General features: G+C 39.8%; 7 protein-coding genes across 9 annotated transcripts in view; 3 read left to right on the top strand and 4 right to left on the bottom strand.

The window, feature by feature from the left end:
- The window catches only part of slc20a1b (solute carrier family 20 member 1b), a 15,004-nt gene extending 3,540 nt beyond the window's left edge, over positions 1-11,464 (bottom strand). The window contains exons 1-6 of one of the 2 annotated variants that reach the window (XM_075456654.1): positions 11,425-11,464; positions 6,811-7,524; positions 6,400-6,540; positions 5,292-5,377; positions 4,899-4,995; positions 1,176-1,295 (exon numbers count right to left, since the gene is read on the bottom strand). In XM_075456654.1, the coding sequence (XP_075312769.1) occupies positions 1,176-1,295; positions 4,899-4,995; positions 5,292-5,377; positions 6,400-6,540; positions 6,811-7,159 (793 nt within the window). In that variant the 5' untranslated portion in view covers positions 7,160-7,524; positions 11,425-11,464. Of the gene's footprint in view, positions 1-1,175; positions 1,296-4,898; positions 4,996-5,291; positions 5,378-6,399; positions 6,541-6,810; positions 7,525-8,652; positions 8,963-11,424 lie in introns of those variants that run through there. The other variant, XM_075456653.1, reaches the window with a different exon arrangement.
- A 13,269-nt stretch (positions 11,465-24,733) lies between these two features.
- Positions 24,734-30,351, top strand: stard7 (StAR related lipid transfer domain containing 7). Its single transcript, XM_075455749.1, has 8 exons — positions 24,734-25,612; positions 26,081-26,244; positions 26,361-26,410; positions 27,110-27,220; positions 27,432-27,514; positions 27,639-27,738; positions 27,836-27,920; positions 28,148-30,351. Exons 1-8 carry the CDS (start codon positions 25,167-25,169, stop codon positions 28,324-28,326), a joined length of 1,218 nt encoding a protein of 405 aa, XP_075311864.1. The 5' UTR covers positions 24,734-25,166; the 3' UTR covers positions 28,327-30,351.
- Positions 30,352-35,670: 5,319 nt separating this feature from the next.
- Positions 35,671-42,143, bottom strand: drg1 (developmentally regulated GTP binding protein 1). The gene is made up of 9 exons (XM_075455896.1): positions 41,969-42,143; positions 39,956-40,079; positions 39,625-39,800; positions 39,428-39,497; positions 38,965-39,134; positions 38,254-38,384; positions 37,084-37,251; positions 36,865-36,987; positions 35,671-36,014 (listed from the first exon to the last, which is right to left on the bottom strand). The coding sequence occupies exons 1-9, from the start codon at positions 42,005-42,007 to the stop codon at positions 35,915-35,917; spliced, it is 1,101 nt and encodes a 366-aa protein (XP_075312011.1). The 5' UTR covers positions 42,008-42,143; the 3' UTR covers positions 35,671-35,914.
- Positions 42,144-42,931: 788 nt separating this feature from the next.
- kcnn2 (potassium calcium-activated channel subfamily N member 2) lies at positions 42,932-69,440 on the bottom strand. Of its 2 annotated transcripts, XM_075455934.1 has the most exons (9): positions 68,456-69,440; positions 67,946-68,041; positions 55,791-56,209; positions 55,357-55,498; positions 55,159-55,269; positions 54,940-55,067; positions 52,756-52,764; positions 49,502-49,571; positions 42,932-45,149 (listed from the first exon to the last, which is right to left on the bottom strand). In XM_075455934.1, exons 1-9 carry the CDS (start codon positions 69,224-69,226, stop codon positions 44,874-44,876), a joined length of 2,022 nt encoding a protein of 673 aa, XP_075312049.1. In that variant the 5' UTR covers positions 69,227-69,440; the 3' UTR covers positions 42,932-44,873. The 2 variants fall into 2 exon arrangements, with proteins under 2 accessions (XP_075312049.1, XP_075312048.1); XM_075455933.1 differs by lacking the exons at positions 49,502-49,571; positions 52,756-52,764 and having other exon boundaries at positions 45,049-45,149.
- A 10,633-nt stretch (positions 69,441-80,073) lies between these two features.
- On the top strand, positions 80,074-84,060 carry slc2a11l (solute carrier family 2 member 11, like). Its single transcript, XM_075456661.1, has 12 exons — positions 80,074-80,097; positions 80,310-80,408; positions 80,542-80,702; positions 80,807-80,931; positions 81,061-81,190; positions 82,129-82,277; positions 82,396-82,583; positions 82,820-82,930; positions 83,241-83,342; positions 83,426-83,501; positions 83,628-83,755; positions 83,845-84,060. Exons 1-12 carry the CDS (start codon positions 80,074-80,076, stop codon positions 84,058-84,060), a joined length of 1,509 nt encoding a protein of 502 aa, XP_075312776.1.
- Positions 84,061-86,385: 2,325 nt separating this feature from the next.
- nt5c2l1 (5'-nucleotidase, cytosolic II, like 1) lies at positions 86,386-93,227 on the top strand. The gene is made up of 18 exons (XM_075455231.1): positions 86,386-86,639; positions 87,511-87,584; positions 87,741-87,858; positions 87,996-88,091; positions 88,183-88,274; positions 88,447-88,504; positions 88,611-88,704; positions 88,825-88,878; positions 88,959-89,042; positions 89,156-89,191; positions 89,270-89,377; positions 89,467-89,533; positions 90,422-90,592; positions 90,686-90,737; positions 91,636-91,696; positions 92,040-92,216; positions 92,304-92,391; positions 92,493-93,227. Exons 1-17 carry the CDS (start codon positions 86,578-86,580, stop codon positions 92,388-92,390), a joined length of 1,491 nt encoding a protein of 496 aa, XP_075311346.1. The 5' UTR covers positions 86,386-86,577; the 3' UTR covers position 92,391; positions 92,493-93,227.
- A 16,451-nt stretch (positions 93,228-109,678) lies between these two features.
- sppl3 (signal peptide peptidase 3) lies at positions 109,679-139,271 on the bottom strand. Its single transcript, XM_075455729.1, has 11 exons — positions 138,699-139,271; positions 121,726-121,803; positions 119,000-119,088; positions 118,689-118,808; positions 118,387-118,465; positions 116,469-116,581; positions 115,513-115,619; positions 114,371-114,534; positions 112,302-112,492; positions 112,022-112,131; positions 109,679-111,689 (listed from the first exon to the last, which is right to left on the bottom strand). The coding sequence occupies exons 1-11, from the start codon at positions 138,722-138,724 to the stop codon at positions 111,615-111,617; spliced, it is 1,152 nt and encodes a 383-aa protein (XP_075311844.1). The 5' UTR covers positions 138,725-139,271; the 3' UTR covers positions 109,679-111,614.
- Positions 139,272-143,832: the final 4,561 nt, after the last annotated feature.

Raw genomic sequence — 143,832 nt, 5'->3', positions numbered from 1 at the left:
CCATCACTACAGAGTCAAAAGACTATTGTACTATTAATGTAATGTTACCCATGTTCAAAAGTGAGCCTCTGTTCACAGGATCAGATAAAGGATTACGAGCAGCATATTTACATTACTGCTAGTAGCTTATCCAATAAAAGGCTATATAAGGCTCGACACAAACTGAGGCTCACATTGCATTTCTTTGTGGTTTTAAAGAGAAAAAGACACTCATTGCCAATATTTTGTTTGCAACAAGCATTTGAGTGAGGTGACTAGGAAGCCGCATTACATCAAGCCTGGATGAGCTAGGAGATGAAACGGTCACCTCCCCTACATTCTTAATTTAGTGCACGACAAAAGCCATGTCAAGACCTTAAGCCGAACCTTATTTTAGTCATGGAGCTAACGTCCAATTAAAGGATCACTATGACCCCAATAATTAACGTGTATACTAAATGCATCCTCATCCAGGTGGTTAGATATATCTATTGTTTTTTGTGAGAATATGAGTGGCATGCAAGTCATGTCAATATCGCAAAGGATTTTAAGATCCATCTCTGTCAGTAAACACGACAAAAACTATATATACATCTTGCTTCACACAGGAAAGCAAACCAAAAACCTAAGACTTATTTGACCTTTTTTTTTTTTTTTTAATAAAAGTCTTGAAGTAAGCGTCATCATTACTTTTATTCATTTGTGTGCCTGTGGTCTATGTAGTGTCAAATACTTATGCCAAGTTGTGCCAATGGTTTTAATAATGAAGCAAAGACCAAAGGAGTACCACTATAAACACAAGCCTTGTTTTATATGAAAGATAAAACACGCAAATAGAGGTTAAAATTAAATATGTTATCCTAACACCACAATCACAGATTGTATCTTTAATCCAGGATTACAGAGCATCAACTGCTGACTGACAATATTTTCAGGTGATTATTTTCCTTTTTAATCAAAGCAACTCCGTTATGAAAAAATATTCATAAGCTCCCTTTTCTGGATTAATTTAAGCCCTTTCTGTGAATAGGTTGAGGTTACATTGTGAAATAATACATCTCAGTTATTCACTGGTTTATGTCAGGAAAACAATACCATAAATTCAAAGAAGCAGGTGACTGGATTTAAAAACTGAGTTATCCAAATTTTAGGGGAAAAAATAAAAACCCAAAAAACCCCACATGAATAGGACTTACGTTCGATCTTCTTCTTTAGGAGAGGACAGACAATGAACCAGACCAACACAGCTGTCAGCAGAGCACAGGCCAATGAGATGAGCAGGATGCCCCACCACGGGATTTTGTCAAATCCCAGCACTGAGGGATCATCGAGGGCCACGTGAAGAAACACAAAAAGGCAAATAGAGAAAATGGAATTTAAAAGACAAGGCAGCAGGTGCTACCTTTACTGATGTACAACAAAGTTATGCTTAATCTAAAATATTTATTACATTCAAACCGTTTCATGTTTGTAAAAGCCATGTTTTACAAGTCTATGAGGTCAAGTCCCCCACTTGAAGAAACAAAGGACACCTGTGACTGAAAGTCAACTACAGGGCAATCATTTCAATGACATTAAATCGCAAGGGTCATTTTTAAGCTTTACCGCATTGCTTGATTGGGTAAGTGGTTAAAAATTGAAAGCATGTGTACCCCTATAAGTGAAAAGTTATGAAACACCTGAAACAGCAGAAAATGTCCCAAGGACTAATAGCTGCACATGGACAATGAGCACCTTAAAAGGAGACTAAAGTTTGGGGCGGGGGGTATAGCCGGTCATATACTGTAGCAGTAAAGGCACTGCTGCTGCCAAGACTGCAGCAGAGCTGGCGCAGTGAATGTAGCGCAGCACATGCTGTAAGAAAGCATTTTCATTTCCCAGGGGAGGCAGTCATCCTCGTCATACACACAGTGCAGGTCAGCAGTGTGTATGGAAGAAAACAAAAGCAAGAAGTGCTACGAATTTCAACACCACCTCCGCTGAGGTGACCTAGGCTGTGCAAGATTATTACAAAGATAAAATTAAATCATTTCCAATGGAAGGACTGTTTGACCAGATGAAGATAAACAAGAGATGAAGGGCCAAGGGTAAATGATAAGTGTCTCTGTGGCTGTGTTCGTTTAAGTCCAGAGTGCACTCTTTGCTCTGAGTCACGCTGCAGCACAAGACTGCAGCAGACCAAACTGATGTTTGTTTAGTTACGCAATGGAGGCTCACTACCCTCAGGACAGTGTCACGAGGAAATGCCAGAAGGTGTCTCTCTTACAGTTTAGCTCTCTGTGTAGGACTAGAGCACATGGGCTACCATATAAGCAGAGATCCAGAGATAAATTTTCTGGTTTGTTCAGTGTGCAACTCCTATTGCAGTCCTAAGAAAAATCTTTCTTGATCAAGACGTGTTTAAGAGCATCTTCCAGGATAGTTAGAAGCAACTTACAAGATGAAAAATAATTAAACTCCCATACAATGGGGTGAGCTTATCCCACAACCACGCTGCAGGAATGAATGAGACTGCACAGGAAATGAAATTTAACCACAGCTGTGTTCCAAACCCCTCCCTGAAACCTAAGTATTCAGTGGCCTACATTGAACAATGACATGGTTTGTTATTTTCCCCTTTTCTCCGTTGTACTGTATGTGCAGCTCACCATCAACCTCAATTACAATGACAGTTAAAATGGTAGTTTATGACTCACTTGGCAATGAAGATGAGTCCTTACTTCTGTGTACAGCTAAATCTAGCCAAGACCATGGCTAATATGATTTAGAGAACTGCTTTAAGTGTCAGAACTGAAGAGATTCCTATATCCTCCCATTCACTACTCACAATAAATAATATTCATCATACCACAACTGTCAGTAAAGGCCTTTAGACCCCCCCCCTCCAAAAAAAAAAAAAAAAAAAAAAAAAAAAAAAAATCAGGACATTTCAAGTTAAAGCACAGGGTGTAGACAGTAATTTTTTTATCTTTCTTTTTTAAAGAGGGCTACCCAAGGACAAAATTTGCTTCTAAATGCACTGAAATTAAGAAGCTGGCGTTTGAGCGAGGTCAAAATTAACTACGAATGTAACAATATGCATTCTGAAACTCACAGCATGTAAAAATCTATATGGGTTAATATAAAGCTGGCTTCTTTTTTTTTTTTTTTTTTTAAATATCTCTTTGAAAAGCAGCCCCATGGACAGAAATTGGGGCCATTTCAGTAGACACAGGAAAAGGTTCTTCATGTCCTTGAAAAAAAAAAAAAAATTTAAAATTTAAATCAACCTTTTTATTCTGACTGATGTACTGGTGACAAAGATTTCTGCAACATCTTGAGACTTGGAGTTGGATCATAAATCTTTCTCAAGATAAAATTTCACTCTACATTGAATAGGCCTGTGGTGGAGTGACCGTTCCCAAATGATTTATGAGGTGTGTGAACCACAGTCACACATGGTGTCATTTGTAAAGGACACTTAGCTGACCATCAAATTCTTTGGCCTAAATTGCAATCATTTATACACATGATGACTTGAGGTCTCTGGCTCAGGTATATAAATATTGAGTATTGGAATGTGCCGTGGGATGACTGGTGTCCAGTCGCACATATCCATGTTCGGGGAATGCTGAGTTCTGTAGCAGGACACACTGTACTGTGTTTGTTGCAGACACTGCTGCATTAGAGTGCATACATCAGCAGTAGTGAGCTGCTGTAGCCCTGTGTGCCAGAGAACTACTGTAGCCAGAAAAAGTTGAACATAACTATGCGGTGGCTGAATTAGATGATAAAATAAATGCTATCCAAATTCATAAACGACTGGCAATGAATGAGCTGCAATTTCTTCTTTGTGTCATTTTGGGGAAAACAGATCCCACAGGAATCGATGAGGATTATCCCATGTGGTGACAAATTATTTCTGTATAGACTACATTATAAATTGATAATTGATGTGTCAGTGACTGACACACAAGGTCATTTTAGGTAAGGGCAGCAGCATATAGCTCAACTGATTAAGCAGTTGCCCCACACAAAGAGGCTGTAGATCCTCGATGCAGCCGACCCAGGTTCGAGTCCCAGCCTGAGGCCCTTTGCTGCATGTCTTACCCCACTCTCTTTGTGTCCTGTCCACCTACTTTTGAATAAAATCCTTGAAAAATATATATATATATATATTATATTATTATTTTTAAATACAGTGGATTTGTTTTGATGTCTGAAGTGTAGACTCGCACCTTATCTTGAGAGGTACCCAATTACAGGTCCTCGCGTAAAGTGTGCTCCATTTCGAGGGACCACACACAACTGTACAAAATGTGCCTTATTAAGCAGCGTTACGGACTATGATGGGACTGCAAGTGATCTCCTCTCAGAGTGTGCTGATGTGCATGGACACATCAGCGCACCAAACTGGTCAAATTGTGGCCTGTAGCCACCATTTAATGGCCCAGGCCAGTTAACATCTTGAACTGTTAGGCCCTGTAGAGAGAAGAAAACAAAGGAGCAAAAGTGGCTTGTTTAATAAAAAGTTTCTGGAAGATGAAAAACTAACAAGTATCAAGAGCATTACGACAAATTCTGAGCAGTAACATCTACTAGGGGCAGACAGTTATGACCATTTCAAACAACACCCTCTTTACTTCTCTTTTCCTTCTCCAAGTCTGATGGACACAGACGTCCAGAGTTAAGTGAATTCTTATTTCCATCACCCTGTTGTGCGCCACTCTAAAACTCGACTCCAGCTACGACCCACACAAAACCACAAGCAAGAAAGCCCCCGAAAAAACATGTTAAAATAAACATGGCTTTTGTGAAAATGGTAAACAGTCTGGTTCAGTCTGGAATATGTGTGGGCTTCCGGCTGTCTGAGGGAGCAGCTTATTTTAAGCTGTGGCTGTGGGCAAGCATGCAAAGCACAATGAGACAATGACACTCACTCGGAGCTCCAGTGTACATGATGGAGAACAGGTTGATTCCCATGGTTATGGCATAGAAGACAGGCAGGGCCTTCAAACCATTAGGCACAGGGTCTTTCTACAAGAAAGAAATGGAGTAACAAATCAGAAATAAAACTACCACTGTATAAACAAAACTGGCACATTTTTCCATCATGTTACAGCTGAAAGAATTACAAGGTCAGGATGGTAATCTGAACTATATGTGGATAAGAAACTGCTTCAGAGGATAGCAGCTTTTTCCTGCTATGTAATAAATACTTCCTCAATTTCACTTTGGCCATAAACCAGCACGGCACTGAAACTGCTCTAAAGACATTCCTCCAGAAAAATCCTGTCACACAAAAATCTGCCATCTGATCACAGTAGGCTTACCTTGTGTAAGATAAATATGCGCACAATGTAGAAAACAATCCCAGACATGATTCCAGACAAAAGGGGACTTAGGAACCAAGAAGCAACTGGAAAAAAAAAAAGAAAAAAAAAAGAAAAAAACAAATTGGAAAAATTTGATTAACAATCGTCACAAAAAAACAACAACAAAAAACAGTCTTGTAATCATTACCAAATTAAAACAAAAGGAAACTGCATTTTCAAAATTCTATATTTAAGGAATGCAATATGAAAAGAGGTAAATGGACTGTACAGTACTTGTATAGCATTTTTCTAGTATAGCTGACCACTCAAAGCGCTCGTGCTTTCTAACCATTCATACACACATTCATACACCGATGGATGCATTGGTAGGCAACGTGGGGTTCAGTGTCTTGCCCAAGGACGCTTCGACATGTAGCCCGAAGAAGCCTTCCTCCTGAGCTACAGCTGCCCCCAGTATGAAAAATAATTCACTCTTTACAATTTCTTTTTGGCAAATGGAAAAGCAGCCAACTATTGAGACCTCTGCTCTGCTTTAGGTCTGTGATAATTGCTAATCTGAACTCTAAAGTAGTTATAATAATCTTCTTGTCATAGATGACGTTCTATAATCATTTTGGCAAAAGATTAACTTTTAAAAATTTTGCTAAAAACGTGTCTGCGTGGGGTTCACAATGTTATATATATAAATAAAAAGCACAATCACATGCAATGTGTGAAAATAGCTGTGAAAAAAAAAAAGTCATCTATTGTGTTTTTCTGAAATGTTCTGAGTAAAATTACATCACTCTCAGTCAAGTAGAGTGCTGATAATATGCCATATCCTACTCACACCGCACTCGTAAATGCCAAAACAGTGACTGACAGGCAACTATTAACTTTACAACAAACATATTCCGTGTCTATAGCTCTTGTAGATTTAATAGAGCGTAATTGACATTTATAAATTCCGTACACTGGATTTCAAACCTGGACATCACAAGTCCACAACACAGATAAGACATTCGTTAAAAGGATTATGATAACACTGCAGTCACACTTTGACACAGTGCAGTTCACACAAAATGGAGGATGTGTCTAGCTCAGCCGATTAACGTGTCTTCCTTACCAATACGGAGGAGTTCTAACCACCTGACTCCCTGCTGGCCTTTGGAAACCAGCGAGAAGCCAATAGTAGCACCAACAATGCAGTGTGTTCCAGAGATGGGGAGCTTAAGGAAAGAGGCGGCCAGCTGCCACATGGCAGAACCTAAAGACATACAAATAAATGGAGGACAATAGTTATAATCATCTAAGCTTTTCAGACAAAACAAGCCAAAATCAGCAGAAAGAACACACAGTAAAGAAATTAGAGGGCTTCCAGCACAACAGGTAAACAATCCACTCCCTGACCTCCAAATCTTTTCTTAATCATTCATGCCTTTGACATTTTCTCATAATCAGGAGCTGTGATGAACCCAGTGTGCAGTTCTGTTCTGTTCAAATTAAACTACGCATAAGATAAGAAGCAGATACTTACCAACCATGGCGCTGACAGATCCTGCCATCAACACGTGCTCGGTGCCATTGTACATTCCCACATCGATGATACCCTTGCGGATGGTTTCACTCACTTTGGCCCCAAGGAGGACAGAGCCCAGAGTCTCAAACACTGTGGCCAGAAAGCATGCCTGTCGCAGGGTTACAACTCCAGAGCCAACAGCTGTACCAAATGAGTTAGCAACATCATTGGCGCCCACGGAAAAGGCCAAGACGAAGGCAATGACGAAGCCAACAATCAGCAGCCACGTATACTCTGTCAGTGCAGTGTTGGTTGCTATTCCTACTGTACTGGCCAGTATTATTGCAGTTGCAGTTGTTGAAACCATGATTGTATGCTATATTATAATTCCTTCACAATCTTAAGGGAAATTAATGCCTGTCAAAATATCTACGTATACAAATGCCACTTTTGAACAGTAGCAAATAAAATGAAGAGGTATTAGGTTAAATAAATAAGCTTTATTAAAGGCCCACCTGTTTTAACAGGGTTTCTGAGATTAAGCAGTGCAAACTTCTAAACAGGCTTATCTGGGACTGACCAGACAGCCGTTCAACTTAAAAGGTGTAGTAAAGATTTATTGCTTTCCAGTAATTATAATAAATCTCTATCAGTTTTTGTGTGCCTGGTTATCGAGCAAATTGAGCAACCAGCCATTGTGCATCTGTGACTGCAGGCGAACAGGGGTACATTCTGAAAAGAGAAAAAACACAGAAAACGCCTCCTTAATAATAATAAGTCCTCACAGTTTAATCAATTCAAGTCACTTGGAGGTTCATGAACAAGCACACATAAAAAAAAATAAAAAAAATAAAAAAAACCACCGACGAAGAGAATTTTAAACACGGAACAAAACAGTGAAAAACCTGAAGTGACTGCTTAAAACCGGAAGGAACTCCTCTTCTCGCTACCTTTCCAAGAGACTAATACGGGAAGCCATTTTTGGGAAATGGCGCACCACTGCGATCACAGTTGCGATCACAGTACACGAACGACCTCTATTTTGACCCAGACACGGCAAACGGCTTCTTCTTTGATTAAATTTGCTTGACGATCACATCCGTAAAAATACGTTTCGAGATAACGGGCGTCCTCGCCTGAAGGATCGAGAACTTTACGACTTGTGCACGTGTCGTCATCCATTCATACAACACAGCCCAGAGCACGAGCGCCGTAAAACTGAAACAGTTGAGACTATTAAGCCTTGATGTTAAGTCTTTGATTTGTCTCTGCAGCCGTCGTATTATCCGCCGTATCTTTAATCTGCCATTTCATGCAAGTTTGACGTAGTTTTTCATAAGGAGGACGCAACCGGATGTGACTCAGTAAGGGCAAAACAAGGTACCTCTACGATACCACCAACTGACCGGGTAGCAGCAGGCTATATCGCGATCAAATTTCCATTATCGGTCAAGTCTGTTTGTGTGTTAGACAGATGGTGAAAGCTGCTAATATTGGCATTCAGGACATTTTTTTTTTTTTTTTTTTTTTTTTTTTAAACCGGCCGCCAACATGGATCGAGCACAACGCAACATAGTCTTGTTATTTAGGGAAGCACTGAACAACTACTGTAGCCTATCTTGTTATGTCCAACAGTATTTATAACCAATAATAACCGAGTATTTTTAATCAGTCTTCCCGTGAAACAATTCACACGTTGTTAGTAATGAAAGAGTAATACAGCAACTGGACATTCTAGCTCTGGTTAGCGATAGCTTTACTCAAACATCAACGCATGATACAAGGTTTAATTACAGTGTTAAGTCAATTGAACAGACAGGACTCCTTGTTTTAATACAAATACTAAGATATTACACTTACCACGCGTCGCAGCTACTCCAGCAGAGAATAGTGCCTGTTAGCTAATAAGCTAATTAACGCGCGCACAGACCGTTACGCTAGCGCGCGCGGGATAATAAGAAATTGACCTGATTTCGAACTTCCCGACAAAAAGATACTTCGAGTTGAAATTAAAGTGACTACGTCAAAAAAAATGATATCAATGACTATCCGCTTCGATGTGATATAAAGACGTCTTCTCTCTTCCAGAAACGCCTCCGTTTGAATGAAGTCTCTTCTGTCTCATGTGTAAAACTCGCTCGTGCCGGTTGAGCGAGACAGAGGGTTCTATATTGGATGCTCTTTGCCGGAAGCCCGCCCACACACCCCTTCCCAGCTGTCAGGGACACTCCTCTATCATGTGATCAGCGCATGTAGCGCCTGATGAGAGATTCAACGAAAACTGTGATGGGTGGGTCGGATTTCTCTGAAGTTTTAGTTCGTGAATGCAAGTGCCGTGGTATATGTATTATATATAAATATATATAATATACAATCATTTTAAAGATAATTAAATAATTATAATAATGAAGATATATTGAAGAACAAAAACGGCATGTTTCTTAACATTATTTAACATTAAACAGAACAGAACATTTGCATAAAAAGGAGAGAACCATAACATAATAATATGTTGATTAAAACAGGATTATGAGAACGGGAAGAAAGTTCAAAGATTATACAAAAAAGATAAAAGTACTCACAAGTTTTCCTTGTAAGTGCACTATTTCTGTCGTACTAGAAAAATATGATGAAGCTACTAAATTCCATAAATGTTCTTTATTTTTCTCTTTTAAACATCTCAAAACATTTTAACAGCAAAAATTAAATGGGATTCGTGGTTTCAGCATTTAAAGCTGTTCAAATTGCCAAACACAAAGTAAAGGTATGTTTTCTCTTTTGTCAGTTTTCTGTTGATGCTGCTTGATGCTCGTTTCATAATCAAAAGCCACACAGAAGACTTGGAAATGAAAATGCCCATCTTCCTTCGTCAATGGCAATAAATTGAATTCAAACTTAACTTTGGCCAAATAAAGAAAATAAAACAGAAACTTCAATCTAGGCGAAGTATGAAATTGTTTTGTTTCAAAGATGGACTCAAATAAACTGTGAGTGTAATGTTTCTTCAGACTTAAATCAGTTAATGACTTTGACCTATTTATTTTTTTATTTTTGCAGTTGGGATAAACAATCTCGATTACAGGTTACCCTTTATTACCAACCATTAACCTTACTTATCATATCTTGTTATTCACCGCGTGCCTACAAACACTACAGAGAGAGAGAGGGAGAAAGTTCGACCACTTCTACTTTAATATCAGCTATGCCTACTCTTCATCTTGTTATAGGGACACTTGACTGACATATTGACTGACTAGTCTGTCATTAAAAAAAAAAGACAGAATACAATCCCTGAGGCACTTCATTCTTGAAATTGTATTCAACCCATTTCTTTAGGCTACATTTCAATGCAATGTGAACTTAAGAGTCAACCTTGAATTTTATTTCAGGAAAATACAATGCTTGTCGGGAAACAGTCCCTTCAGAGATCAGGTCCAAACAGGTTACATCAAGATCGGGATTTCTGAAGAGACACATAGACCTGAAGATCAAATGCAGCACATAGGAGAAACACTGTGACATTTGTCCAATATCACGTCACCATTGTCACCTGCACAGCCCACTTCAAAATGCTTCAAAACGGAGTCACTGAATCTCAATAGCGATGCATCTATCCTTCTATCGATCTCATTTGGATTAATTTGTTTCTTTCATTAACTCACATAAATGGCCGCCTGCCATTTAAAAAAAGCAACTTTAAAGGCAAACACCCAGCAGACATAAACCACAGTTACCCTCCGCTTTCAGACAGGGTGAACAGCCGGTGTTTTCTGCATCAGACCTGTCACTCATTGAGGTGCGTTCGGCCGGAAATGATAACATTCATACTCTAACAAAAAGTCCTTTTCCTTTGGTCACCTTTTTATTGTTGGTCAACAGAGAATGAAAGTGTTGCTCAGTAAGCAAAGCGGAATACGCTGCGCCGATTAATAGTTTAAACGTCTTTTGTTTTTTGTTTTGTTTGCGTGGCTGTTATGAGGAGGAAAACGGGGACAATTCACTAAAAAAAACAAAAAAAAGGAATGTTTAAGTTTAATTATTAAACGGGGAATTAATTCAATTGTTACAATGCTGTCCACAATAGCGCGTGAATTTGTTATTTCACAACTAGTCTACCGCTCCCCCTGTTGCCTCGATCCGAGGATCATGGAAAATTTCCATGACCCAACATGTTGGGCGACACAGTGTGGTTGTAATGACTGTTATAGTCCCAGCATTTGAACGCAGCACATGGAGAAAAAAATTTGGGCGTGACGATTGCATGTGAACTACTCATCCGAGTTTTATGGTTTTACAATGGCAATTTCCAGAACCCCTGTCGTCACCTCAGAAGATATAATTTGCGTTTTCCTCAACTCCCACCTCAGCCACACATTTCAGCAGTTATCCAGCCTACATTACTCCCACCCTGTTTTCTCCCTCTGTGTTTACTCCCCAGTTGCACGAAATGGAGCAATGTCAGAAAAAGACAATGACTGGAGATTCACTGGCGTCTGTTTTTACTGCCAACTCCTGAATAGTCCATCATAATTTAAAGAGCTAAAATTCAGTCAAAATGCTTCAAATATAATGCAACATTTACTCTCTGAAGTTATGCGAATGAAATGTTTGCTGTATTAAACTAAAACTTACGGTGTCATTGCAAGTTCCTTAAGTGTTTCCTCACTTAGGTGAAGTTAGTTTTAAGTTAGATATTCAACAGACATTCGCAAGCAAGCCGCTCCAACATTTCAAGTGCACCCGTTTTGCAGACTTTACAGTAATCACACGAAGAGGACGACTGCAGCGTGTTCCAACTTCCTGTTTTCAAAATAAAATAAAAAGGAAAAAAATATATATTTAAAGCAGAGATGAACGACTGTGTATAAAGTTATTAAAAATTATGGACAGAACTGAAATGTAAAAATAAAAGGTGCATCTCATGTAGCAAGTGTAGTTACATGACCCCACACTGATTTGGAGTCAATTGATCACATGACCTGGAAGCTATTGAGCAAAAATGCTAATATTTACATATAAAAATTAATAAAAAAATATGAACAGATCTAGATTGTAAAAATAAAAGGTGTATCTCATGCAGCCAGTGTAGTTACATGACCCCACACTGATTTGGAGTCAATTGATCACATGACCTGGAAGCTATTGAGCAAAAATGCTATTATTTACATATAAAAATTAATAAAAAAAATATGAACAGATCTAAATTGTAAAAATAAAAGGTGTATCTCATGCAGCCAGTGTAGTTACATGACCCCACACTGATTTGGAGTCAATTGATCACATGACCTGAAAGCTGTTGAGCAAAAATGCTAATATTTACATATAAAAATTCATTAAAAATATGAAGAGATCTAAAATGTAAAAATAAAAGGCGTATCTCATGCAGCCAGTGTAGTTACATGATCCCAAACTGATTTGGAGTCAATTGATGACATGACCTGGAAGCTATTGAGCAAAAATGCTAATATTTACATATAAAAATTAATAAAAAAATATGAACAGATCTAAATTGTAAAAATAAAAGGTGTATCTCATGCAGCCAGTGTAGTTACATGACCTCACACTGATTTGGAGTCAATTGATCACATGACCTGGAAGCTATTGAGCAAAAATGCTAATATTTTCATATAAAAATTAATAAAAAAAATATGAACAGATCTAAATTGTAAAAATAAAAGGCGTATCTCATGCAGCCAGTGTAGTTACATGATCCCAAGCTGATTTGGAGTCAATTGATCACATTACCTGGAAGCTATTGAGCAAAAATGCTAATATTTACATGTAAAAATTAATAAAAAATATGAACAGATATAAAAGGTAAAAATAAAAGGCGTATCTCATGCAGCCAGTGTAGTTACATGATCCCAAGCTGATTTGGAGTCAATTGATCACATTACCTGGAAGCTATTGAGCAAAAATGCTAATATTTTCATATAAAAATTAATGAAAAATAAGAACAGATCGAAAATGTAAAAATAAAAGGCGTATCTCATGCAGCCAGTGTAGTTACATGATCCCACACTGATTTGGAGTCAATTGATCACATTACCTGGAAGCTATTGAGCAAAAATGCTAATATTTTCATATAAAAATTAATAAAAAATATGAACAGATCTAAAATGTAAAAATAAAAGGCGTATCTCATGTAGCAAGTGTAGTTACATGACCTCACACTGATTTGGAGTCAATTGATCACATGACCTGGAAGCTATTGAGCAAAAATGCTAATATTTACATATAAAAATTAATAAAAAAAATATGAACAGATCTAAAATGTAAAAATAAAAGCCGTATCTCTTGTAGCAAGTGTAGTTACATGATCCCAAACTGATTTGGAGTAAATTGATCACATTACCTGGAAAAAATTGAGTAAAAATGGCCGTTTTCATTTGGAAACTAAAACCGGGAGCTTAGGCGACAAAGCTGTGGAGCCAGATAAAGGGAAAACACAGCCCATGTTTGGAAAGTGAACTGGTAAAAAGGAATTATCTCAAAAAAGCTGCATTAATGAAAACACAGGAGGCTTCTTCCTCATCTACAACAGTCAATTATTGCAATTTTGTGGCCTTTATCTGGCTCCCCAGCTTTGTCACCTAAGCTCCAAGGAGCGTGCTCCGGTTTTAGTTTCCAAATGAAAACAGCCAGTTTAGCCCTGTGTAGCCGAAATAGCTCAGTTGGGAGAGCATCAGACTGAAGATCTTAAGGTCCCTGGTTCAATCCCGGGTTTCGGCAAAGACTACTATGAATTGTGGATGTTTGTCAAGAGGGAAACACAGTCCATGTTAGGAAAGTGAACTCGTAAAAAGGAATTATCTCAAAAAAGCTGCATTAATGAAAACACACGAGGCTTCTTCCTCATCTACAACAGTCAATTATTGCATTTTTGTGGCCTTTATCTGGCTCCCCAGCTTTGTCGCCTAAGCTCCAAGGAGCGCGCTCCGGTTTTAGTTTCCAAATGAAAACGGCCAGTTTAGCCCTGTGTAACCGAAATAGCTCAGTTTGGAGAGCGTCAGACTGAAGATCTGAAGGTCCCTGGTTCAATCCCGGGTTTTGGCAAAGAGTACCATGAATTGTGGATGTTTGTCAAGAGGGAAGAATAGCCCATGTTAGGAAAGTGAACTGGTAAAAAGGAATTATCTCAATGAAAACACACGAGGCTGGTAGGAAAGTAAACTGGTAAAAAGGAATTATATAATTCAAAATATTAGCATTTTTGCTCAATAGCTTCCAGGTAATGTGATCAATTGACTCCAAATCAGTGTGGGATCATGTAACTACACTGGCTGCATGAGATACGCCTTTTATTTTTACATTTTCGATCTGTTCATCCATCCATCCATCCATTATCTATACCGCTGAATCCGTCGATCGGGTCGCGGGCGGGCTGGAGCCTATCCCAGCAGTCAATGGGCGAGAGGCGGGGTACACCCTGGACAGGCCGCCAGTGATCTGTTCATATTTTTTATTAATTTTTATATGAAAATATTAGCATTTTTGCTCAATAGCTTCCAGGTAATGTGATCAATTGACTCCAAATCAGTGTGGGGTCATGTAACTACACTGGCTGCATGAGATACGCCTTTTATTTTTACAATTTAGATCTGTTCATATTTTTTATTAATTTTTATATGTATTAATGAAAACACACGAGGCTTTTTCCTCATCTACAACAGTCAATTATTGCATTTTTGTGGCCTTTATCTGGCTCCCCAGCTTTGTCGCCTAAGCGCCAAGGAGCGCGCTGCGGTTTTAGTTTCCAAATGAAAACGGCCAGTTTAGCCCTGTGTAGCCGAAATAGCTCAGTTGGGAGAGCGTCAGACTGAAGATCTGAAGGTCACTCGTTCAATCCCGGGTTTCGGCAAAGACTACTATGAATTGTGGATGTTTGTCAAGAGGGAAACACAGCCCATGTTTGGACAGTGAACTGGTAAAAAGGAATTATCTCAAAAAAGCTGCATTAATGAAAACACAGGAGGCTTCTTCCTCATCTACAACAGTCAATTATTGCAATTTTGTGGCCTTTATCTGGCTCCCCAGCTTTGTCGCCTAAGCTCCAAGGAGCGCGCTCCGGTTTTAGTTTCCAAATGAAAACAGCCAGTTTAGCCCTGTGTAGCCGAAATAGCTCAGTTGGGAGAGCATCAGACTGAAGATCTTAAGGTCCCTGGTTCAATCCCGGGTTTCGGCAAAGACTACTATGAATTGTGGATGTTTGTCAAGAGGGAAACACAGTCCATGTTAGGAAAGTGAACTCGTAAAAAGGAATTATCTCAAAAAAGCTGCATTAATGAAAACACACGAGGCTTCTTCCTCATCTACAACAGTCAATTATTGCATTTTTGTGGCCTTTATCTGGCTCCAAAGCATTGTCGCCTAAGCTCCACGGAGCGAGCTCCGGTTTTAGATTCCAAATGAAAACGGCCATTTTGGCCCTGTGTAGCCGAAATAGCTCAGACTGAAGAACTGAAGGTCCCTGGTTCAATCCCGGGTTTCGGCAAAGACTACTATGAATTGTGGATGTTTGTCAAGAGGGAAACACAGCCCATGTTAGGAAAGTGAACTGGTAAAAAGGAATTATCTCAATGAAAACACACGAGGCTGGTAGGAAAGTGAACTGGTAAAAAGGAATTATATAAAAAAAAACTGCATTAATGAAAACACACGAGGCTTCTTCCTCATCTACAACAGTCAATTATTGCATTTTTGTGGCCTTTATCTGGCTCCACAGCTTTGTCGCCAAAGCTCCACGGAGCGAGCTCCGGTTTTAGTTTCCAAATGAAAACGGCCAATTTAGCCCTGTGTAGCCGAAATAGCTCAGACTGAAGATCTTAAGGTCCCTGGTTCAATCCCGGGTTTCGGCAAAGACTACTATGAATTGTGGATGTTTGTCAAGAGGGAAGAATAGCCCATGTTAGGAAAGTGAACTGGTAAAAAGGAATTATCTCAAAAAAGCTGCATTAATGAAAACACACGAGGCTTCTTCCTCATTTACAACAGTCAATTATTGCATTTTTGTGGCCTTTATCTGGCTCCAAAGCTTTGTCGCCTAAGCTCCACGGAGCGAGCTCCCGGTTTTAGTTTCCCAATGAAAACGGCCATTTTGGCCCTGTGTAGCCGAAATAGCTCAGTTGGGAGAGCGTCAGACTGAAGATCTTAAGGTTCCTGGTTCAATCCCGGGTTTCGGCAAAGACTACTATGAATTGTGGATGTTTGTCAAGAGGGAAACACAGCCCATGTTTGGAAAGTGAACTGGTAAAAAGGAATTATCTCAAAAAAACCTAGATCAATGAAAACACACGAGGCTGGTAGGAAAGTGAACTGGTAAAAAGGAATTATCTCAATGAAAACACACGAGGCTGGTAGGAAAGTGAACTGGTAAAAAGGAATTATCTCAAAAAACCTGCATTAATGAAAACACACGAGGCTTCTTCCTCATCTACAACAGTCAATTATTGCATTTTTGTGGCCTTTATCTGGCATCACAGCTTTGTCGCCTAAGCTCAACTGAGCGAGCTCCCGGTTTTAGTTTCCAAATGAAAACAGCCAGTTTAGCCCTGTGTAGCCGAAATAGCTCAGTTGGGAGAGCGTCACACTGAAGATCTGAAGGTCCCTGGTTCAATCCAGGGTTTAGGCAAAGACTACTATGAATTGTGGATCTTTGTCAAGAGGGAAACACAGCCCATGTTAGGAAAGTGAACTGGTAAAAAGGAATTATCTCAAAAAACCTGCATTAATGAAAACACACGAGGCTTCTTCCTCATCTACAACAGCCAATTATTCCATTTTTGTGGCCTTTATCTGGCTCCCCAGCTTTGTCACCTAAGCTCAACTGAGCGAGCTCCGGTTTTAGTTTCCAAATGAAAAAGGCCAGTTTAGCCCTGTGTAGCCGAAATAGCTCAGTTGGGAGAGCGTCAAACTGAAGATCTGAAGGTCCCTGGTTCAATCCCGTGTTTCGGCAAAGACTACTATGAATTGTGGATGTTTGTCAAGAGGGAAACACAGCCCATGTTAGGAAAGTGAACTGGTAAAAAGGAATTATCTCAAAACAGCTGCATTAATGAAAACACACGAGGTTTCTTCCTCATCTACAACAGTCAATTATTGCATTTTTGTGGCCTTTATCTGGCTCCAGAGCTTTGTCGCCTAAGATCCATGGGACGCGCTCCGGTTTTAGTTTCCAAATGAAAACGGCCAGTTTAGCCCTGTGTAGCCGAAATAGCTCAGACTGAAGATCTGAAGGTCCCTGGTTCAATCCAGGGTTTCGGCAAAGACTACTATGAATTGTGGATCTTTGTCAAGAGGGAAACACAGCCCATGTTAGGAAAGTGAACTGGTAAAAAGGAATTTTGGATGTTTGTCAAGAGGGAAACACAGCCCATGTTTGGAAAGTGAACAGGTAAAAAGGAATTATCTCAAAAAAGCTGCATTAATGAAAACACACGAGGCTTCTTCCTCATCTACAACAGTCAATTATTGCATTTTTGTGGCCTTTATCTGGCTCCACAGCTTTGTCGCCAAAGCGCCACGGAGCGAGCTCCGGTTTTAGTTTCCAAATGAAAACGGCCAGTTTAGCCCTGTGTAGCCGAAATAGCTCAGTTGGGAGAGCGTCAGACTGAAGATCTGAAGGTCCCTGGTTCAATCCCGGGTTTCAGCAAACAGTACCATGAATTGTGGATGTTTGTCAAGAGGGAAGAATAGCCCATGTTAGGAAAGTGAACTGGTAAAAAGGAATTATCTCAAAAAACCTGCATTAATGAAAACACACGAGGCTTCTTCCTCATCTACAACAGTCAATTATTGCATTTTTGTGGCCTTTATCTGGCTCCACAGCTTTGTCGCCAAAGCGCCACGGAGCGAGCTCCGGTTTTAGTTTCCAAATGAAAACGGCCAGTTTAGCCCTGTGTAGCCGAAATAGCTCAGTTGGGAGAGCGTCAGACTGAAGATCTTAAGGTTCCTGGTTCAATCCCGGGTTTTGGCAAAGACTACTATGAATTGTGGATGTTTGTCAAGAGGGAAACACAGTCCATGTTAGGAAAGTGAACTGGTAAAAAGGAATTATCTAAAAAAAACTGCATTAATGAAAACACACGAGGCTTCTTCCTCATCGACAACAGTCAATTATTGCATTTTTGTGGCCTTTATCTGGCTCCCCAGCTTTGTCACCTAAGCTCAACTGAGCGAGCTCCGGTTTTAGTTTCCAAATGAAAAAGGCCAGTTTAGCCCTGTGTAGCCGAAATAGCTCAGACTGAAGATCTTAAGGTCCCTGGTTCAATCGCGGGTTTCGGCAAAGACTACTATGAATTGTGGATCTTTGTCAAGAGGGAAACACAGCCCATGTTTGGAAAGTGAACTGGTAAAAAGGAATTATCTCAAAAAAACCTAGATCAATGAAAACACACGAGGCTGGTAGGAAAGTGAACTGGTAAAAAGGAATTATCTCAATGAAAACACACAGGCTGGTAGGAAAGTGAACTGGTAAAAAGGAATTATCTCAAAAAACCTGCATTAATGAAAACACACGAGGCTTCTTCCTCATCTACAACAGTCAATTATTGCATTTTTGTGGCCTTTATCTGGCTCCAGAGCTTTGTCGCCTAAGATCCATGGGACGCGCTCCGGTTTTAGTTTCCAAATGAAAACGGCCAGTTTAGCCCTGTGTAGCCGAAATAGCTCAGACTGAAGATCTGAAGGTCCCTGGTTCAATCCAGGGTTTCGGCAAAGACTACTATGAATTGTGGATCTTTGTCAAGAGGGAAACACAGCCCATGTTAGGAAAGTGAACTGGTAAAAAGGAATTTTGGATGTTTGTCAAGAGGGAAACACAGCCCATGTTTGGAAAGTGAACAGGTAAAAAGGAATTATCTCAAAAAAGCTGCATTAATGTAAACACACGAGGCTTCTTCCTCATCTACAACAGTCAATTATTGCATTTTTGTGGCCTTTATCTGGCTCCACAGCTTTGTCGCCAAAGCGCCACGGAGCGAGCTCCGGTTTTAGTTTCCAAATGAAAACGGCCAGTTTAGCCCTGTGTAGCCGAAATAGCTCAGTTGGGAGAGAATCAGACTGAAGAGCTGAAGGTCCCTGGTTCAATCCCGGGTTTCGGCAAAGACTACTATGAATTGTGGATGTTTGTCAAGAGGGAAACACAGCCCATGTTTGGAAAGTGAACTTGTAAAAAGGAATTATGGATGTTTGTCAAGAGGGAAACACAGGCCATGTTAGGAAAGTGAACTGGTAAAAAGGAATCATCTCAAAAAAGCTGCATTAATGAAAACACACAAGGCTTCTTCCTCATCTACAACAGTCAATTATTGCATTTTTGTGGCCTTTATCTGGCTCCAAAGCTTTGTCGCCTAAGCTCCACGGAGCGAGCTCCCGGTTTTAGTTTCCCAATGAAAACGGCCAGTTTGGCCCTGTGTAGCCGAAATAGCTCAGTTGGGAGAGCGTCAGACTGAAGATCTTAAGGTTCCTGGTTCAATCCCGGGTTTCGGCAAAGACTACTATGAATTGTGGATCTTTGTCAAGAGGGAAACACAGCCTATGTTAGGAAAGTGAACTGGTAAAAAGGAATTATCTAAAAAAAACTGCATTAATGAAAACACACGAGGCTTCTTCCTCATCGACAACAGTCAATTATTGCATTTTTGTGGCCTTTATCTGGCTCCCCAGCTTTGTCACCTAAGCTCAACTGAGCGAGCTCCGGTTTTAGTTTCCAAATGAAAAAGGCCAGTTTAGCCCTGTGTAGCCGAAATAGCTCAGACTGAAGATCTTAAGGTCCCTGGTTCAATCGCGGGTTTCGGCAAAGACTACTATGAATTGTGGATCTTTGTCAAGAGGGAAACACAGCCCATGTTTGGAAAGTGAACTGGTAAAAAGGAATTATCTCAAAAAAACCTAGATCAATGAAAACACACGAGGCTGGTAGGAAAGTGAACTGGTAAAAAGGAATTATCTCAATGAAAACACACAGGCTGGTAGGAAAGTGAACTGGTAAAAAGGAATTATCTCAAAAAACCTGCATTAATGAAAACACACGAGGCTTCTTCCTCATCTACAACAGTCAATTATTGCATTTTTGTGGCCTTTATCTGGCTCCACAGCTTTGTCGCCAAAGCGCCACGGAGCGAGCTCCGGTTTTAGTTTCCAAATGAAAACGGCCAGTTTAGCCCTGTGTAGCCGAAATAGCTCAGTTGGGAGAGAATCAGACTGAAGATCTGAAGGTCCCTGGTTCAATCCCGGGTTTCGGCAAAGACTACTATGAATTGTGGATGTTTGTCAAGAGGGAAACACAGCCCATGTTTGGAAAGTGAACTTGTAAAAAGGAATTATGGATGTTTGTCAAGAGGGAAACACAGGCCATGTTAGGAAAGTGAACTGGTAAAAAGGAATTATCTCAAAAAACCTGCATTAATGAAAACACACAAGGCTTCTTCCTCATCTACAACAGTCAATTATTGCATTTTTGTGGCCTTTATCTGGCTCCAAAGCTTTGTCGCCTAAGCTCCACGGAGCGAGCTCCCGGTTTTAGTTTCCCAATGAAAACGGCCAGTTTGGCCCTGTGTAGCCGAAATAGCTCAGTTGGGAGAGCGTCAGACTGAAGATCTTAAGGTTCCTGGTTCAATCCCGGGTTTCGGCAAAGACTACTATGAATTGTGGATCTTTGTCAAGAGGGAAACACAGCCTATGTTAGGAAAGTGAACTGGTAAAAAGGAATTATCTAAAAAAAACTGCATTAATGAAAACACACGAGGCTTCTTCCTCATCGACAACAGTCAATTATTGCATTTTTGTGGCCTTTATCTGGCTCCCCAGCTTTGTCACCTAAGCTCAACTGAGCGAGCTCCGGTTTTAGTTTCCAAATGAAAAAGGCCAGTTTAGCCCTGTGTAGCCGAAATAGCTCAGACTGAAGATCTTAAGGTCCCTGGTTCAATCGCGGGTTTCAGCAAAGACTACTATGAATTGTGGATCTTTGTCAAGAGGGAAACACAGCCCATGTTAGGAAAGTGAACTGGTAAAAAGGAATTATCTCAAAACAGCTGCATTAATGAAAACACACGAGGCTTCTTCCTCATCTACAACAGTCAATTATTGGATTTTTGTGGCCTTTATCTGGCATCACAGCTTTGTCGCCTAAGCTCAACTGAGCGAGCTCCGGTTTTAGTTTCCAAATGAAAAAGGCCAGTTTAGCCCTGTGTAGCCGAAATAGCTCAGTTGGGAGAGCGTCAGACTGAAGATCTGAAGGTCCCTGGTTCAATCCAGGGTTTAGGCAAAGACTACTATGAATTGTGGATGTTTGTCAAGAGGGAAACACAGCCCATGTTTAGAAAGTGAACTGGTAAAAAGGAATTATCTCAAAAAACCTAGATCAATGAAAACACGCGAGGCTGGTAGGAAAGTGAACTGGTAAAAAGGAATTATCTCAATGAAAACACACGAGGCTGGTAGGAAAGTGAACTGGTAAAAAGGAATTATCTCAAAAAAGCTGCATTAATGAAAACACATCATCTACAACAGTCAAATATTGCATTTTTGTGGCCTTTATCTGGCTCCACAGCTTTGTCGCCAAAGCTCCACGGAGCGAGCTCCCGATTTTAGTTTTCAAATGAAAACGGCCATTTTCGCCTTGTGTAGCCGAAATAGCTCAGCTTGAAGATCTGAAGGTCCCTGGTTCAATCCCGGGTTTCGGCAAAGACTACTATGAATTGTGGATGTTTGTCAAGAGGGAAACACAGCCCATGTTAGGAAAGTGAACTGGTAAAAAGGAATTATCTCAAAAAACCTAGATCAATGAAAACATACGAGGCTGGTAGGAAAGTGAACTGGTAAAAAGGAATTATCTCAAAAAACTTAGATCAATGAAAACAAACGAGGCTGGTAGGAAAGTGAACTGGTTAAAAGGAATTATCTCAAAAAAGCTGCATTAATGAAAACACACAAGGCTTCTTCCTCATCTACAACATTCAATTATTGCATTTTTGTGGCCTTTATCTGGCTCCCCAGCTTTGTCGCCTAAGCTCCAAGGAGCGCGCTCCGGTTTTAGATTCCAAATGGAAACGGCCAGTTTAGCCCTGCGTATCCGAAATAGCTCAGTTGGGAGAGCGTCAGACTGAAGATCTTTAGGTCCCTGGTTCAATCCTGGGTTTCGGCAAAGACTACTATGAATTGTGGATGTTTGTCAAGAGGGAAACACAGCCCATGTTTGGAAAGTGAACTGGTAAAAAGGAATTATCTCAAAAAACCTGCATTAATGAAAACCCACGAGGCTTCTCCCTCATCTACAACTGTCAATTATTGCATTTTTGTGGCCTTTATCTGGCATCACAGCTTTGTCGACGGAGCTCCCGGTTTTAGTTTCCAAATGAAAACGGCCATTTTTGCTCAATAGCTTCCAGGTCATGTCATCAATTGACTCCAAATCAGTTTGGGATCATGTAACTACACTGGCTGCATGAGATACGCCTTTTATTTTTACATTTTAGATCTGTTCATATTTTTAATGAATTTTTATATGAAAATATTAGTCTTTTTGCTCAATAGCTTCCAGGTAATGTGATCAATTGACTCCAAATCAGCTTGGGATCATGTAACTACACTGGCTGCATGAGATACGCCTTTTATTTTTACATTTTATATCTGTTCATATTTTTTATTAATTTTTACATGTAAATATTAGCATTTTTGCTCCATAGCTTCCAGGTAATGTGATCAATTGACTCCAAATCAGCTTGGGATCATGTAACTACACTGGCTGCATGAGATACGCCTTTTATTTTTACATTTTATATCTGTTCATATTTTTTATTAATTTTTATATGTAAATATTAGCATTTTTGCTCAATATCTTCCAGGTAATGTGATCAGTTGACTCCAAATCAGCTTGGGATCATGTAACTACACTTGCTGCATGAGATACGCCTTTTATTTTTACAATTTAGATCTGTTCATGTTTTTTTATTAATTTTTATATGTAAATATTAGCATTTTTGCTCAATAGCTTCCAGGTAATGTGATCAGTTGACTCCAAATCAGCTTGGGATCATGTAACTACACTTGCTGCATGAGATACGCCTTTTATTTTTACAATTTAGATCTGTTCATGTTTTTTTATTAATTTTTATATGTAAATATTAGCATTTTTGCTCAATAGCTTCCAGGTCATGTCATCAGTTGACTCCAAATCAGCTTGGGATCATGTAACTACACTGGCTGCATGAGATACGCCTTTTATTTTTACAATTCAGTTCTGTCCATAATTTTCAATAACTTTATACACAGTTGCTCATCTCTGCTTTAAATATAATTTTTTTTTCCTTTTTATTTTATTTTGAAAACAGGAAGTTGGAACACGCTGCAGTCGTCCTCTCCGTGTGTTTACTGTAAAGTCTGCAATACGGGTGCACTTGAAATGTTGGAGTGGCTTGCTTGCGAATGTCTGTCGAATATCCAACTTAAAACTAACTTCACCTAAGTTGTTTACTCGAGGTCTCGTGATACGAATAGTCACAACTTTTATTTGCAACAAACACACGATTTAAACTCAAATGCTATGAATGGGGCCATTTGCACTGTAGGGACACGAACCAATTTCACCGAGGAATAAATAAAGCTGTTTGAACAACACAATAACATTCGCAGCAGAATTAGTAACTCGCTTTTTTTTCTTTTTTTTTTTTACAAAGCTTCCACACAACTTTTATCAAACAAAGGGCTTAGGTGCGGTTATGGTCTCCGTCTGTTGCCATAAAACCTTTGTCTTTATTGCTCAACATCAAAGTGACGAATTTTAGAGCGTAGCGTATCTACTTTGAGCTTAATTTTTAACAGTGAAAGATAAACAAATGCTCCGGCTTCCAGACTTATCCAAGGCTCTATAGTAAAATAGCGCCATCTAGCAAACATAAACGGTATCGCGGTCACTGCTTCTCCCTCTGTCGTTTCTCAAATATGTGAGATTATATACCGGTACTCATCTTCTCTTTCTCAAAGTCATCAGAACAACTCGTGGGTCGCGTGCTTATAACCTAATCCAAAAATAACCCCCCGCACGGCAGATTTAATGACCTGTTTTACAGGGTCGCAGAAAGGGGGGTGAAATGTGAGGTGCCGCAAAAGAGTTTTCTTTACAAATCAACATCGATGAGCCAAATTTTAGTGTATTGCTTGTCAACATCACAGCTCGGTCTTCAACTTTGAAAAGAGCTCGTCTAAAGCATATATTGAGGTTTCTCGAGTTTTCTAACTCTCTGGTACGATAAAACAGCGCCATCGAGCGTAGGCTATATTGAAAACATGTTTTTTGTTTATCTATCGGATTCCTCTATTTTTTACTTCCTCTATCGAACTTTACTGTCAAATATGACATTAAATACTCATTTCCCTTTTACAGAAGATGACAACAAGGATTCTGTCCGAACAGCTTTTTGCTTGTAATCAGTATGGCAAAAACAATCTTCATGTCAATAGCAAACATCGACGCTCGTCTAGCCTTCGTTTTTGCTTGTTTGCTTCTACTTCAGAGCGTAACAGCTGTCTTGGTAAATCCTCTTTCCATTTTCTAACACACGTGTTTTTCTCAACAGTTTACCTAATACTGGTGACTTTGCTTTTTAACGCCACCGCAAGAGGGCAACTCTCATTTCCACTTCTTGGTTTTACTTCTGCTTTTAGTAGACCGATCCTGGACCAGATTTAAAGTGTACCTCCTCCTTGTGAACAACTTTAGTTTACCAGATTACCCGTGACACAAATATGATCCCAGATAAGCAAAGGAATTGAATAGTAGGGCTTTATTTAAGGCAGAGCTGGGCATACGCACATGCTGGTGTCTGAGCAGCCATATCTATGACAGGCTCCTGTATAGGCCAATAAAAACTGCCCTAGTGTGTCGAATGACCAATGAGAGACCAAGTTTCCATTTGTAAGGCGGGTTTTTAGAAGTAGGCGTGTTCAAGACAATAGGAAGAGGAGGTCAAATGCTGTGCAGGAGTTTCTGAAACGTGAGGTTGTCTTCAGGGAAGGTAAACAGGTAGACAAAGGTCTAATATGGCCTTATAGTTTAGCTCGAAATTATTACGGTTCATGTTCGGAAATAAACGTGGTGTGTTAGGGTGTATGTTAGTTTATCTGGAGCTTAACAGCAGCCAAGCGAGACAGCTAGCTAATGCTAATGTTACATGTCGCGTGTTCGCACTCCAGTAGACTGGCAGCGTTATTACAGTAGTTAAGTTATGAATATTCCTTATTAAAAGTCAACCTTAGAGGTAATGCTAGGTGTTTCTCTGCAGAGCATTAGCTTAGGCTTAAAAGGTCGTTAGCTATCCTTGCTACCTATAGGAATCATCTTGTCTTTGGGACCTTGTGTCACGGTCACAGCTGTCATGTTTCACTCTGTGCCCCGTCGTCCTATTTGCGAGATGAGTGTTGCTTTGAGGCTCCAGGGCTGCAGGTCATTTAGGCATGCAGTCGAGGAGGGCAGAGGAACGCTGGAAAAAGTCCCGTGGCTGGGCAGGAACGTGGGCCTACTGTTGTCCTGGCTCCAGAAGGCAGGTGTGGGTGCCAACGAGGCAACGGTTCAGAAGAGGAAGGGGTTGCTCTCCATATTTGCAGACCATTGTGGCTTTGTGACCGGTCAGAGACTCCGGCGTGCATGCCAGATATGCGAGCTTTACTCCAACCTTTATTCCGAGCGAACCAAGTGGACCCTGGTTGGCAACATTTGGCGCAGATTTCAGAGCAAGAACGCTCCTACTGGGAAACTTGTTGCGGCCCTGGCAGGTGTCTTCATGTGGGACAACGAGAAGATTCAAGATGAGGAAATGCGCAGGTTTGAAATCTGTCTATGAACTAACATATTGATGTATATTTGTAGACAAGTTGCATTAAATCTGCCTGGATAAGCAAAGCTACTTTAATTTAATGATCCCATGTGGGGACGTAAAGAACTTGCATATTCCCTTATTAATATTCAGTATCATCTCATTCATCAAATATGTCTAGCTGGGAGATTTTTGGCAACAATGCTGTGCTGTTCACACCTCTCTCACCGGAATGCCAAATTTGCAAAAAAAAAATCACCTCCCTGATATAGTTACACAGATTTGAATCTTTCTAAAGGATCAGTGTCACTTTTCACGTGGCTCTGCATTTACCAAAACAGTTAAGATAGTTTTGTCCTTTCTTTGTGTAATCCACTAGAATATGCATTGCAGAATGTCTTATTGATTTGTCTTTGATTTGTTGTGTCAGCCGTGCGCTGTGCTAAACCTGTCATGACATTGGCATCCTTTTAAAGGTGTGGTCGTGAGCTACAGGCCATTGAAGCTGTAAAACGCTTGTCCACAACTTCAGAGACTGTCAACGAACAACAAGAAGCTGACTGGGAGACTGTAGTAGAGAAGAAGGATTTCAGAGTGTGGAAGCGCCCTATTCCCAACAGTCATCTCTATGAATACAGAGGTCAGCTGTCTCATTATCTCACGTGTTACCAGTGTTTTGATAAACATGTAGCCGAATATACTCTGATTTTTGTGTTTCTTAAGAGTTAACCTCTTTTTTTTTTTTTTTACTTGTAGTATTGGGTTCCTACAATGATGTCACACCAAGGCAGTTCTTCAATGTACAGGTACAGACTCCTTAAAACTTATTATGTGTGACTTTGACTGTCAGATTCAATTAGAGAAGAAATTAAGTGAAACTACTAGAGACTGGAATTGAGAACTGTTTCCAAATTTTCCAAAGCATCTAAATTATACGCCTTTGAGCCCACCAGTATCTTTATCGATGCTGGCAGGTATTATTGGCAATGCATGCTAATTGCAGATGATCGCCATCATGTATGTGTGTCTAAATGTATTGCCATAAAAAGGGTCCAAAGCCCGGTTACATTTTATAAAGAACACTGTTAAATGCACTAGTTGTAAAACGATTTAAAAAAAAAAAAAAAAAAAAAAAAAGTAATTACACTAAAAACTTATGTCGTACTCACTTCTTCCTAAAATGTGGTCAAGAATCAATAAAGGAATTGCTAAAGAACTGGATTGATAAGCAGCATCAATAATGGAATTGGTATCAATAAAATTTTACTAGTTCACTTCCCAAGTAACTGCTCTCTGAGTTCCTGCACCGGAATTTAGATGCCCAGCAATCTCATAACTCCTGAAGCCTGAACATATGAGCCCGGCATGACATATTTCTGTGACACCTATTCTATCATATTCATTACCCAGCTGTTCTTCGTGTATGTGTGTAGCACCGAAGCACCTCCAGCACTCTGTGCTATAATTACATCTGTTTTTTTTTCTTCTTCTCCCCTTTCCACCAGTTGGACACAGAGTATAGGAAAAAGTGGGATTCTTTGGTTATCAAACTTGAAGTGGTGGACATAGAAGACAACACAGGCTCTGAAGTGGTGCACTGGGCAACACAGTTTCCTGTGAGTTTGCCGTTATTCCCAGAGTAGAATGTTCAATAGTGTGTCTTCTTAAGGCTTTTATTTTTATCTCTTTATTGTTTTGTAATAGAAGCAAAAATTAATTATATTGTTTAGACTAGTGAAACTACTAGTTTTGCCCAATGTATTGATTAGTTTGTATTTTGGAGCGCCGCCTGTTATTTAGTTAACTTTGTTTAATGTCTTTTTGCAGTATCCCATGTATTCGAGGGACTATGTGTATGTGCGTCGTTATCAAGTAGACCTCGACAGTAACCTGATGATCTTGGTATCCAGGTGAGACTTAAAAAAATATTTTTGTTACATGGAATATGAACCTACTTTTTGTAACATTTCATTACATAAATTAAATGTTGTTTATAACTTTTTACTTAAATGTTTCTGTCATTTTGTGGTGAAGAGCCGTGCAGCATCCTAAAGTCCCGGAGACTCAGGAATTTGTGAGAGTCCACTCATACCAGTCAAAAATGGTCATTCACCCTCATAAGTCCTTTGATGAGGTTTGTGGTGAATTTGATGTTTCACAAATGATTGAACTTGTACAGAAGACTCTTTGTTCTGAAACTTGAGGTTGAATTTGTTTGTGTTTCTTCTCAGAATGGATTTGATTACCTTTTGACCTACAGTGACGACCCACAGACTGTCTTTCCTCGTTACTGTGTAAGCTGGATGGTGTCAAGCGGTAAGCTTTTCTTTTCGTTTTCTTTTTGTCCAAACCCTAAAACTAATTGGTTATAGTTTGTGTTTGCATCAGATCATCACACTTACAGCTCAAATCTAAAAACATTCACTATATTCTCAGATTCTCTGTTGATTCCCTTATTTTTTTTCCCTCACATTTCATGTTTTTTGGCCAATGCATGTATCCTATCCTGATTATAAAGGACCTCTCTCTTGACTTCATGTCAGGTATGCCAGATTTTCTTGAGAAGCTGCATACTGCTGCTTTGCGTGCCAAGAACTTGGAAGTTGGGATTCACGACTACACTGGTGTCATTAAATCCAGCGACGCCAACCGGCAACCTGGCCAGGAGCGCGTCAGTGGAGACAAGTCACACACGGGTGGCTCTGGGCAGATCTACGCTTGAGATGGATACTTCATGAATCAGGAGTTATGTTGGCGTGTCTTCACTTGTACTCAAGTCTGAATCAAACCCTCCAACCCTATATTAAGGGGTACATCACAACATGAAAATGAATGACACATGTCCATCCGTAGATGTGGCTATATGGTTGTAAATGAGATTTCTCGAGAAGAACAGACAGCATTGGTGACAGCAAACTCCTTGTTACTTTGGAAGTTGTGATTAGGAGTGATGGCTGTGGCACTGTTTTTGTTAAACCAGCCAATGTCACTAGACATTTTGCAGTCTTTGATACTAATGTGCGTCCTGCAACTATTAGTCAGATTAAGCCAAATTTTCTATTTGTAGAGATGCTTTTCCAAAGCACCATTTCTCCCATTATAGTGATCTATGGATTGTCATATGTCATTTGACAAAGTTTGACTTTAAACTCTGTTAGGACCGCCAACACAGACACAACATGCCGGTGGCTTCAGTGTGATATTAAGCGAGGAGTAATGGATACGATTTTGCAGCCTCTGACACGGAACTGGCTTATGATGGACAATATTGGTGAACTCTAAGGACTCGGCTGGCTTTTGTGGAAAACATTTTGTAACAGGTTCCTTAATTTCAAGGATTTAAAGCATGTTGTTTCCTGTTTGATTGCAGCATGAGAAGTTTTATATTGTGCAACGGGAACATATTAAGAAAAGCTCATACAAAATGACTCCATGTCTGGGAAAGTTATCCAGAAAACGTGAGCAGAAAAATCTATAGCTTTTCACTGTGCTTTGAAGATGATGTGGGTTTGCAGTAAGCACAGTTCAGGTCTCACACTGTCCTCCTCACAGCAAGCGTTTAAAGCTGCTGGCCTTCTGAAGATAAACCAGTCCTTCAACATCGGGGGGATAGTGTCTTATAACAACCATATCCTCATATACAATGGTACTAATGTACTTAAAGTCAGTTATACAGAGAAACAACCCAGTGTCCTTTTTCTTTTCTATTTTTTTTTAAAGAGTAACTCGTGCCACATCACAGCCCGTTTGCCCGTTTGAGTTAACAATATTTATGTTGTCCTATTTCAGCTCACACCATTTTCCTCTTGTCCTATTCGTCACTGTAGTTTGCACTCTGGGAGGTTTTTTTTGTGTGTGTTACTGTTGATCTTGTACATTCATAAAACAATAACCTGAGTATTGGAAGACTCTTGTGTTTATGTGTGTAACAAGCTCTTTAACATTTTTCTCCTGAGTTTCTGTTATACAGTTTTTATTGATGTGGATTCTTCTGAAACTCCATAGTATTCACTGAGGTCACTCTTAATGTATTTGTAATGAACTGTATGAAGGGGGAGTAATGAATGTGAAAAGGGCATCGATGCTGTGGAACCTAACATCGCCTAAATGAATAGTGTTTACAGCCTGTCAGACTGGCACAGATACCCTAACAATTTGTTTAAAAAAAAATCCTCATCTGTGCTAAATTTTAATATCACGTTTTGTGTTGCTGGTACATCTGAGTGAACTGACAGTTTCAGAATCATTATGGTGCGTCCCTTTTTTGTGACGGATGTCCCATGTTTGAGCACTTCTACATCCCCACTGTGAAATGTTTAATTCTACCCTTGATGTAAAGTTTGTCCTGCTTTTAAAAAAAAAAATAAATAAATTTGCAGTGTATTATTTGAGATGCTTGACATTTTGGAGATGAAACGTTTGTTTCCGTATCGTATCTCATATGGTTTAACAAAACCGAAAATCGTACTCACTCAATTAAAAACATGCCATATTTGCTGATGTAAGCTTGTGTGTGAATGTAACATTTTAATGCTGTTGTTTGTAGACACCTGTGTGCCACCTGCAGCAGTCTAAAAGAGTTCAGTCTTGATTTTGTTTTTTGTCTGCAGGCAGTAAAACATTTGTGATTAGCTACAGTGTGTGAATTTGGCATGAGCTGTTGCGCTTGTAAACCAGATGATTTTAAAAGTAACTGGAATGGAAGAGTGGCTAACCAGATCAAATAAACGTCTTTGTGTGCATCCTCTTCTGTTTGACTGATGACTGGAGAGCTGCTTTAACCCTGTCCTCCCAGAGAAAAGGGCAATTAGCGTTATGTCTGTGCCCAGCAACTGTTGTGGTTAAGTCTAAAGGGATAATCCGTAAACCTTGTATTCCCTCTCTAGGGGAAAGGTGAGAGACGGACTGCGGGGAGGCTGTACGATTTACAGAAAGCACTGCCAGATTGGGCATCCTGGGGAAAAGTCTCAAACCTACTCTATATACTAATTCTTGCCCAGAAGAACCCAGACTCATTTTTCCTTAAAGGAAAATTAAAGGGTATATAAAACAAAACAAAGGTATCACATTACAGAAAAAAATGTAAAGTACCACCACTGAGTGTGGAAGATCTGGAATGTTACAAAGGTTACGTTGGCCATTTTAAGTGAATTTATTTAAGTTTCAGTTGTTTGTTACACCTATGTCACCATGGGTCCTTATGGACTAGACAGAGTACTGAATTTATATATAAGTTTTGGAGGTCATTGTTCTGGCAGTTAAGGGGAAAGATTTCAGGCAACGCTTCTTTCCCTCCCAAGTTTTTAAATTTTGGTCATTTTTCCTCTGTATAAAATCCATCAGAACCTGATTGTATGCAGTTAGGCTGCGACATGCTATTTGTAATGGTACACATCATTGATGTGCTTGAAAGGAGAAAAAAAAAACCTTTCTGCGTTGTATAGATATTGTTTTCTATCAATCTATATTAATCTAACAACATGTTGAAAGTAGTTCCTCTATTTGAACAGCGCATCAACAATAGACTGTCTGATTTTATGTTACCATCTGTTGTGTCTTCTCTGATCTGTATATCTAGTGAGGCGTATAGAAATTGTTGACCAAATCGTGTTGGTTATTTTTTAAAAGGCTCACCAACCTTAACGTGGAAGAGTTGTCCCTGTGCTTGTCCGACAGGTATATGAGCCTTGCCGACTGTGCCTCTAACTCTGCTGTGGTCTTTGATATTTGGCGTGTCAGACAACAAAAGCAGTAACTAAAATGCCTGTGCTCTACATAACAAGCTATACAGCTGAATAACTGTACTTGAAATAATAAATACGACAGTATTTAAGATTGCAGCTAGAAATGAGGAACTATAAATGGCACTCCATGTCATCCACAGTGAATTGGATTTTCAGTACAGCAGAATAAGGTAAGGCAGTGTGTTCATCTGATTACTGTGATTATTGTTATGACGTATGTGTGTGTGTGTGTCTTCTCAGACCCACAGAATCCTACATAAAGTGTTAAAAAAAAAAGAAACAATTGAAGTAAGAGCCACAAAGAAAGATCAAGTCTGGTTTTCACAAGTGAAATTTATTGGTTCAGTGCATTAGTTTTGATCAGCCAACACATACTGAATTTAAGTACCTGAGCTGTGTTGTAATATCATTTGATTATCATTTTCAAGAATATAAACCATGTTTGAAACACTTTGGTTTGTACGTTTCAGTCTGTGGCAACAGTGTCCCATGCTTTGATTTATAGATCTGTGACGCATCTTCAGTCCTAACAGACGACACATTGTTTTAATTTACAACCTCTACTCACTGAAATTATTAGACAGAGTTAAAAGCCACTAAGCACTTACTGTAATTGATATGTTCCATAAATTGGACATACTTTGACCAGCCAGCCTGTAGAAAATGACAGTTTTATCTATATTAATGCCATGAAACCTTCACCTTCAACCCCTCCACCCTTATTTTCAGTTTTGCTTTTTATTCAATGCAACCACAACAACAAAGAAAAAATAGTTCTCATTAAAACACACAAGATTGATGGTATTTATTAGTTATAGTTCATCTTTAAGAACATTATGAGGTTAAACAACCGTCTTCATTGCACATGACAATTTTCAAACATCTTATTTCTTCCCTGTTTAAGACCTCATTTACATTCACATACTTTGAAAAAAATGTAGAAACTTGCAATTAGTCATTTTCTTTGTTCTGAAGCTTGGAAGTTGATAGCAAAGTGTAGATGAAGCTCAAAAGCCTCCAAGGTGCTTGGCACAACCATGGACAGAATTTGCACTGCATGGTTAGATCAAGCACAATGGAGTCCTGGGCAAAGACAGATAACCCAATTCAGTTCGGGCAGGTCCAAACCGGCATACAGCACCCACAGGACATGGAAGCTTATCGACGTCTGTGCATATGTAGAGAGACTAAGTTAAGACTTCTTCTTAACTGAGAAAATCCTTTAAAAGTCCTAAAAAAACCAACCAAACAAAAAAAAAAAAACAGCATTCTCAGAGTATTTTCTTGGTTGTCACTGAAGGATGGTCCATCATTTCAGTGACATCCACAATGTGTAAAGGAAAGAAGTCCAGAAGGTGTGCGGGAAAAGAATCAAGGTTCATGGTTAGATTGTTTTTTAAAAATGTCCCACAAGTAAGACAGTGGTTTACATGATGCATTGTAACAAGTTGCAGTTAAGAACATCTGCAGGATAATAAAAAGACAGATTAGTCATAGGTCATGCTCACTGCGGAAAAGAGGGCTACACCCTTCATGCGCATCAACTGCGTCAAACCCCACCCTCTCGCCCAAGTCGCCCAACTCTACCAGACACGAGTGAAAAAACTATATCTAAAAAATGTGACATCGTCTAATGTTGTCGCCCAAATAGTGAAATAGTCAACATCTTTAAAAGAAATGTTCACAGCAGGCCCGAGAAAACGCTGGCTTAATTAAATTTGCTTCCCCATCAGTCCAGTGATCAATGAAAACAGAGTTTGGGTGGTCTTGTTAAGAATCATCGCATCTCATGGAGTCCAGACCCTGAAATTTTGCTAGTGATTGACTCAAAACGAATCTCGGTGTCCCATTGACCTCAAGGCTGATAGCTCTATCGCTGCTGTCCATATGAGGAGATTTTCCATCTCTTCAACGTAAAGACGCAACCACTTCTGAGATTTTAGTCCTAACTGTGTTATCGGTCAGTGAGAGCAATGTCAAGAGTCATGATACCATCAAGCTAAGGGAGCCGTTTACTCAAAAGGTATCACAATCTTGTTACTGTCTCTGGAGTCTCTTTCAGCTCCCCAGGGACATCTTACTAAAATGAGAAAGCATGGTGCCATAATCAACTTAGGGCTCAAGCAATTGAACCACTTTGTGTGATGAAATGACACCATGATGCATATCAATGACAGACAGGCGAGCCCTGCATTTGCAGAGACCAAATAGTAGGAAAAATGGAAGTACTTTGGGTGTAGATGGTGGGTGGTGGTGGTGAAACAGACCCCAGGTTTAATGAACAATGAGGATGGTTTCTTTTGGGGTTTGCAATGAAGCTGGTGGGATGGTTTTAATGCACAGATGATTATGAAACATTATGCTTTCTTACCTTGTTTTTTTTTCTTCTTTTACGAGTTGCCGTGACATAATTTATAACTCAAACTTTGAATATAATTTAAAATCTGAGGATGTAACAGTTTAAAAAAAATAAAAATAAATCACAAAATGCTCATTAGACAAAGAGTCACACCAACCAACCTCATAAACTACTTGTTAAACACTATAAATTTGACAGTCTTAACCTACTCTGGATATTCCTGATAACTTCCCAAGGCTTTCCTAAGGTTTTACCAAGAAACCCACCTTTCCGTCCGCTGGCTTCAGTGTTGAAGTAAGATGCAAGTGGCGAAGGGGTGGTGAAGACGACTGGATGATCTGAGCGCTGTTGGGGTCTTTCAGCTTGCTCTACTGGAGACAGACTGTCCCGTCTGCGTCCTCAGCACCCTTCAAGTCCCCATCTCCTGCCCCTCCTTCAAGCTAGGAGGGGTTGGTGATGTTCTCTTGGGATAGGTGCACTGGCAAAGAGGACTTGGTCAGTCTAGGATTGGATGTGGGCTGGGGAGTTTGGGGGGGTACAGGATCCGCATTTCATAAATATTAATACAGAGTCCTCCCTCTCTAAATGGGTAGATTCTTTAATTTTGTTAGAGGGGGAAGTGCTTTATTCACTTAATGGCTTTTATTAGTGCCCAGTCCTCAACTCTTTCATTAGCTAAAGTGCTGCTATAATTTACAGGGTAAAAGGGGGTGGGGAAGAGTTGGTGTCTGAGGAGGGTTGATCCGGCTGCTGCTAGACAGGCAGGCATTACCCTCAACCGCTGCAACCTTTACAAAAAAAGAAGCGACTATTTGCTTAGATTGGAAAGAACCTTGGTGTATAACATCAAATAAACTCTTGGTAGAATCCTTTCTGAACCATTAGTGTTGTCTCTCTTGCACCTTGGCTTTGAAACATCCATTATCTTGAATCTTTGGCTCTGAATAGTGCCTCAGAGCAATTTTGATTTGCAGACTCTGTAACCAGTAAAGAATACATTTTGACAATCAAATGGCTTCTTACATATGGTGGCAATATTTTACAGTCAGTCGCAGTGGATGTCTTTCCCTGAAAATCTAGTTTCAATAATATTATTAGTTAATAAGTGATTTTACAGTCTAATGTAAATGCAGATAAAGCAAGGCAAGTTTATTTGTAAAGCACAATTCAACAAAGCAGCGTAAAGGTTTTGTGTAGAATATTTTGTATTGCTCTAAAGATGTTTAGAGCATTTTAAAACGTCTGCCATTTCATACTGATTGTATAAAAAGATTGCTTTACTCTACCCGATGGAGCTCTAGCCTTTAATACTATTTTATATTTTCATATATAATATTGAAGAATTACTCGAACACACGACCTCATCGTTTAGATTAAAACGTAGTCTTTATTTCTCAAATATCCAGTCCAACCACATCGTCTATTCATTCATGCGAGCACTGGCGCCATCCACTGCAATTGCCGTTTAGAGACCGTGTGGACACAAAATGGCTCCTCCACTGTACTTTGTCTGCAACAAACCAAGATCGTAGTACACCCTGCTCTGATTAAAAAAAAAACAAAAAACTTTATTTTTGCCCTATGAAATGTTGTGAACATCTGGCATCTGAAGACCCAGGACTGCATCAGAGTGAATGAACTGATTAACCTGAGTGGCCGTCCCCACCAGAGAGAGGGAGTGCGCCACCAGCCTGAAGAACTGCCCTCATCATCAATGTCACATAAATCACTTGGCTAGGCAGTGCTTTCAAATGACGCCTAGTTTTCCTTTTTTTTTCTCCCTCTGAGCTGGACTGAAACAGTCGAGGTAACACTGCAACCTGATTTAACCATGCAACATTTCTGTGACGCTTTAGTCACAAATGAAATGATCCAGATATAAGAACGGGAAAAAAATGGTGTAATCACACATAAAGACGTGAAAAGGCAGAAGTTGCACAAGAATGAACACAGGGAGACTCAATTATGCTCTTTTTATACAGTTTTATTTAAATGCAAGCCTTAACCAATATTCAATATGAACTATTCAGGGTGTTAAGTACTGTGAGATTTCAGATGTGAAACATCGGTGTCGCTGTTTTTAAATGAAAGGTCACAATTTGAAACCTTATGACAAAGATGCTCGGGTGGACATGTTTGGTGGTTTACTGAGCAGCTGTACAGAACACTTTATGATAGAGGGGCCATGCAATGATTTAAGATTCTTTTTATTTTTTCACCAGCTGGATAACATCTTCATCCTCCATCACATGATCCTTGCCCACCTTTTGAGGGTTGTGTTTCACAGATGAGCCCCACACGAGTGCACTGGAAGGAAAAGCGGTTCAAAATTACAATAAAACCATAAATCTAAATATAACAATTGAAGATTGTTATTAATTGTGCAGCTCACTTTTCTTTATAGAATTACTCAATAAATTAACCATCAGGGTGCAGAAACATTCCTTAGGTACAGCCGACTAACTGCATGTGTCGCTGTTTAATCCATCCACTCCCTTCATGCACAGAAGCACTAACACACAGTGTCAATCTTGGCTCACCCATTTGGTGAAATGCATCATTTCGCATCAAAAACTAAACTCTACAAAAAAAATGGCTGTGATTAAAGTGACCAATGCACCAATACAATTTTTGTCAGATCCAGTACAGTTCAAGTATTTTCATTTGGGTACTAGACAAGAAAAAAAAAATAACAGTTTTAATAGTGCAACACTGTTTCTGCTTGTTGAGACTGTTTCATTGTAGTTTTATCTCTTGATATTCTTTTTGCATGCCTGTTTATGTCCAGGCAGTCGAAGCCAACGGCAGAATGTTTAAAATGCCCAAATATTTTACATCCAACCTAAGCATAAGATTTTTGTGAACAGACTGCTGGAGGTTGCATCTTGATCTCAGCACAGAGTGAACAGAAATTTCTGGAAATTCAGCAGTGAATTTGAAGGCTAAAATGTCCCGTAACAAGAGGTTGATGTAGCCTCAAGACTATGGTGAGACAGCTAAGATCAGGGCAAAAGGCAGTGAGCAGCAAATTCTTCTTTTTCAACTTGCTCAATTCCAACTTACGCCTCCTGCCCGTTTCTGAGTATCGTACCACAACAGTTAAGAGATATAACTCATTTTAAGTGGTAAAACCTTTAACCAACTTTTCAATACTCACTACTTCAATTCTTTGATGAGGTTTTTGTGAATCTTTAAGCAGAAATCCTCAACTGCAGTATGTCCATCAGGGAGCACAACAGGAGATGTGTAATCAGGCAGCTGGCCTTTTGGTTTGGTGTAGCTGTAAATGAGATAATTTACAGATCATTCATGAGATCATCAATTTAAATCCTCAACTGTCTGCGTCCTTTATTCAAAGCCCCAGAAAAACTCTTACATGCGCACAAGCTGTAGATAGTCCCACATCCTCTCCAGCAGGTCATCAAAGTTCCAACGGTGGTGGGCAGAGATAGGGACACAGTGGGGCACCTTATAGATGATGTCAAGCTCCTCAATGGAGATCTGGTCGATTTTGTTGAGCACAAAAATGCACGGGATGTAGACCCTGTTCAGACAGCGACAGAATTGGTGAGTGCTCAATGCCCTGTTTAACCAATTTTAATTTTCAGTTAAATTCAATCCAGTGAAATTTTCCTAAAAAGGAATCTTTCTTTTCCAGCTTTGATCAACCTTTCAGATCAGCTTCACTGCACCTTTGCATTGATTGTACAAGCGTCTGAACTGTGACGGAGGCACGGAACACCGTTCATTGAAAAGATATCCGCTCAGCTGGTGTTTGGATAGTGGTAGTGGAGAATCCACTAACAAGTTCGTCTAGAATTTCACACTGGTGTTAAGCTAGGTTGAAAGTTTACAGTGATCAAAACATGCAGGAACTTCTCATATTGCGTGGATCAGAACAACTTTATATTCATGGGGAAAAAGTGGATCCAAACCCTGCGGCCTTACAGACACAATCTCAGAAATTAGGGGGTCAAAATAATTTTTCAATTTTTTATTTATTTTGATTAAAACTCATAACTCAAACGCACATCATATATGTTGATTGCATGAGTACAGAAAGAGACTCTGTACATGCTACAGGTTATTTTACAGATGTTTTTTTTTTTTTTTTTTTTTTTTTTAAAAAGGAATCTTACTTAGTCCTTTGAATTAGCGTTCATTATGCTCCAATTTCCTCTTGTTATTCTCACTGGGAAATCAAAGAGCATTCATGCCCCAGAGATCCTGTGAATGCTTCGTTTCTCTACACAAGAACGGTGATCATGATTATGCTTAGTCTGGTACTTTGCAATGAATTGCTGCACGAGTTATACACACTAATCATCGCCCCCTCCACATTTTTGTTATTTAGACAGCGTAACATCAAGTCATTGTAATACCACCAAAAAATGTTTTAAAAATGGGACTACTGTGCCACATAAACACCATTTTTAAATACATCTGCATTGGCGTAGTGAAAGTTAACGTGAGATTTCAGATCGCAACAGGCCACACCCTTGTGAGATGACTAAGGAAGGCCCACATTGGCACTTCAGCAGCTTACCGATTTCCTTCCACCACATCAATGAGGTCATCAGCTGTGGAGTCGCTGCGCAGAGTGATGTCGGCGTTGTGGATCTTGTACTCTGCCAGAATGGTCTTAACTGTTTCAGCATCAAGCTCGCTTTGTGCACACTGATGAGAGAGAAAGAGGAGGATGGGCATGATGTCGAGCAGAAAGACGCAGAATACAGAAGGCTTTTTTTTTTATACATTCTAAACATCTGCAGTGATGCTTAATTTTCAAGCTGTGTATCATGCTTCAAGAATAGCATAAAAAACATGCACAAGAGCAATATCGCAGAACCAGTGGTCATTATGCTAGATGTATTCTACCTGCAGACACAATTAACAAAATTATTCTGCATTATCAACTTTCTACAACCATTTTAATCACATACGTCCATGGAAACCAATAAAAAACAAGCATATATTTCGTGGACGTTTTTGTCCCGTTGGCTGAACATGAATCATATCTGTCGATGTTCGGACATTTTTTTTTTGCTTTCTTGGGGAGTCGTTTTTCTTTTAACATTTTGTTTTGATGCATTTTTTGTGGGTTTATGCAGCAGGATGAATTCATGCTTGTTCACGTTTAAACCAAATCAAACAGAACCTCTAATTGTGCAACTATTCATTTCAGTGGCCGACTGTAAGGGAAAGCTGTGAGAGGTTTATCTCTGCATTTAAAGTTCTGCCGTGGTGCGAGACATACTGTTGCTGTAAAGTTGATGCCTCCTTTGTCCTTCTTCTTGAAACCGATGTTTGGCGGTTGCTTGTTAAGTCGGATGCCAAAGCCCTCCAGCTCGTGCTCAATTAGCTTCTTATGAACGAGAGGCTTTAATACATCAAGCACTATGAGGATTAGATTGCAAGTCCGAGCCACTGAGTGAGAGAGGGGGAAAAAAGCAGTTGGTGATAGAATCCCTTTATATTTTCAGTAGGAAAAATTACATTGAAAAAAATCCCCTGTAAAACATTATGTTTTAGGTCATAAAGTAACTTTGCTCATAGGCTGTTTAAAGTGTACGGTTTTTAAAAAGTAGTTTTTGATGTAAGCAAAAAAACTGTATGACTTTAACTTCTGCATTTATATAAACCAAAGGAACCCTGATTAAGATTTTTCCCCATTTTATTTTGTCAACTTTTAGCAGAAACCTTAATGATCACATCTGTACCTGCAATGACCTGTCGGCCTCTGCCCTTGCCATCCTTGGCTCCCTCAATAATTCCTGGGAGATCCAGGAGCTATGAAAGAAGAATGCAAAAAATAAACAAATCTATCGACCCACTGATACTCAACCCCACTGAGCACACATTCTGTCCCGGCAGTGAAAAAAAAAAAAAAAAAAAAAAAGAGCGAGCATTCTTGTACCTGAATTTTGGCACCTTTATAGCGGATGACTCCAGGTACTGTTGTGAGAGTGGTGAACTCATAGGCAGCCACCTCAGAGTAGACACCTGCAAGGTTACTCAGCAGTGTTGACTTTCCTACTGACGGAAAACCAATAAAGCCAACTCGGGCATCACCGGTTTTTGCAACATCAAAACCTGCAAGTCAGAGGAAAGAAGACAAAATCATAATGATATGATAAAACTATATATCCATTAGGAGGCATCACAGGGAATCAAACCTAAGCACAAGCCAGAAATTAAGCTCATACTAAAGCAGTGAGGGGACTAAATGTGTGGTATCGTGATCAGACCTTCTCCAGTTCCACCCCCACTGCCGCCTTTCGGTGTTATGAGCTCCCTCCTCAGTTTGGCAAGACGTGCTTTGAGCAGACCCAAGTGGTGAGCTGTGGCCTTGTTCCTCTGCGTCCTGGCCATCTACAGTAAATGGGTAACACAAATTTGCATGACAGCGTTGTAATAGGCAGTGAACAGCATCAAGCAGACAGCTTCAATTGCCTGAAGTCAGTTAAAACATTACATAAACAGATAGAACAAAGAAATTCATTAAGCTGCCTAATTAATCACCCTGCAAAAGACTGACGGCTTGCTGAGGGCTTTTTTTTTTGGATGCTGGGATAGATTTGAAGCCTCTATAAGAGGACAAAGGATGTAAGCATGCTTTCTGGATTCACAAAGATCAAGATGATTTCTATCAAATGAAGTTTGTCATGAAGTCAGCATATGACGTTCCTATGTCCCAGTATTACACAGCTTAGACAGTAGCATGATAAAGAAGCATATGTGGATGTTTTACAAGTGCTTAATAAAGACACAAATGTTTTTTTGTCTTTTGTGCATGCTAACAGAATTGTTTCTCTATAACCTGTGATTAAGAATAATGTCAGTTAACATTATATGGCCAACTAATGCAGAAAAACCAGAAACAAGGAACTCTGATCATAATTAGATTATACTTGTTTAAAAAAGCTGAATGTTTTCTACCACAGAATTGCACAAAATAAGGAAAAGAGATCCAGTATTAGCATTCAGTTTATCTGGAGAAAAAAAAAATTTAATCATGCAAAAAAGATTGAGTTGCCTGTGAAATAAAGTGCACTTTCACAGTGAAAAACATAGTAAACATTATTCAAACCATTTTTATTTGAACTATAATTCTATACTATTTGTTTTAATGCACCAATCTGGAGAATAATTAATTTCCCTCTGGGATAAATAAAGTATTTTTGAATTGAAGAAGACTCCCCTTGCCTGACAGAGGCCATTATTATTGCTCCCATCAGCCTCCACTGCTGCTCACACTGAATGAATAAGAGGAGTCAACCCTCCAAAAAACTGTGTATCGACTTAAATAGGTGTGAACTATTGTAGATTAGTCAAAATAAGTGAGAAGAGTACAGGTTGTCCCTCTGTTTCACACAACAACATGTTGGGGCCCGACTCGGCCTGAGATGTGACTGTTGTGTTTGTGCAACAATATTGATAACAGCAGCAACATTATGTGAAGACCTAAAAAACAATAACTCACATAACATAATACCAAGGAAAAAAATAAAATTTGAGAGAACAATAAAAAAACTTAACAAAACACGAAAATTCAGAAAGTAAAACTGTTTGTGAAAAACCTTTCATTTCACAGCTTTTATATACAGCATTTTACTAATATTAGGATAACATTTCAGCAGCTTACCATTTCAAAGAACACAACTAAATACTTCATAAATGTTGTACTTTGTAAGTTTTTGATCTGGTTTCTGTTTTGTTGGCCACTGTAGTCAGACCTGACATCTGTACAGCTCTGTTTGGCCATCTGAAAGTAGCCTTACTTGTAACGAACAGTTGCTAACTTTAGAGGGTCCCTGTTCCTCATATACGTCTACTACCTTCAAGCTCCAATTCGGGGCTACTTGTCAAAACCCTAAATATCCCTCATATGCCAATAGGATAACACGTTGACAGTTTAGTTGTTTAGAAGCCTTTGTTTCTCACTTCAAGCAGTTTTAAGACTGCTGCATCATGTGCTTTACAAAACAGATTCTAGTTGCCAGTTAACCAAACCGAATCCAGTCACAACCATCATCTATCCACCTTAGGGATATTGAAAAATTCATTTTACAGGAACAAGTCAAATCAAAACATCAAGCAGATTTTATGAGACACTGTAACCTGGAAGGAACACGAGTACGAGTTATATCAGGTGTAAATCGTGGCCTGGCTGTGGGATGTTTTGGCTAGTGCTAGCAGCTAGCGAAAGTTAGCTAAAACGTGACTGATTCAAAGAGCAAACGAGCCAACTTTTATCTTACCTCGCTTTCAATCTCTGCTATTTTGGCGAGTATACTCATTGTGGCGCCTTTTCCGATGCAAAACTCACATTAAAAAGTTAAACTACAGAAATTTTACATGGGAGTTGCCAACTTTAGCTGTTTAGCATGGACACGCCACACATTTGCGGTTGTACGCGGCTTCGCGGAAAATCTCGCGAGATCATAGATCGAGATCTGTCAGTTTAATGACGTGCGGGACAAATGAAATAGAGAAAAAGGAGGGTATCCGGTCATGGTCAGATTTACAGATTCAAACTTAATGCATTGTGTATCAGCGAAGCAATGAGATTAATTTTCTTTGCACCGGATAACAAAATAATATTTAGATTTATAAGTCCTGCATCTATAAACAATTTCAATGTAGAAACGAACACAATGCGAATCAGTTTAATTTTAAACGTCTCATAAACAAGGAAACAACATACTTTGAACAAGAGCTAACTTTTTTCAAGGCAAATATTAAGCTGGTAGCACATTTTGGACTTTTGTCTCTCCAAAATTGATTAGTGGCTACATGAAACCCTTCATCCCCTTTCTTTGAGTTTGGAGCACTTGCTCCACATAGATAACTTTACTTGTACATTTTCAGTGATTTAATTTTTTACTACTATTTAGATGATGATGTAAAATGATCAAAAACTCTCAATTATTAGATCATTTTAGGCTGATATAGCATTGGACTACATTCCTCCACCAATATAGGGCTGAAACTGACTCCATCTCAATCAGCTGTGACAGCAAAGTGCTGCTTATAGATAAATGCTTTCATAAATATAATATTGTGACATTTTCATGCATAATGAGAACTATTTTTGAAAAAATCTCTGTATAACTACTCAAGTAAGAGCTTGAACACATTTACTTCCAATACAGAATTGTTGCATAGGTACTTAAATAGTTTAGCAATAGTACAGGAGACAATCAATTTTGTATGGTGTTTTATTGTGTGCATTTTCTCAGTGTAAAGGTTTTGTGTCATTTTTATCGCTGCCACTTGCAAGTGTACCTCTGTCACATGCCTCTGTCCAGGGCCTATGGTTGAAAATCAGCTGATTGACATTTTTGGTACAATGATTATATCATACACTTTGTGATCAATAAAAATACAAACATCAGAATGTTTTGAAGTTACTGCTCAGGACACAATTTGCCCTCAATGTACACACAGAGGAACACCTCTATTTCTGTGATCTTGAATGATCAGTTAGAAAAAGAAAGATATTTACACAACTGTAGGGAATTTGGACACAACTCATCTGTGTTGCAGTAGCATACAAACTCATTTTTTAACCTATTCGATACAACGTCTCACACAATGAAAAAGCACACAGACCTGTCTAATTGTGTATTTTTTATTGTTTATCATTTAAGTCGCATACATTATATTCCCTCATTGGTTCCTAGTTTGCTAAAATTGGTGGACTGTATATCTGCCATTTTGTTTACCTTCTGGTTGACTTATAAATTAGTGGATGAGCTGGTTGAACAAGATCAGAGCTGCTGATTTGATGAGTGAATACAAGATCTTTTCTGACCAATGCCATCCCCTGTGAACCTTAAACAGGTCACATAAAGAACTTCGGTCATACACTTAATATCAATGCCCAAAGGGAACAAGTTTTCAAATCACTAAATACTCAGGAAAGAATCTTGTGAACAACTTTATGTATCTTATCTCCAGTCCAATATATCTTAAATTATATCCTCGATTTGCTGATTCTCTCTTAATAGCTCCTTGCTGTTGTTTGTTTACTTGTAAGAGGTGTGCTTGTCCTCATGAAAATATATAAAAATAGGCATTTTCTTTTCAGTTTCAAAAGGTAGATATGGTTTAGAGTTGTTGTTCAGCATTTGTTGTTGCCCATTTGGGTTGACAGCAAGCATAAATAGCACAAGAGAGGGACAGGAGGTGAGACACAGCAAGATACTAGGGTAATTACTGAATTTATGACCATTCAGTGCATTTTCATAAACCTATACGGGTCTATGTGAATGCGGGTTTGTGAGGGAAAAAAAAGGGCTTTGAATTGATTCTTCAACACTAGCCACAACTTGAGAATTGACAATAATAAACCCATGCCCAAACATCTCACATGTTCGTCTTTTAATGAGTAATGCATCTTTATATCATATGTCAGTCAGCATTGAAGTGCATTAATTCAAAAGTAAGTGCAAGTACAGGTTTTGATGCATTCAGTTTGACTTGAGGAATAAATTATTTGCAGTGTCGCCCCCAAAAATAGTCATTCTATAGGGGCACTCTGCAAAAGAAAACCACTAGAGTTGATGCTGTTTCTAACCTAAAAGATATATGTTTTTTTTCCCTCATTCCAAGCTTTTTAAGTTATCTCTGAGTGACAGTATATCGAAACGATTTTCATCTGCCTTTTCCCGTCACTTCCCCATCAAACACAGCGCTTTTCCTCAATGTCACTGACATGCTCCCTGACTGATTTCTTGGTGGTTTCTCAGTTTGCTTTGAGGAACACGGCAACTGAATCAAGCCAGCTGAAGCACAAGGTCTGTGAGAAGCACTATTTTAGTGCAATAGTTTCACACCTGGTAACCTTGACACCTATTACTGGCTACCTCTGCATAGAGATGAAGAAGAGTTCTTATCACAGCCCCATTGGTAGGCCTTTAGTTTTTACTGAGGGAAGCGCCATTATTTGTGGTCATGTCACCCGAGCAAGGATAACTTCATCTTTTGAGGTAATAAAAAACAATAACAGCATGAAGTTATCCATTAAAATGCATTGTCCCCAGTAACTCGGATTCTGTCATCAGAATTTGGATAATACTTATTGAAACCATAAGGCTTTACGATAAATGCAACTTGGCCATATGATGGCAAAAGTCTTCGGTGGAGGCATTCCCTTGGACTCTAGCTGCTCTCTGAGGAGGTGGGCGGCGCTGTTGAGGACGACCTCCTTCGTGACACTGACTGTGAGCGCTCAGGGCTGTGTTTGTCATAAGGCTGGAGCTGCACCTCCAGGAAGTCCCTGTGCTGCTGGCTGATGACCTGGCTGATGAGTCCAGGCAGAGCTTGCAAGTTACTCAGTAGTGTCTCCAGCTTTGTCTCCAGCAGGGCAATCCTCTTCTCCATGTCCTCGCCTCTCTCATTCAAGTCCGATACCATGTCATACATGATGTTCTGAGTCTGCAACAGGAAACAGGAAACACACTTGATGCAATCATTTTCCAAATGGGTGTTAACTTTTGATGGACAGCCTGAAAAAAAGAGGAAGTGTGCATAATCAAAACTCAAGATTGTTGATGAAAAGACTTTTTAAACACTTCGATAACTGTGCGTTGGAAGTTCAATCTGAAAAAAAGGGAAAAGGAAGTAGAAGATGCTTTTAGATTTTTTGCAAAAAGACACACTTTCTCAACACACTAGGTTTCACACTGCAGAGTGACATGAGAGATAAAAACATCTGGCACACAAAAAGCAATAAAATTATTGATTTACCTTTTTGAACAATACTCCCATGCCCAAAGAAGTTCATTGCATGCTTATAGTGACTCCATTGTAAGAAATTTGGGGAAACGTCACAATTCTTTTTTACAATGTAAAAATGCAAGTAAAGTTCAGCTCCAGCAAATAATATATTTCAAAATTCTGAGCTAGACAAATCAAGTCCAAGACCTCAGAGGCGTTTTTTTTTGCATAAACCCAACTCTTTGAGCCTGATTGGGAATTTGCTTCTAAAGACTGTCAAGGTCTAATCAGACAAAAAAAACAGTTTGTGTCAACTGTGTTGCTCTCAGAAGAGATTTGATTGTGCCGGTTACAATTACGGCACATAGAAAGTATTTAAGCGCGCCTATGAGCATGTGGACAGAAAATAAAGACAGAACTGAAACGTGTGAAATTTCTAAGAGTTGAGATATCCGTTTAATGGCTGACAAAACAGAACTAGAAACCTGTTTCAGGGACACTGTGAAATTATGTTTAATAAAGCAATTATGCAATGATTTGCAAAACATTTTAAACCTCATATTTGTCCTAGTTTTACATTTATGTTTGGAGTTGTGATTATTCCTTTGTTCCAGAGTTCTAACAAAAACAAGATTTGTTTTGATTTACTGCCATTTTTTCCCCCCAGACCTTGCAATCATTGCTTTGTTCTCAGTTGTGCCTTATTGTCTGTGTGTGTGTATGTAGTCACTACTGCCCAGTTTTCCCCAACCAGTTGTTCACCTGCAAAACTTGTTTCGATGTTTGTTTGGACCGCTTAATACCCTGCCTTTTGTTGTTATTTTGTACGTTTGAATTAAAGTTCATGTTTTCTTCTTCACCTGATTGCCTCCCACATGTCCTGCATGCATTTTATTTATGACAATATCTAATTGAAAACAGTGCAAAGACAAACTCAGAAATGTTGAAACTATTGATGTTATTGTCAATGTCCTTTATACAGTTTATCGTTTACAAGGAAAAAGTACACTTACTTTGAAAATTAATTTAAAAAATAGAGACAAAGGTGACAAAAGAGTGGAAAAGTTGTGCAATTAAAAAAAAAAAACACCTGGTTGAACATCTCCAAAGAAACTGAATGAATTAGCAATAGGTTATTGAAATAATTGAATTAAAGAGAGCATTCCAGACAGGCTGAGGATATTGTCAAATAGTCAGAAAAAGAAAAAAAAGACCTCTTATGGAATGACATGGAATGCACGCAATGAAACATATTTGATTTATTCCAAATGTTTATTTCAAATTCATAAATAAACAAATTACGACTCTTAAATCTATTCCATAACATTTTTCCTTAACCTTGATGGGCAACATCATGAAGTAAAGGGAAGAGAAATTTTCTAAGATAAAGGCAACTAAGCTGCGCTGAGACTCTGACCCCCTTTAAAGTACACTGTAATGCTGATTTACTGTGGTGAAATTACAACTGTTCCAAAAATGGACTACAAAAGGTATATGAGATATATCACCCCATGTGTTCTTATTGCAATGTTTCATGCAGGTTATATAAACTTGCCAATAGAAAACTGTGAGAGAAAGGGGAAAAAACACTATAGAAGTGGAGTATGAATTTGTAACAGAAGGCTCAGTGATTGAACATAATGAAACAAACAAATAAACAAAAATATTTGAAAAAGGAGAATTCGAACTGTTCAGCAGCTAAAACGCTATGTTCAGATGAAATGGAGGAGCATATTACCATTAAAACTAATTAAATCCACAAAGTACATGATGTCATACCAACCCCACCCCCAGCTGATGGCCACATATGGCCCATGTATCTGGAACACAGAAACTGAGGAGCAGTTCATCTCCTCGGATCCCGAACCCTCACAAAGTTGGGAAAAGAGGAGGTAATGCTACAAAGTGAAACATTTTCACAACATCAAATTAAAAGTAAGATTTTTTTTTTCTATATTTCTTCAGTTTCAACACTTTACATGTTCGATTTTCAATTGCAAATATAACTTTAAACGATTACATAGCTTTTTAAAAAAAAGTTATCTATTAAATTTTTTTTTTTTTTGGAAATAGAGTTGAAAAAAACCTAAAACAGCAACTTCAAACCTTCAACTTTTATCATGGTACCATTTTATTTGTAGAAGTTTCACAACTTTTGTCCAACCGGAAAACATAGGATTCCTCCTTTATAAAGAGGATAAGAGCGCCCGTCTAAGCTGTTTTTATTGCTACAAGTTTCAGCCTCAAGAACCTTCCCACTCTCTTTGAAACTGACCAAACAGGGCAGATTTACACAGCTTCATGTTTCCTTGCAGAACAAAGCATATTAGTCTATGACCTTGAGGAGACAAGAAAGGTCCCTGCTGACGATGCTTTCTACTCTTTTGATGCATCAGCCATCTCTTAACGTTTTAAAAGACGTACTGTTGCTGCTATTTTGTCAAATCTCTGAGTTTCAGTCTTTCTTAATCACCAACAGAAGATGCGAAATTCCATGTCACATTTAATGTGGACTGTAAGAGTAAGCTGCCAGGAGGTGGTTTCTGAGGTATTATACAGTGGAGGACAAATAATCTCTGGCAGCCTTGAGGTGATGCCATCCATCACTTGTCCTTCTTCTGATCTGAAGCAGGAACGATGGCATAGGTTTTTTATGTGGAAGAGCGAGTAATAAAGTAACACTAATAACTGTGAGCCTGACAGTGAAAAGATTTTTACTGTGTTCAGTTTAGATGGATTTATCCATCAATTTTTTTTCCTGTGAACATTTTTGAGTGGATAACCAAATGCTGAGGAATTACTGTCTCAGGAAGATGCTTTTCTTTTTCCTCTGAATTAGAAATTATTGCAGCAAGACATGGTCCTAAATGTAGGGGCTGAACTAACTCAAGTTTATCTGTAAATCATGAAGTGAGGCAAGAATACATTAAAAACAGATGGCATAAATTGAGGCTCAGCAAATCATGAGGGAGCAAATGTCACATTTAGAGAATGATGGTCATAGAGCAAGAATACATTTCAACCATGAAATAAAACTACAATTTGGGAACACAAGCCTACTTCTGGAGAGGCTAATGAGGGAAAAAGGCAGGAAAAAATGTCAGAGATAGTTTCAAACAACAGCTTCAGTGGCAATTTCAGGATATGTAATTCAGTCAAAATGGAAAAAGTGACAAAAATGGTGTGAAGAAAGAAGCAGATTCAAGAAATACTGCATCACTTAGGAGGAAAAAGAGACTGTAAAGGAGATAATAAATTAAGAGGATGCATTGTGATCTGACAAATTCCACAGAGCACTGCAGTGGCAATGCATCTTCCAAAGAAACACATGTTCAGCTCCATCCCTCCACTGAAAGCCTGAGAATCCACAGGCTACACTGCCCTCTCATGGCCGCAGGCTCCTATAACAACAGCTAAAGAGCTCATTGGCACTGGCCATTAGCGACCCTTTCCAATATCATTCCCCAACTCTCACTGCTGTTTTACAGCTTGAGATGATTAGGCAGTATTAACTAATACCTTTCATGACACGCTGGCCTGAATCCAGCCTGACTGTGGTGTACTTTTGAATGTCAAAGCGCTCTGCCTTTCTCTCCTCTTTTTCTCTGCCTTTATTTCTGGCTGAATCATCAGATCACAGTGTGTCTCCCTTCTCAGGTTACTGTTTCTGCTGTGTCAGGCTGGCGCACTGCCTGGTCTTTCCCTGAGGTTTGTCGGCTTCTGTTTAGTGCATCTGAAGACAAACATTAGAGGATGCACAAAGTGAAAAACTGTACTGGGTTTTTGTTAAAGGGGTTTTGTGTTAGTCTCATTCAGTAATTCTCAAGAGGACATTCCCTGGTGAAAGGAATTTGTACACTGTGGAATAAAGAGAGGTTGTTATTTTATACTCAAACAATCTGACTCTGATCACACAGATGTAAAGCCTGTCTGTTTATTTGACACCTGTAGACTTTGTCTACATAAGAAAACACAACTGAATCAGTAAGTGAAATAGCATGCACTGAATTCACTCACACAAGTGAAGCAAACCTAAGAATACAGCAGTAGACTGTAACAGTCTATCTTACCTTAGCAAGGTCCACTAGTGAGTTTGCTTGGTCATTCAGCTTGCGTTGCTCCATTTTAACACTTCTCAATCTGAACACAAGACCATTCAGAACCCAGTGAATCAAAGCTATTAGAAATTTGAGATCTGTGCACACACAAGGCATACACAAGGAGAGCACTCCTAGGACATGCACAGAACGTGTGAATCGGGGATTGCAAGGGGTCAGTCTGTTTGGTTGAGCTGCATGCAAGTGGAAAGGAGACCACAGAGGGGGAGAGCTGACATTGGGGAAAATGAGATCAGCTCTGCGTCCTACTCAACCAACGCTTACAACCGTGTTAAAGGAATGAGGAGGACTCATATGAGTGCTTATGCTGTGTACAGACAGCAGTGAAGTTCTGTTTCTGCTTGACAGACGAGGTTACAAAAAAACAAAGTTGGCTCTTTGTTGTTTCTTTAAAGTCATCCTCTGGCGAAACCAACTCCTCCATACTTGTAAATGGTTTAGCCACTCAAAGGCCAAAGACATCAGCCTGTGTTTGATGTAAAAACCTGGGCTTGATGCTTCATATTTCGATTGCAGCTATCTGCCCATATCTACATTATTTTCCTCAAGATACTGATTGACTTTAAAATAAAAAAACAATTTGAGACTTAATTTTGCATAACTAATTGAAAATGTTCATTACTTGCTAAAGAAGGCATAAAGGGCTTAATTTGTCCTGTAAGATTACCTTGTCAGATAAATTAAACAGCAATGTGGGCCATTTTTATTCTCCGAAAACCCTAACTGCAAAGTCTGAAAAAAACGTATCTACTTCATACAACATGCTAAAATAATTCACATCTCCGGTTTAATTAGGCTTTTGAGGTATGTTTAAGACAATCGCCTACGCTTGTTAAATTAAAGCGAGCACAAGAACTAAATCCCAAGGCAAGTGTGCCCACGTATCAGATTTGGATTGAATAACCATATTAAACCTTTGAACTATCTGTATTAATTCAGTTTGAGCGTGAAGTGATCGTTAGGATGTGTGTGAACCAAGTGTAAGCATTAATGAAAATCAAAAAATGACATTAGTCTGCTAATTAGGCAAAATGCACCCATTCTTGTGCAATGCAGGATAGCTTTTATGCTTCCTGAAGGCGAATGTGGAGTGAAGCTGACCGGTTAGACCAACAGAGGGTGCCACAGGAGCCAAAAAAGCAAAGTTACAGGCAAGGGGGAAAAAAGTCCTGACAACTTAGCCCTGAAATGCTTAATACAGAGTAGACAAATAAAGAATACAGTAGTGCAAAGTAGCACATTTTTCATTGAAGGTGGTGAATGAAACAAAGAAGGAGGTTGTTTCTTTAAAGTCAAGGAAGATCATAGATATTCAGGGTTAAATGGTATTGCAGTTGACGTGAGCCTTGTAAGAAATATGCACAGTTGGAGACGGATAGCTCTCAGAAGAGGCTGAAGCACAGGGCAGCTAGAGGTCAGAATGAAGACGCATGCTAGCCCTATCAGTTAAATTCTGTCTTGTTTCCTCAGTCAATCACTCCTCTAAGGCACTTCTCATTTCGAATGGGCACTCTAAATCTGCTTGCTATTCATCAGGGGGAAACAGCTACGCTAAGCTTTTCAGCGCCTCACTATATCTTTTAAGCTAATCTCAGTTAGTGCAGCTCCATATTTTTTTTAACATCCTGACTTCCTTTCTTTGTACATAACCTCTGTTTCCGAGAAAATAATATTAAATGTATGTTTGTGTAGGGCTGTAAGAGACCATTACTTTTTCACCTATGCAGATCACAAACATGTATGTTCTCATTGTTTGAATGTGGCTCCATGCACTGTGGATGATTTCACCTTTATCACCATTCATGTTATTGTCTATGTTTTCCGTACATGGTGTATAATTTCTTATTATGACTGTCCTATCAGCATTTGCAGTTTTGCTGGATGATATGAATCAGTTGGTTGTTAGTCACCAACAAGCTCTTGGCTACTGGTTAATAGGGGTCATGATCCAAACAGTTCAGATATGGGAAAAATAGTTCTGAACTGTTCTTTTCTACTCCTCTGCAACAATAAAAATGAAACTTGGTGCTGCATGCTGGCATTTTTATTTGTTTCATAAATATCTTACCAAATATTTGTGCAGAGTATGTCAGTTATTTTGATTGACCTCTATTTTTCCTTGATGTAAGCTTCACACGGGCAGTCCCCGTTGCTGCCACTCCGGCGCTAACGGGATTGCCCGGAGGCTGACCTTCTTCCTCGTGGGTCGCTCTCCTCTTTCTTCAGTTCACCGATCTCTGAGCTAACACGCACTAGTTTTCCTGTTTCCTGCTATGATTCACACTTCAACCTTGTGGATGGAAAGGGACAGTGGTCCCAAAGGGGATGATAATATTGTACTGGGACACTTAATTTCACAGCTGTTATGGCCTAAAACCTTCTGAAAGACATCTGGCTGGATCCTTTCTGTGGTGTGGTAGAATGTCCGATCCAAAATACCTCAGGATTGTTTAAACACTGTCTGTTGCTAATTCTCCTAATTATCCTTGCATGGCAGCTGTATGTCCTTGTTATTGCACTGTTTACTAGCCTGGATCACTGCTACCGTGTCATCCAGCAGAGAAATGGAGGAAATGAGGCTGCAAATGCTTTAACAGGCGTTACAATGGTTCCACTCGCCGAAAGATGACCCTGAGCCCTGATCTGAATGAGCATGATTGCTCCATTGTATACTTTATAACTTTTAGGAATATCATAAATTATGTACTTGTGCTACGGCAGATCTGTCAGGTGTGGAGCTCTAGCAGTCATCCTTCGGTATGTGAAAACACAGTTGATTCAAGTTTAATCAGTGGCTTTCTGATTAAAGGTCAGTCTCATCACATCCATGCAGAAATGGAAAGAAAGACACCCTCCGTCAATGATAATTGAAATTCACTTGTTATGCATTTGTAGGTGTTTGGAACATGTAGTGTGTGCAAAAAAAAAGGTGTTTGCTCTGATTATTCAAATCTGACATTTGTGTGAAGTGTGTTTTTGTCAAACTGACCAACCAACTAATAACCTTTGTGGCAACTTAAAATAATCTGCCAACATCATGATTGTGTTCTGTGAAACAGTTAATAAATCCAACCTTTTCGAGGCATGAATTTCACTTATCAAATGAGGGAGTGTAATTTTTTTTAGTAACATCATTGGGTTCAAGGACAAGCTCTCGTTAGCATGCACACAACAAGTTTCTATCTATATTTAAGGCGAAGACTTACTTTCGAGCTCTATTGCATTTTGTCGACACAAACAGGAAAAAAAGAAAACATGAAGTAGACAAATGAATTATTATAACATTAGGTAGACATATTCAAATGGCAAACTGTTTGCTCAAGTCTTGCTGCTGTAACCCTCATCTCCACAGTAGCCAGGTTTCCATTCACTAGTGAAGCAAATCAGATCTTTTAAAAAGCCACAAAAAAGAAAAGTGAATCAGACATGTTTCCATTCACTGGTCCGGAGTGAACAAACTAGGCTTCCTGGTTTTGCCAGAGGGGAGCAGAAGAAGTGGTTGTCCTAATTGGAAACAAAGCTGGAGGAAAAAAAAAAAAAACCTACAGAAACTGTGGTAGAATCCACAAGAGGAAAATGAAGAGAGCTCTTCCCCAGGAATGTATATAATCTCTGGGAATATCTGAAATATCATGTCATATCTGGGAAGAATTTGATAAAGCTTTTTAAATTTCAACTTTTTGTAATTCATCTCGTCTTATTCACATCTTCTAAATGTGATTCAAAAGCAACAATGGAAACCCGGCAAGTGTCACCTCGCCTCTTTACAGTAACAGCACGGTTTCCTGACTTATTCTGTCCTGCAACCAATGTGTCACTTCTTTGTGTTTTAAGTGTTTTCTGGTAGATGCTGCCACTCATGTTTTCCCATATGGTCCTAATCCTGGCTATGAGAAAGACAGTCCACAGAGACAAACCATCATGGTAACATTCTCAGACAAAGACAGTGCCCCAAAGCACCTATGGGTCCATTTAACAACACTTTACAGCTCACATTCTTTACTTTGACTGATGAGGACTTGAGGAAACAAGCATGATGATATCTGATTTGATGTTTACAATCGCCTCATGACAGGTCAAAGATACCCTTAGGCCTTTTACAACCCACTACTTGTCAAGATCCATCTCCAATTAATCTCAATCAAGAAATTGGGTATGACACCCCACACATTGGCTACAGATGTCATTTCAAATTCCACATAAAGTCTGTGAACACTACTTCATGAACAAGACCAAATCCTTTTAAGACAAAGGTGTGATGGGCTAATGCCGACAACAAGCTGAGTGGCTGATCTGGCACACAGAGCTGGACGTGACTTTTTTCCATTGAATCTGGTTCTTTATAGATTAAGCTGTAGCTGAGAGCAATTTCCATTATTAGGCTGTCCTAGAGAACAGAAGGTGGACATGAGACATTGTCATCACTGCTGCAAATTGCCTGAATACAGCAGCAAGGGCATGGTGACATGAGAAAGCAGCAATGAGAAAATGCTGTGGAACTTCACTAATATGGATGTAGGGTGTAGCAGGAGCAGCAGGTAGTTTGAGTATATTTGTGCTCCCCCTCCTTGTAGTTGAAAATCCTAATGTCTCTAAAACACAAATGTATGTTCAAAGAAATTCATGAACAAATCAAAAGAGACCACAGAGGTCCACATACATGAGTAAAACCACGGTAAGCAAATAAACATATGCAAAGAGGATGTTCTTCAGTATGAAGTAACATACTAAAAAAATCACCAACAATAACCAGCAGTTATTTATCTTGATAAAACCAGCATTTACTGAGAGGGGCCATGGAGAAGAAGTGCTGGTAAGCACTGTAGGGTGAGGAAAAACAACAATGAGGTAAGGCTAAAATCAATACTGTTTTGGAATAAGTTGGAGCTCCTTGGGGACCCACTGAAAGAATGGCTGACAGGTAAGTGTCTGACCAAAAGTACAAACCCAGATGTGCCAGGCTTGAGGTCAGCCCGACATCTGACTCACAGAGAAAACAACAGGCAAAAGTCAATCTGACAGCATGAGGCCAGTGAGAGAAAAATCAATACGATACTGCTGTAACTCTAGAATATTTCAAGGTAAACTGTGTTTTACTCAAAATGTCTCGTATAAGGACAATTCCTACCCTGTTTTTGATGTAAATGTGCCTTCAATGTATTAAGGAATCATATTTCCATAAATTTAGTTCCTGTGTACATTTTACATGCAGATCCAGCACAATAGCACATGTTTAAAATCAGGGGAAACCTAGTTATGAAATACATCCTTTATTAGGAGCGCATAAATTTGCTACAGGTGTCAAACAATTCAGATTTCAGGTTTGTGTAAATCAAACGAACATCCTGCTGAATAAAAGGTGAGGTTACAGCGAAGAGCGTGGCACCTACTGGTGAATGGCTTGGAGAAATTTTCTCTGGTGCTTCCTGACTCTAGCGTGGTCCATCTTCCTCACCAGTTTGGTGTTCTTGTAGATAAGCCACGTCTCCCTGAGAACATTTGCAGCTGTGTTTTTCACCTACAAGTACAAAAGATATAAAGAGACATTTATTCAGGGCTGCAGAGAGGGGAAAAACTCTGTGATGACGAGTGTTGGAACAGCCACCTACTCTTTTTGTTAGCTGGGTGTCCATCATAAAATTGTGGACATGTTTTTCAGCTTTGGTTAATTCCAATTTCTTTGCCACCACAGCTACCACCAAGGCAGTGCAGCCAGCACCCTAAGTGGACATAAATACACAATGTGTACTTTTAATTATCAATAAACAAAAAAGGAAACTTTGATGCACTCATTCTGCTGTACTCACCATAATGCCTGTTAGGAGACAGACTCCTTTTCCACAGTATGTGTGTGGGACCATATCTCCATATCCAATGGTTAGAAACGTGATTGAGATCAACCACATGGCTCCAAGAAAGTTGCTGGTTATATCCTGGTTGTCATGGTACCTGTAATAGGTAATAAATAAATAAAATAAACCAACCTCAATTGAACTGATGTGCTGAAGCTTCAGCTAAATGACTTTTTCTCCTTTTAAGGAAGACAGAAACATAATGGGGTTTTAACATAATGTAACATGTGACATTAAATATTTTGTCAGGTCTGTGCGGTGAAAATCCCTCTATCTTGTGCTTGGATACAGAGTGAGTTTATAAGTGTGTAACCTATCTATTTTATTCATTATCTATGCATCTATCATGCAGTGAGGCTCAGCATAGCAGGAGAAACTAATCCAGGCACCTCTCGCAAGCCCTCACTGTCCACGCAGCAATGATCCATAGCGAGATGGTGAAGACCAGGAGCACAGTGCCGGGGCAGATGGTCATAAGGGTCTTCATCACAAAGCGAGTGTTAAAGTTAATCTTATTGAGTGCACCGATACTGCGGGAGGAGGCATCGGTGAAGAGCTTGCTGTGCAGCAGCATGACTCGAGCGATGAGGTACAGCCGCAGGAACATGGGGATGGACAGGATGATGTCCACATCTGCATCCGTCTTGGATGGGACGTAGGTGTAGGCCAAGCGTGCAGTCCAGGTGAAGGTGTAGTTCCCTGGAATGGGGTGAATGGCGCACACCAGGATCTCCAGGCAGATGAAGAAGATGCGCTCATATGTCATGGCTATCCTCCAGTCATCAGCTGCGTTGTCCACCATGAAAAGCTGCAAGGAAAGCGCCCCGTGAGGTGATGAAGGGTGAAAGGCAGAAACATGATCATCATGCTGACACAGCGAGCTGCAGGAAATCATTAAAACCCATTTAAGAGCAAGTCGTAAAGTCATGTATGAACCACATCACTTGAAGACATGTCCACAGAACACCATTTGGAGGAGACATAGCCCCACAGAATGAAAAATACTTTATACGACACGTGTGGGCAAGAAATTGTCTACGAGAGTATTTGATAAAGGCGACAAGACTTAAACATCAGGCCTTTGATCTTATGAAAGCATTTTCTAACAGCAGCAAGGCATTTTATAGGTTTAAATGTGTTTGTTGTGGTTTTTAAGGACCTCCTGTTCTTTTAAAAATCATGTGATGATATAGGTGTCTTAATGCTCCAATACTAATGACTACCATAAATCAAAATTGTGTAGATAATACACATATGGTAATATTGTGATCTGATATCAGCTACTATTTTTTAATGCAGACTGGATTTTGTACACTTTTCTTAACCTGTCCTGCCTTCTATTTTGAGTGTAATTACGTTAATGTTAATGCTTCGGCCCATGATGATGGTGTTGTGAAAATGAGATATTATGACAGCTCTACATGATCTCAAGCTTACACCAAGAAAGAAAGAAACAAAGAAAGAAAGAACCACAAATTGTATCAAAAAAACATATATATATGGCTGCTTTAAGACAAAATAAAAAGTGTTACATCAAGCATAACCCTCAGTAAACATTTTCAAGTTCAGAGCATTTCTCTGATGAGAACATCTGCCAGCTCCACATTAGCATAAGGTAATGATTGCCTGGCCAATCCAGACAGAAGGTAGGCTCATCCATTGGGGACCTGCGTGGGAATGGATTTCAACAGCTCTCATCACTCTTTTCCTTCCTGTCCACTGTCATATACAGCAGCTTCCTCACATCGTCACTTTGGCGCTGCTGCTCCCTCTTCTTGTTCACCCATCCTTTCCTCTTCATCACTCTCAAACCAATCTACTGCTTCACTCAGATTCCCTGCACAGTGTCTTCACCCTGAACTGTTGGCTGAACCCATCACTGCTGTCACCTCCTCTTTCACATGATCCCCGAGCATGCTTATGGTTGAGGACAGACTGTCTCAATCTTACTCCTCTTACGGGAGGTAAGTGTTTGCTGGTTTGGGTTTCAGATTAAATGTTATCGAGCCATATTAACTTCCCCTCTCTGACAAACCACACTGATATTCCTCCACAGCTGTTCCTGGCCCATGCACTTAATCACGTCAAGGTCCTCTGCCTGTGCAGGCCGTCACAAGTGGCAGTAGATATTTCACAAAATGCTGCTGTCAGCAAGTGTGAGGGAGATTTCCTTGCGGCTGTTTTTGCCACGAGAGCAGACGGCTGTTAAAAGGAGAATAGAAAAGAAAAACTGCACGAATGAAACCTTCGTAATATGCTTGGTAATGAATCATGGGATGTCCAGTGATTTCTCTAGCTGTAAAATGAAAATATGCATATACAGTACAATGGTTTAGCTTAAAACTTAACATAGCTAAATGCAATACTGTGCAGTTCAGCGTTCAGCTCAGCTTTCATCAAGATTTACAGATTTTACAAACATTTTCATATGTGTGAGGTCAACAAAGATTTTTGTTTTTGCTGGAAAGCAAGTTGTAATTAATTTTTTTGCATTCGAGTCTTAAGTTTTTTTCACAAGCTAATGTTTTTATAGCGTTCAGCTGTACTTAACATCAAGTCGAGTGTAAAATGTGCCTAAACAAAACCTGACCTGTAATATATTGCAACCTAGTTGCAATATACAGCAACACAGATCCACAGTGCACAACATATTAATCCCTCAATGATGGCTACAAAAGAGAGAACCAAGATGTTTTTTGGCCAGCTATTTTCTATCTAGATGCTTCTTAACCCAGCAAAAGTGGTTTGATTGATTTCATTTACATTCTATATCTTAAACTATTACATAGTAAATTCTGCATTTGAATTTGTGCATTTCATAACAAGTGAGTGGAAAAGAAGAAACAAAATTGCTTTCATCTTATCATGACTGTTTTAATCAAAATCTTTAAGTTTAAGACACGGAACCCATGCATCTGGTTGACATCTGCCCACGACATTCATTTCGACAACAAACCAAACATGTTCACATTTTAATCACTAATTTGTTTGTTTATTTTTTTGTAGCGCCATACCTCGTTTTCCTATAAAATATTTTTTTTATTGCAGACTTAATGGCATGACAAAGGAAGAAATGTTATTGATACTTGGACTGACTTAGAAGGGGGCGGGGACTTTCAACCCATGACACTGGAGGACATGTCTCAACATCTCTCAACATTATTTTCTTTCTAGTTGGTCATGCTTCCTGCTCTTTCTAGTGTTTGGCACTGTGTGGTACCATCGTTTTTTTGTTTTTTTAAAGGCTTGTTTATTTTCAGTGGCATCTCTTTTTCTTTTTTGAATTTTCAGTCGCTATCTAATTAGATTTAGGCAAAAAAAACAACTATTGGTTATGTTTAGGAGAACGTTGTTTGGGTAATTTTCCTAGGTTTTCATGGAGACGTTTGCCCACCAAGAACTGGATTATAATTGACTTGAATTGGACTGTATTAATGAAGTGCCTATAGATGACGTTTGTTGGGATTTTATATTTGTAAAACTGAATTGAATTGAGGGCTGTAATATGATGTGGTGGCATGCACTTGTCACCTCACAACAAGAGGGTTCCTAGTTTGAATCCTGGCTTAGGCCTTTCTATGTGGAGTTTGGTAGTTGGGAGAACATCCACTATCCAAAAACAATCACCATGCAAAAACATGCAGGTAAGGTTAGGTAGGGTTTATCCTGCCTCTTGCCCAGTGGCAGCTGGGATAGGGTCCAGCCTACCCCCCACGACACTGAATAATATTAAGAAGTTATAGAAAATGAATACATTGAATCTAATTGAAAAAATAATCTGAGCTTCCCTCTGCAACCTTCTTATAGATCCTTTGCAGTAAATCTGAAATACAGTAATCGTCTTAATTTTTCAGTAAAAACAGCCATTTACCCCAACAAATAAATGTTCATAATATTCAGCACAGACTCCAGGCTCTGCAATTTTCCAACAACCCTCCATTTGGTCCAATTTGAGATTTCTCATTACAGAAGTAAAGAACTGTCCTACTCCTGAGGGGCTAATGGGATTGGTGACCTAGATTATAAATTTAGCTCTGATAAGAAATGGAATTACTGAAATAGTCATCTTCCTCTCATAAAATGTGATCAACTCAAAGACGAAGAAAGCGTGTGGAAAAATTTAGAATACCGTGCTCTGCCACTTCTTTCACAGACATACATTAATGCTCCACATATCACAGTTTGACAGCTTCAAAGACATCTTGAAACTGCAACTTTTAAACTGCTTCCCATTGTCACACTCTCACTGAACACTGCATTGCTCATTATAGCTTCTGAGACAATTACATGGCAAAAGGCTTCTGCACCAAAAATATAAACCGTAAACAAGCTGTCGCGTTACAAACAACACAGAGCAAGCAACGACAAACACGTCCCAGAACAAATGGTACAACTGTCCCACAAAGCCACTGCAGCTTATTTACATTTATTTAAAAGCCACAATCAAAGTTTCCCCCAAACACAGCGAAATGTACGTATTAAACTTTCAGCGGCAGTTGTTCATTTTAAATGAGTGACACTGAGCTGCTTTAACAAACTGACATCTGTCAGGGAAGTGTGTAACTCTAACCACAGCTCACCCTGTTTGGCTTCCCAAGTGAGTGTAATGTAGACATGGAAACACAAGCTGTGACTGCACTCGACTACGGTTTCTTACTTAAAGAATTAAGGCTCTGAAAGCACCCTTATCTATTGTTTGCACACAGCACAAGCCACGTTTTATTTGACATTTTAGACAACAAACCGGTCCCGTCAAAAGCAGTTACGAAGTTTGTTACCTCAAAACAATGTGATTAAACATTAAAGGCAGGTTACATAAGGAAAGCCTACTTGGTGAGTAAAAGCAATTATGCTAATGGATGACCTGAAATACAATACTCAAGGGCCCTTTACCTCAGGGGATGAAATATTCCATGCCAGCAGAAGAACCGGCAGTTATGACAGAGACGTGGAAGAATCTATTTCTGCAGTGAAAAAGTAACCCAAAATTCACTTTGTGCATTTCAAACTATACTGAAAGACATTGAGTGCCGTGGCATTTTCAAATATACTTTCAGGATCTTTGATGAATCATTTAAAATACATTTTATGAATCCATGAAACCTTCTTAATTAAAGTTAAAAACATGTTTGACAACCACTGGAAGAGATCTGAGATTTTCCACAGAGATCTGACGACTGACCTTCTGCTCAGTGCACTTTGATAAGTGAGATTCTAAGACAACATAAAACAAAGAGGGGTTCGAGAAGGCCAAATTATTCCAAATATCCCAGATGAATTGGTTTTGATCAGATAAAATCATTACATTTTCATCAACACACTTAAACAGTTACAAGGAGAAATCACTAAATCACTAAAAAAATAATTATTACAGTGACTTTCAAAGCTAAAATGCTCGTCAGCGTCATTTCACAAACACTTGTATGGGTTGAAAATGGTGCTTTAGGTTGGAGGACTTCTTGTGTTACTGTGTTAAGCAGGTTTAGTTTGATTTAGGCAACAAAACTAACTGGTGAGGGTCAGGAAAAGAATGTGGTTTTGCATATTATACAGCCTTTCTAAACACCATGAAAGTTACTGAAAAAGCATCACTATATGACTCCACGGAATAAACAATGAGATTATATGTATACATGGTGTCAAGAAACATCTGATACAAACATTTTACAGTCGCAGCATGGCAGACCATCACGCTCACCATCTTATTTTAGCGTTTTTGCAGGCTAACTACAGACAGTATATAAAAGATGGATGCATTCAGCAGGTAATCCCCCACTGGTTTGTGAATGCTCATTCTGATGTCAAGTTTCGCATTCAGCATTTTGAGTTTTTGAAGCCAGGAAGGGATCTGACTAAGAACCCAGACACCATGCATGCTCATTAACAACCAGAGCACTCAGGTGTCATTTAGACTGCTCACACCCTTAAATATCTATAACATTCAGTTTTGACATAGTTTAACTTGGTGAATTAGAATTAATTCCCATAGGCTTGTCATGAACAATTAAGTTGAGTATTTTAACATGGGTGCCTATGGAAATTGACTTGTTTTTGGAGTCACTGTGAGAGGCTGATGGGGGCATTAGTTTTGAGAGTTTGTAAAGGTAGGCTGGTGCAGCAGTAATACATTCAAAAAGCAAAACTTCTTGACACCGTATGATGTGGTGGAGGCGTGCACTATGCTGAAATTAGATGCTGGAACAAGTTTCCTCTCTACGGTCTGTGCAGTGTTTAGGAGCGATCCTTTTTCTGTCAAACCAACCTGCTACCATTCCAGGTGGTCTGTTAAAAGGGATGTTGTGGAGTAGAAATCCTATGCTATTATTGCATTTTAGGTAGAAAGTGTCTTTTTTAAATTTGCTTAAACCTAACTGACTTAAGACAGGAAGTAAAAATGTCTCTGCTTTCAGCACAGCCAATAGTTGAAATAGGACAGTTGTAATTGTGTGACAGAACAAATTATCTTTATCCTTGTTTTTGTTTTATTGAAATTTAATACCGTTTTTGCTAACTGAACATGCACAGACAAATCTGCACATGTTTATGTATTAGATGATGCTTGCCAACCTTTAAGTGTTAACTCTCAATTAGCTCATTGGAGAAGTAAATACTGTTCAAAATGATCTCCCTTTCCAAAAATCACACCCTCGCAACGACAATAAAGTGCAAGAGCTTTGCACGATACAAAGTTTATAGGACAGACAGCTAATACAGTCACTGTTTCTTAATAAGAACAGATCCAGGCACCCCAGGCTTTTTTTGAACATTCAGCTTGTTTTCTGATGGACTCCAAATGCAGTCTAATCACTTGGAGTGCATGCCCCTTTCTCATCATTAGAAAGGTTTATTCATGTCAGGTTGAGAGGCGGTACAGCTGAATATGTCTTAAGCTTATTCCCTGCATGTACACACACACACTGAGTAGTCTCAGAGGAGCTCACCTACAATGCTAGCTGGGTTAGTTACTGGTTTCACTACCCCCAATATATCTAATGGAGTGCAGCTCAATATTTAATCTGTGTAATGTGGAGATGGGAACATATATCTTGTCACTGAGAATGAAATCACTCAATCTAATTAGTGAATTAGGTTAAGAGGCTCAGTCCAATTAGACATTCTTGCAATGCTTTATTTATGATATCAAAGTGAACCACTAAGAGGCCACTTTGCTTAGTAAATCTGAGGCTGCAGCAGATTCAGTTTGCTTTTGTTTCGGAGATTAAGTCTCAAATTTGCATATGCATTTTTTCTATGTCTCAAAGCCAAATTTAAAGCCAATACAAATCTTCCCATCTTTAAAAGTGCTGTGGTTGCAGGCAAGTTGCACACATTAATAATCTAAAATCATCTGAATGTTTAAAGTCACATGCAGGGCACAAACTCGTAAATACCATCAATAAATAATCTTTAGCATTCTCAGCTCTTTGGGAGGCTGGATATCTCTGCCCCTGAAAGCCTGTATGTTCAGTGAAAACACTGAGGTCACCAGCCAGTGGTTGTTATCTGACTCCAGTCTGGAGTCTCAGGTAGGGGACAGATTTTCCTCTGAGAATGCAGAGTGTCTCCTGCAGTTGCACCATATCTCTGACACGTACACTGCACTCAGGGGCAATCCGAGAAGCGCAGCCAAGTTCAGCTTTGGCGGGATTTGCTGGCACAAGTTTGGATGCTTTGTTGTACTATCTTTTCCTCTGATTGTAAAATGTAATATCATGCGACCGTGAAACATCAGCACTGACTTTAATCAAAGACAGAGCAGCCTCCAAAAGCGTTTTGCATTCATTTAAGAAAACTCAGCAGAACTGTCATCACAAGGTGGAGAGACGCGGCAACGTCCTTAACACAAATGCCCCTCAGCAAAGAGCCTTTGATGTGAGAAAAAGAGAACACTTAAATGTCAGTTTGTTTCTGCTTGGGACAAGATTGAGCACAACAACTGCCTCAAAGCCAGAAGAGACTCCCAGCTCTGAGTGCATATAAAGCTTTGACAATGACAAATCAAAGTTCGGAAAGAGCGACAGAGCGTAACCTTTCTTTTTCTACTCGTGCTGTGCATCAAGTTGCTGCTTTCCAGCTCAAGAAACTCATTTCAGCGTCATGAAATTGCTTGAGTGGCAAGCTGTCAAGAAAGCTTTCAACAACCTTAAAAGAGGAGGTACAAAAAAATACTGCTTTTAATTGCTGAACAACACTTACTGTCCATAAAAAGAGGGTGTTAAATATCTATGTAATTTTCCCGTAGCAGACACTGAATGGGATCGATTTAAGGCCGTTCAGCATAACAAGTACGCATTGCCTTGCTTTGTTTCTACACTTGGCTCAGTAGGTCACCCATCACTGCCAGTGCAGCACAACAGAAGTAACTCTAAACAATTAAAATGAGCCAGTTTTGAATGTTCAGTCACTCTGGGAGAAAAACTTTGTGTTGTGAAACCCTGTAAAAATTAGTGGCCATGGTCTTCACAGAGCACGACAAGGAAATTGGTTTTAGGAGGGCTGGAAATGGTGGAGAAACATTTCATCATCCTGACTTATGCCTCTACATCTGACAGGCATCTGTGAGTACACATGAATGTGCATGCATAATCTATTTTACTGCAGGAGTGAAAAAAGTGCACTTCAGAAGCTGCAGTCCATTTTGCAACACTGCAAGCACGTTAGGTTTTTGGAGAGCCTAAACAGAAATGAGTCTGGGTTGGGAGAAGGCAACATCATATCAAACTGAATGACAGTAAATGTAATGTTGCTGTGTCTGCAGATTCATGTTTAAGGAGGCGAAATTGTATGTGTGCTAGTTTATATGGGCTGGAATGTTTTATGAAATGCTTGCCGTCTCATTGTTATATTCTCTCAAAAGCTGTGATTTATTGGCAAAATATTAACAGGTAACCAATTCATTTGCTAAAAATTATTTTTAACACAGCATAAAATTACATTTACTGGGGCAGTTTCTCTGCATTGAGAACTTTGCATTTTTTTTTTTAAATTTTACCTCTGTATAAACTTAATTGGGATTTTCTTTGCAGGACCTTTACATTTAAAGGAGTTTTTACATTAATAACAATAATACTCATTTTTCAGTCAAATTAAGGGCCAGATCTTTTCCCACTGCTGCCAATCAGCGCCAGTCACTGGGAGCATTGTAATTCCTGTGCAAACTGTTACTGTTAACAGTCACTTAGAATTTTTTATTTTTAAATTTTAAAAAACGCGTTGAAAAAAGTGTTGTTCAACTATGAAAATAAATAGCTTTAGTTGACATGATAATAATATATGATTGAAAATCTGCATACTTGGACATATAGGATACAACATTTCAGAAGCTTAACCCTCATGAATAAAAGTAAGGTTTTCTGCTTCGCTTCTCTCGATCTGACCATCATTATTTTTCTGTCACTCACTGACTTTTGACTGGTACTGCTGCTCTATTGCACTGACAAAAAAAAGAAAGAAAGAAAGAAAGGAATTGGAAGTCAAACTCTCTCTCATAAGGAGTTACAATCAAGCCTTCATTAAAGGATAAGACCGGTTTTTTGACATTGGGCCCTTGATTTCACATTATAACATGATGTTCTACTCACCCCTGCTTGTTGTTGGTCATTTGGAGCTGTTCCGAAGATATTCGCGAGGCGTCTGGCTGCTCTCTTGAGATATTCGGCCATGAAACGGTTTCCTATGGGCAAGCTTATACAGGCACAAACTATGCTGTTTATAATTTATTAATTACTGTACACTAGCACTGATAACGTGGAGGTGCGTCGCTTACTTAAAAAAATCCAGGTTACTAATTTTGAATTTTAGCCGAATGAATAAATAGGCAGCAGGTCTGTGGGCTGTCTGTGGCAGTAGCACGACGAGGACGTCAGTAACACCCACTTTACGACAAAAAAAATCTAAATTACAATAACCCGGATTTTTTTAAGTAAGCGACGCACCTCCACGTTATCAGTGCTAATGTAGAGTAATTAATAAATTATAAACAGCATAGTTTGTGCCTGTATAAGCTTGCCCATAGGAAACCGTTTCATGGCCGAATATCTCAAGAGAGCAGCCAGACGCCTCTCGAATATCTTCGGAACAGCTCCAAATGTTCAACAACAAGCAGGGGTGAGTAGAACATCATGTTATAATGTGAAATCAAGGGCCCAATGTAAAAAAACCGGTCTTATCCTTTAAGTGCTAAATAACATGAATTTCATTTTGAAGAGTTAATTCTGGACTGTGCTCATTTTACTCGATCCAACTTCAAATTGCTAACAGATGAGATAAAACTTTTTTTCCCCATTAATCAAATGCTTTCAACCATACAGTTTATCATATGTTTTGCAGGAAGTAACAAGAGACAGAAGCGCTGAGAAAACAAGAAGGAAACACACACATCAGTGATTCTTTGTTTGCGTGTGTGTCATTAGCAAGATGGATTTGGAATGAACTCATCCGTGCTGTCGTTTGTGTGTGTGAGTGTGTGTGCCAGCACATATGTCAGTCTCTGGGAACCCAATAATGACAGACTAGCAACAAGCACAAAGTACCCTGAGGCGGGGAAGAAAAGGAGCAGCTGGTGTGGTGGAAGCTGCTGTGAAAACACTGCGAGATGGACTTAAATAGTAAGACTGGGGCAGTTTCTGGAACTGGTTGATAGTTACTTCCTGGGGGCGTTGATGATTTGAAGGACAGAGGTTACTATCATCTTGTACATCTTCAAGATGTAGACAAAAGCAATAGTGTAAAAGACTGTGACAACGTGTTAATGTTTCCTGATTCACCTGAGAGTTGAGTCATTCGGGATAGGTGGTGGAAAGTGAACTGCAGTAAATAGCTCTGAGACAAACAACTGCTGTAATAAAGTTTTCTAGGTCAGCATATGAAGAAACCTCTTTATCCTGAAGAGAGAGCTATCTAGTACGAAACATGCTCTGGATATTGACGTGAGTGTCAGAAGAGCCTGGATCAAAGAGGTTTGAGCAGCCTTCCTGTGAGGTACATATGCAGTGGCTGACAATAAAGGAATGGATAGAAGAGCTTGATTCAGAGCTAAAATGAGCATTTGAGCTTGCCTGCAATGGTGGAAGCAATTGGGCTTTGAAGCCATTTTCAACGTGCAAGAAAAAGAGATTACATTTTTAAAAACTCATCAATTTCACATTTGTACGGAAACAGAGATGCACTGTTGTATCATTACAAGGGCAAAACATATGTAGCACAATTTTTTGCCCAAGCAAACTGATGAATGCATGACTGAGGCAGAACTAATTTAACACAGTGCTGTTATTCTCACTAAAAGGGCTCTACATCACAACTAAATTGTTAGATTATTTTACATCCGCACAAGAAAACCAAGATGAAGCTCTGGATTTAGTGAATCACGCAGTATTTGAGTAAAATTAGCAGATTCAAAGGGAGAATGAATGGATTTAATACTATGCAAATTCCAGTTTGCTTTCTATTTTATTATGAGCTACTGGGACCTGTGTGCAAGGGAAAGCTTTTGTTGTGCGATGAAATATGGTAATGATGTCTGTGCTTTGCTATCATCCCGTATAAAGGTTTACAACTGATGAGATCTGAAAGAAGTGACACGTCGCAATGACTGAGTCTCTCTTGAGACCTGCAACTACTAAATATACCAACAAGAATGATGAACACTACAGATAACGCATCTTCAAATCCAAGAGATAGGAGCCCTAATCCTTTTATCTAAGTGTGTAAGATTTTGTTTCACAAAAATTTAATTCCACTTCTCCAAGTACACAAAGTAAAGAGCAGATTAAAACAGCTGGATCAGCTTTAAAAGAGTTTAGATGAAGACATTTCAGAAATGACCATTTTGTTTAAACATAAGAAAATCCATTAGTTTGATTAAATATGCTGTCATATCATTGTCAAGAAAATGCTAGAGTTGTATTTCTTTTCAAGTCAGGTTTTTTTTTTTTTCAATTGAACTGATTAGAAAGAGAAAAGGATGGCAGTGTATGTCCACCCTGCAGAAAGTCGCACCATTAATTTTGCCGCCACACAATGAAGACACGAGTGCTGAAGCGCAGCAAGAGCTGCAAGTAATGCAACAACATTCCAAGGCAAGGTCACCAAAGTGTTGTCTTGGAACGTCTCAGGAGAGTTTGATGATCGGTCAGCTGCTGAGCCCCATGAGGAGTTGTTAAATCTTGTGCATGATGTGCCTTTTAGTTTGGAGTGCAAGAAACCTTATTACCACTCTATTAGGCAGGTTTACTGATGCTAATATTTAGTAAACTGAATAGTTTGGAAAACAAACATACTTTTATTTCTAGGGCCTGTAAAGTTGTTGAAACTTGATGTTTCTCAGAATTTTTATCCAGATAGAGTCAGTGCATTGCATTTTTATTTATTTTTTTTTTTATTTGAAACCTAAAATACTTCAAGTTAACACTTGCTTTCTGGTTCCTGGGCTCTGGTAAATTGTGGCACGCCATTTAAAACTAGAAGAAACATTTTCAAATAAAACACGTTTGCTGTTATAATCTTGACAAAAGGAATAAGACAATAATAAGGGTTTCAACGTTACCTGTATCTCTCTTGCATGGTATATGATAATCAGCCCCAGGAGAATGATTGTAGAAAGGCTTATGAGGCATTTTAGAGCTAATGAATACAGGGATTCCTGCAAAAGAGCAAGAACAAAAAAAAAACATACAAGACAAAACATCATGAAACAAAATCATACTCTTTCATGGTGAACTAACCTGAGTGACAAATAGATCTGCATGTTAAAGTACACTGTAACTAACTCTGACACTGCAGCTTGTTATCAAAATCATTGGGGTTCTCCTTCATGGTTGGACAGCAGTGGGCCTTTTGGCCTGCATTTTTTTTAGGACAGGCTAGACTATTTGGGACGCTGCCCGGTGCAGAGAGCCCAGACTTCTAACGCTAAAGTGGATGATTCTTCTCCACACTTTTAGAAGAAGTTGTCTAATGTAAAAGACATGCTCCGTCAGGCAGAGAGCAGGAGAGCCTCTAAATTAACTCTAGTCTGGATGGGACTGCAAGACACAGACTTTGAGCAAATACGCACCTTTCCATAGGCTCCCCATGAGAGTTCAGTCTCTATAACCATAACAACGATTCCAAACATCCCAAAGATTAAAGCATAGTCGCTGAGCCGCTTTCTTTTTTCAAACAGGGCCCTCCTGTGCCCCAGCTTTTCCCCAATGTTCTGGTTCTTCTTTTTCCCCGATTTACCACTGCTGTGGCCGCAGCCTCCTCCACCGTCTCCCGATGCGTAAGGCATCAGGGTGGTGGAATTATTCTCCGGTTTGGATACCAAAGTGTCCGACGCATCTGCGGCTGAGATGGGCTGCAATGGCTGAGACTCGGAATCAAACTCGTGTATGTTTCTGCGGGACGAGCTCAAGTTGCTCAGCGGCCGCATTACGCCGCCGTTGTATCTGCAGCTGCTCATGGCTATTTCATTGTAGGAGTTACTGTCTCTGTGGCTGCTGCCCAGGCTGCCCCGCTGCCGATCGCGGCAATGCTGATGCTGATGGTGAGGATGATGATGTCTGGATGAACTACCATGACTAGAAGGTGTGAACTCGCAGACACTGTACTGACAGCCTTGTCTCGAAGACGTTTCCGAAGGTGTCCTCAAAGTTCCCACAGTGGTCGGCGACGTCCCGCGAAAGACGAGGCTTTTTCTCGCATCACAGGTGCAGCTCTTGCAGGTGCAGCATTGGTCGTGCTGCTTGCCGAGCCGATCCTCCCGCCCGCAGTAGTGCTGGTACTTACAGTGCTGGAACTGCTGCTCTGGAAAGAAATCGTTCTGCAGCTGTAAGGGGGTTTCCATGTCAGTGCTGCTGTTTAAAGCAGCACTCGGGTACCACAGAGCCCCCTACAAAGGGCGTTATGGTCCTTACAGGGGGACAGAGCCGCTGCATGAATAGATCCATTTCGGCTTCGGTAGAAGGTGAGAGGAGCCTCCGATTGGGCAGAGGGGACCAAAACAACTGGCTCGACGTCATGAAAAGGTTGCAACCATGGAACGTGAAGCCCTGCCTCAATTGATCGGGATCAACATAAACTACCGAATTAGTGCTTTTCGATTCTTCTCGTACATTTCGAGAGAGACGAATCTCTTTCAGAAGATAAGGAAAAAAATTCAAACACATGGGTGTATTTCCTCCTTTTCACAGGTCCCAAATGTCACTTCATCAATACACCTCTGACCTGTAAAATACTGCCATTCTCCACGGATGTAATTTAGCTTTTCGCACACGGCAGCCATTCGCCAAGCCTACCCATAAATTCCCAATTGATTTCCCATTTATTGGCTTCATAAGAAACACACGTAGCTTGCTGTCAGCCCTGATATACAAGGTGCTGATTCCATTCAGCTCACTGGCCGCTGACCGCGTGACAGTGTAGGCCTGTAGCACCTATATGGCCAGGACCCGTGTCTGCAGCTGCAGATTGATGTGACCGCTGGTGGCTGCGTTATTAATGGAGTAGAAGAGTCATGTCACACTGAGGAAATACAGCCAAATACCCGAGATTGAGCGGCTGCGGAGGCATAAAGCAAAACCCGAAACCCAATCATCCTCGCGCCTTGGAGTTGCCGCAGCAACAAATTTAGTCTCCGGGCTGTTAAGTTATATTGGAGTTATGATTTATTTATTTATTTTTCGTATTTGTGGTGGGTTTTAGCCTGAGCTGCTCACTTTGCTTACAGGGCTTTCATTCCATCAGCCGCAGTGAAATCGTAAAGCCGTCTATCTTACAGTATGCACAGTAGGCTACTGTATGTGTAAAGCAAGCGTCATCTGTGGAAACAAACAACAACTAAAGGAGTATGGACAGCGGGGCAGAGGAGTTTTAAAAGACACATGTAGCGTCATACCTATGTGTTCAAATGTGACGTTTTGGACAAGATCAATGAAAGAGGAGCTGTTCGAGACCCTGAAAGTCAGCCAATCAAGACCTAACTTTCAGCACCGTGGACAGCTCAACGCTCTCATTGATCTCGACCAGTCCTTCAATAAAACAATCCCTCTGCACAGGATCGCAATGCGCACTTACTCCTGATTGGCGTGAGCCACGCGCCACGTGACACCTCCCACCTTCTTGAGACGGAAGCTTGTCTTTTTTCTCTATGTGTAGAGTCCAGTGAATGAGCACAGGCTTCATTAATTCAAGCCACATTATCGCATCGGGGATGGAGACACGGCATTCTATTTTGGCACTATTTGAACCTTGAAGAGAGAGAGTTAATTACAGCTGAGTGGTAATGCTTTAAAATTGTATAGTTTGGGAGCATGCAGCCCATCTATCTATCTATCCATCTATAGAAATATCCATCCATCCATTTTCTATACCCGCTTAATCCGTCGGTCGGGTCGCGGGGGGGCTGGAGCCTATCCAAGCAGTCACCGGGCGAGAGGCGGGGTACACTCTGGACAGGCCGCCAGTCCATCACAGGGCCATACAGAGACAAACGAGACAAACAAATATATATAAATATGAATATGTCAAATAACTCAATAAATAACCGACAAAAATGTATACACACGGACACTCATGAACACTGGAATATAGAGGTAGCAACAAGGTACGAAATATAAAAAATGTTGTTGTAAACAACGTCAACAAAAATCTAATTTATGTGCCATATGAGGCTCCTAACGGTTGGTTTAACCACACTGGTAGAATTTTCTGCAGTTTGAGATTTATGGTCTATAGCAGCAGTGCATAATTCTCGCAGTGTATGTTCTGGTTACTGCTCCATTTGGATCTTATTCCAGTCTACTGAAAGGAAAGCTGGAGATATTCACAAAAAATATACACGAGGATGCTTTCTTCAAATGTTTTTAGACATTTGTGCAAAACTGATCATTTTTGTATTTAATGAAAAAAAAACCACATAGACCAGGACAGGTGTATTATATTAGAAGTTATTGACACTCAAAGTCTAAAAATGCTATAATGAACAACATCTTACGGCAACCGTAGGAACCAGGAATCAAAAATGCACAACTAAAATGACAATTCTGCAATAGAAGAACATTTGAATTTAGTCATTGAAATAAACTGCATGAATTTGACATGATAAACACCCACATACAATATGTAAATGCGATTTCATAAATGGAGATGAATAACAAATACATTGATCAATTGATCATTACATATTTTCTGTATGCACCTTACACATTGTTTATTCTCGCATTAAATTTTTTTTCTCACTGTTTTTCCTTTTGCTGTTATTTAATATTAACATGTGGGTGCCTGTCTGTTGTCACTCCTCATTTCGACCATACATATGTATTAAATGTAGCCTTTGTCCTATCCTTTATCGTCAGAATGATGAAATGTAAGACACTGAGTCTTAGGTGGAGTTGTGAGTGTCAGTCCTGTTTTGTGCAGCTCTTTTTATTCTCGATCTGATGTAGTTCAAAAGGGACCCAAAATGCTGCCTCACACAATTACACAGTCAGCACTACTTTACTCCCCAGCTCCATGTGTTTACCCACTGGACTGTGTTTTGATCATACTGACAGGTAGGCAAAAGGTGTGCAAGGAGTCAAGCAGTAAAGGAAGCAGCCTGCTTACTCAACAGAAACAGTCACTCACATGTTTGGCAGTGATTTCCTCTGGGTGATGGTACAGCCCCATTAGGAACACGAATATCAAGTACACCTTTGACCTCAGTAGCTTCTTGTTAAAAGATGTGGCCTTTCTTTACAAGTGTCTCCTACTGTGAGTCTCCTCGATTGCTATTCAGACAGTTTTTCCACTTTAGAGACATCTGTACTTCAAATCAAATGACTTCATAACATCATATTCAGTGCAGCTCTCTTAGTCACAAACGGGTACTTACTGCTTACAAAGCTATGAATTGTAAATCAAACTGAATGTAAGGCTTTTATGCAGGATGTTCAGTGTGGCTTGATGCATCTGTTTGCAATGGAGGCATTCTTGCTCCCCAGACATATCATGCTTCTCAATGGGTGTTTGCAAAAGCTCTGCTGCAATAAATTTCATTTATGTTTTTTTAGAGAAGAAATGTTGGTTGCTAAAAATAAATAAAAAAACATTGATGGCTTTTATACTGCCATACTGAGAGGGTAAGAAATTACCTTTGTTTTTTTATTGTCATGCCCTAGGGCTTTATTTGACTTCAGGCTTCTTATTAATCATCTCAAGACCTCAGATGACTTCACTGGCACTGATATGACTGATAGCAGCAAATCTAAATGATGCAGTTTTGCATGACAGTTGGCGAAACATGTACATGCAGCTTTGACCTAATTAGAAAATCCTTAGTATTTATCACTGGTTCTTTGACAGTTGTCCACACCTCCATCTTCCTATTAATGTACAATGCAGCAGACAAAAAAGAGTGACACATTAAAGGAAAATTTCAGATCCTGTTGTTATGTTATGCTATTGTGAGAAACTTTTTATCATGATTTAGACCCCCTTTTCCCCTAAGCAGGAAGGATCACTGCAAATTGATACAGTTAAGTTGTTCATTGTATGATGAAACATTTCGACACACATATGCACAGGGTCACACACTCAGAGACAGATGCCAACCTGGAGCAGTGAGCGGCCATTCAGTGCCCAGGGAACATGGGGGTACAGTGCCTTGCCTTCCACCAATCTTTTTTGAGTGGTGAGAGTGGGAATCGAACCACCAACCTGCTGGTTATTGGACGACCGACTCTAACCAATGAGCCACGGCCGTCCATACCTCCATTGATGAGATATGATATTATGATATCTATATATTTCATAAATAGAAAAATAATTTGCTATTATTGCTATTCCTTCACAGTCATCACATGTGGTATATTTTTGAACAACATTTAGATGGTGCTTTCCATCAACCCCATCAAAATAACAAATTAGGGTTAAAAGAATTAGGTGGGAAGAATGATGATGTTCCATACCTGCAGCAGAGTTTAAAAAATCTATTGTTTGAATCATTTGGTGCATGGGTGCACTGAAGCTGATGGCAAATGTGGTCCAGGATCATGCAATGACATTTACATTGGTATTTCCTTGTAACATCTAAGAATATTGAATTATTTTTATTTTATTTAACCTGGTAAAATAAGAAATATTATGAAATAAAGATTGGTTTATGCACTATTATTTATCTTCTACTTTGTATGTAATTCAGTTGCCAAAAAGGGACCAAATACTCAAAAGACAAACATGTAGTATTCTTATGGCAATATATTCCTTTTCATATTTTAGAACTGATACTGCAATAAAATTCTTATTGTGAATCCTTTTAGCCATGATTAAAGTGTAGTGAAAATCAGACACCATGATAGCCCCATTCTCTTGTACTCAATTACTCTTTTACTTTTTCTATGTTGGTTTGGATTCTCTGTGGCTGGAATTATTTTTATTGGTATCTCTGGCACTTTTTTTTTTACATCTCTTATGATGCAAAACCATGGCAAAGGGAAGGTTGATTGTTTGCGGGAGCAGCTGACTGAGCTTTCCGAAGTCCGAGTAAGTCCAGGAAAGAGACACCAAATGCAGATGATTTGAAGAGGAGATGTCAAGGATGCAAAGCAGAAACTAGAGAATGTAGAAGGAAGGTTAAGATATTTGTATCCTTTGATCAGCATGGGAAGTGTGAGATCACTGGCAGATAAAATAGATTAGCTTGGATCCCTTATGAGGACGCAGTAGGAATAGCAGGTAGGCAAGATTATTTTTTCACCAGGACATGGCTGCAAGGAGAACTCTTACACCTCTCTACTCAGCTTTAAAACCATACAAGCAGATAGAGACTGCAGACAAAGAGGTACCAGTGAAGGAGGAAGGATTACAGTACTTGTTCTCAACATATGGTGTTATCCCGTCACTGGGAGGGAGCATCTCTGCACCCAGTTGTTGAACTGTTGGCTGTGAGTTGCTGTCCATGTTGTCTTCTTAAAGTTTACCTGTGTTGCCTGACAGCGCTGTTTGTTGTTTTACAAAAACATCCACATTGCTGAAGATTTCAACACAACTCTCTCTGCTACACATCGAACTTTTTAAATGTTTGCCAGATGATTTTTGTCTTATTTATTTTGTTATTCATCTATAACAATAGAAATAGAAAATAGAAATGGAAATAGAAAAATTCTTTATTCATCCCCCAATGGGGGAAATTCAAATAGCATTTATATAATAATAATTTAGACTGCAGTAATATATTTACCCTCCAGGGAATAATAAAGTATAATTTAATTAATTGAATTGAATATATTCAATCAAAAATCCCTCAAAAAATAAAGCAAGATATAAAAAAATTAAGCACATTGTCACCATTTAATTGACAATTCAACTGACAAGACAGCAAGGACTGCACTGAAAAGGAAACTGAAGAAAGAAAGATATATTTTGGGATCCATCCTATCCAATAAGTTTAATCGAAAACCCAATGTCTCCTGCAGCCATTGTGCTGGGAATTAACTGAACATGATTTATTTAGCTGCGAGTTATATGGACACTGGATACCTGACTTGTGCGAGAAGCTTGCTCTTGGGCAGCAGTCTGCACCTGTTTTCACTCTTATTCCTTTGCTAATGTCTCTGATACCTGAATCCAGAGAGCTTTTAGACGCGTCACACCTGACAGGACAGCCAATTATGTTGAGGTGAAGATTTACTGGCAATCTAGCTTTAAGTGCCACACTCAAAGCTATGATGGCGCCACTATACAAGATGTTGACTCTCAGGTTACCAGTCTATTTCCATGGCCAGAATGACAAACCGGTGCACTTCGTGAATTTGTCATTTGTGATAGTGAGAATAGGTGGCAGCCCCGAATGCACAGACAGAGACACACACGCTAATTGGTCTGCCTGTCTTTTGACTTTATAAACAGGAGTTTTTTATGGCTTGATGATGCTGAAGATGAATATAAAATGAGATGTGTGCTGTCTGACTGTTGTGTGAATTGTGGCACTAGAAGACAGAAAGTTTTATCTGTTTCCTCATAAAAGCATGTATGAATTACGTGAATGTTATTAACGTCGATACTTGTTTTGTTCCAGCCACTGTTTGCTGCCACAGCCAATTCGAAAAATTAACTCGATGAGACCGGCACTTTTAAATTGGCGCTGACAACTTGAAAGCATGTATTTTTGTCATAAACTTACAAAAATATAGCCATGGTAAAGTACTACATACTGTATTAGCATACAGTTTTGAGGACAGCTTCGAAGGTTTACTTCTAAGCTTCCAACTGGCCCCACACTGGAAGTAACTCTTACATTGCGTGTGCTGTGTCAAGTGGGGTTTGCTAACAAATTAATGTAAATGTGACCCTCACGATGCACAAGTGGAAATAAGGTTGCTCACTTTTCTTGAAACACCAATGGAATCAGCAACTATGGTCTGATCAGGTCAACTTAACACAATAAAAACATGAAGGGGCGTCAGAGAGTAAAGCTTTTTGTTTCACTTCAGCAATTGATCTTGAAACAAATGTACAAAAAGAAGAACTGAGGGGCCTGCATGTTCATTTGCTGCTTGGAACACATTCTTACCAACATGTCATGTTTTGTGCTGCAAAAGCCAGGGTTTAAATCAGCTGCTTCTGTCATCTTCCGAGTTAAAACTGAACACAACACTACAGTTATATTCATATTCTGTCTATCTGGATCCATTATAACCCTGAGATGTCCCAGTTGTGGAGTCGAATCTAATAATGAGACTGATGTCGCTGTTTGAAATAACGTTCTGAAAAGTCTTTATTCCTGTCAAGCAAGGCGCAGTGTTGAAAAAGCCTTATTCCCAAACCAGGTCTGCACTTCACACTTGGATAGAGAGAATATAGCACACGTGTGCAAACCTGAAAAGGTCCTTGTAAAGTGAACCTGTGAGTCATTCATTATTCATCGTGATCAAGCATTGCCTGACTCTCCATCTACTTCGGACGACCTCACAAATTTGGCACGACTCCTTGAGTGTTTCTCTAAGGTCCTGAGTCCCGAAATACAGTGCATACAGTGTTTGTCAGGAAAGACACATGTTGAGAATATCAACTATTAAGCTGCTTCTTCATGGCAAATCTACGACCAATGCGAGGGATGGAAGAAGTGAAACAGGGATAGTGTTTTTTATAATATAATTTACTGATTAGCCACTGGAAAAGTGTCTGTGGTTGTAAATGCAGGACTTTCTCATGTCTGCCGGACTAATATAAAGACAAAACAAACAACATAAGTCAGAAAGTCATTTGATCAAGTGTTGACATTGAAAATAAAACTTGAGGGTTTGAGCATCAGTCAATCGGTCAAAACAATAAATGTAAATTTCATACAAATTACTGTTGGACTATGCCAAAGATAAAAAGTTTGCAGACACCGTGTACATGTCTATACTTGTTTGTATAACACTAAATGTCATTTTGCTATCTGTAATGAGAAAATGATTAACATCTCCCATGAAAATGTAAAGTGACATTTAGATTTTGTTTTGAACACTCCCACAAAGAAAGGCTTGAAACAGTTTGGCAGACACACTCTAGTGATTAATCTCACACTTCCATTAAGCTGATGGCATCACAAGACCACAGTTTGTGTATGAAAGATGGATGTAGCCACTGTGGCGTCACCTTTTGGTTTACACTATTGATTTGAAGCCTTGGGTTTGTCATTTGGCCATCTCTACGTTGGATTTCAGGGACCAGAAATGACATGTGAGGAATGGATCTAACCGAGAAATCAAGGACACCCCAAATATCCATTGGGTAGCAGCCACAGCTCTCATCTATCACTCAAAGCTGCTGCCATTAATTCTGCGTGACTTTAAACCTTTTTTACCTGACTTAGATTAGAAAAAATAAATAAATAACTCACCCACTTACAGTTGTTATGAAGGGTTAAATTAGCTTTATAGACCAATCTGTTTTTGCACCAAGTTTAACCTGTTTCATTCTGAAAAGTTGGGCATTCTAACATGTGAGTCTTTGGCGATTTGATTGCTTTTTTTGGCCAACCACAATTTGACAAAATATAGTTTTTTACAAATGTATTACTGACCATTAAAGTTTAGCCTTAGAGGTTGCAGTGTTCACAAGGCTATGAACTGGTCACTATTAATTGAAAACATGTTGTTATTATCATGATCAATAATGTAGATATTGGACCTACACAAACAGTCAGGCCATTACCAGGGTGATCAGAGCTTATTCTTTATGGGTCCTATATGTACAAAGCTTCATGGCAATCTCTGACGACCATCACACAGCCATTTCTCCATCAGGGCTGACAGTGTAATGTTCTCGACACCAGTACCCCCACTACCATTGAGAAACAGCATTGGTATATATGGTTTATTTACCAGCAGCTAAAGAAGAAGTGTTATTTCTTTCACTGATTTTGAACTAAAGTCTGAGATCGTCACTGTTCTCAAGATCAGTGTGTCGTCCACTCACACAGGAGTGTAGCTGAAACTGCAGTGTCAGGTTTGTGGGAGGGAACAGTGGGTGGCCTGACAGACTCACAGCTGCTCAGAAATAATTTTCAACCAACATTAAGGTTGTTCAGCTCGTTCGCAGTCAGAACTTGTGTATGTTCTTTTTAAGTCAACAGATCAGGCCTTTTGTAAAATGTGTGTAAGGAGTCTGGGTGTTGTTTTCTTTCTGTAGTTACATCAAAGGATTTAGTTTGGTTCTTGATGTTCCCGTTTGTCCTTTCTTTGCTCCAGGAGTCTAAAAAACCAAATAGGTGCAACAGATTAGTATCCGATGTTTTCTCCTTAAACACAATAAAGTAGATTTCAGCTTATTTTGTGCATCAATCTGTCTCCGGCTCATGACATGTTTAATTTGTTCGACAGGCTATCATCTACGTGCCTGATCAGATACCTGGAGGAATTCACTCAAACTAGGAAACCTTGTAGCATAGTTTTCACATAGATAGAATGAAAAAATTAACAATTCTAGTCTACATTTTAATGGTTAAAAATAACATTTAAACTGAGAGCATCTTTATCCTGAATGAAATAAAATAAGCAGGTTTACACTATTATCCTAAGATGCAGATTATCACAGGTAAGAACTGACTTAAAATGTTTCTGTTTTATGCAGTCAGTCCTTTCCCCTTTCAATCAGCCTTAAGTGGAGCCAACCAGGTAACTGCGACAGCTTTTTATCTCCATGCAGGAGACTTTTTTTTGGTCTTTTTTTAAAAAGGTATTCACATCTGAAGCTGATGGTGCTTTTTCTTTCCAGGGGAAAAAAATCCGGACAAATTTTCTGCCTGACACAGGATGGTTGTGACTGGTTTTAACTTGGTGTCTCATTAGAATGAGTTTTGGGTATTGAACCACCACAAGCAGCAGTCTGGAGAAATCTGCAAAAGACTCCCTGCTTCTAATCTGAAGCTTAAAATGCTGAGAAATACACTTCCTGCTCTTGCCAGGGGGAGGATGAGCAGCTCAATTTACTACTGCCAGCAGCACCTTTTAACACACCATATGCCTTTTATTGCAAAATGTAAAGCCAACATTTTTGGTCAACCTATTTTTAGACCAGGTGCAGTAACCTCTTGGAGCAACACTCCAGGATCTGTGCTCAATCATGAAGCAGACCGTCAAATAAAACCCTGGAACATGTCATTTAAGACTTTACTTCTTGTGCACTATTTAGGGGTTTAAAGCGGGCCGGCTGTAGCTGAACAAATATTACAGTTTTTTTAATCAGTAATTACATTTCACCTAATGACTGAGAACTTTTTCACCTGCTGCTGGTATTCACTTTTTACATTTCTTCATATATGTGTGTTTCACCACTACAGATAAACAAGAAGAATACCGGAGACATGACAAGAAAACGGGAGGAATAACAAATACAACACAGCTAAACTAACAAGCTGGCACAAGGGAGAAAGGAGTTAAAAAATAATACAGAAAATAAACAAAAACAGCAACCTTACAAAATAAAGCAATAAAGATACTTGACCAAATCTGGCTGGTGGACAACAAACCACAGAGCAAAATCTAAATCCAAACAATGCAAGCCACAGACCATGAAAAAATGTCTGTGGAAAGCTTTCTATCAACATTATGATGTCAGAACAAACACAAGATGCAGGCAGGAAATTCACAAATGTTTAGATGAGGTCAAAGTTTAAAGACAGACGTAGTGCCAGATATCACCGGTACTGCAGCGATTTTGATCCCATTACAAGACGGTCTCTTGTATTGTATATTGAATATATTGTATATACCTTGTTTCACAGCTTGTGAACTGAAATGTCTATTTCTGGAGGTCGTTAAGAACTTTTGTGACCTGAAATATTTCAAAACAATTAAGACAGTTTGTTAAAAGAATTAAAAAGAAAAAAGAAAAAAACGTAACTGAGAGGTTGAAGATTTCAGGAAATTCTGATATTCATGTCGTGTGCGTCATGCGTCACTTGGCATAAATTCCTGACTTTTCAAATAGATTCCAAGACAATAAATAACTTTACAGTATGGCTGTCCATCAGTGGGGAAAGTCCGTCATCTAGTTACGCATGCACACAAACCATTTACCAAATACAGTGGGTACTTTACTCACTCTCAAACATTTATTTGTTCTTTGGCCTGAACAAAATGTTAATCATTTCAGTACTTAGTTAAATGTGTTTTCGAACAATGTGCCCGGAAACAGTTTGAAAAGACTTCTCTCATGACTTCAACAATGACACAGCACTTAACTCTCCTGGTAAGTTATATTAAATACGACTTTGTTTGACTGATGCACAGTTTTTTCTTTATATCTGTGATAGAATACACTTACATCTAACTAATCAAATACTGTTTAAAATGTAGCCAGCACACAATTATGAATGTAAGCTTTTGGAAATGTGGTGATAAAAAAAGTAGAATCTGATATAGAATACTCATAACAATCCATAATTTTGAACATCTCTGCAGCTAGACCATCCTGTTGTAATTGCTGCCATTATTATCTGTGGTGTTGGTGGGACATTTCAGTATGGATTCTGTATGTCCGTCATGACGTCTCCCTCTGCTGTAAGTAGAGTAACAAAGTTTAGATGGATGCAATCATTTGTATCAATACGATCTTTGTCAGCTACAAGAACCTTTACTACATCTCAGTGGAAATAAAGCAGAGTATATGTACTGGCACATCTTATCATTGCAGTTTATAAAAGAGCTGGTGAACAAAACCTGTGTGGACAGATACAGCCTCTCTTTGGAGCCATGGGATGTATCTCTCATCTGGTCCTTCGCTCTGTCCATTTTCTGCATTGGGGGGTTAATTGGGTCGCTTGTGGCTGGTTCACTGGCTTCAAAAATTGGCAGGTTGGTGCTCATAAACATGAAAGTCACAACTTTTATCAGTCCTCTATGAGTGGCACCTTCAAAGAAACACACAATAAGACGCTCTCTGTTTCCCTGTTTCACAGGAAGAAATGCATTTTGTTAAATAATTTTGTGGCTATATTTGGAGCGGTTTTGATGCTTTTAAGCCAAAGAGCCATGTCTTTTGAAATGATAATGGTGGGACGATTTCTCTATGGCATCAATTCAGGTAGTCGCTTTAGCTCTCTTTTTTATGTTACTCATTTACAGTCTCTATTCATGCAGGTGTATGTGTCGCTCTTTTGCCTCTATCTATCTATCATTTTTAAAGGTCTGATTATCTTATGTCCTTTTCCAGGAGTGGGTCTTTCAGTACACCCAATGTACCTGACTGAATGTGCTCCTAAGAGGCTGAGAGGGATGGTGGGTGTGACTGTTGCCACCTTCATGTCCTTGGGGAAGTTCTGTGGTCAGCTACTGGGGATCAGGTGAGGTGGCTGTTATCGTCTCCGCTAAGTCGAGTCAAGTAAGGACTAGCAGGTGTGGTGTTGTAGGTTCAAATAACAGATCCAATGTGGATCAGTGGTGTAGGGTGGGGGTTTGAATCATAGGTACACAATGGTTGTAAAAAAAACAACTCCCATGGCCTACTGAGCATCATGGATGTACCAGATATTTCATTTGTACCTTCAAGCTAGCAAAATAACAATGATAATAATTTTCTTAAACAATTTTGACTGATTATATATTTGTATTTTTTTTAAATCTTTTTTTTTTAATCAGCATTCACATTTAGTCTTTAATGACTCCACTTTAATGGCTTACACTTTCTGTGCTACAGCTCCTCATGCAGGCCCCAGCGTACACACCCACAGACTTTACACTGGTGTGACATCAAACAAATATAATGAACTTTTCTGACATAGAAATGTAATTTACAAAGTAAATTGATTACAACAAAGTAAATTACAACAAATACACACATAAATATTGAATAATTATCAAAATCCACATGCATCTGGGTTATGGTAGTGGTATTTGTGTTTGCCCATCTTGCAACAATGTGCTCTGGAAACACAAAGATGAACTGGAAAAACGCAATTCTCTCCTGGTTTGATGGCTTAAAAGACATTCATTTAGAATCAGAATGTTGAGAAGATTAAGATTAAGATTACTTTATTGTCATGTACACAGATGATGTGTGGCCAGTAGTTCTGTGAGGTGTTAGAGGTATTAACCTCCTTTATAATCTCTCCAGTTATCTTGTGCGAGTGGCTCTCACTGAAAGATTAAGACCCAAGTTGTGACAGAGTCTCACAGCCTTATAACACGTGCGCCTTTAACAAGACAACTGGACCAGAGAGTGTTTTTGGAGACCGTGATAGCTCTACTCTTACATATCTTAAAGTAGAATTTGCACTTGCAGTGAGTTGCTTGGCACAGAGAAGGAGTGGCCGTGGCTGCTTGGTTTCAACGGTTTCACTGCGCTGTTCCAGCTCCTCACCCTGCCCTTGCTGCCAGAGTCTCCCAGATTCCTGTTGCTGGTCAGAGGGGACCGCCAGGCCTCTGAGAAAGGTGTGAGAAAGGTTTTTTTTAAACCATGGAGGATCCATTTCACAAATAGATTTGACCTTGTTGCGTTTTGTTTGACATCATCCCCATCTAAACCTCCTACTTCATTGGTCCTCTTTAGCTTTGAAGAGGCTATGGGGCAACAAGGACTCCAGCAGGGAGGTGGAGGAGATGTTGGAGGAGAAGGATGCCCTGCAGAGCGTCCGCAGCCACTCAGTGTTGGAGCTGATTCAGAACCGAACGTTTCGCTGGCAGCTCCTCACTATCATTGTTGCCTTTTCTGCAGTGCAGCTCTGTGGCATCAATACTGTGAGTTATTTGTCACACTAAACATTAACTTTTGCAGGAGATCTACATATGCTAACGGCACTTGGGGTACAGTACATTCTTCTGTATGAATGTGTACTGATCTAATCTGATGATTAAGGTTGCTATGTATGCCCAAAGCATCAACATTGTAACTTCACTGACTCAAAAAGAACCCCCCAAAATTACACGCATCACTTCTATAAATGTAAATTTCATGTACAAATGCTTCTCTCCAGGTGTACTTCTATTCTTTTGATATACTTCGTGCAGCTGGAATCCCAGAACACAAGTTAGCGCATGCTGCTCTGGGAACAGGCCTGTGTGAACTTTTCACCTCTGTAGCCTCTGTAAGTCCTTTTTCACTGTCGTCCGATCACGATTTGTACATATTTGAAATCCTGTATCAGTAAAAGAAAAAACAGATTTTAGACATACAGATATCAAAGTTTGTTTTATGCGACAGACTCATTGTGGTATAAAACTCATAAACTCAATGTGGTATAAAAGAAAAAAAGGTCTCAAAATGTTCTCTCTGTTGTAAACCACTTGTGTTGACTGTCTTCACGTGTGAGTATAGGGCCCCCATCTGGTTGTTTAATTCTGTGCAACAACAACTGCACATTACTGTACCAGACTCAAGGTGCTTTGATGTTGCAGTTTGTCATGATTGAGAGTGTGGGCAAGAAGGTCCTGATGTTCAGAGGGTACATGGGAATGTCTGCAACTCTGGTTCTCCTCACTGTCGCTGTGTACCTGCAAGTGAGACTGCAAACCAGCCAATGTCTGATGCATATTTCTATACGACATCTGAGCAGCAACTTAAATTCTTTTGTTCTCCACAGAGTCATATCTCGTGGATGCCGTACTGCAGTTTGGTTCTCATTTTACTCTTCGTTTTCTTTTTTGCAAGTGGACCAGGTACATTTATACACAAGATCTTTGCTTATATTTGTTAAGTTTAAAAAGCAGAGCACAGCCTGTTTGAATCAACTAACTATGACATCGTACTGACTTTTTTGCCCATCCTGTGTTCTTGATCCTAAGCCGCAGCGACAGTTTCTCTTCCAGGGGAAATCTTAACTCAGTCATTCAAATCAGCTGGATACACACTCGCCTGCACCATCAACTGGACGTGCCTGTTTGTGCTTGGGTTGCTTTTCCCCATCTTAGTGGTAAGCACAGGCTAGATGACTAATCAAGTCAAATGTCTCATTAGATGAAATGCCTTACTCATACTGACACGCAAATGTCTAATTTCCAGGAGAAACTGGACCATTTTTGCTTCCTTATATTCGTGGTTTTCTGCCTCATTTGTGGGGTACATGTGAGGATCAACATGCCTGATACCAAAAATCGGACGGCGCTGGAGATCGCCGCAGAGTTTAAGAGGATGCACTGCAAAGGAGCGGCATCGCAGAGGAAAATGCCCACTGAGGGGAAACTAAGTGGAATCAAAACATATGAGACCAAATTCTGAGTGGATATCAAGAGTTTGGGACCATTTGGAACAAGATTTCTGAACTGATGTGGTGTAACCTCTATCACTATTTTCCATCCAGGTTTGAATGATTCAGGGAATTTATTGTAGACATTAAATGAGCATCTATTTTTGAGTTATAAGTGTGGTCACATACTGTGTGTCTATATTTTGAAACAGAAGAAGGTCTGAACAAATTTAAGAGTAATTCATGTAAAATCCAAGTAACTTCAGCTGAATTTTCACAGAAACTGGAGAAGAGAAGGAGCTGCATGGTAGATAAAAAGAATAAAAATAGTTTGAAAGGAAATATTGGTTTGAACTGGTCACTATGGGTCAACGGGGTGCTTTTCCAAGACACCTATAAAGAATTCCCTTTCTTGGTAAGTTAAATTACAAACCCTAAATATGTGTTCATCTGTGTTCTTGTAGTTAAAAAACACGCAATATTACTTAAAAGCCACAGATATTCTTTGCTTGACACTGCAATCAAAATGGAAATTAACATAGCTGTATATAACACACCAACTTAAAACAGATCGAACAGAACCAAGATGGACTGGTAAGCATTAGCTTCACCTTGACCTGCTTACATACAGATGAGTCAGCTATCATTATTCATTACTGTAGTATAAATTCAACATCTTGCCAATATTGCCCTGGAATGTTTCCTGTCTGTGTGACATTTGCACAGTTTGCCATTTTCCATGTGCTTGTGCAGAACTTACAATAGCCTACAGAAGATAAAAAGTACCAACAACAGGGTAAATACCATTAATTCAGGCAGTGCTGTGAAAAAGTCTTGAGCAAACCTCCTTTCATTATACATTGTCAGTAAAATGGAAACTAGGTGAAAGATTTTTTTTTAACATGTGGAAACCTATAAGGAGCTAGAATACGGCAGAATCAGAGTTTGTATAAATGTTAGAAGATGGAAAGTCAGTATTTGGTATGAGCACCTTTATTCTTCAACACTGCATGAACCCTCTAAGACAAGGGTTCTTGCAATTTCTTTAAGGAATCTTCAGGAATTGTTCTCCGGGCTGCTTGAAGGATATTTCAAAGCTCTTCTTTGGATGTTGGCTGCCTTTTGTTCCATTTCCTGTAAAGATGATCCCGCACTGCTTCAATAATGTTTAGGTCTGGGCTCTGGGGAGGATTCAGCCCTCCATCAGACCTGTTGCCACTGATTTTCAGTCCACTTCTTGTGTCATTTGGCATACCTCAGCCTTTTCTCCCTGTTTCGCTTCCTTGAGAACGGCTTCTTGACAGCCACCCTTCCATGGAAGCTATTTCTGGTGACGCTTCGGTGAACAGTCAATGGATCCACTGAAGGTCCAAATGCATCTCTCAGGTCTTGTGTCAGGTCTTTGCTGTCCTATTTCTCAAGGACATTACTTAGTACAGATACTGCTCATCTGCTGTAAAGTTTTTCTGTTTTGTTTTTTTTAAGCCTGCCACTTCTTTTTTTGTCCACCGCTCAGTTTTTTTCTTCATTTTTTTTAAGGGTACATTGCACAGCATGCTGGGATAAGTTTTAATCACTTTGTTGGAGCAGAATTACTATTCATGTGTGTCCCGCTGTTTTATCTTCTGCATTTTTGATGGTTGCAACAATAGAAGAGGGAAAAAACGAGGTCTCTTTGGGACAGGCTGCTAGTAATTAAGTGCCTAAAGATGCAATCAAAATTAGGTTATTTTCTGTAATGAGGAGACAGTGCTGGGTGATCTTTTGAGTAAAGTGCCTTTTTATACTTGAATGATTCATAGGTAGGTGTTAAGTGGCTTAAACAAAACAAAAAAAACAAAACAACATCAGCAAAAAACATTCCTCCAAAAAGGATCAGGCACAAAAACTGAGAATAAAGAAAACAGACTTTTCTATAGTACTGTATATAAATGATCAAATTTCAAAACAAAGATCTCTGTCTCTACGTTAAAAATAAAATCTCTCATAAAAACGTTCACTGTACAAAACACAAGTTTCACTAAACTAACTAACTAAAAAATATGTACCTATGAAACACCTTCAATGAGGAGGCCACGGAGTGTAACCACGTAGACTTTTTGCTTTAGAATAAGCTTGAAATTCAAGTTTTTATCTAAATTAAAACCCAATTAACCACAAATCAAAATATCTGAACTGTTTTGCTTTGAAACAACTTGAACTGTTTGGGTCACAGCAGGACTGACAGTCATTGGGGAACTCCCACCAACCTACGCACTCACGCGGCCCCGGCACATGTGTGCGCCTCTGATAACACAATCTACACGCTCAAAGCTGAAGGGCCTGCAGGATGAATGCGTGTCAAATACCAAAGGCGAGATGCTGGATGCGCGCTGTCCTGCATAACCAACAAGCCACAAAGTCAGCTGCGCACGTCAGCGGAGAGAAAACCCAGGACCACACCCTCAAAACTTGGCTGAAACTGATCATTTAAAGGCCCCTTCAATAACTGACGACTGGAAGTGTTGACCGCAGAAGAGTTCATCACAAGACCTGGACTTCAGGAGGCCATGGACATATTTCCCAGCTTCTCCAATTATGAGCCAAAGGTGAAGACAGACTTTGAACAAAAGTGAGTTCTATCTATTTTGGAGTTTCTGTACCTCATTGGTCCTAACAACATGTGGGGAAGTGACTTATTGTTAATTACTATTATCCAGAAATCCTTAAAAAAATTCAGACCATAAATGATGATCTCCACCGGTGTTTTTCACAAATCAGAGCGCTCGCTGTATGACGTTCTCCTCTTTCTGCATAACTTTACACCCCGGCACTATATAATTGAATCAGCAGATACTTGAGCTGTACCCACCCCTCCCTCCTTCTGCTAGTTTTATTTTGTCGGATTGATCTGAAGAGGAATTCACAAAACAAGAGTTTGCAGGTGAATTATTTACAACAACCCTACAGATTTTGTATGGACTGTCGGGGAGGTTTGAGGCTGAGCCATCAAGCCCGTAGAGGGACATCCCTCCTCTGTCAGGCTGTATGAGAAAGTTTCACAGGAAACTATTTATGGTTACAGCACAACAGCAGTCTATTGAAAACGCATCATGTTGGGGAATTAATAGCCATTTGAAACAGTGGCGATGATAGCATAGTGGTATTGATAACATCACTTGCCTCCACCCTGCCCCACTCCCACTGAGGAGCAGCGAGAGCTAAAACTAGAACAAGAAGATTATGTTTTGATGGAAAACATCCAGTAAGGAACTGCAAGAATGCCAAAGAACATGGCAGAAAACAACAACAAAAAAAGGGATCTCATCAGTGTTTCATGACTTTTGGCCCCTGTGCTCATTTTAATCTAATCTCAGAGCAGAACCGATGCTTTCAAACTGATCTGATCAGATCTGAATGTGTGCTTCAACGTGTTAAACCTTTACCTGTAGCATGTCACTGTGCACATTTCAGCTGTGTTTTTTGGGTTTGATCGCTTGCAGGGTATTCGTCAACCGAAGCCTGACACTGGAAGACATCAAATGCTATGGCTTCGACATGGACTACACGCTGGCAGGTAAGTAAAGGAAAGAGATGACCTTTGTGCCATCACGAGGAGGCTGCTTGTCACGTCTGTGGACACATTGAATTCTTCTTTGTACAGAACTGTCTCAGGCAGGAGATTCATTGGTTGTGTGCTAATGATTTGCTGTGTGTGCATTTTGGTTTGAAGTTTATAAGTCTCCTGACTACGAGAGCATGGGGTTTGAGCTCCTAAGAGACAGAATGGTGTCTATTGGATACCCTCATGAGCTTCTGCGCTACACATATGACCCCAGCTTCCCCACACGGTTAGTTGGAAGTTTTTCTCTGTGTCTCGTCTTTACTGTCACAATAAAACTTCTAAGCTGATAGATCAGCTGTCTTATAGATGTGCTGTTTTGACTGAATTCCTGCTTTCCCTTGTCCCCATTTTTCCTCCTCCCAGTGGTTTAGTGGTTGACACCAAATATGGAAACCTCCTGAAAGTGGATTCGAATGGCAACATTTTAGTCTGCAGCCATGGGTTCCGCTTCCTCAAAGTGTAAAGTTTACAATTTGTTGACAGTTCTGTGAAATTTTAGCAAGTTTCTTTAACTTGACTGGAAATATTGACTCATATTTTTGGTCCACAGAGAAGAAGTTCAGAACTACTATCCAAACAGGTTCATCCAAAGAGATGACACAGACCGCTTTTACATTCTTAACACCCTATTCAATCTTTCAGGTAGGCTACAGAATTAAGTCCTTTTTTCCCTTTGTTATTGCATTTTTTAATCAGAAACTAAGAGTAAATTTAAATGTGGAAATCATATCTTTTAGTTTTGCAGCCCTTACTTTTCCAAGAGTTCGATCAAAATTTCAAAATGCCAAATAAACAACTCACTTGCATCCTACAGAGACTTATCTCTACGCCTGCCTGGTGGATTTCTTCACCAGATGCACCAGATACACAAAGTAAGTGAACACACTTTGTTAAAAGTTTGACTGCTTGAACAATTCTATATTTACCCATGAAATACAACTTCTCATCCTCCCCACCTCTGCTGTTGAACTCTCCCAGCCTCCTCAAAGGTTTCCAGCACGGCGACTTGTTGATGTCCTACAGAAGCATGTTCCAGGATGTTCGAGATGCAATGGACTACGCTCACGATACAGTGAGCTATTAAGCATTATAGTGCTGCATCCTACAAGTTACAGAAAAAGCTCTGCATGTATGTGACCCCTCACTTTAGCGTGTGCTATAAATATTCAAATTAGAATTGTGTGTCGTACAGGGGATCCTGAAAGAACGAACTATCAAGAATTTGGAAAAATACGTCATCAGAGATGTGAGTAAACCGAGCAGCTTGTGTACCTGAATGTACTTTAGTTCTCTGAATGAATGGAATACTTTTCTTTTTTATTTCAGCCAAACATCCCTGTGCTCTTGACCCAGATTAAAGAGGTAGCCAAGGTCTTTCTCGCTACCAACAGTGACTACAACTATACAGAGGTGAGCACACAAGCTTAAATTATGCCAGGTCTAATTCTCCTGACAATAAATGAGAAAACAGTGGTGCAGTTCAAAATTCTCTCTTTTTTGTCCACCTGGCTTTCCTCTTTAAGGCCATCATGACGTACCTGCTTGAAAGTCAAACCAATGTAAGGCAGTTTTAACAGCAATGAGGATTTGTAGAATTTTACCACTTCATATCAGCCTAACATTGTTCTTTATTGCAGCCTACAGTTCCAAAAGTTTCCTGGCGCTCCTACTTTGACCTTGTTGTCGTGGACACCAAGAAGCCGCTGTTCTTTGCAGATGGGACTGTGCTGAGACAAGTGGACACGGTATGTAAAAATGTCTCCCGGTGAGGGTTTCACACATGATATGGAGTGTCAGCAGGTTTTAATATCAGTATCATATATTTTGGACCCAGAACACAGGAAAACTGCGCATTGGTACTTACACTGGTGACCTGCAGCATGGAACAGTGTACTCTGGAGGTGAGCTGAAATTGTCAGATTACTTTCACTGTGTTTAAATGGAAGATGTGTCCTCTAGAGTGGCTGTGCACAGTTTGGAAAATGTAATCTAAGATAGGCAGGTCATTCTAACGCTGTGAGGGAGGGACAATGCTTAACGTTTTTAATCGTTTTTAGAGACAAAAGTACAGGATCTGGGGCTTTGCTCATACTTTTAATAAGTCTTTTAGCTTTAACTGAATATTGTAGATACATTTAAACCTCAAAACAAACACCAATTATTCAGAAGAATAGATTGATAAAAGTCTAAGTATGAAAACCAACTGATGTTGTTAAAATTCACATTTTCTTCTACATTTGTTTTAAGTCTGCACTTTGAGCAGAAAGACACCGTTTCACATGTCATATTGTCTTTGGTTGACCTGAGCTCATTTAAAACAATTCATTTCATTTGTGCAACGTTCATTTTGTTTTTTCCAATGGAGACCTTCTGTCTTAATCTATGCCCCCGTAAAAAGTTTCGAAATCACATTTTCAAACATCCCCTGTACACAGTGATTAATGATTCTTACTGCTCGTCTCTCTTGATCACATTTGCTCAGTTAGAAGTCTTTAATCCCTTCATGCCTCAAAATGGCATAGATATAACATCCTGTGCTTTATTTTAACATGGGTCTGTGAATTTGTATATTATCATCAAACAGCTGTTAATGTGCTGCTAATATTAGATAAACCTCGTTCCTGATCATCAGTTCAGACAAGCCACACAATGCAATTTCAGAACCGTAGATGTGGTTCTGCTCTCCAAATTCAGACATTAAAACAGGCCCTTCATCTCTGAAAATGAAAGAAAATGCAGAATGCACCAGCTCTTCCATGCTGAGCTTACTGAGTGTTATGTGTCTTCAGGATCTTCAGACGTTGTCTGTGACCTGTTGGACGTCAAAGGCAAGGACATCCTCTATGTTGGAGATCACATCTTTGGCGACATCCTCAAATCTAAGAAACGTCAGGGCTGGAAGACTTTCCTGGTTGTACCAGAGCTCACCAAGGAGCTGCAAGTGTGGGAGGAAAAGAGAAGTAAGAGCAAGAACCCCAAGTCCTGTCCTCATTCACTCATTTACCCTCAGTTGGTGGCTTTCAATGATGGGTTGACATTTTTTGATTTTTCAGATCTGTTTGAGGAGCTGAAACGGCTCGATGTCTTCTTAGCAGAACTTTACAAGTGAGTCTGTCTCCATCTGTTCTACATAATCAAAGCTTACCCAAAAAGGTAGTTAAGTGCTTAAAAAACACCAACAATTAATCCCAAGCGTCTTTACTGAGTAGATTATACGTTTTTCATCATTTAGGCCCTATTATACCTGTGTTTTTAGTTATGGGGAGCTGTAAAGGATTCAGAACAGACATTCTTAGACATAAGAAAAGACGTTACTGAGGACAAGCCCACATGTGATCAGTTTCACCACCTACCAATGCTTTTTGTGTGCAAAGTTTGTGAGTGGGTTGCTGCTCTGTTTGCATGAGAGACACAAAGACGCAGTTTCAACAAAATATTTTCAAGCAGAAACTTGATTTAAGAAAAAAAAAAGATGGCTGGTGGAGCAAAGCTAAAAATGAACCTATTTGCACCTGCGATGTGCAGAAAAACTGTTAACAGCTCTTCTAATTTGGTTGCAGAAGTTAATACAAGCAGTTATTTCAAAGTCAAGCTCAAAACACATAAATTTACATTTTACATTGTGTTTATCTTCACTTCTCATACCATTTTCAAACTTAAAACGCCTAAAATCCTCCACACGGTTTGATCAGGAAATGGAATTCAGAAGTGCTTTTTATCTCTGATGTGTTGTGTCTCCGTCTGACCAGCAGGGGGAGCAAAAGCACCTTTACAGCACTTGTATGCATTCTGGTGTTACAGCGCACATCAGAGAAGGAAAACAAAGTATTACATGTATAAATAATTCAGGGTTAAGAATAGGTTGCAAGATATCGCTCTCATAGTTACACTGCGCACTTGATGCGGAATTGTTTCCAGGATCTTTGCTCGCTTCATTCCCGAGTCACAGCATCTTAAAGAAAACCATGCATCAGTTGTTCATTATTTTCTTTGTTGTTTGAAGAGACCTGGACAGCGGGAGTCGAGAGTGTCCCAACATCAGTGCCATTCAGACGAGAATGAAGGTAAGCATCAAAAGTTAAATCAAAACTTTTGTGTGGGTGCTTTCACTGCCTGTTCTCCAATTAGGGATATGTATATATCTATGTATATATATATGTATGTGTATATATATATATATATATATATAATGTAGGCTATTTGCAACAAACCCTGTCTCCTTGCATTGCGTGTATGCTGGAAGCTTAAGTCCATGCAGTAAGATCCAGATTTGAAGCATCATGAGATAATAAGAATCCTCTTATAATGCGCTTAAAACATGAAATTAATTATGTGCTGCACAGCATGCCTTCAGTTTGAGAGCTCATAGCTCCAGCTAATCGTCGCGCTGTTTGGGTGTGTCTGCAGGTGCTGACCTACAGAATGGACATGTCCTATGGGCAGATGGGCAGCCTCCTGCGCAACGGCTCCACGCAGACGCTGTTTGCCAGCCAGTTGATACGCTATGCAGACCTGTACTCCTCCACCTGCATCAACCTGCTGTACTACCCCTTCAATTATCTCTTCATGGCTCCCCCCGTCCTGGTTAGTCCCCTCTCTCCCTCACACATATGACAGATAAGCACGCCAGCGTCCCTCAAAGGTTCCAATGGAGGTCGCTCTTTTTTTCAGATGCCCCACGAGGCAGCCTCACAGAACTCTGCTGAAGTTGCCTCATCAGACATGAGCAACCACGCTATCACGACAAGCATAAACTGAGGTTTGCATCTCAATAGGATGGAATATGAATATTCTCCTTGGGTTTTGTCATGATTGAAATGAATGGATGTTTTTCTCTCTCTCTCCCCTGCCGTGCTGAAGACCACCATGAAGGCAGCACAGCGTCTTGTGACGTTCCTCTTTACGTCATGGACAGTGATGAAGGTGACCTGTGCACATGTGAAGTGGCTCCTTAAAGACACGACGTGCCACCTATAGCATACTTATTGCGCCACCTGCTGGATATAAATTGTTTCGCCACGTAAAGGCTTACCTTATAAAACACGTTGACAACGTGCGATCAAAAGCAAATACAGGCTGAGGGTTATTGTAAATAAGAGTGTTTTTACATCTAGTGGTGCAAGTGCACTTTACAGCTAAAGTTTGTGAAATATTTTTTAAGATGAAAACGTTATTTATTTTCCTTTTTGTTATTGTTGAATCCATCTACCCATCCCTTTTCTATACCCGCTTAATCCGTCGGTCCGGTGTTACTGGAGTCCATCCCAGCGGCCATCGAGCGAGAGGCGGGGAACACGCTGGACAGATCGCCAGTCCATCACAGGGCCGCACAGAGACACGAGACAAACAAACACACACCCTCACATGGACAGTTTTTTTAGAGACACCAATTAACCAAACATGCATGTTTTTGGACAGTGGGAGGAAGCCGGAGTATCCGGAAAGAACCCACGCATACACAGGAAGAACATGTATCCACACAGAAAGTGCGGGAGTTGGAGCTGAAACCCACTCGCTGTGAGGCGACGGTGCTAACCACCACACCACCGTGCAGCTCTCTCCGTTGAGTCGATTCAATAAATCATTCCTTTTGTTTGTTTACTGTTTTTTTTTTTACAATTATTATCATTATTGTTATTGCATTTTTAGGACTAATCGCTTGTGGGTGTGGTATGTCTCTGTAGCTTTCACTGCAAACAATATTAGGGCTCTCTATTTTATATAAAGCAGTTGCAGTGATAGTTTCTCGCATTAGGATTTTTTATAGCACTGTCTGTCAGATACAATAAACAAACCTCTGACTTTTATCGTTTTCTTTGTGGACAGATACAGGTCATGTGAAACCAGGGCAAGACATAGAACAATGAACGATATTAGTTCATTTCAAAAGAGGGTATTATAAATCTTATTATTAGCAGTATTAGTATTATTATTATTAACTGAGCATTACAGTTCTTCTTGCTGCACTACACCAACTGTCCACTAGATGGCACTTAATTACCTCTGCAGCAAACCTGAGCATCGATCCCTCTCAGGCTACAAATTGTATTCATATTCGTTCCAAACACATTCTGGTCTTATACCACAAAACAATAATGTGCCCTCGTGTTCATAAGTATAATCCATTTGATTGGAGGAAAATGTAGACTCTAATCTTAAGTAGGAGCAGTCGAACTGATATGTGTTTTTGCACATCACATAATAAACCATTTATATTTTACAATTGTCATTGAGTGGCCATGCAAGTTAATATGAGGAGCCTCGGGCAGGATCTTCATTCATTAACAAAAGCTATGGTGTATCAGATGTGATTATTATACAACACATCCACACAATGACACACATGTAGACCTGTGTGGTCCTGTGCTACACACTCTGGTTCACACATTCCTGCTCTTATGAGAGCTAACACACACACACACCCTCCTCGCATGATGTCAGAGCTGTGATTATGTATAAGAGGTTTCCTTTTTTTTTTTTTTTTTTTTGCTCACAGGAAATGGTCCAGTCTTCTTTCAGAGTATCACACTTTTCCTGTTGTGCTCCAGCACAGATGCACAGATTGTTCTTATGTGGCTTTTTATTTGAGCCACATTTCACACTGCGGGGGAGCATTTGAGCAGTGGTGGCTGATAACAAAGAAAAGAAGAAAAATAAACCCTCCAAAGATCTTGCTGAGTTGAAATCATTGTGGCAAAAAGATGATGATTAAAACTCTGTGGGCCATTCCAGCTCCACAAAGAGTCATTCTTCTATTTCTGTGTCTGTTTAGTTAATTGTTTTCTATCCGTGAGGTTTTTTCAGATTTGGAACCTTTTGGCTGCAAGCTGCATTTTCCTGGTACCTTTATTTGTTTATTAGCGCCTCCTCCTCACATTTCCTAGATGATTTAATTACTTGTATCAAGGCTTTTTTTGGTTTGTTTGGATTTCCTTTGCCATTGTCCTTTGGTCACCGGTATTTATTGTTGCTGTATCATTTAGTCCATTTTGTCATATTTTATTTTTCCTGCCGTTGAACATCTTTCATCTCTGCTAAACTATGTAATTCCCCCCCAGTGTGTTTCACCTGGATATACATAAACCATCTGTTATTTCAGGTTTAATGAAAATTATGGAAACAAACAAACACACAAACAAAAAAGACTTCATTTGATGTATTGTTTTTTTTTTTCATTGAACCTCCATTTTATCATTATTTATTCACTGACCAGGCAAACTGCTGCCCATCTCTTTGAGGACAGTCGCTCCGTGTTTAAACCTATTTCGGAGCAAGTTAAAGCTCTTGCGGAGACTATGGGATGTAAATTTTCCTTTTGAGATGCCACAGCCCAGCTAGTAATGTTTAGTCTGAAAACAAGTGCTGCTTTCAGCTCTGAGTGTAGTAAAAAGTGCTTCAAAATTCTGCAACTGATTGAAAAGAAAGAGCCAAGCGATGATATAAATAAGGCAATTTGCTCCCTATCGAACACACAAACCGTTCTTACTGAGACTTGCCGTCTTTCTCTGATGAAACCAGGCTTTTGGTGGCATTCCATATATATCCAACCAAACACACATTCACATGCACACCTTTCCCCTCCATTAGACAATATACACTGTACCGCACTGATGTAAGAGCAGTGCAGCAGAGGCATCAAAGTATCAGTTTCTCTGTACTTTTGTTTTGAGTTTCAACCACTTGTTGCTCTGCAGATGGATCCATTACAGCGCCTGATGACACCTTTATTAACCACAGAGAGGTGGAGAGGGAAGAGGAGGCTGTTTGGAGTGTAGTATGCAACCCAAATCTATCTCATGATTTTGGGACTATTTTCTTTTATTAATATAGGGCCTCATAATGATTTTAAGTCTAGAAATTAAATAAAAAACAGTGTCAGGTCTACTTTTTCAGAGAGAAGCTTAGCCTCAGAAATCCAGATAAAGCACCACACCAACACAGTTCTCCTGCCTCACCGGCTTTTAAATCTTTATCATTAACATCTAGTTAGAGCATGAAAGACGCTGGGTAGCCGATGGGAAATCAACTAATCTTTTTTTTGTTCAAGTCTTTGACTTGTGAGCCATTTTCTGAATCCCACCTCTCGATTTATGCATTTACCAAAATATGACTTTTCTTTAGGCATCTGTGCTTTTTTGTGCTTTTTAACAAACTCACTGGTTCACACTGGGTGGAAGATTAACCATGAAGCATGCGGGTCTAGTGCTTTTCCATTTTTTACCCATTCCTATTTTGACTTTTTGGAGACCATCATTTGCTCTGCAGCTGTCAATAAGTTCCAGCTACTCTGGGTGAATTTACAGGAGCTGATAAAAGTATTTTACCTGGGTTACGGTGTTCTGGAAATGGAAATATTATAGCTCATTTATAATCAGTTTGCATGTATAAAAAAAAAGGCAAAATACTATTTATAGAACTATCATTTTTGAAAGGAGCAGCTTGAGACTCCAATATGGAAATGCAACAAGCTGTTTTTCTCATGAGTTTTAACGACTTAATAAACTATATTACTGAAGCTAAAGTGTGTGTAAGAATTATCATGCCAACACTAATCATTTTTAACAAAAGATATTGATGTCCAAGATGCCTTTTATTCCCACCCAATAAGAAAAACATGGAACGAATTAGATTAATTTTATTGTCTTTATTCAGAACAGCTGACAGGAGAAACTATTTCTTTAATAAAAACATTTAAGAAACAACTAGGGAAAATAAAACAATAAGCATATAACTGCATATATACACGTGTTTATCATTAATTACATAATTGTGACATGTTTCTTGAGCTTTTCAACCGTTTCTATCACTTCTCTCCAGAAGAATTCTCTCTCAGTGATTTCATTTGTTTAAAGAAATTCATTAGCAGCATCCAAAGAGAAACACATCTGCTCATGACCAGCAGCCATAGAAATCAATAAGAAGAAAAAAGAAAAAGAAAAAAAAGAACAAACAAAACATTTGCTCTTTTGAGTTTCATGTTGTGCTGTTACTAATGACATGCAGATGCCACATTAGCTAGTATTTTGTGTGGTTTAAGCTCTCGGATTCACACTGAAAGCTGCTAAAAAAAAGCACCGCTGACATGTTGGGTTTCATTGCTGCTCTTTGCAGTCAGATAACTGCAGAAGCACCACCGTCCCCCATTCCACACATTCCAGGATTTCCCAGCAAGCATTGCAAGCAAGCCTAAACAAGTCACGTTCTTTACTCGGGGAGAATTTCACACAGTCAAGTGGCCGAGGTTCTCCTTTTGCTTCCCCTTCAGTGTGCAGTCACATAAATGCACTTTTACATCGGAGTCCTTTCTTCCAAAATCTCAAAGCAGTTTTTTTGTTTTTGTTTTAAAGGCTAACACAAACACAATGAGACCTGGCATACTGGCTTTTATAAAGAGTCAAAGCAATCACTCTTTCACCTGAAACGTTTTACTGCAGCAATCTGTGCCCCAAAATGTGCTTCCTGTCTGTTTTTAATAATGGCTCGTGTGTCCTTCTGCGGCAGCTTGTAACGGGGACTGGACTGTGGTTAAACATTTCCACCCAGAGAGGTCTGCTGACAGTCATCAAAACAAACAAACAAACTTCTTCACTCTGCTAGTTGAGGGTTCAAACGTGAGGCACACACAGGAGCAGTGACACCTAATCTCAAAGCGGAGGGAAAGAAAAGAAAGAGGAAGGCAAAACGCAAAGGGGCCGAGAGGGCCCTGCTCCCTGCATTCCTCCCGAACGGCCCCTCCCCCCGTCGACCTGCTACCACCGAGGATGCTCAGAGCCACACATCGGCCTCCACCCCCACCCCTCCCTTCCTGCTCCTTTTCTTTTTCATCTTCTTATCAATACACACTGTGTCAGTGTTTGCTTTGACGACAAAACGACACACAGATAAAAGAGTAAAAAAAAAAGAGAAAAAGGGGGGGAATTCTTACACCAAGAAAACTAGTCAGGATGGAGTGATCAGAAATATATATTCTCCTCAATGTGATCTTTTGGTTCAGTGCATCTTCAGCTGTGGCTTTTACTCTTTACCTCTATGGGCACACTTTGCTTAAGCCATAATTTCACCTCCAAAGTGAGCAAATGGATGATTTCTGTCCCCCGAACCGCCACAGATTTTCGCCCTTTAAATTGCCTAATCTTTTCTGAAACTGCCTCCACACCCCTTTAAACTTTGCTTGTCTGTCAGCCAACAAGCGAGTGTAAACTGTCTTCTGTAAATACAGTACTGGGTAAACAGTTTAGGAGGCTTCTGCTCTGCGCCACCACCTGCCATCAGCCATCAGCTCCACTTCCTCGCAGTGTCGTTTGAAACCAGTCCTTTAGCCCCATTTTAGAGCGGGCTGAGGCCAAATGCTATGACAATACTATTGCACTGCTAGAATGGATGGTACAGTAGTGCAACATTGTCAAAGCAGCTGACCTCAGCATGTGTCAGCACGTGGACGTGGGGAAGGCCATTCTTCACAGGCAAACTCCTTTTTACGTCTAAATAAGCGACAGAGCTGTTTGGCTGGATTTTTTTTGGAAAAGGAGGAAAACGACGCGTCTTCCAGTTGTGCTAAAACTATTTTTTTCTTCCTTTTTGTGACTTAACTGATTATGGCTGTCAATAACAGCAAAAAAATTAAAATAAATCTAAGTTGGGACAAATACACCTCCCTATTGCACAACAAGAGTAGAGGGAGGTTTTCTTACACAAAGACAGCTTCATAGCTCCATGTGCAGGTGGAGCAGTAAATGGAGGTCTGGGTCTCTTGTTTCATCAGCCAATGCCCTTTTAATATTGCACTGCTCATCTCAATGTCCAGTAGTGCAACAGAAAAAGGGCAGTGGACAACAACATGGCCACCATCAGCTTCCACAGCACACACTCCACTATTTACCCTTTTTTTCACAAAAAAGAAGGGGAAAAAAAAAGAGAGAGAGAAAGCCAAATATTGGTAGCGATAAGAAACCGAGTCTAAAACTCTCGCTCTTTTATTTCATCAAATAGGATTCAAATCAAAACTACAGACAGATGAGAAGAATGCTCCAATCAAGCAAAGTTAAAGGTTCTTCTTTGTGGTTTCCACTGCACAAAAATCATGTTATCAATGTGGGGGAGAAAAAAAGGAAAAAAAGAAAAGAATCTGTGGGAGACAAAAGTTAGGACGTGACAGATTAACAATATCACTTTTCACTCGTGGAGTTAAATGAACTCCCCAAATTAAACAGCACTGGTTACCCTCACCCTGGGAGAATGGGAATTCCCCAGCATGTGGGCCCATACTATTCTCTCCAGTAAATGACATGAATTCTAATTTTGGTGGAGAAATGGGAGGTTGGAGACAGGGAAGAAAGAAAGGGGTGGGGGGGGGGGTACACACTCTTATAGCTTTCAGGGAGCTACAAAACTTCTACCTTTCAATGCCAAGCAGTCAAATGCACTCCCTACTGTCAGGCCAGAGCTCGAGTTCTGTACTCGGCGTACCATCCACTCGATAAAAGATAAAAGGCAGCGACGAAATAAAGGAACATGCTCCTTCAACAGGAGGAAAAACTTTACATAAAAGTTGCTCGACACCATTTACAGTGGAAGCACCGACTGCGAAGTGTAGCAACGTCTGAATTAAAAAGAACACGAGGTCCTGCAACTTTGCACGTTTAGTGCGTAGTTACACAACCTACAGAGTCTATACCATGGCAGAGAAGAGACACAGGAAACCTCCAGAACACCATGACGCTCCCTCACGCTCGATCCATTCGATAATTCCCGAAAAACACCTCGATGTGTTGCTTAGCCCAGCTCGTTTTTTAAAAAAAGAAAAAACAAAACAAAACAAACAACAAACCTGATTGCGGCAGCTATACGTTTTTTTTTATCCGCCATATATCTACGTGAGCGGCCTATCCGCCTCCTCAAGCACTGGATCTGCTGTACAAGCCATTCCGGCCAGCTCACAAACCTACAGTACAATGCTGGCGACTTGTTAGATTGCACAACACCATATAGGCTGCACACAGAAAGCCAGGTACACGCCAGCGCCGGGAAAATGTCCCCCTCAGTGGGCCATTACACAGCGACACCAGCCTAATAAGCAGCGTTTCTCTGTCCACAAATCGAGTCCTGATCAAGTTTTGAAGCGAGCTTCCAGATGCGCAGCGCACGGGGATCGACTCAACTCTTCTCGCTGTTCCGCTCCCGTAGGTGGCACAAATCGGCGGAATCTTCGCATGTTTGCAACTTCCAAGTTTGCACCGAGCTCTTGACAATTTTACGCAAAATCGGCTACAACTCACAGCGGACAAGCTCCCACTCCCCCCCACCCCACACACACACACACACACACACACACACACACACACACGCACGCACACACACACAAACACACACACACTACACCCTCCCTTCTTCTTTCCCTCCACCACCTCCTCCTCCAAAATCATGAATAGTATCGAGCCAAGGGAGGGACGATCCGTTATAGGCGAAAAAGAGAAAGGGGTGGGGGGGGTGAGGGTGAGGGTGAGGGGGGTGGGGGGGGGGGGGGGGGGGGGGGGGGGGCGAGAGAGAAAAAAAAAGTTGTCCATAAAACAAAGAAAAGCAACCCTCTCCACAAACCACACTTCACGGTCCGCTCCTCTGAGGATTCGCGCCGTCATCCCGAAAGGCTGCGAGCGAGCGCGGACCAAATCTGCGCCGCCTGAAGAGTCGGCGGAGGGGGAAAAAAAAAACGCAAGTCTTCCATGCACAAGCACACGGCCTCGCAGATCCGGACTCCATCTTTGACTACTTGACATTCAGAGCCTGCCGGAGCAAATTCCTCGTTTGCATGCCTCCCACTGATTGGCCTCTTCTTGCGCTAGTCTTTGCTATAAGATGCGCTATTGGTTTGGGTTCTGCGTGTTCGACGTTTCCAGCGGGCTCGCGATTGGCTGATGGGACGGGAAGCGTCATACCGTACAACGAATACCTGTTTAATGTGTCCCATTCACAAATTTCTCATCATCTTACCGCACTGTATCTGGATACTAATTACTTTATTTGCTCTGTGGCGCAAACATTTTGTGCACTTATCGAGAGGATTGTATTAAGTGTGTAATTAGTCCCTGGAGGGGCATTAAAGTGTTCATTGTTCAAATATGGACTAAGCCCGGCTTATCAGACAAGAGCTGTGAGGATCAGGCCTACAGTACTGACCTCAAATTTAGAGCGATCGATTTACTATAGCTAATTATGGAAAGGAAGATCTGTTTTTTAATTCCGATCTTCTCGCCATGGTGCACCGTGCGCACATTCTGGGCCAAAAAGGGAAAGGCGTTTTAATGGCACGAACACCCAATGAGTGTAAAACGTCCCCCCTAAAAGTTCGAACACCCAAGATGAGCGTGCATGGTATAGTTTCTGAGGGATCAATGGCTGGATCGGATCACACGGTGCCGGAGGAGGCGGACCCTGTGGGCGCTTTGATTGACGCACAGAGAAGAGTAGCGGGCTGTGAAATTTGGCATTCCTGGCCAGAGGAGCTGAAATAATGGCATTATCTAGTGGGAGAGGGCCCACTTTTTTACTCCCCACACACCCACCCGACTTTAGCCCACTCAGAAGGGATCTGATTGTGCAGCCAGTCGGCAAAAAAATGTTTGATGTAAGGCGGGGCGTGATGGATCCGGTGAGGGTTTGGAGCACTGATGACCCCTCTGCTTCCCCCATACAGAGGGTGTTTTTTTTTTTCCTTTTTTTTTTTTTTTTTTTTTGTTTCGGTGACTTTCCACAACTGCTTGTTGCCCCGTCAAAGTTTATGACACAAAGGTAAAATGTTGCCCACTTCTGAAACGGATCTTGCAGACGTGCGAGACATTTGGTCACAGATCTAATTATAGGCTATCTTGTGATTTCACGACTGCTCCAATAACTCTATTTATACTCCGCATATCCTCCTTTCCTCATTCATAAAACGGAAAGGAAGCTTCAGCGGTGATGTTGTCGAATGAATTCATACCACACACACACCAGAGAGTGTGAAGAACACCGTCGTGGATCTGCCTTCAAGTCTCAACAACAGTGTGAAACCGTCAAACTGTGGTGACGAGGGATTCCCCACAAAGTGGGGAAATGAATAGCTGCTGTTTTTGCACATTGAATTGTTTGAACTCTTTACCAAAGATTTCAGAGAGTATTTAATCAACTGAAATATGGAAAGTGAAACAACCTAACAAATAGAGATCTGATTTCCTAAAGATTCAAACGAATAAATGTGAAGCAAAACATTTTCCTTGTTTCCTCAAACCAAGTTTAGGAGGTGATTTAAAAGAATTCACAGTTGAGCTGCTTTTCCCTTCACTAACACTTATTTGATCTAATCTATGGGGTGTTCAGTCTGAATCAATAAAAATTATTGTTGAAATGATTTGTTTTGTTTCCTTAAAACTAAACATACTCCATAAAACTTCATTGGAACATATTAGTTATTCTGTATAAGACCAAACTTGAGAAAGTGTCCAGACATGCATTCCCCCTAAAATTAGTGCAGTTAAAATTTTCAAATCAGGTAACTATTTGCATTTTAAAATTAAACAACATCAAGTTAGAGGAATTTAAAAAAAATACAAAGCTTGTACTGATCAGACTTGTTTTTTTTTCTTCTCCTGCTAATTTCTGCTTCTCCTCAAATCAGCTTTGATTGCTGTTATTATCCAGTTATTTGTGTGTAATTAATGGCACCTTAAACAGTGACTTTAAATTGTGTTTAATTCACATATGACTGGAAATGAACAGATGAGAAAAAAAAACTGACAATTGTAAGTAGTCCTGAAATGTGCTTCCAAACAGAAACAACAGTTAAAAGAGACTAAAACAATTTTGTACGATTTATTCCTACATGTTTGGGATTGTTTTATTGTCCGTTGGAGCTTTTATTGATTAGGATCTCCTAAACAAGTTCTGAAATCAAAAGTTAAACAGACAGGAAAGGAAGGGGACGTTTTTTTGTTTTTTTTTTGCTCTTGTTGAAAAAGCAGCTTCAACAGAAAACGTTGCTGCTCTCCTGAAAGCATGTTCATGTCAACAGCAGCACAGTTCCTCAAATTTCTGACGAAGAGTTGAGCTTTTTTCGGATACTTTATCTGCACTGCTGCAACATGAAGGGCTGGTGTTGTGTTACGAAAGAGGCTCAGTTGCTGGGCGTGCTTTTAAAAGGCAAACATGTATGAAAACATCAGACATTTCTGTCCAATTGGATTTTTCACACGTTTTCCTGTTTGGCTGCCTTCAAAATGAGTTTTTACCATTAATTTATTCACCAAAGAAAGACATCTGGAATTGAAGAGACATGCTAAACTGTTCCTAATCTACAGCAACTAATACAAGCTGTGAAACAGGCGTAAGTGTCCTAAATTGTACCTGTAAGTTTATGAGGCAAAGAGAGAAAAGTGTGGCAAACAGTGCTCCAAAAAGAGAAAAAAAAAAACATTCAGCTTCATGTTTTGCAAAATGTTTCTCATGAGCCTGAGGGGAAGGAGCCACAAAGTACCACTCCCATCTGAAAGGCCTGACTCCAAACTACTGCCTGTGTGAGGTGTCATGGGGGCTGAGAAAAGCCTTTTAAACATGGGAGTTATTGTTCCCTCTTTTTTCCCCAACCTCCCATCCTCCGAAAATGTACCTCCTTTCTTCCTCTGCCCTTTAACCTCTCCCAACCCCCCATCCCTCCATCTCACGTCTCCCTCCACATTTCCTCTCGGCGGCTGAAGACCAAACAAGCTTGATGGATTGTCATTGATAATTTCCCAGCACAAAAAAAAAAAAAAAGAAAAAAGAAAAGGTTAATGGAGAGGCTTTTGGTGGGTGAAAAGAGGGTTTCCTGCTTCACCTTTTTTTTTTCCATGAAGTAGTCGTGGTAGCAGCAGACCCCACCTCGAGCACTGAGCCCCTGTGCTCCCCGATCACTTCCAAAGAGGGTTCTTCACCTCACCTCCCCCCTCTGCCTCCCTCTTGAAACAGACTCTATGGACTGCATGCATGACATTCCAGCTGTGTGGGTGGCACAGTTTTTTACAGCTTCTCCAACAGTACACAGGGGCTCCTAAAGCACAACAGCTAAGGAACCCTGGCTTCATCTTCACAAGCACGTCTTCACTATGGAGCTCGGCTTCACTCGCAGTTGCTTTACCTGAGAAATGTGGCCAGAAACGTTGATGCTTTGTTATCTGATGACCAAAAGCCTTGTAGGGCAGGATGTGGAAAACAATAAGTCACCAAAGAACACGTTTCTCTACCTCTTTATCTATAACTCCAGCGTTTTGTTTGGAGTCTTGCAAGGTGAAACTGAAAAAGCCTTCTTAGGGTTGTTTTATCACTTTGCTATTTCAGATTTTACACAAATGTGGGAGAATTAGCCGTAAACATGATTTTGTATTAATATGTGTTTCAGATAATAACATCTGAATTCCAAAGAGAGCATCTCTTCATTTGGTGTTGCTTCTCCTGAATAATTCTTAAAAATCTCGTTGTTTGCAATTCTGTTGTTGGAGTTTTAGAAATGTTTTCCTCACTGGAGATTTGTTATTCGAAGGGAATCCTTTCATGATTTCCATATCTCGGATAAACTCTGCAAATTTGTAAATCGTCTTTTTTCCTATCGAACAAAGTGGCATCTTCACACGCATCCCATCTCACGTGTAAAACGTGAACAGCTCATTTCCCCCCGTAGTCCCAGTGCTTTCTGACTATTCCCATGATTTTCCTCCTAACTAAAAGTGTGGCAAAGGTAAGGGATGCGAAGAAATATGGGCGTTTAAAGAAACAAAATGGTTGATTTTACTCATTCTAATACAACTGAACTTACATCAGCTTTTATAAAAAAGTAAAAAATGGTTTGTTACAAACCGTAATTTCTGATTAGAAATGTAAAAAAAAAAACTATTACAAAATCAGCTAAAATCTCCTAATTCTTTAAAAACATGCTGGCATGTAAACATATAATGAATAACAACTAATGAAAACATGCAAAGATATGAAATACATCTTCATTGACACATTCTGATAGTTGATAAAAAACAATTAAAACTGTTGAGTTTCTGAAATGTTTATATGGATATAAATAAGGAGCCTGTTTGTGCCACCACGTGTGGTTTGTAGCTTGTCTCTATTTAACTCGTAAAAGTATCATCAATGTTTTTAAAATTTCAAATGAACTTGCTGTTTGAACGAAGGCTATTCTAAGCTTTTGTTACCAGAATATTTTTCTTTTCGAAAGTTTGTGTTCCCAATGAAATGCAACCTTACATTACATTTTTATCAATGACCAATTACCCCAGACTATTCCGTCTTTTTAAGTGTGTTTAAGTAAAGCTTTTGATATTATGTCTACACGCCAACAGCCATAGAGGTCAGAAGGTAAATCAAGACTTAAAATGAGCAAGTTTTACAAACTGTAGAAACCAAACTAAACTGTAGAAAATGGGGAAATTTGAACCTTTCCGTTATGAATTGCTTGTCCCGCAAGAACTTGTTTTCAGACTTCTTTATATGTCAAAATCAGCTTATTTAAATTATCCTCAAAAGAGTTGACATCTTCTGTCTCGAGATCAGATTCGAAAAATCCCCCAATTAGATAAAAACAATCATTTGATTTGTCTCATTGGCACTGTATCCCTCGACCAGTAGACTTGCAAGGCCAAAAAGATTCAAAAGAGCCAAACAAACTCCAACTTCTCAAACCTGCCCGCTTCCTCTCCGCAACAACCTCCACTAAATCCACCGCTTACCATCCATAAGAATCACAGCAGAAGTTTATTGAAGCTCAAAATCTGCTGATGGAAGATTGATTTCTAACCACCACCAACTGCAGCTAACCTTACCCATAACTCACAGCTAAGGCTACGTCAAGCTTGTTTTTCCCTTCCACCGGGCGAGTGTATGAGCAAAGTCCAAAGCATGAAAAAACTCAACCCCATTAACAGAACTTCAGAGGAATTCCTCACTTTACATACAGAATGCACATTGGGTCAAAGGGCAAAGGGCCAGAGGGGAATCCACCCGCGCCCAGGCAGGCAGGCCTTATTTAAACAAGCCAGGAATGCCTGGCTGGTTGGAAGAGAGGAGGAGAAGAAGAAGAAGAAAGGAGAAGGGGGAGGAACCTCTCGGCCATTAAAATGAGCAGGGGCCACCGCCAATAAATACCAGCACTTTTTAAATTACCTGCATTGGCTGACTTCATGTGCTACTGAAATTTATTATGAGCGTTTCCTGCTTATATCTTTACTAGGTGGAGCAGGAAAAGATGTCTGCTGCTATAATAAGAGGTTAAGTCGCTGTGTATGCATTTCAATGTGTTGTGCAGCTTGTGGAAGTGAAGTCAACCTCTTAAACATACATTTTTACCTTCTTTTTTTTTTTTTTATCACCCCAACATGAACTCAGAATTGTTACCGTCAGAAATCTCCGTACTCGATCTGAATCACATTGAGATGATGTTTAAATACTCAAGAAAATATTAAAGTCCAGGAAATTGTGACAAACTTAATTCCCGTCATCTGGATAATCTCTGAATTATCATATTTGCTATCATGGAAAGGTTTCATATCTTCTCTGGAATTTAATACATATTTCTGTTAGTTTGAGCAATGTTTGTTTTTGCTGATGCTTTGGCAGGTTTAAGGGAAAAAAAAGTATCTCTATGTCGGGACATATTCTCTTTCTGTGTTTATTTGCACTTTGCACACTTGATGTCAGAAAGATACCAATATGAGAACACCACCTCCTAAATGCAGGGATTGGATCCCTCTTAATTTAAAAACTAAAATGTCTCCTGCAGCATTTACAACCTAATTAGGGCCAATCTGTCACCTGCCTGCCTGTAATCTAAGGATCAATCAGCCACAAGGCCTTCTAAATTCAAAAACCTGCATTCCAGGTAAGGGCCAAGCTCTCAGTTTTAGGACCGTCTCGCCAAAATTTCTTACAAATGACATGCTACAATCCCCATGGCCGTGGTGGAATTCTGTCCACTTCGGGGCTTCAAAGCTGCACGGGAACCGTCAGTCTTTCTGGCCAATGGGCGTAGAGGGGTGGACCCTGCCTGCCTTGACCTCAGCAACCTTCCCCAACCTCCCCCATCGAACAGTGTCTTGCTCCTCATCCCCCCACCAGCCTCTTCAACCACCCATCCAGTGAGCCATTCAATCAGTGAGTCAGGCTGCTCATTTGTCTGACAGTTTCAAGAGTCTCTAATGAGTTTAAAGGAAAATATATATGTATATATATATATATATATATATATATATATCTGAGCTCAGAACTACAGTTATACCCCAGATGATCCAGTATCTGTCACATCTTTCATTAAACTGGATGTTCAGAAAAGATTGGTTAGTGAAAGATTCAAGAAATATGTCTACGCTCGGAAAATGATTAGAATCTATTAGACACAAGCCCAGAGTGAAGAACTCAACATTCGTGGACATTATTGCCATTCTGCAGCAGCCTCACTCAAAAATCTTGACTCAGCGTCTTTGGTGAGTCTTCGAGGCGGCCATTTTCCTTTTAAGGCTCACGAGATCTCTCTCCGGTTTCCCCATCAGGAACCAATTACCCAACTTTGAAGAGAGCACACCTTTCATTTCAGTTAACTGCTCAATCAAAAGATGATTTCTTTGTCTCACTGTTCTGATTCTGCAACTTTTCATATGCAGCATGAGGTTTTCCACACTACTGTAGTTTGTGTACATGAAGGCGCATTCAGCTGTTAGGACGCCACAGTGCTGCTCGAAAAACGGTCAAACTGAAGAATTCGCACAAAAATATGGATAACGAGGTGAAAATTTGGTTTAGTTTTAAAAGAAATCCACACCAGATTTCATAATGGTCTGACTTCTCTGTTGATGGCTCCAGATATTTGTGCTCTGGTGCCATCTGCTGGTGGAAGTTGAATTTGCGCCCGGTGACCACAGCGAGTTGATGGACAGATACTGCTGCGGCAGGAACATTGAAACCCGTTTTAACTTCAGTGTCAACAGCACTAATTAAGTTTATAGATAGAGGTGATCTAAAACAATTCTCAAACAAAATCGGTCGAAATATTCTCTTCCCAGCTGCTCAAATATGAAAAACTGCTACTTTTCCTTGTTTAACTTATTATCTTTGATAATAGTTTGATTGGGAAAAAAATAGTCATCTAAAAACATCACCACAGGAAATAAGTATAGGATTTCGCAACACCGAAAATAAATGATGTATTAACCATTTTATTAAATCTTAAATCAACTGCAGGACAAGACAAATCTCATTAGTATTCAATCAGAGTAAAAAATGGATTCAAAACACCATTTGTTTTCTTTCTGACCCCCCCAGAACAGCAAGATGACTCATTCATTTTTGGCCTAAACCAGAAGTGAGACAGAATTTAAATTTTGAACATGTGTGCACAGTTCAGAATTGATTACTTTTCAACAAACTGGTGCGAAAGAACATGTTAATTATGGAAAAATACCACCGCGACACGGATTTAAAGGACAAACACGCAAAATCTAACCCGATTTCAAAGGCTTTGATTAAAACTCAACTACATAAATGAAAGAGTGTGTTTGGTGTGGTGAACATCCTTCCCAGCCACAACTGTGGAAAAATAAAAAATAAAAACTTTATTGAAATAAAAAGGAGTGTTTTGTGCTTAGATTCAAAATTATTTTCAGCAGCTCAAAAAGGTGTGAAATGCAAATCAGATCCGGAGAGTTTATCCATTCGTGATGCATTTTAAAGTCCTAATGTGACAACATGAATCATCTTAAAATGATTCTCTCACTCACGCCCTTTCATACCTTAAGGTTATTAAAACCAGTTCACAGTCCAACACTTACTAAACCATTTAGAGAGTCACAGTCACCCATAAGCATAACTGCATCCTCTCCAGACGGGTAATGGGAGGCAAGTCACTCGTGAACGTCTTGAGGCTGATGCTAATAACACTTTAAAAAACCCAAGGAAAGAGACGCAGTGTTGTTACAGTTAGAGTCATGTTTATTTACAGCAGAATCCTGAATGAGGAGGGAGAGAAAGGGAAAGGGTTAAAAGGAGACACGGTGTTTTAGATCAAGCGCTTCAGGATTCATGTTTCAACTACACAGTTCTTAATTTATTTTATTCACCATTTTTCTATACAGAATCCATTCAGCCATAATATCAATGCACCAACAGAGCTCTAGTCCTCTGCTGGAGGGGAGAGGAAGAGGAAAGAAAATGAAAAAACTAAACTTGAGCACTAAAGGGAAAAAAAACAAACAAAAAAAACAAACAAACAAGGGGCTAAAAAGGAAAAACATTTTCTATAAAAAACTTTTATCAACATGATCGTCATCTGTTATTTATATATGTATATATACACACACATATATGTATATATATATGCATATAAATATATATTTTCTTGCCATGTCCATGACGGGGTGAAGGAGGTTTGTACTTCCACAACGTCAGAATTTAGATGACTGCACTGAGCAGAATGGCGGGCGTCCCAAACCAGACAGCATTCAGCTTGTAATATTCAGTCTTTGTGAATCGGTCGGAGGAAGTCAGAGCTGATCATTTGCAGTCTTTCTGACCCGCTGCTTCTGTCCCACCCACTGACACGAGCTCATAGGTCCAATGACTCGATGTTAGTCGGCAGAGCTCATGACCCCAGTAGCCCTGTCAATGCAATCTGAGAAATGATACACTGTACACTTAACATGCAAGGCCAAGTAGCATAAAAAGTAAGGAGAAAAAAAAAAAAAAAAAAGAAAAGAAAGGAAAAGAAAAACCCAGCTTCGTTCATACATCTCTCAGACTTTCTGCGGTGTGATCACTCATGTTTCAAGTACACATTAGATACCAACTGACAAGCACCACAAAACAGTGGAAAGACAAAAACCAAAAGAAAAAATAAACCCCAAAAAACTGTCAGGTACCAAATGGTCACAGTAAAAACATCCTGTGAGTTGGCTTTAATCTCCAATTTCCATGTTTTCTCTCTGAAGGGCATGTCTGATTCACAACTCCCCTCCATAGGTCCGAACAGATTTAATGATTTGATCAAGCGCGCGCACACACACACACACACACACACACACACACACACACACACACACACACACACACACGCATACATACATACATACACACACACACTTAACCAGTCATCCAGAAACCGCCATCAAGATCCAATTTGAGTTTAACCTCTCACAATAGTCAGGTCTTCATCGACTGAGGTCAAAACCTTATTTTCACACATTCAGATGTGTTGTTTGTTGCCTGATCTGACATCATCATGCTCTGAGGATTTCTGTATCAGTGAAACCTAAAATAAGTTGCTTTTAGTGTTTCTGTGGCCATATATAAGCTTAAAATTTGGATGTGCACAACTGGTTGCATTTAAAACCCAGCATTGATGTATGAAAAGGTCTCACAGCAAAATAAAGTACATATAAAAAACAAAACAAACAAAAAAAAAAGACATTCGTTTAACCATTGTTGAATTTCTACAGATCCTTTTATTTACTTTTTTTTTTAAAGAAAGAGAAAAAAAAAAAGTTTTCAAGCAACTTGTCAGGTGTTTGAAATCCTCTGATCCGACACACAGCTCCATGGAAACCAGACTATTGCGACCATCTTAAACATGATCATTAATTCAAATTAAAACTGGGTAAAACATCTGTTTGCTCATGTTTTCTGCTCACACACACACACACACACACACACACACACACACACACACACACACACACACACACACACACACACACACACACACACACACACACACACACACACACACACACACACACACACACACGAGCAGGAAACTAACTGTTATTTACCAGCAACCATCAGTAAAGCTTCTTCCGCACGAGCCAAAAAACTCTGGAGAAGAGTCTTTAAATATCGGACGCTTATTTAGTTGGACTCGACACAACTGACAGCCACAGCTCACCAAAATCCATCTGCCGGCTGCAGTCAGTTTCCCACCCTGTTCAACTTGCTCTCAAACACAAATACAAACTCAATATATCGCAAATACATGTGTACACATATATACAAATAGAAGCGACCCCTCCAACGCTGGTGAGGAGGGGGGGCGGGGGAGCTTAACATTTTATAATGCATCATTTTTGTATATGCCAAGAATAAAACTTTTCTAAATAAAATACATAGTTATCTGTGAGGGTGGGGAATGAGGACAGCAGATGAACAGAGGAGGAGGAGGGTGGGGCGCGCTGGGAGTGTCAGAAGAGAAGCCATCATGGAGGGATGATGAAACGGGGGAAGAAAGCGAAGATGAAAGAGGGAGATGGACGGAGAGGGAAGATGCCTCTCCTGTGCTGTGTGTCGCTGCTCCTGGGTACTGCTGTGTGCCACTGTAACACTCCAACCCCTCTCCATTTTCCTTCTATTGTCCCATAATAATATCAATAATGATCACGACAATGCTAAAAAAAACAGAAAAAAACAACAAAAAAACCCAACATATTTATATAAACCCCAGCCATGTCTCACAACCGTAAGTCCAGAAAAAGTGGGGAGGCCTGGTCCTTGAGTTCAGCTGAGAAAACAGTGATGCAGAGGAATTCGAAGAAGAAAAAGAAGGAAACCGCAGAGACAGAAGAGGCCTGACGAATGGGACGGGCCATGTGAGGGAAGTGGCAAACAAGATCAACTACACAAGTGGAAAAAAGGCAGGGAGGGGGGGCAGAACAAAAACAGCACAGGCAGGATGTTCTGTAATGAAGAGGAAATAAACAGCAAAGAGGAAGTTGAGATGAAACAGGGAGGATGTCGAGACCAAAGATGAGTCGTGTTGGGGCGTTGTGATCCACACACTGGTGTCCTTCTGAGGGTTTTCACAGAAGATTGGTGGAAAGCATGAACAAGTGATGACAACATGGCCTCACTGTGAGTGCGCGCCCTCTCCTTCCCTCTAAATCAAGGGAAAAGGTCAGCAGTCTTCCCCGCGCTGGTTGTTCATCCACAGGTGCATCATACCTCCAGAAACCGAGAGCTGCTAGTCTTGTTGGGATGGAAAGGCTCGGACCACATGCGCCGCAAATCCCCCTGTGGGCCACACACACACACACAGTTCTGAAGCAAATGTTCAATTTCCTGGAGAAAATAGGACGTTTATAATTTTTTATTCCCCATTTTAAGTGAATCAAATTAAACTTTTTTAGCCTGATGTGTTATTTATAGAAAGTGTAATACTATGATAATACTACAGTAATAGCAATAATTTAGCAAATCTATTGGAAACTACTTCTTTGGAATTGCTCTTTACAAGCGTCAAGGATTTTTTCTGCTAAATTTAGGTAAAATGTCCACAGCTGAACTTCTTTGCTGCTGTAGAAAGATAAAAAAAAGATTAATTGAGTCACATCCCAACCATTCACCTTCAGGTAGGCCATAGTGAGCAGAGGCAGCAGGGTGAAGGGAACTAGGTAGAGCAGAGCGGGCTGTGCCGCACGATGGATCCTGGAGGCCACTGTGGCAGTTAGCAGACCTGAAAAGACACAGCATGTTCCAACCAAAAAAAAAAAAAGACTATAGAATAAATGGATCTGCATAGAAGCACAGTGTTTTGGAAATGACCAAAACAAAAGTGATCTAAACATCTAGTGAAACTGTCACCTTGACCTTTTACATCCATTCGTCCATCGATTGGTTGCTTACCCACAAAGTATCCGATGAGAGTGCAGTGGAAATAGGAGACGCGCTGCATGCGTCCGGGCATGTTCCCGGGCCCCGGGACTTCCCCATTTGCCTGCTTCTTGTAGTTATCATAACGCAGGACGAAGCATAAGAGCAGCCCCGGCATCACAATGTCTCCTATTCCCAGCATTGAGAAGTGACTTCCTGTGGAGCTGCACAGATGCAAAGAGCGGAAACAAAGCTGAAACACTAAACGCGTAGACCGGAGAGCCACTGCGGCTTTCCAAGGCAGATACACCAATCCACACGCGAGTCATCATTTCACCACCTCTGTCCCAAATCAAACTCAAGGTTAAGACCACATGTGGAAGTGAAACTAGATCTGACAGCTGTGACATGGCCACAGTGCTCATTAGCAGAAAGAATACTGACACAAAAGGACAGACAATGTTACAATAATAAGTGTAGTACCACAGATCTACAGACAGCTGTTCAGTGTCAGACACTTTTTCAGTTAATAATTTGATCAACAAATGTACTAAGCACTAAACCCAAATTATTATTTATTTATTTTTGTGGTTACTTCATCTCAAGCAATTAAAATCTACCATCATCCAATAATGGCTGAAGCTCAATAAACATTTGGATGATATTAGCATTTTTGTTATATTAACTATGGTATAAAAGCATGAATCTAAATACATCTAGAACTGATGATGAACCCGTAGCCGTGTTAACTTCTCCAGGACTCACCACTGTTGGCTGCTGCCACACAGGCATCCAGTTGCTTTGCAAGGTAACAAGAAAGATTTTAAAATAAACCGTCTGCTGACACTTCAAAGGATCATTTTGGTGCAGGCCAAGCCTTAGCAGCTGTGTCACAAGAGCACCGACACCTACATGGTTTCCAACAAAAACTAAACAGGCATCATGCTGATGCTTGCATACAAATCTGATCTGATAACCTGCAGCCTGTCCTCCGTTAAATCCAGAGGAGTAATTTGGTCTCAACATTCGTGTGTACATGACAACAAAGTAATCTTAATCTTAAATAAATCTGATTATCCTGCAGTCTGAACATGGCCACAGTGGGCTCCTAAATTAAAGGAAACTAAAGCCCTGGGGAGCTGAAGCACATATCACTTCACAGCATTTAGCAAAAGAATTGATAAGATAAGAACCTGCAGAAGTCAGTCCTCATGCGGGAAAGAGACTGAAAGACGGATCAATGATCGTAACTTCCACTAATTTCACATCCATAAGTGGTGCCTGAAAGTTTGTGAACAGTATTGGACTGCCTGTTTTAACATCACTGTAAAACAGATTTACACAAGAGCCATAAAAGCAGATAAATGAATCCCCATCAAACAAATAAGACTAATTTATTACATTTGGTTACTTATCTATTGAAAAACCTATTGAGGAAAAAGTATGAACGTCCTTTAAGGTGTTTTGATTGAAATTAAAATGGCTAAACAACAGAGACGGTCTGAAGAGACACAGCCGTGACTGTGATTTCTCTCATTTCTTCTTCTTGTTCTATTCACAGCACGTGCAACACTTTTGAGTTGCAACCTTTGGGCAGTGTGTGTGTGTGTGTGTGTGTGTGTGTGTGTATATGTGTGTGTGTGTGTGTACGTGTGTGTGTGTGTGTGTGGATATTGGACACTGACAACAAACAGATGTGAGGATTACAGAAATATAACAATCGGTTCAAATCACCATCACCAGACACAGTGCTGGCAAATCCATATAAAATCAGACGATAAACAAGCTTCACACTGGGTTTAATGGAGGTGTGAACGTGCTTTAGAATCTAATCACCGTACAACAATAGAATTTTAAAAAAAATCTTTTTTGCTGCTTTGTTGTGTGACTTGACAGCAGGGCAATGCAGTTTTCCCTCTAATTTGTATGCAATACTGGATTTTTTGTCCTTAGTAAATAAATATTTTTGTTTAGTTTGGTTCCCTTTATCTACTTGTAGGACTTTTGCAAAAATCCGATTGACTGACGGCATTAAAAAGAAATAAGTAAAACATTCTAAATGGTTCACATGCTTTCAAGCGCCCCTGTTGTGCAAGTATTACCTAGGAAAGACCAGTTTGCCAGGTAAAGACAGGCGGGGTACATCACGGCCCATCCCCGGCCCCAGGTGCAGCTTCCTGGACAGAACATCTATGGGATTTTCAGCAGGCTGGGTGGCAACTTTGACCATCACATTACTGTTGAAGATGTAGGCTGAGAAAAACACCTGGAGGGAGAGAGCAGGGAATCCGATCAGTTCCAAAGAACCCAAAACTATTTCCATCACTACTTTTGTCACTAGGTGTCATGAAACTCAAAAGTTTTGACAGTAAGATCATCCTAAATGTTTATTTTTTTAAATGTTTTGGGGTTTGTGCCCTCCCTCTCTTTGTAGACAGAACACAGAGTGAGGCTTCAACTTTTAAAGTTATGTTTACCGCTCGCCTCACACTGCTCAGAGGGCAGCGCTGTGGAAGCCTCACTTAAAGAAAGGAGCAGTAATGACACGGGTGGCGGGGGGGTTGTTGCTTTATAACATTAATTCCCATTCAAGAAAAAAAAAAAAAAGTCCAAAAATGCCCATCCATGTCATACCCAAGGCAGGTTGACAGCTGTTTATGAACCACATTCAGTGAATGCTTGGTTTTGATATTTTTTTTAATGTTTTTTGTTTTTTTCCCCCAAAACTGTCAGAAAAACTTAAACAGTTACTGCAATTCAGTTTTCGATGTTTGAACGTCCTCAAAAAAAGTCACCCCTTTTGTCCATTCGACTGCTTTTGTAAACAGGTGCTTGTCGTTGTGACCTATTGGAGAACACGATCAGTCTTGATGTCTTACCCAGGCCTGGTCCAAATTTGATTAGATTTTTCTCAAACAAGTGCTCTCCAAAAACTCTTACATGCCAATAAAGGCCTGTGGATACAACATGGGAGCTCCTACAGGCTCCCGAGGGGGGTCAATCAAAAGTCATCAATACATGATGACACAACAGCAAAGTGTGTTAGCGATTCACATTCCTTTTAATCAATTGTTTCAAAAGAATCTCAGAATTTCAATGTATGCATGAAGTATCATGTATCTGCCTGGTGACATTCAGAAGGGGAAAAAAGGCCTTTATGCAATAAATATTTTGTGTCATTTTTTGTAGAAGTGTAGATTTGTGTACAATCTGTTGATGCAGGTTCGATGGGAGCGTTTCTTACCCAGAAAACATCATAAATGAGTAGTCCTGACAGCAGCAGGCAAGACACCTTTAGACTGGGAAGTCGAACGAAGGCTATCATGGCGACACACAAGCCCATTGCCAATGCTGCAGGGGGTGGGCAAAAAGACAGGGTGCCAGTTAAACAGTTGAAACGCAGTAGAAATCCACAGAAATTCCACAGTAGAAATTGAGTCGAAACAAGCTGATAAAGCAACATGGGAAAAGGTTTTAAGTCATTTAAGAAACCTTCATAATCCAATCATATTTTTTTAAAAACAAAGCTAATATCAGGGAAAAAGCTTCAATTCTAAATCCATATTCGGTTAAATAAAAAAACAACTAGCTCAACGTGTGCATGTGGCCTTTTCCCTCAGAGCTGCATTGTTCATAAAAATCAAGTATCAAATTATCAAACAACTGCACACACGTATCTACGCACTCCGTCTTTCAGGATGGCATTAAATATTATGAAGACACTGCAGCTTAAATGTCAATGTGTTTTATAGAGTAGCTGGCTAACAGAACTTTTCTCTTTGTTCAAACGAAGTGTGCACTGCTGTAAAAGCCTCGAGACAATGCTACTAAAATCTTCAGACCACATGAGCCATACTAAGTTCCCTCTTTTACAGGAAGACGATGAAAACTGAATTTTGATAGATTTGTTAGCATCTTGTTTCCAGAACGACACCTCGAGCATTTCGGTGCAATTCTTAAAAGGTTCCTTTGAATTGTAAAACACCACTCTGTGTCAATACATTTCTGCATAAATTCTTGATTTGAGTGCTCATTGAGTGCCCATTAATTTACATCGAACCGCACCTGAAGGGGTCTTATGTTATGTGCACGTTCTTGTGTTACAAAACCTTCTTCAAAACATTTCTGAATGAAAACCCGAGCAAGTTTGTGAGAGGCACGGAAGTCTTTTTCCAGTGGAGCCGTGACCGAGCAACGCACCGTCCATGAGGAGCCAGTGTCCTGTCAGCACCCAGATGAGCACCAACAGAACAGAGAAGGAGAACGACAGGAGTTCAGCCAGGGTGAAACGCCCACAGCAACCAAACGAAATCCTGCATTAAAGCAAGCACACACAAGAGAGTCCATGGGAAAATGTCATACACGCAAGCTTTTACACTTCATCACTGAGCAGTCTGTGCGTGCTGTGCAAAGAGCAACTACAATGAGAGGAAAACTGGGGGCTGGGTTAGAGAGCGGACACTGAACCATTTGTCGTGTATGTAATGTAAAAGAATGATCAATTCAGTGCGTGGATAATTGATAGCTAAACAATCCTGTTGCCTACAAAAGTTCAAATGGAGTTCAATTTTTGATTCATAATATATGGAACTCAGTAAAGCCATTTATTATGAGATATGAAACGTTAATTATTTTATCAACCAATCAGTCTTTATGACATTGATCACTTCCGCATTAATGTTCCACAACCTTCGTTCAACAGTGCTGAATTTCAACAATGTGTTCTTTCGCCGTAACAACTCGGATTTAGTAGCCAAGTGTGCAGAGGTGGTGTAAAACATGGCGATGATGGATGGAGGCAGCTGAAAATATCACTTTTCTAGATTTAAAAAAAAAAAACTTGTTGAAGTCTGTGTTAAACTCCTGAGGGTTCAGCTGAACCACGGCGAATGTAGTTTTAAAATCAACTCCACAAAAGAACACACCTCAGCATCTTTTTAGCCGTTTATGGGAAAAGAAGCTCCACGACCACACAAAACTAATCCTATATATAGTTGCATTTTTTCAAAACAACATAATCTTTTGCCATAATAGTTTGTATCGAACAAAGAGCAGCACTACGTTAAACAAAGCAAAAGGGAGCAGTTGGAAACAATATATGGTTGAACTGAGAGCCAACGCTTGAGCTACATCATATACGCTCCTGAACGGTTTCCATCTCAAACAAGGAAGAAAAACAAAAACAACTCGGTAGTGCAACTAATTATAGGTTAGAAAAACAAGAAAGGAGAAAAGGCTGATCGGCCCCATTATTTATTCATTGACTAACAGGTTTGTCTGCTCATCAGATAATAGTAGGAATGAAACCACAGCTGCTGCGCATGCCTGTCGGTTAATGTGACTGCAGCAGTCCAGACTTTAGCTGTGATGAAAGGGACGCATAAAGGTTCTCAAGTCAAATTTGGTCAGACTGCCGTTGCATGAGGTTACAGGATAGCACCGGGGGGGGGGATTCACACAGACATGTTCTGCTGTCACAGGATTAAATGGAAAGAGGTACGTATCTGAAAGGGGCTGAAGAGAAAAGACATAGATGGTTGCTGTGAGAAAGATTGTGTGTGTAGCTTTTATGCAAAGCTGTGTCTACATTCGCAAAATAATAACAAACTAAGCACAGAACAGAACACAAAGGACCTTAGGTTGATGGTAAAGTTATTATTGGCTATCTAAAGCAAAAAATAAAAAAAAAAGGTTGACTGAAACCAGAAATGAGACTATATGTTTAGGTAGTGAGGTGCTCACGCTCTGCGGTGGGTCAGAAAAAATAAAAAAATAAAAAAATAAAAAACTTATTTTATTCTCAAAAACTGAACATAGAAGCTCCATTAAATTGTTTTTATATAATATAATATATTCATTTGTACGAGAAAAATACTTAACAAAGGATACAATCACTCCGACAAACAAGTATTTCCAGTACAAGTAGTATTAAGCTGTATGTTTAAGTAGTATTAAACATACAGCGTTTTACCAAGATTGGACTGTTAAATTCTGTAAAAAGTACAAAACAGCATGAAGCAGTTTTACAAACACACACACACACACACACACACACACACACACACACACACACACACACACACAAAAAAGACAATACAAATCCACATGTTTTCCTTACTTGTTCTGTGGGGAGCAGGGTCTGGTCAGATACTGGCACATTGGCAACAACAGGAATGCAAATGCAATTGTAGCAAGAACTGAGGAGAGGAACAAAGACACAGCAATGAGAGCTTCAGCCTAATATACAGCGACTGCTTTTTGCAATCGTTTGCATCTATTTAAAGGAGCAGCTAATAGTTTTCAGTTTCAACAATCAGCGCAGTAGAGAGGTCTTCCCGAGTGTGTAACTACTGCATTGAAATGTTAAAGGCCTTATAATAATTCTACAGTTGCGATATCTTTGTTGACCTCAGAAGTTACCTGCTGTGCAGATGGTGAAGACCACTTGTACCGAGTCGAAGAAGAAGAACATGACTAGCAGAGACACGGAGGCTCCTATTGGCAGAAACAAGGCCTGTGTCGAGTCTATAGTCTGAATGCCTGAAAAACAATTCAAACAGACATAAGAAGGCTTTAAAACAAACATACAAACATAAAACAATTAACTCAAAGACATGGGCACAAGTCAGAACAGCTAATCAATCATTTGGAAAACTTCTAAACCGAAGAACTAAGACTCTGTCCGTCTATTTCATATAAATTTCATGCTATGCCATTTAGATGGAACGTACTGTTGTTTGTGTTGTTATTAAAAGCCCCCGTTGTTGTAGGGTTACCATCTTTATCCTTCTCCTGGTTTTCACAATCCATGTTTAATGACCTGCAGAAAGGAGAGGCAACAAAAAAAGACGAGATGGTGAGATTCTGACAACAGATGACACGAGACTTCATGAATACATTAATTAACCTTCTTTCTTTTAAGAGAGCTATTATTTGTAGTAATCCAGCTTTTTGGGTTTATATGACATGAAAAAGCTGGCGTAAACGGTTTTACAATCAAAACATTTTAAGGCATTATATAGAGGAGAAAAATACACTTAGTGTTATTAGAAAAGTCCCAGTCGAACTGAAATGTGGAAACACGATGGAAATATTAGAAGATTAATGTTTGCTCGATGTATTAACTCTTTCGGTGCCATTGACGTCTATAGACGTCAATTTAAAAAAAAACGTTGACTGCCAAAGACGTCTATAGACGTCAATTGCGTTTTTTTAACGGAGCGGGCTGGGGGACAATCTAGCGGAGTTCGTCACTAAATCTTATACTAAATCTAGAATATACTGGCAAAATTACCCGCAAGGTGGCAGCAGTGCCACTTTGCACAAAAAAAAAACAAAAAAAAAACGCCAGTTTTCTCCATTTTTTTGTGCAAACAGCTGTTTATGGTGAAACCAACCTATGTTCTACTGTCTATTACTAAAGGACTGAAAATGGTAGAAACAAACTTTTTTTTCCTGATCAAAGAAGAGAGTCTACTCTTTCTTTTGGTAATTTCGGTGTGTACATAGTCATAAGACACACTTTTCTGTGGGTCTTGGAAAATCAGTCAAAATACTGTGAAACACTTGGCAGTATGGGTCTCGCACTGAAAATGCCTGGCAGCCAATGAGTTAATCTAAAGAGCGCTAGGAAGGATTTATACTATTTATTCAAATAAATATGATGGAAGAGCTTGGTAGATATCTCTGGAAACCCAGAGCGGCTACATTGAAGTGATGTATACCATACTGAACCGGTAATAAATAAATGAATGAATGAATGTATATGAGTCAGGATTGAGCCATCCAACCTAAAATCAAGAGCAAGAGCAACTTCCAGGCTGTATCATAGATAACACATAAGCAAAGTAAATGTATCTCTTGTGAAAATATCATTTTATTGATAAGTTTGATAAGACATAAATGCTAAAAATGTCCCCATCCACTCTCCCATCAACACCACATAATTTTACGTTACATGGGGAGTTGAATGCTACTTCATTGACGAGTTGTGTTATTTTAAAGAGAACAAAACTCAGACACTAAAAGAGCTCTAATGGTTATTGTAGGACATAAATAGACATACACACACACACACATATCTATCTATATATATATATATATATATATATATATATATATACAAATATACATACATACATACACACACACATATGTTTCTATACAGTTTTTGCTTCATGCTTCTACACTTTAAGTCATCAGAGTTGTTAATCAGCAACTTGCACTATATGTATTTTTTATTTTGTGGGCCAATGTGAAAGAAGAAATTCTACTGGAAACAGAGCATTTTTTCTTTGTAGCGGAGCTAACTTTAAATGATCTAAAGCATTTTGTATCATTGCCTACACCATGTGTGTTCAAAAAGATGAAGACGGATATTTTCAGTCATTCACTGATCCCTTTCTAATTGCTGCCGGCCAATTATGATTACATATAAATGGATAATGTGGGTTAGATGTGTCAGATAGACTTCTTATTTAAGAACCCAGATGCTTTGGGCTTGTTTGTCTCTGTCACAAGACTTGGCAACACCAGCTCTATCAGTCAGTGCAGAACAGGCTGCAGGTACAAAAAACAAAACAAAAAAAGACAGCATTGGTGTGAGGGAGAGTAACGCTCCTCATTTTGAAAGGCTTACAGTAAATAACATTGCATTTGTGTAAGGGTGTAATGTGAGTATGAGTTAATAATCAGATGAAGCTGAGTAACTTGTAATGGGGAAAAATAAATGAATATCCTGTCTGTGAATCATGTAAACATCATAACTGGAATATTTTCTTAATTTAATTGAAGTAAATGGTCATATTCCGGTTATTGCCGTCCATGTACAGATCCTGTGTTGTTGAGGGCAGAAATGCTCCCACCCAGGGATATTTTTCTACTTTAGATGCTTTCTGTAAACTCAAATCATATGAATGGACCTGGTTTAAGGCCTCTGAGTGTAGTCAAATGCCATAATCCAAACCCAGTATGTAATTTATATACAAACAGGGCTGCACTTAAACAAATACGTGATGATAATACTCTAATAAAACTAAATCAATTAAAACAGTCCAAGGGGCAGGACTGAAGATCTCTATCAGTGCACATATTAATACACTAAAATTATTTCACATGTACCGTTCGTGGAGTATACTGTGATTCTGGAAAGGCCAACTTGTGCTTTTTACTTACTTGATCCAGAAGTGATAGCTTTTCATTCGACTTGAACTCGAGAAATGGGCTCATGTTTCAACTCTTACCCAAAACTCTTATTTTTTGGCAGCCCAGAACACAGCTTTTTCAATAATCAGAGAATGATAAAGAAATGCCTCCAAATTACTATAAATCGGTAAAATTTAGAAATAAATTTAAAAGATATTTACATCAGGCCATAGGCTTTACTTATGTGCCAAACAAAATGCAATATGCGACACATTTCCTGCTTTAAGGGCAGTAATTATTCATCGTCACTCACCTGAAGCTGCCATAGACTATGAGAAGGATTGAGATGAGGAAGGTAGACACCTGGCTGGAGTCAACTAGGGAGTACGCCCTGTAGGCAAAACAGAAAAGAGAGAGGAATGTGAACGTGACAAATTTATAAGCACAACTGTTTAACCGCAGATTAAAATCAGCTCTAACATAATGCTTCAGGAATGAATAAAACAATCTGGATACAAACATGTTGTCTTACTGAATCATCAACACTGTTACCTTTTTTTTTGCCAAATACAATATGTAGCCTATTATTTTCCTAAATACAACCTAAAGAGCAGGTAAACCAAAAATGACCATAAAATGACAAATCATTTTTAAAAAAGGCAGCAACACATCAGGTTTATATGAATCAGCGGCCCTCCCCCTCTGTCGGTCCAGATGGGAAAGCTTTACACGCTCTAATTTGTCCCACAGACATTTCATACCGTGTAAACCTTCCAAGTGTGTTTTTAAGAACATATTCTTTAATACATCAACGAAAATAATGCATTTACTAAATCGAATATTCATAATTTCTGACAATAAACCTCAATGTCCACCGTGGTATGGCAGCAAAAAGGAAACCGAGCCCTGGACAATATTATTGGAATTTTCAGAACAGAAACAGACTTCAGATAACAGAGACAGAGACTGACTGTAGTCACGTTATCATCGTGGTGGATTATTAAAGACGAATCATGAATTTCAGGACTGATGAATTTGAAGGGCAGAAAATCCAGCTGAGAACTGTTTGACTGTAATGAGTTGTGTAACAGCATTTTCTCTGGGAATAAAGGTGGATTCCTTTTTGGGACTCCTTTTCGCCTCATAGGCCTACAAACTATCAGTGTAATGTCAGAATGGATTACAAATCGCCCAATCATTTCCATTTTTTCAAGTCAGGGCCTCGAAAGAGCGAAAAACAGAAAAGTATTTTACCGTAATTTCAGATTTGACTGTATGAAAATCTCACTATCGTTGGGAGAATGGCAAGGAATCCTTCCATTCCAGGGTTTAAGATTATCAAGTACAGCATGTGTAGAATAACTAAGCAGCATACTGATTTCATACAAAGGCCTACGTATTTTGCAAAGGAAGCAACTGGGTCAGCAGAGCTAAGCTTAACTACTGCATCTTATTAAACCAGTGAATCTAAAATCCATCTCTGTCATCATCTACATCACAAAACATTTTGAACAAATGATCTATTAGCACATAATCATCCAGAATAGTATTTAACTGCCCTCTCTTCACCCTTTTCTCTGTCTTTGGTGAATGGCCCAAACACACACACACTCACTCACTCACTCATGCAAGCAACATCAACTGCTTCCATCTATACCCACAAAAACACCAAAACATTATGCACAGAAGCGAGGCCTTTAGAGTTTAGACTGTTGTACGCAGAAATTACAACAGACTTTACAGCAGTCTCCAAAGGAAGTGCAGCTGACGAGGACATGAATGTTAGTGAGACGGGAAATATGGACGCATCACATTGTTTATGTAATGATGTATAGCATGAATTTGAATACCTTAATTAAAAAAAAAAAAAAAAAAAAAAAAAAAAAAAGTAAAAATGCATACACAGTGACAGCCCAATCAAATTCTATATTGTGATCAATATAGAATATAGAAAATATAGAAAATCATCAATATAGAAAAAAAAAAATATAGACACCCCCCCCCCCCCCAAAAAAAAAAAAAAAGATGGCAGAATCTCTCTTGGTCTAATGTACAGAGTTACAGATATTTCTGTAGTCCATTAATTTTTTTTAATCTGTAAACAGATACCTGCAGATGATGACATTAATAAACATAATCAGACCATAGTCTGATGTCTTACCCAGCCATAGCCCAAATTTGATAATAATTAACAATAAACTCTCTTTCTCAAGTGTGTCCTGGGATCTCCAAAAATCCTCCGTGGCTTATAAAGCTTGTGAACACGAAATAGCAGCTCCTCCAGGCTTATGTGAAGTGTCGATCAAAAGAGAATGTTGCTGGCTTTGCTCTGAAATCATCGTATTAACAATATAAACCAGACGTACCAACAGGAATAAAAATACGAAAGATGAGAAACAACTGCCAGCAACATGATAATCAAACTGTACTATGGGCTGAAAGCTTTGCTGAACTTGACAGTGGGGCACTGACTGTACCTGCTATGGTCAGAGTATATCAAAATGCCTTGTACCAATCAAACTGAAGGAATTTCAGTTTTCCAACAGCATGCTGCACGTATACCTACTCATACGCAGCGCTATAATATGAAGTAAACTGCGAAGACAACAGCTGTCACCATCAAGCAGTCCAATGTATAATCAGTATAATTTGGTTTGTGGTTCGCAGGCTTATACGGTCACTATACCCATAGTGGTTTCAGTGTCAGCTTAATCCTGATCATGTAATGCATTTTTCTGGGCCTAAGAAAAGACTGACACTGTGACATGCCTGTTTTTAATTGAGAAGTGCATTACTGACTCAGATCCTCTCAAGAACAACAACAAAAAGGAGGTGGCAGGATGATCGTTGCTCCACCTGAGCAAAGCTGTCAAACCTGATAACCAGCAAAGTATTTTATAATATGCATGTACAGTACACCACACTTGTCAGTTATTATGACCAAAAAAAAAAAAAAAAACCACTAAATTTTTTACCTAACAGCTCACTCCAGAGTAGTGATGCTCCGATCGATCGGTTGCCAATCATGATCGGCCGATAATGCCCAAAAATAGCCTGATCGGCGATCGGAAAAATATGCCGAAAAAACGATCACGTGACGTAAATTACTAGCGACCACTTTCTAATGTGGTAACGTGACGTGTGTACAGAAACGAACATGCAAAACCTCTACAGTGCATCTCGACAACATGACCTCTCCTATCTGGAATTTCTTCAATGTGTCAGAAAGATGTGAAACTTATTGCAGTCACGCCATCTGCGCTTCGGAGAGGCACGGTCGCGCTAGCTACACTTGAAAATCGCGTCGCACGGTAGAGCGTGTGAGCGGATTTATGGTGCATTCAAGTGCACCCCGTAAACTCAGAAATCTATATCGAAGTTTAATTTTTCATTTGTTGGAATACATACACCTGTCATTTCTTGGTTGTTTTTTTACTACATTCTTCTTAATGATAAAAACAAAATGATAGAACAAAATTATTGAAGCATATTCAGATTCAAACTCATTTCTGCATAGTCAGATTTGAAAACTTCATTTAGAACCAAATCAAAATGTTCTCTGCCGACTCCACCAGATTCATGTTCTACATGTCCGCAGCTACCTCTGTGGTGATTTTCAAGTTATTTCACTGCATCATTGTTTAATAATCTGATGTTGAAATCATACCCAATGCATGTATTTGGCTAGATTAAAAAATTAATAAAAAAAGAAATTCTAATTGTTTTCTGCAAACTCCACCAGATTCTTGTTCTTCATGTCCCCAGCTACCTCTGGCGGTTTAATTTCTATAAATGGTGCACTCTCTGCTAGATGAAAGGCATGGAAATGTCCGATTCCTTCCGTGATCGGCAATCGGGCAGATCATGATTTTGGTGATCGGTGATCGGTCAAAAAAATGCTGATCGGAGCATCACTACTCCAGAGTAAATGAATGAAAAAAAAGATACTTTAAAAAGGTTTAGAAGTGGTCGGTAACGCCCTAAATAAACAGGAAATCCACAAAGACAACAACTAACACTGATTAAATAACATTTAAGACTACAAGACTGTTGTTTGAATCAACATCCCATTCTAGTATTTTTTTTAACTACTTGACCCATGTAATAGTAGAAGTGCCGTGAGATGACATTTATTGTGATTTAGCACCATTTAAATAAAACTGTACAGAAACTGAATTGAATGTAATACTAGTGGAGATTCTCCCCCTCTGCTTCAGCAGCTACGGCAGCTTAGTGTAAAACAGCATACAGTGCAAAGAAAAAGAATTTCCTTCACAACACCCTGGTCATCAATGTTGCATTTAACTTTACGTTAGAGATGAAACTTCTCTTAAACTTGAAGGATCGTAACAGCACTAAAGAAGGTATCTTTATGATAAGACAAGAATAAACAAATCTCATTGTGGTGCTGACAGTTAAACAGAATCGTCTTCCCCCTGTCAGTTATTCAGTGGCACGGTCATAACAACAGGGAGTATAGGCGGAGAGAGGCAACATGTAGTTCACTGTGGAAACAGGACACCAGCACAATACTGCATCATGTAGCTTTGCCCTGGTCTTGTTTGTCCAACACAGGCCTCTACTTAATGACTGAAAACCACACTCCACAGGCACCATTTTCACAGATACGTCCAATCACAATAGGGCCTGTATACTTGTCCCTAGATTAGGGGTGGGCGATATGGAAAAAATGTTGTATCACGATTTTTTGCATAAAATCACGATTTCGATTTTTTATCACGATCTTCCATCCAAAAAAAAAAAAAAAGAAAGACCAATTACAGTAGAGTTAAGTCGACATGCTGAACCACAGAAGAGCTAAGGAGTAAAAGAAAGAATTTGGCAATCAACACATTGTAATTCAACTGTAAGCCAATTCAAGATGAAAAATAATGATCTAATTAATGACATCTGACACAGTGAGAGTGAAGCAACCGGAACTAGAAAAACGAACCACTGATGACGACTTGACTCCACCTGTTAGAAAGCCCATGTTGTTTGGTTATTTTCAGTTAAATACATTAATTACCTCCACCAAGGAGGTTATGTGATCGCCCGAGTCAGTTGGTTGTCTGTCTGGATGTTCATCTGTTCGTGCTGCAATCTTGCGACCTGCCACAAGGTGGCGCGACCTGGCGGAGGTCTGCACTCTCTGAGTGCATTTCTAGTTTATATTGTGTTTTACGGTGAGTTTTCATACGTCCAACGTTCGTGAACGCACCATAGACGTTCCGATGTTCCTGAATGTACCGCACCTGTGCGTGAGACGATGTCGCTGTAAAGTTTCGTTTCTCCTCCCGATCCAGCAGTGAACAGCTTGTAATTTTCCCTTTGCTGTTTTCACCTAACATTAGCCTGTACACCCTGGGTTTATTGTGTGTAAATGCCAGAAGAACCACAGCCAAATAAATCCACCACAAACTGGACATCTGTATCCGTGTCTTTTAACGAGGACACACACCATACACCAGCATTAAAAAAAAAAAAAAAAAAAAAAAAAAAAAAAAAAAATCATTGCGCTGATTGTCAAAGGCGATCTATACGGTTTCTCTAATTTGGTAGTTCGCCTGCGATTCTCCACTCTTCCTCGCCAGTCACGATTTTATATCGTCAGATCGCGCACCCCTACCCTAGATGTAGGTCACAATAAACAATATGACACCCTATTCAGACAACTGTCTTTTTGTAGGTTCCAACCTTAAATGAGCTGCGCGTCTTAAAAGTGGTTCGGCTTCAAGCATTAAAACTGTGATTAAGAAAGTGACCTTGTTCTTCTCCAGACTGACACTAATGATTTCACTGCTTCACTGTCAACACAACAAGCAGCGAGACAGCAAGTTTAATCTACCACAGTCCTCATTCATATTCTGGTATCGAATTGGTTCGTTTGGATTCTGTGCACAGAAGCCTGTAGAACATGAGTGAGATAGATGAATGGAACATTTAAAAACAAAATACAATCCCGGACTGTTGAGAGCTGGCTGGCAGCCCAACGTGCCATAAGACGTCCTTGTTCACTGACAGACTTGGTTTTCAATAACACAATTCCAATACCGTCCTCCATCAAACTAGTTCCATGCATGACTTGACCACTAACGGTCAGGTCAACAGGCCGCAGCGAAGACCTTTACCAATGCTGCCACTGCGAGGCGTTGATATTTAAACGGATTTGATGGATTTTCTGTCAAAGATTTGTAATTCAAACTGTTTTACAATTGCTCTTCAACAGAAAAGTCAGCTGTATGTTCCTAATAAAACACAGACTGAAAAAAAATGTCCAATCATGTGCTTCAATACATGGACAGAGTTTTTGTTCTAACAAAATCCAGTTGAAAATAAACTCTTTATACAAACAATAACAGGCTGCTGGCTTGTGATTGGTTCTGCACAATCTGGGTATGTTACGAAGGATGACAAACGTTTGCTGTTGCACATGTTTCCATGCACATTTCTCCACGGCTTATTTTGGCCTAACAAGCGTAGCAAATCGCAAACTTGTCGTTCTTAATTCAAAGTTAAAATCCACCACGACAGTTTACTACTGCGATGCTGAAATCGATCATATCTGTCCGTGTTCTAGAATGCAAAATATGCTATAAATTAATAAATGAATCCAATACGAGTTGGGAGATGACTGAGACCGACTGGTCATTCTCTGGTCAGTCAGTCATCAGACAGGTCTGGTTGGCTTAGATAGATTAATCTTTTCTGAACATCCACTTAGGGATTAACAACTATCTGGCTCCTCTTCCTGATCCCAATCCTGGATATGATGGGTTAAATTGATCGAGAACGTTATAAACTCTGACCTCCTGCTGAATTATTGCTCTGGCAGGCTTACATCTTTTTTTTTTTTTTTTTTTTTTCCAAATACGAGATTCAAAATAAACCAATGTAGAAATTGTATACATTTCACAAAAAGCTGTTATTCTTGATTATTACAACGTCTTGTTTAAGCCAAGACAAAAACTGAAGTCAAGATATGATCCTGTTAATGTTAATTAGCTCATGAACACTGCGATCTCCACACATAAACACGAGGAGGGCTTTTAGATTCTGAAGGATCTTTGTGGAGCAATTGTTCAGAACACTGGCAACAGGTGCTTTAGTAATCTGCCTAAAACAGATCAATGCGTTCTTCCAAGTCGTATCACCTAAGTCCTCCGTAAATCTACATTAAAGGGTCTAAACTTGATCATTTCAAATGTACAAAAACCAAAATGTTCATTGTCAGCAGTTTAGTAGGATTGTTATGAATGATTGGTTGATTATTCAGTGTCAACAAAAGCGGAGTCTGAACTGGCCTTGTGCTGTGGATAGTTACAATAATAGGATTTAAGGCTTAAAGATTAAGTCATTGTGACCTGATGCAACATATGCGTGCTTTTACCTTTGAGGCCTGATGCGACGTGGTTCATAATGTAATTGTGGACTCTTCTGTCAACACTTGTTTCTTCCTTGATAATTTTATCAAGAATCGGGGCGGTCGGTGGCATAGTGGGTTAAGCAGCCGCCCCATGTACAGAGGCTACAGTCCTTGATACAGCTGGCACCGGTTTGAGTCCCGCACCGGACGGCCCTGTGCTGCATGTCTTCCCCCTCTCTCTGCCCCCTGCTTCCTGTCTCTCTCCAACTGTCTATCCATTAAAGGCATAAAAAGCCCCAAAAAAAAGAATAATAATAAAAAAAATAAAAAAAATCTATAATGATACCGTATATAAAGTAAACTGTCTGAATAAACACAATTTGATTACTATGTGGGCCAATGACTACGTAGCCTCCATAATCTATACCAATCATGCTCATCACAGTTTGAATAGGGATTTCTAAACGTATATTTAAAAGGTATGTCGTTGTGTGCATTTCCACCTCAAACTTTAAACATTACAGCAGTTGTTTCAATATGTTCTCCATACAATCTGCAAAATTCAGGATGAAATTAGTGCCAGACAATTTTTGAATCAATCAAATGATTAAGAATCAGTCTATGTTAATCCATAATAATGATCAACCCCACAAGCCACTTATCAAGTTGAAATACAAATAGTTGGTTTCACCTTGTTGAGGGTGTATGGCATTGTTTTTCAAACGCTGCCTCTATGTTAAAGTCTAAAACGTATACCTAGAAGTACTCCTACAAAAGCCAAAGCACTAGGAACAAAAACCTGTGCTTTCTGACCACAGAAACCTTTTTATGCAACTATTGGAGTGGGTTCCCCCTCTTTTGGTGTCCACAACACAGGAACCGTTGCCAAATGTGGGTTTATAAACCATACAGACCAGTTGTTGTTTACAGTCTTTCAAAGAGATGAAAAGTAAAACATTGTTTTTTAAAATCATATCTCGCACCGGGACACCTGTGTCAACCAAGGATTTCACCTGAGAAAGCATTACTTTCACAGCCTCATCTAAAATCTGATGAGGTTGAGAAATTCTTGCTCAAAAAGCATGCACTTTTGAAAGCTGCAAAACCAAACCAAAAGAAGAAGTGAAACTAGATAAGAACTACTACCAAACTTTTGTGCTGGTCTGAAGGCTGTTGACAGTGGCATTAAAGCGTGACACGCAAGCTTTCACACAGGACCTCTCCAACTGTAAGTTCGCAATTTATCCAAGTGGTAAAATGGGGGCTAAAGAAAAAAAACTAAACACACACAACTAACTGCACAGCATGGCACACAAACAAGAAGAGGTCTCTATAAGGCAGTGGTTCCCAAACTGACAGTTTTTGATGGGGCTTCCACATAAAACGCAAAGCAGAGGATGAAGCATTACCAAATGTACTTCCAAAGCAATTTCCTTCCATGACAAAGAAAAGAAGATATGATGACATATATCTTGCCTTTGGCTTCTCCTGTACAACGGTGGGTAATGAGGAGAGACCGCAGTGTGTTGTCAGTCTTAAAGTGCCAGCTTCTGAGAGCTTGAAGCTGAAAACAAGCTAAGATGCCACTTGGAGACAAAACATTCAGAGCACAAAGACAAGCCAGTTGAGTTTTTCAGAAAAAAACTCGTAAACTACCGTGCTCAACAGTCATTTTTTACTAAAGTTGCATCCGTGCCGGCAAATGCTCAACTCACCTCATATAAAGTTGCCTACCGAGTGGCAAAGTGTAAAAAGCAGCACACAATAGCGGAGGAATTAATACTTCCCTGTGCTATGGACATGGTTTCAACTATGCTTTCAACACTTTAAATAATTACACTCCAAGGGTGGTTTGTTATTTATTTCTCATTCTAAAGCAAGTTGCAATGGCAGTTTACTTTATTAAAAAAAAAAAAAAAAAAAAAAAATGCAATGTTTTCCAGGTCTGAAAACAAAATATGTGTATGTATGTCCTGTTTTCTTTTTCTTTTTTTTTGAGGGGGGGAACAAATATTTTCTTATGTTCCAAACGGGGGCCCAGCAGAGAAAATTTGGGAACCACTACTATAAGGGATGGGCATTTTAAGTGATTTTCGAGGTCAACTAATCAAGCCAATGAAAGACGATTAGTTGCGACGTCATCATTAAACGAACATTATTGACCAAAGCAGTTATTTGTTCCTGTCGTTTGTAGTGACACGAGCGTTTAGCTACAATGAAACCCGTGATTTATTGCTATCCCTCCATCTGAACTTTTTTCTTCCGAAGCGCAACATTTTGGTGACAGATTAGTAAGCGAGTCCTCATCGTGCTGATAGGACCGAGGTATGCTAGCTTCATCCCGCATAGTGTGCATTTGACTTTGTTGTCCAGTTGAGTGAAACACTGCCATGCTTCGCTTTGTTTGTTGGTGACATCCGCTCCGGCCTGTTGCTTCCACTACAAAAACGCAGAAACAGCTGCCCCAAACAAAAATTTGTCAAAAAAAAAAGGTAGTCAACTATGTGTATTCCTAGTCTCTATTGCAGGGTAATAGGTGTTTCCCACTCAAAATGGGAGTTTTTCCCCAATCGTTGGGCGCTCTTCGATCGCAAATGCATTTGGCTGATTAAACTTGAAGATCACATGTTCTTTTTAAAATGACTGTCACTAATGCTTAGTGCCTTTAAAAAAAAAAAAATAAAAAAAATTATGTGCAAATCTAGTGACGTTTAGGGCAAACCTTGGCTACTTCACAGACTAGAGAGTTGCAAGGACAGGATCTAGTCATCTGGCGTATGTGCACTTTGCAGACACTTCAGTGAGAAGTAGCAGGCAGCTTCTCGCCACTGGGATGACAGAAAGGTTAAAGGGGAGCAGCACAGACTTTCTACGAAGCCTGGGCGACAAAACGTTCAAAAAGTTAGGATTGCGATTAAATTTACGTAGATCTCCGTGATCGGCACGTGACATTTTCAGAGAATGACTGTAGCCGAAGAGAGCCACGAAAGCGGGGGTGAGGCCGAGACCGATCCCACGTCATCTCCTCAGACCGTCGAAGTAGTTGACAAAAAAGGTCCCACTATGTCAGTGGTATGGCAGTGGTTTGGTTTTAGTAAAATTTGAAAAAGGTATCACCCTAGAGATGAAAATGTGGGCCGATGCAACTCGGTGTAACAGTTCTTGAAGTGCAAGAGTCAAAAAGAGAAGCATCATCTCATCACTTGTGGCTGCCAGCCCATATAAAAAGCATTCAAACCGAAGTAGAAAACACAACAGCAGTGTCATATATGATAAAAAAAGACATGATTTAAAATGTACAAGTCTTGCGATCGAGACTTTAATTTGGAATTTGTGATTAAAGTTACAGATTTTGTCTTTAAATCCATAGTTTTTAATCCAATTACAAGGGGAGAAAATGTGCATTGCTTCTAAGGAAGTTTGCACAATTAAGTGTTTACATGGCGTCACTTAACTTTGGTTAATAAACTCTGCTTGAACGTTTAACTATTTCTTTTATGTTGCGGTCATTATTAGTATATTTTTTAAATTGACAGCATTAAACTATATCGTGATCAAGATCGATCAATATAGACAATATCATTATAGTTCTTTTTGCCATATCGTCCAGCCCTACTTCCTACCACTACTAACTTTTCTGATGATTCTTCATGTAAATTCAGCTAAATGTTTTCCTTAATATAAGTGAATGGTGGATGCTGTGCTTAAAGCAGGGCTCAGTAATATGGGGTTTGTTTACCATGCAATACACACCCCAAAGCTGTAGGGGGAGCTCCGTAGAAAATAGGCGACAGTCTAGCCAGACTGTCGTAAACCCACCAGAGACAATTTGCGGTTTATTTTTCAAGACACTGGCAGAGAGTTGGAGAAGTAGAGATGCTTAACTCGAATCTTTTGGGCAATCCGGGCTGATTGGATCATTTTGAGGAGGGGATTCGAGTTATACTGACCACTTGAATCACTTGAGTCACTTATTAAAAAAAAAAAAAAACCTTTCTGCCGTTTAGTGGCTATGCGCCTCGCCTTTTTTTTTGTCCCATTTATCAATTCATTTTGATCAACCAAAGAGCAGCCTACGGCTACAAGTTCATTAATTTATTTTTGTCAAGTAATAATTCAATGCCATTTTATCTGAAAGCCAGACACAACAGCTAGTGTGTGCATTTACACAGAGACAAATGTGGTAGCATTAGGTGAGGCAATGCTGAGTTTAGACCTACAAGTAAACAACATGGAATCATCTTGCCCTCCCTATATCACTAAATTATTATTTTTCAACGACTGTACAAGATGCATGAAGCCACGCCAACCGAGCCTGTAGCTGCCTGTAGCTGCCGACTGGGCGCTCGCTCGTCAAGTCACGAGACAGAATCGAAACTTAAAAAGCTCCGAGTTGGCATGGATCCGTTACTTGCTGAGTCACCCAGAGCCAGCGATTAAGCGGTCAGACGGGCAAGTAGCGGTGGTTCTGCCATCACAATATCTATTACAAACTATATTACAACTCTAGAAGCTAACCGCATTCAATTTAGTCGTCGACAGCTAATGGAGAGGGGGTGTGTCTATCAGGCTACCTGGCTCGGCTCAGAGCCCTTTACGACCTGCCGTGAAGCAGTAGTTCTCGGCTCTCATGTGTCGCGAGACTTCCAGAGCTAAACAAAGCACGCGGCGCTACAGGCAAAGTTGCAAGCACTGTTTTGGGCTAGGGCCACCAGATGGAGATGGAAATGTCACCGTTTTCATCTGAATGGGTCAGCCAAGCAAACTGATGATTGCCAAGCAATTTTATGACCATGAAAAAGTTGCATAGCATGTCTTTAAAAAAAAAATTATCTTAGAGGATCTTAGATAGTAGAGTAGAAGCCTTGCAAGTGACTGTGGGGGAACACGCAGTCTTTATGGGCTGCAATTCATTCCCAATTTTAGAACCATTTTGCCGTCTGACAACAGAAACAGAGAAATATGTCACAGAGAGTAGCTTTATTGGGGGATCGGCTGTATTATTATAGAGTATATGTGAACAGAGTAGAAGAGGCATTTTATTATCCATGATAACAAAGCTTCCCCAATTCCGGTGCAGTGAAGTTATCACAAAGAGCGACTCCAGCCAATCACTTCCTGCAACTGAAGAATGCCCACCAACTGACAAATTACCACTGATCGACACACACCGACTTCCGTTCAACAGAGAAACCTTACTTCCTACAAAATGCCCCAAACTAAAGGTCTGTCCACTACAGTACTTGTCACACAGAGGTCTCAAAACAACCGTGCAAAGAAAATATCTTATTATGCCACATTATTATTTGCTTTTTCTCACTTAGATTGACCCAACAGAGGTGGCACAGAGTCAGTGTGTGCTTATGAACATCATCACTGCACAAATTAAATGACAGTATCGATATTAACAGACAGACGTGTCCCATCATGACACACACAAACATTGACGTGGTTCTGTAACTACCTGTGTTGCCAGCTCAGTGACGGATCAACTTTGACCTCCATTCCGCCTACATCAAAAAATGGCCTTATATAAAAAGAAGAGAAAAAAAAATGGTTGGGCGTAACAGACTCACCTTCAATAGGCGACTGTCTAAGGTCTGTTTTCAAATATCTGCTTATTCAAAACGCAAACAACAAAATCCCAGTACATCCTTTGTGCCTGTGGCTGTTTAACACAAAACAGTTAGCATCAAAATGCAAAAGTCACATTTTCCTAAATATGCATATCAAAGCAAAGCAAGAACTAGGATATGAGAGGCTTGTCATAACACAGAGCAAGTATTAATATTTCTCTTAATAAGACACTGGGAGAGCAGGGTGTCACCGTAGAGCACTAAATCTGATATTTTCAGGAGTTAATCTAGATCTGCTCTAGGGATGTTAACCGATGACCGTATGACCGATGGTTGACCGAATCAACGTCGTCCGGTTAGAATTTTTCTGCCGTCGGTTTAATAAAAAAAAAAAAAAAAAAAAAAACCTCACTATATCTTTAGAAATGTTATGTGAGCATGAGCCATCCCACGATGGAAGAACAACCGCAGCAGAGCTCACGTAGCGCCCTCCTCAGAGGTCCTCTCTTAAGGGCGGTGTATGGTCGGAAACCAGGTCGTCTGCGTGTGTGTCGCAGTTAACGCAGACATGCCCCCCCCCCCCCCCCCCCCCCCCTTACGCAGACACTCTGGTGCACCTCCCCAAAATTGTAACTGACCACAGACAGTGCCGCAGATATCGTTGCAGGGAGGAGAGAAAGGAGGCCTCTGATTGGTCAACTCTACATCCGCTCTACACTATGCGTATTTCCGGTTTGCTAACCGGCTAATGGTGACACTAACTGTGCTAACCGTGACGATTCTTTTGCCTCTCTGCCAGCTCTAGTAGTAGCAATATTTCTTCTATTTCTAAATCGATCAGCTGCATCTCAATCAAAGTGCGCATTCGTCCAGTCGCCATTGCTGTTGAATGACCGTAACCGGAAGATAAACACACCACCCACCACACCCACAATTCTAGCTTGTTTGTGATTGTCCCTCTTGCGTTGTGGCGTGGAATTAACATAGCGCAGACCCCGCTTCAAAATTGGGCATAAATGAAAAATAACTGCGTCATGTCTGCGACAAGCTCACTGCGACACACTGCTGCGAAGTATACACGGCCCTTTACACCGGTTGCAACTTGTACGCCGTACATGACGGGTCCTGTCTGCGCAGTTAAAAAAAAAAAATCGCCACTATTAACCTAAATAAAGCCAATGTGGCTGCGTGTGGACTACGACATAATGATAATTGTAACACTGTAATGGCAAAAGACACAAGACTAACAGCCTACTTGTTGTGATATATTCATCTGTACTTAAATGGCATGACGACAGGAACTTATTGCAAAGGATTTTGTGCAGCATAGGCTACGCCACAGAGGCTCTTGGCATTCGGTAAGTTTTTTTTTTTGAACGAAGTCATTGGTTAACCTACTTTCCTGTAACACCGCCAAATGCACCGTTCTGTTTGTGACTTTGTAACGTGGGCTTTTAACAGCCCAAGTTCGGTGCCGCGTTTGATTCGTGTTTAAAAAGTACCGTGACTGGAAGGGTGCCGTTGCGCCGTGTGGCTGTGCGTGTCTGCGCAGGCACAGCAATTATTTTTCTACCCAAAACCCTTATTCCTCCACAAGTACGCCTAGAACTAGTGGTCAATGATTGGGGAAAATGTTTAATACCAAGGGCACGAACTAACATTGATTGTGTGATGGGAGCCTAACCATTCTAAAATGGGGGCATAACTTGTTCCACGAGGCAGAGAAAGACGCGCGACAGGACACAGATATCATAAATGGAACTTATAGTATTTTCGGTGACCGACTTTAATCGACTAATGAGGCTCAGTGGTCGGTCAAGACTTTTTTTAAATTTCGACATCCCTAATCTGCTCCCACTAAACAGTGAGAGGCGGAATACGGAAGTTCAAGTACAAAAGAAAATAAAAAAAAGAGTGATCATCTTGAGTGATGCTTTAAAAATAGCATTCAGTTGCCAATTTAAGTATGTTAAAAAAAAAAAAAAACACCTACTAACCAGGCATTACTCACATCAAGTTTTAGCTTGATATGTGTCAGCAGTTTTGTGGTGTTTGGCTTTGTTGCAGCGACATCTGTGAAGTAAACGTCAGTCAGTGCTCACTGAAATTCAGGCAGTCTACTACAAGAATTTACACACTACAAGAAAAACTGGCCATGCATTTTTAAACCCAGAAGATTGTGGTGCCAAAGTTTGGAAACTATGAGGAAACGAGGACAGAACTATGACAATGTTAGTTTCATGCAGCTGTTTTAGTCAGCTTCCTTCTGAATGATTGTGGCCCACTCAAATTATTGCTACCAGTTTTGTAGAGTTTCTAGGCCACAGCATACACACGACTGCAAGTAGTTTTGCAAACCTATGACTTTCTGAAATGCTTTTTGTTTTGCGACAGTCGCTGTCCTTTATTTACAATGCTCGCCTTGCACATAAGCACAAGGCCTACATAATCAAAACCGATTTTTATTTCTAAAAAAAACAAAATGCTGGGTAATAACAGAAAGAAGCAAAAAAAAAAACGTTATAGTTGTTTTAAGGGAATGCTCAAAGAGATGTTCATGTTTACAAATCACAAAGACTTGAAATAACAACATAAACGGGATCATTTTTAAGCTGCTGGAAGGTGCATTTTGCATTTTCTGTTTCCCATTTTGTATGGAGACTGTTTTTTTTTTTTAATCATTCACTTAGTCTGTGTTAAACTAGGATAAAAAAAAAGTTAAAACACCTTATTTAACAACCATTTCAGACATCTCCATCTGGCATCATTACACATTCTGATCTAGATACAGGAAATCACAAGTTGATGCAAGGATTAAATGCACACAGAATGGTTAGAAGGCAAATCAATTTGAGTTTCCATCGCTATGGAAATCAATCAGACTGATTTAACTACATCTGGAGGTGTTCTCACTTGCACCGTGACTGGATCGCAGCCAGATGTAGATGGTACTAGTCCTGTGTTTAAAGTAAACCTTACTTTCATTTTGCCATGTTACTTAAGTCCAGCAAAGTGGTAGCGGACTGGTGCAACTTGTACCCACATGAATGTGTGTGTGGGAACCTTAATCTCACAGACTGGTATTGATGGTTAAATTTGAGGTCAATATAATTTATCCATGACCTGAACGAAATTAGGTCATGTACGCTTAAATATCAACATGGCAGAAGAATGTAATACCATTTGAGTGGTCTGTGGAAATGAAAGGTTTCCAGCCTGAACCTACACCAAATTTTTTGATTAAAGTGGTTGTTCCCATGTGCACAATTCCTCAAACGCCACAGCTTTGTTACAGGATGTTAAAGAAGAAAAAAAACAAAACGATAACAATCCCACGCTATGGGCACAGAGTGGTAAGTGTTTACAAATATCTCATAAAATTAAATGTGGTGTTGCAAGAAAGAAATCAAATAAATTACAGCAAAAAACAAATGGAAACAGCATGTCCATCAAATAAACCTTGCGTGCTCTTGGACAGGCGTAGCTGTAAACGAAATACACAATGAAATGTTATTTTAATTTTTTTCTTAACCTGTGGCATAAGCTAACCGACATAAATCAGCAAGGCCTTGACAAAGTGGTAATTTAGATTCATGGGGACAACGTATTTCATCTATTATTTTCTCGCAAAATCTATAGCCCAACAGACACAGGCATTCAAACGTAACAGTAACCGGGCTTTAGGTGTATGTCCCTCACAATGCCAAAATATGACAAATTGCGACAACATGCTGAGTGTCTGAATTAGAAACAGACATTTTAGTGACATGACTGCGATGCTAGTTTAGCAGAACCTTTGTTATTGTGTGCAGTCAGTGGGTCGACGACAAATCTTAGCCAGCTAATGCTAATGTGTTGGCATAGCTAACGTCAACTACGCTGCCTGACAGTCTTGCAAATCTGTGTTTATAGTTCCAAATTATATTTTTCAGACAACCAGCGATAATATGAAGAACACCAGAACGATGCACCAACTCGCTAACCCACTGAGCTTGTCAATCCGTAAACAGGAAAGCTAGCCCTTTAGCATCGCTCACAATAGCATCACTGGATTTGTCCGCAGCAGAATGAAGTTAGCACAGCATTAGTCGCTGCTAGCTAACCAGACAGATAAAGTTAGCCGCTAGCAATCCCTGGGATGCAAGAAAAAAATGTATGGTTTTGTGATATTTTGCTCTCTACGCGGTTATAAATGTCCCTGAAACCGTGAGCATGACGGGCCAAGCATTTATGTGAATTGACAGAGGTGTAATTCATAGGCTTAATGAACAATTGCAGTCAGAAGCTACGGCTAACATTAGGTAGCTACTACGAGTCTGTAGCGCAACGCCTGTGCGCACTCACCAAGATGTGTAGCCTTGCTCCGCCATATCGCCGAAAACAGTGGGTTCCGCGGCTGTGGCTAACACAGATTCAGGTCCCGGTGACAACCCGTTGGGACCTGGGAGAGGTTTTCAGCTTTTTCCTTCACAATCCAACGTCCTAGCAGTTGCTTTTAGGTGACAACATGATGATACATCCCGACGGCAGCTAGTAATAATCACTAGCTGGATTTCTTGCAATTGAAATGAAAATGATGGTTTGCTATCGTTTGGTGGACAAGACAAAGCACCCCGAGAAAAAAAAAATCCCACACAGATGTTGTTTTCGTCGGTTTAACTAATATCCTGCCGTCACCCCAGCCGAGAAGGCTCGGTCTCCAACGATATTACACCCACTGTAAATCCATATTCTGTGTGGTGTAGCCAGAATAAATTCGGATATTCCTCAAGCCTGCACCCCTAGCTGATATGGAAGACGCTCAGCTTTGTTTTCTATGGCGAGTCCACGGGAACGCGCAAAATCGCCCTGCTGTAGAGGTTTACAAGTAGGACGTACACTGAAGCGCTTTCATGCACTGAAAACGCTTGCAATGGTTTCCCTTCAGCTCGCAGCAATGCAGCCTGTTATACACACCTCCAACTAAAGGCTGTGTATTACGTAGACTGTAAGATGAAGTAATGTGTAGCTAGGGAAGATAAATCAAATAATTATTCTTAACTGTCAAATAAATAACCTAAATAAATAAATACATTTAAACTACAGATTCATCTCTGAAAAATGACAAACCCCACAACATAAAAGTAATTTGATGAACTATCAGATTAAGAAACTGGTTGTATTGCGAGCAAACATTAAGACAAAAGATTATAAATTACATTAGATACATTTTAGGACATCGTTTTGCAAAGTGAGACAGATCCAATAACGGTGCCTGGACAGCCTGTTGATTGGAATCTGAATCAGGTCATTTTGACTCGATTTATTCTCTGGATGTCAAATCTGGTCAAAACAAAGATAAAATAGGCTAACATAGCCTACACATAGCAACACAGTGAGGCCAAAACAGCAAAGTACATAGATGAACTTATAACACATAACAATTTGTGGCTAAGACAGTCAATTAAAACCTAGTGAAATAAGTCTAACTCTTGTGTTTTGTTTGTTTTTTATTTATTTGTGGAGTGTCAGCCATCTGAAACAATGAACTTTATCGGCATCAGGATTTTCTAAACCATAGAAAGGTCAGCAGGAATGGTAATGTTTTGATAATGATGGCAGTGAATGCTATAAGCAGCAAATGGACAGATGTTTCCATTTACCATTTACCCTATTCTGTAACAGCAGAGACCCTGTTTAAAAGTGAGTAAATCATTTTAAACCATCCAACCATCTGTTTGGGTCTTTTGACGATAGTATAAACTTTAGATATTGAAATATCTCCTTCTCTTTTTTATGCAGTTGTCTTACTGTTGCTTTTTAACCTCTGGGCAGTCGAAATGTGCTCAATGTGTTCAGCTGCAATCTGCCCGATAAACTTCAAAGTCCTGAAGTGGAAATTTCAAGCAGATGGCCGTGAGGTCGGAAAGGTCAGGAGGTCATTGAAAAAGTCCTTCAGGGCAGGGATGAAGTTTGGGGCCATGATAATCAAGGAAACATTTGACCAGAGGGGGAGGTGTGTAAAATAGTACTGGATAGCAGATTCTGTGGTAATCCTCCCATTAGAGCAGTAGCCAGGGTGTAAGGACAGAATAATGTGTGCATAAGACCTATACGGCAATATGGTCGAAGTGCACATATGGTGTTGACTAGAAACGTAATTTTACAAAAAAATCACAAGTGCAGTTTACCAATATCAGCCCAGTGCGCTGTCCCACTATGTTCAGCTGCCACGGGTGCCTGGCCCTCTAGGGTATTGGGCGGGGCCTCTGCTGGGGGGTTTGGAGGTGCTTGGGTTGGTGAGGCCCGAGTCCGGCACTCAACTCGTGTCTGGGTGGCGGGGCCGGAGGGCTGTCGCCCCTGATTCCCAGGGTGCCTCTGTCCTACGGTCGTGGGGGCTCTGTCCGGGTGCCTCCTCTGCGGGCTTCTGGGTGGATGCCTGGTTGTCCCTGCGGTGGGTTTCCCGGTTCTGTGCTCCATGGGGGCTGCTGTTCGCCTGGGTCTTGGGGTCCTCTCTGCCAGCTTCTGATCACTGGGGGTTGGGGCATGTGTATTGCGTGTGCATACACACACACACACACACACACACACACACACACACACACAGTGCTGTGTCGTCCTGTGTCATGTTTGGCATCTTGTGTTTTTGTCATGTTCTGTGTTTTTGTCTAGTCTTTACTTTTGCCATTTCCCCACTTTTACTTCAGTCTTTCTTCTGCCCTGCCATCAGCTTCACTCCCTTCACCTGTGTTCATTATCAATAGTGGCACTCACTCACCAACATACATTTATAAAGTACTAGCGATTCAGACTTGAGTAGAAGTACAAGTACTCTATCAAAAAAGTGACTTGAGTAGAAGTAGAAGTGCTCTTTAAGCACCGTACTTAAGTGGAAGTACTAAAGTATTAAACATGTTTTGTACTTAAGTATTGCAAGTAGTTTATTTTTAAAATTACTACTCAAGTACCGTACTGAAAGTAAAAGTATTGTGTAGTGTAGTTATTAAAGAAATCAGTCGAAAGTTTGAAAATCAAATTGTTTATATTATTCAAAATGTTTGGCTGTAACAGCAGTACAGCGGAATGTACAAGAGCACCTTAAAACATTGAGCTTAACTCTTTTGAACAAAAGAATATGTATTGGCAAGTATGTCCCTTCCCCCTTTAAAGCATCTCCCATCACTTCACACATTACACATTTTCTTTTCATCCTTGTCATTTTCTTTCAACTTGTTAAAAAAATCTCACGGCCAGCAGGCCACATACAAATACAAATGTCATGTAAAAACAAAAAGTGATTAGAACACCTGAAAACACTGGGCTTAACTCTTTGTGAACAAACAGATCAAGCATGTCCCCTCTCCATTTAAAGCATCCCTCCCCTCTCTTCCCTGCTTGTGCTTTTTTTCCTCTACAACTTTTCCCCTTCTTAAACTGTGTGCATGCTTGTGTCTCTCTGTGTGTGTTTTTATATGTATGTTTGCGTGTTTGTATGCGTGTGGGTGTGTCTGTGCATGAATGAGTGTATGTTTTTATGTGTGTGTGTGCGTTTATAATAACGAGTAACGATGCAGCACATAAAAAATGTATCGGAGTAAAAGTACTAAACTCACTGAAAATATGTACTGAAGTGAAAGTAGAAGTAGGAGAAAAAAATAATACTCCAGTAGAGTACAGATACAGCATTTTAGTACTTAAGTAGAGTAGTGAAGTAGTTCTACTTCATTACTATACATCTCTGCTCACCAATCACCCTCCACAGTATTTCTCCCGGTTTGTTCATGCCATTTGTCAAATCCTTACCATACCATCACATATGTTTCCAAGTCAGGTTTGTCACTGTCATTGATGTTGTTTAGTCAGGTTTACTATCTTTACCGTAACTGTCACCGTATCTGCTCATGTCAGGTTTGTCATTGTTCAAGTCAAGTTATTGTTCATTGTCATAGTCAGGTTTTTGTCTGTTCTTAGGATTTTGTTTTGTCAGTCAAGGTTTTTGGAATTCCGTCTTTGCCGTGACTTTTCTTTTTAAATGCAAGGTTTTATAAAATTATTATTATTTTTTTTAACTTTATCTGCAATCAAATAGATTTTTTTCATTTGTTTATTTTGTGATTTAGTCATTTATTATTATTTAGTTAGTAGTAGTAGTATTATTATTGTTGTTAATACAATCATTGTAAATATTTAAAAAAATGTTGAGCTACTGGACGAATTTGAATTTCCCCCATTGGGGGATAAATAAAGTATTTTTCTATTTCTATTTCTATTCGGGTCCTCATCTACACCGCATTCCTTGACAGTCCTGCGGTTTTGGGCCATCCATATCCATGGTTGTGTTTGTGCTTGCTGCTGTTGTTGCTGCTTGTGGTTTTTTATTTTTTCCCTTCCCTTCTCTATTTGTTTGCTTACAGGTGCTCCTGGTGGTTCTCCGCCTGGATTCCCCAAATTCCCCGTATGATGTCTTCTGTTTGGTTTCTACATGTGTAGCGGCTAGTTGTCTGGTTAACCATTGTTTTCTCCGGTTGTTTCTATTTCTTTCCCTGTTTCTTTTTCTTTACTCCCTTTGGCACTATATGTAAAGTATTATAACAAAAATAAATAATGCTAGACAGGACAAGGGGGGGAAATAAATTAATAAATAAAATGGGGGTTCAATACATCTCTATCAGAGATGGAATGAGAAAAGGAGAGTTCGTGGCAAATGGCCAATTCCTTCATCTATTGAACATGGTCGCCAATTTTCTCACATGTTGGGGATGTACGGATGACGTTGGAACTGCTGTACTTGTCTTTTTTTGATGAGTTCAGTGCTGACAGGTGAGAAGGATATTCAGAGGCACAACAATCCCAAACATATGGCCAGATCAGCCAATGAGTGACGAAGTGCCATTTATTTAAGTAGAAGGATCAGTCACATGAGATCCTACAATGACAACATCACAACATAAGTGCTGATGTCTAAGGGCCGAAGACTTCAAATGGTCATTAACTGTAAATAGAATGAAAGCATTAGAGATGAAGCTGATTGACTTCATGTGAATCTGGCGAATAACCTGTGAAAACCCCTTAAAGCCCCCCCCCCCCCCCCCCCCCCCGTGTAAAAAGGGCTATAACTCCCATATTGTCCCCGTCATACTGATGTAATTTCAGTAGAATTACAGCCAGGACACGGCACTTAAAAGTCCAATATGCTATTTCAGCTCAATTGAGTAGAGCTGGGAGGGACTGAAAAAAAACGTCCAACAAATTGAATAACTTTTGAAAATTGAAACGTTTCCTATAGAACTTTGTTGATGCCTGATAAGACTATGTCTTAACTCTTTCCTCTAGATAAAGAGGCTATTAGGGTTTATGAAAAGGTCAGTAGGATTCCCTCAAGCAAAAGCGTGAGGATTAACAAAGTCCCCAAAGAGCTGATTTTCGTACAGATTATGTACAATCTGTTTGCAACGACAGAACCTCAAATTCACAAGACACAGAAGCGGCATTAACTAAA

This window comes from Odontesthes bonariensis, chromosome 22, assembly GCF_027942865.1.
Source record: "Odontesthes bonariensis isolate fOdoBon6 chromosome 22, fOdoBon6.hap1, whole genome shotgun sequence".
Classification (NCBI taxonomy): Eukaryota; Metazoa; Chordata; class Actinopteri; order Atheriniformes; family Atherinopsidae; genus Odontesthes; species Odontesthes bonariensis.
This window is presented reverse-complemented; position numbering and strand designations above follow the sequence as displayed.

Excerpts from the sequence above, each read along its gene's own strand:
- stard7 (XM_075455749.1), top strand. The coding sequence starts at position 25,167 with ATGTTTCACTCTGTGCCCCGTCGTCCTATTTGCGAGATGAGTGTTGCT. Across the intron at positions 27,221-27,431 it reads ACTGGGCAACACAGTTTCCT|TATCCCATGTATTCGAGGGA; the intron begins GTGAGTTTGCCG and ends GTCTTTTTGCAG. Across the intron at positions 27,921-28,147 it reads AAGCTGGATGGTGTCAAGCG|GTATGCCAGATTTTCTTGAG; the intron begins GTAAGCTTTTCT and ends ACTTCATGTCAG.
- kcnn2 (XM_075455934.1), bottom strand. The coding sequence starts at position 69,226 with ATGGAAACCCCCTTACAGCTGCAGAACGATTTCTTTCCAGAGCAGCAG. Across the intron at positions 56,210-67,945 it reads ACCATGCAAGAGAGATACAG|CTTTTCATGGTGGACAACGC; the intron begins GTAACGTTGAAA and ends CTTTCCTTGCAG. Across the intron at positions 55,270-55,356 it reads GTCTCCTAACAGGCATTATG|GGTGCTGGCTGCACTGCCTT; the intron begins GTGAGTACAGCA and ends ATGTCCACTTAG.
- sppl3 (XM_075455729.1), bottom strand. The coding sequence starts at position 138,724 with ATGGCGGAGCAAGGCTACACATCTTG. Across the intron at positions 118,809-118,999 it reads TAATAACAACACAAACAACA|GCATTCAGACTATAGACTCG; the intron begins GTACGTTCCATC and ends ATTGTTTTTCAG. Across the intron at positions 112,493-114,370 it reads GGCAAACTGGTCTTTCCTAG|CTCCACAGGAAGTCACTTCT; the intron begins GTAATACTTGCA and ends GCATCTGTGCAG.
- drg1 (XM_075455896.1), bottom strand. The coding sequence starts at position 42,007 with ATGAGTATACTCGCCAAAATAGCAGAGATTGAAAGCGAG. Across the intron at positions 38,385-38,964 it reads GCATCAACTTTACAGCAACA|TGTGCACAAAGCGAGCTTGA; the intron begins GTATGTCTCGCA and ends CTCTCTCATCAG. Across the intron at positions 36,988-37,083 it reads TATCTACAGCTTGTGCGCAT|CTACACCAAACCAAAAGGCC; the intron begins GTAAGAGTTTTT and ends TCTCATTTACAG.
- nt5c2l1 (XM_075455231.1), top strand. The coding sequence starts at position 86,578 with ATGGACATATTTCCCAGCTTCTCCAATTATGAGCCAAAGGTGAAGACA. Across the intron at positions 87,585-87,740 it reads CATGGACTACACGCTGGCAG|TTTATAAGTCTCCTGACTAC; the intron begins GTAAGTAAAGGA and ends TTTGGTTTGAAG. Across the intron at positions 89,378-89,466 it reads TGCTGAGACAAGTGGACACG|AACACAGGAAAACTGCGCAT; the intron begins GTATGTAAAAAT and ends TTTTGGACCCAG.
- slc2a11l (XM_075456661.1), top strand. The coding sequence starts at position 80,074 with ATGACACAGCACTTAACTCTCCTG. Across the intron at positions 80,409-80,541 it reads TCATGACGTCTCCCTCTGCT|TTTATAAAAGAGCTGGTGAA; the intron begins GTAAGTAGAGTA and ends TTATCATTGCAG. Across the intron at positions 80,932-81,060 it reads TCTCTATGGCATCAATTCAG|GAGTGGGTCTTTCAGTACAC; the intron begins GTAGTCGCTTTA and ends GTCCTTTTCCAG.